A 144179-nucleotide genomic window follows, 5' to 3' on the forward strand; every position below is an offset into this window, starting at 1 on the left:
TCCAAGCTTTTACTTTGTTTTTTCCATAAGCAAATTCTGTGTAATTATTAAGTCTCTGCAATAGCTACGCGAAATCAAGGTCCGTGAAATTCAAGTCTGTGAAAAAGCTTCGCGGTGCACGAAGGTCGCTGCACGAAATCAGTTTCGTGGTGCATGAGGCTAGCTGCGCGAAAGTATCTTCGCGAGAGTCATATACCTTTGTCCCTCTGCTAAAATTCTCTCCGCATAAATTTTGTAAATTTTTCTAACATGGTATCAGAGCGGGTTAAATATTGTTAGTGTAAAAAATAGTGTTTTTACTAGCAGTAAGAATTTTTTTGAGGGTAGATTGTTTTTAGCATATTTACAGCAGGTAGAAAGTTTTTTTAAGCTCAGAAATGGAAACATCAAGCACAAGATTGACTAATCCTCAAATACCTCAGTTTAATGGAAAAAATTATGATTATTGGGATATTACAATGAAGGCCCTGTTTTCTTCTCAAGACATTTGGGATTTGATGGAGAATGGTTTTCAAGAACTAGCAGATGCAGCAGCATACAATGCCTTATCTCAACAAGAAATAGATTTGTTAAGGTACAACAGGAAGAAGGATTCAAAAGCCCTGTTTTATATTTTCCAAGCAGTTCATGAAAGTATCTTCCCAAGGGTTGCAGTAGCAAAAAAGTCCAGGCAAGCATGGGACAACCTCTAGAAAGCCTACCAAGGCATGGTTACTTAAATAAGGTCTCATGGTGAGAGACTTGAGGAAAGAAGAATAGTTGAGAAAATTTTGAGAAGTTTGCCAGCAAGGTTTGAGGCCATTGTTGTGGCCATACAAGAGATAAAGGATCTCTCACAGTTCTCAGTGGATGAGCTTAATGAATAACTAATTTCTCATGAACATAGATTGAATAGAGCAGCGAGCTCCTCATTGGAGCATGCCTTCAAGACACAAGTATCATTTGGTCAAGGTCGAGGCAGAGGAAGATCATATGCTAGAGGAAGAGGAAAAAGCCCACACAGAGGTGGAAGAAGCAGCCCTTCAAGCTCAAATGGAAGAGGTAGAAATCAAAATCCAAGTCAAGGCCCAAGCCAAAATCAAGCACAAGGTCAGAGGTATGATAAATCTCAAGTTCAATGTCATTACTGTAAGAAGTATAGGCATTATGAAAATGAATGTAGAAAGATGAAATATGACATTAGTAACAAACCAAGTGTAAATTTCACAAGAGAAAATCAGAACCATGATAGCATGTTTTTAGCTTGTAAAGTAGCACAAAAAAAACAAAGTGATATATGGTATCTAGATTCAGTGTGTAGCAACCACATGTCAGGAAGCATAGAAATGTTTTCCAATCTAGATGAAGGTGTGAAATCTGAAGTGACATTAGGGACTGATAGCAAATTCTCTGTCATGGAAAGAGGAAGAGTTAATATCCTAACAAATAAGGGGGAGAAGAATTACATCTAAAATGTTTACTTTGTCCCCGATTTGAAGCATAACCTCATGAGCGTTGGATAGCTCATGCAAAAGGGCTACAATGTCTTATTTAAGAATGATGTATGCACAATTTTGGATAGGCCTCCAAGTAGACAGCTGATTGCAAAGGTTCAGATGACAAACAATATAATGTTTGCCTTAAAAATAATATCAGATTTACAGAAAGAAGGTGCACAAGCATAACTCTCAATGAACTCACAAGAAGTTGCGTGAAAAAAGGTAGTTGTCATACAAGTAAACTTTCAAGCAGAGATAAAAGATGAAAACTGGTTATGGCATTTGAAATTTGGACACCTCAACTTTTGGGGTTTGAATTTGCTGCATAGGAAAGGCATGGTGAAGGGTTTACCACTCATAGAAAAACCAGATAGCATATGTGAAGGATGTATCTTGGGCAAGCAACATAGAGAGACATTTCCAGCAGGAAAGTTAGTAAGGGCAAAGGCACCTTTACAGATTGTCCACTCAGATTTATGTGGACTAATGCAGACACCATCAATTGGTGGTAGCCACTATGTATTGACCTTCATAGATGACTACACAAGGAAGACATGGGTCTTTCTCCTAAAACGGAAAATTGAAGCGTTTGAGCACTTTCGCCAATACAAGGCTCTTGTAGAGAAGCAAAGTGAACACTACATCAAAGTCCTCATGACTGACAGAGTTGGCGAATACATCTCAAATGACTTCCTTCGATTTTGCAAGGAGCATGGAATTCACAAGAAATTTACAACAAGATATACACCGCAGAAAAATGGTGTGGTAGAAAGAAAGAATAGGACCATTATGGAAATGGCAAGGAGTATTTTGAAAGCAATGCATTTGCCAAATGATTATTGGGCTGAAATTGTCGCTTGTGCAGCATATATCTTGAATAGATGTCCAACCAAAAGCGTCCAGAACATAGTTCCTGAAGAGGCATAGAGTGGAAGAAAGCATAGTGTCACTCACATGAGAGTTTTTGGATGTGTGGCTTATGCACATGTCCCGAATGAGTTGAGGAAAAAGTTGGACAACAAGGGGGAGAAATGTATATTTGTTGGTACAGTGACGAATCCAAGGCATACAAACTCTACAATCCATTAACCAAGAAGGTCATAACCAGTAAATATGTGTAGTTCATAGAAGAGGAAGCATGGGATGGAAGTTTAGAGAAGACAGTCAATGTCAAAGCATGTATATCACATGAGGATAGAGAAGAATTAATAGCAGCAAGTAATTCCTCAACAGTGACTCCCTCTACTCCTATTGAAGCATAGCAAAGCAGACAGTAAGCAACACCATCAAAAAATAATATGACAGTTTCGCGCAGCCAAGAAAGTGCTTCTCCAAGCACATCGTGAAGCGCAACACTAAGTGACATGTCAAGCCCATCTTCAACAAGCACAAGAAGGTCAAAATTCAGAAATATAAATGAAATTTATGAGCAAGATGATGTTAATAGTAGCGCAGGTCTGAATTCCTTATTTGCATTATTTTGTCATGTAGATGACCCAATCCATTTTGAGGATGTAGTCAAAGAAGAAAAACGGGTTGTGGTAATGGTGGAAAAAATAGAAGCAATAGAAAGGAATGACACATGGGAGTTAGTGAACCCTCTGAAAGGAAAACATGTCATTGGAGTGAAGTGGGTCTATAAAACCAAAAGCAACATTGAGGAAAAGATTGAATGGCACAAAGTAAGGCTAGTTGTCAAAGGATAAAAGCACCACCATGGAAGAGATTACGCAGAGACGTTCGTGTCAGTCACGTGGATGGAGACATTCCGCGCAGTTGTGGCAATTGACGCGCATCATAAATGGACAATGTATCAAATGGACTTAAAATCAACATTCTTGAATGGAGTGCTGAAAGAGTAAGTGTATGTCGCGCAACTGCATGGTTATGAGATTGAAGGCCAAGAAGACAAAGTATATCAGTTGAGGAAAACTCTTTATGGGTTGAAACAATCACCGCACGCATGGTACAACAGGATAGATGCTTACTTGTTGGACAATGGTTTCCAAAAATTTGATGGTGAGCCTACTCTCTACATCAAAGAGAGGGAAGGTAAGATTCTCATTATCGTCTTATATGTAGATTATTAGATTTTTACAGGTAGTGATGATTTCCTCATTGCTGATTTCAAACAAGTCATGAAGAGTGAATTTGAAATGACTGACTTGGGATTGTTAAGATATTTTTTGGGCAAAGTGAAGGAAACAGAAAATGGCATTTTTATCTCTCAAGCAAAGTATGTGGCAGAAATTTTGGAGAGGTTCAAAATGTAGAACAACAAGTTCGCACCAACTCCAACTGTCATAGGGTTGAAGTTGAGCAAAGAAGATTGTAGTAGCAATGTCAATCCGACATTATACAAAAGCATGATAGGAAACTTGATGTATTTGACCGCCACTAGGTCGGATATAATGTATGCAGTAAGTTTGGTGTCAAGGTTCATGGAGACACCCAAGGAGACACATTGGAAAGTAGCGAAAAAGATTCTAAGGTATGTCAATGGCACAAAACAGTATGGAATTTTGTACACAGCAACAAGTGATTTCAGGCTAGTTGGTTACACTGACAGTGATTGGGCAGGAAATGTCGATGACAGAAAGAGACGTCAATATATGTTTTTCATTTGGGATCTGGAGTGATTTCATGGGCCTCCAAGAAGCAGTCAATAGTGTCACTGTCAATAGCAGAAGCTGAATATATTGTAGCAACAACAGTAGCATGTCAGGTAGCTTGGATGAGAAGGATGTTGAGGGATATTTGTCATAACCAATAGGGAGCGACAACTATTTTCTGTGAAAACACCTCAACAATTGCATTGTCAAAGAATTTTGTCTTCCTCAAGAGGACCAAACATATTGATGCTAAATATCATTTTATTAGAGAGTTGATTAACAATGATGAAATAGTGTTGCAACACTACAACTCACAGGAACAATTCGCTAATATTTTCACAAAGCCATTGGCAGGTGAAATTTTTGTTTATCTCAAAAATTGTTTGGGAATTGTAAACGGCGGCAATTGTGATTGATGCAGGAGCATCTAGGCCTAGCTAGCAATGTGATGGAGTGGTCACATGTTGTGGCTAATGCAAGTTTGGAGGAAGAATTGGTTGTTTAAATTGTATTAATTTAAATTATGGAAGTGGTTAATTTGTTGCCTAATTCTGAACAGAATTGGGAATAAATGGAAAATGATCCTCCTTGCATGGAGATCAAGCCAAGTAGTCTAGTTTGTTTAGATTAGGATAGGATTTGATTTCTAAATGTATAGTTTATTCCTTCAATTGTGGAGGAGATGGTTAGCTTAGACATATATGTGTTTTCCTATCTTTTCTAAAGAAGAGGGAGACAAGGAGAGAGGATTCGAGAGCATTGTAAGCCTATGGGCAGCGTAGGAGAAGAAGGTCGCTAACTAGAATAATCAGGTCAGAGAGGGCAGAGAGCCTCAAACTTGTAATTATGTGTTTCTATGCGTATATACAGAGAAGGGAATGAATCAGAGTAAAAGAGTGTGAGTAGAGCGACAGGGAAATGTATACAAATCAGGCCATTAAGGCGAGACTCTGTAACACTGTTTGTTTGAAGGATTATTTATTATGTCTGTGTAAATCCTTTTTCAGACCCGCGATAATCATACAGTGCATGCTTTCGCATCTGGTTGTTTGTATTTTGATGGAGGAGCTAAGAACACATGTTTCCATGAATCATTAGATGCATTCCCATTTGTTTTATCATTGAAAACCAGCATCAAAGGAAAAACTAGTGTTGTTTAATTCCGCAAGCGGAAAATCCAGTTACACTAAGTTTTCATGAAAAACACTAAGTGGAACCATATGGCGGACTTGAAAATTCATACGTAGGATTTTTCAGTGCTATCGGGTCTGTAGAACCCCAAAATGCATCAATCCAGTGTATTGACCTGTCGAATCGCCAAATGCCTTTTACACAAAGAAATCTCGCTAAACACTTAGCAGATTTGAGGAAGCATACTTGAAGGTTTATGCAGGGGATTTTTGGCCCTTGGCCCTTATCTGGTCTGGAACATATGTCGCATCGACACTTCAGAGAGGGAGTAGTAAAGTGTAAATGGTCCATTACAATCGCCGATAGCGATTAGCGATAATCACATTGGACCTCGCTAAGGGATAGCGCTGATATATGGCCCTTGCGACTATCGATCGTCGATATAGTGATCCAATCTGAGCTATCCGATCGACTAGATCTCGATTTGCAACATAATATATAGAATCACTTTAAAAAGGTGGAAAAGCTTTGTTTTGACATTTTGGAAAGCATTTTGGTCTCGAAAGGGAAAAGCACTGTTTTAAAGCTTTTTCAAAGGCTTTTGGGGTCCGAAAGGAAAAGGCATAGTTTCCAAAGGAAAAGGGGTGTTCAGCAAGGTGATTGTTGGGTCATTTTTTATCCATTTGTGGTTTTATATTGAACCACTATTTTTGACTGCGTCATTTTGGTATCAGAGCATAATTGTAATTGAATAATTGGAGTTAAATAGAATAGATAAATTATGTATGAAGGAATTAAAAACAGAGTTATGTGCTAAAGTATTTATGCAGACAAGAGGAAGGATTAGATCCTAATCTGGCAGAAGGAAGGCACACAGAGGTGATTTGTAGCAGAACTTGCATATGCAAGAGACAGAGGAAATCCATTCAAAACACAGGTGACAGCATAAGAAAGTGTGAAGATTGCAGCAATATAGAACAAGAGAAGCTGTGAGAGAAGAACCAGATGTGTTCTTAAAAGCAGAGCAAGGAAAGCACTCTGAAGTGGCAGTGAACCTGAAGAATCCAACAAGAGATTGGACAGAGAGGACAGTTGAAGTGTTCTCAAGAAAGAGTGAGAGATTGCAAAAGCCTAGAAGGAGCAAAGGTGTTGCTCAAGAGGAGGTTCCAAATAGAGGACCGTGCTTACCAAAAGATTGAGTGAGGAGAGCTTAGTGAGGTAAGATCGCAGTAAGGAGGACTTGCTGTTGCAGAGGCTTGTTGCAGAGGAGTGAGGAGCTCATGAAGAGAGAGGAGAAGAAGATGACTACTAATAGTCATAGCAGAGGTTTAGAAAGAATCCATAGCAGAAGGAAAGATGCCAAAGTAAATGGCATGAGGATGAGTCAAGAAGAGTTTGGCAGAGAGAGAGTTGAGATAGATTTCCATATTGGAATATTGACGAAGATGTTGTAGAGAAGTGATGAAGACCAGAAGCATAGTTGGACCATGAGAAGGAGAGTAAAGTGGCAGAGGCTACAAGAGAAGAGAAATCAGCAAGTGAATTTAGAGATAGCAGAAGAGTTGAGAAATATTGAGAAGATATTGAGTGCTCAAGAGAAACTAGAGGAACTCAGAGAAGCAGAAGTAGAAATGGAAGTTTCCATTTGTAGACCAGAACAAGGTGAAATGTTGGGTGAAGAGGATAATGAGAGATCAGTTGAAGATTTCATGGACTATTGGCATAGTTTAGAACAATTCGAAGATATGATGACAATGGAAGCAGATGTGGCATTGAAGCCTTGTGATTTTTATTCTCATAATTTGTGTATGGTTGCAGGATATGTAGAGGATGATGGACAGTCTGGTGAAACTGTCACAAGCAGGAATAAAGCTCTTGAGGTGAAGTATGATCGAGAATTCCTTTTAGAGGAAGAAGGTGTTGATGTATTGCAACAGAAAGAGTTCATAGATGAAATTTTGTTTGGTGTAAGATAGTTAGATGAAGTTGATATGGACCAGAAGTCTAATGAAAATTCCATAGTGGTATTCCAAGAAGGTAAAAAAACGAATTTGTTTAATGAAATTGACGAAAAAAACTTGCAATATGATAGTGCAAAACACAGGATAACTCAGGAGGATTGCCAAGAAAAGGATGAAGCTGAGGATGGGAGTTGTGATGAACTACTGGAGAGATTTCACATGGAATTAGAATTCTTGGAAAGATTGCTCAAGAAACCTGAAGGAGGAATGAAGCTTTCAGAGCCTGATGAAGAAAAGGATATGGTTACTATGCATGATAAGGATGAACCATCTCTAACATTTATAGAGCTAAGTAAATGTTTAGACTCTTGAGTTAATGATGTGACTGTAGGTGTGAAAGACAACATTAATAAGTATGATGCTAAAATTAGAGAAATTGAGTAGAGATTATTTGAAGATGAGATGAGAGATCGGGAACAATAAGGAAGTTATGTCCTTAGAGACATGAAGGAGACAGAAGTATTAATCCATCAAGATGAAGCTGGAAGGAACCGGAAATTTGAAAGATATGTTCAGCTACATGAGAATGAATTTGAGGAAGGCACTAGATTGCAAAAGTATAGCAACTGGCAGAAGAATGAAGAACAAGAGATTAATCTGACTGTACAAAGAAAGACAAGTGAAGACCAAAGATATAGATGGAGAACGAAGAAAAGGTTCAAGTGGAAGCTATTGCAATAGAGGTGGAATGCCAAGCTGATGAACGAGTTCTGGGAACTTGAACAAATTCATATTGATATGTTAGAGAAGGAGAGACTCAGAGAAATAGAGTCACAGTAAGAAGGATCTGCTGAAATCCAAAAGATCTATGATGGAGGATTGGTGCTTGAAATTTCAAAAGAGGATGGAAAGTATTGTGTTTTTAAAATTAATGATTGTTGTATGTTTGCAGGTCATGTAGACTTGAGGAAAGACAAGCAGTTATTGAAAACTGTTATATTAACAGATGAAGAGATGACTACCCACAGTGATATGAAGAATAAGGAGAAAAGTTACAGTCAAGTGAAGGAAGATATCCAGTCATATGACATCCAAAGGACAAGTCAAAAGGAGGATGGAAAAAGAATTATTGAGATTAAAGGAATGTTTGGAAAGAAAGAGATCCATTCACATGAGTATGGAACAAAGTTTTTTCTCAAGAAAACTGATGAAGCTAATACAAACCAAATCATGAACCTTATGATGTATTTAGGAAGTGGAAGCCAACTAGAAGAGTTGATGACGAAATTATTTGAAGAGATATTGGTGTCTCATAGTTTTGAAAATAATATTTTGTGTGGAAATGCAAGATACACTGAAGTAAGGCAACTGTTTAATGTTGTCATAAGGGAAAGGAAAAGCAAAGATATGATTTTTCAGAAGTTAGAGGAAGGAAATTCACATAATCTTGTGATGCAGAGGAAAGAGTAGTTGTTGAACATAGCTGTAGTGAATTATGCAGATATTAGACAACTACTGAAGACTGAAGCCAAAGGGGAACAACTATTGAAAGTTGATATAGAAAACCTTGTAGATGATAAACAGTTATTGAAGATCATTGACCTTGAAGAAAACCAAGGAATAAGGGATCAGACTGTACAACCAGAACTGAATAAGAATGAAGGAGTTGTCATGAATGAAAAATATGGAGAAGAAGTTGTCAGAAGTGTTGGCATAATGAGGAAGCAGGGTAAAGCATTTGTGTTTATTGAATTGATTAATTCTGATGAAGATTTATATGCAGGAACAAGGCAATGTGAAGTCAATCTGAACCAAGGAGTTAATTCTGAAGATCAGATCAAATTAATGAAGGGTGAGATCAGAATGTCTTAGAAAGATGGAATGATGTTGAATCTACAGTATGGGAGTGTTGAACTAAGAATGAATTCAAGAGATGATAGTAACAGAATTACTATTATACTACAGGGATTTATTGATAAAGGAGAGGCTTAAGATGACATTTCAGAGGCAGATAAATATAATGCCATAATCCTTAAGAGTGCAGAGATGAAGTTACTAAAAGAGGAAATATTCCAAGTACCTAACCAAGAGGAAAAATTCTAAGTTTTCAAGAAATTTGTAGAATTGCAGGTATACTGGAACTTGAAGTAAGAAGAAGTGAAGTCATGAATGAGAAACCAAAAGAAAGAACTGGAATTATTGCAGAGGATCAATGGAGAAAGCATTTATACATTTCAGAAATGTATATGAGAAAATATTGGCACAGGGATTATGATGTTCTTATTCAAGAACACAATTAGTTGTAGGAGAATGGTATTCAACATATGAGAAGTGAAGTGGATAGAGAATTGGATGAGTTGTGGAGACTCATACAGCAAAATTCCAACAAAACAAATAAAGGATAAAAGAAGAAAGGAAGATTGGCTAGAAAAAATGGTACAGGTGAAGGAAATGGAAATATGTAAATTGAGATATGGGACCCTGTCATAAACTATAATGATGAGCAAACAACAGTAAGATATATGAAAAGGACAGCAACAAACAATGAGAGCATAGCTAATGGGGCAATGCAGCATAAAGAATGGAAACCAGGGGAACAACAAACAACAACAATAACCAAGGATAGACTACCAAACAAAGTATGGGATCCAGGAGGACACAGATTAGAAGCGCATGAGCAGGAGATCATGATTAATTTAAACTTTGGGAGTCTGATGCAGGAGCATCTAGGCCTAGCCAATAATGTGATGGAGTAGTCACATGTTGTGGCTAATGCAATTTTGGAGGAATACTTGGTTGTTTAAATTGTATTAATTTAAATTATGGAAGTGGTTAATTTGTTGCCTAATTCTGAACAGAATTGGGAATAAATGGCAAATGATCCTCCTTGCATGGAGATCAAGCCAAGTAGTCTAGTTTGTTTAGATTAGGATAGGATTTGATTTCTAAATGTATAGTTTATTCTTTCAATTGTGGAGGAGATGGTTAGCTTAGACATATATGTCTTTTCCTGTGTTTTCTAAAGAAGAGGGAGACAGGGAGAGAGGATTCGAGAGCATTGTAAGCCTCCAAGCAGCATAAGAGAAGAAGGCTGCTAACTAGAATAATCAGGCCAGAGAGGGCAGAGAGCCTCAAACTTGTAATTATGTGTTTCTGTGTGTATATACAGAGAAGGGAATGAATCGAGAGTGAAAGAGTGTGAGTAGAGCGAGAGGGAAATGTATACAAATCAGGCCATTAAGGCGAGACTCTGTAACACTATTTGTTTGATGAATTATTTATGATGTCTGTGTAAATCCTTTATCAGACCCGCGGTAATCATACTGTGCATGCTTTCGCATCTGGTTGTTTGTATTTTGATGGAGGAGCTAAGAACACCTATTTCCGTGAATCATTAGATGCATTCCCATTTGTTTTATCATTGAAAACCAGTGTTGAAGGCAAAACTAGTGTTGTCTAATTCCGCAAGCGGAAAATCCAGTTACACTAAGTTTTTATGAAAAACACTAAGCGGAACCATATGGAAGACTTGAAAATTCATACGCAGGAGTTTTGAGTGCTATCGGGTTTGTAGAACCCCAAAACGCATCAATCTAGTGTATTAACCAGTCGAATCGCCGAATGCCTTTTACACAAAGAAATCACGCTAAACACTTAGCGGATTTGAGGAAGCGGACTTGAAGGTTTATGCAGGGGAGTTTTGGGCCTTAGCGGGTTCGGAACATATGTCGCATTGGCACTTCGGAGCAGGAGTAGTAAAGTGTAAGCAGTCCATTGCAATCGCCGATAGCGATTAGCGATAATCCCATCGGACCTCGCTAAGGGATAGCGCCGATATATTGCCCTTACAACTGTCGATCGCCGATATAGCAATCCAATCTGAGCCGTCCGATCAACCAGATCTGGGTTTGCAACATAATATATAGAATCGCTTTAAAAAGGCGGAAAAGCTTTGTCATGAAATTTTGGAAAGCATTTTGGTCCCAAAAGGGAAAAACACTGTTTTAAAGCTAATTCAAAGGCTTTTGGGGTCTGAATGGAAAAGGCATAGTTTCCAAAGGAAAAGGGGTGTTCAGCTGGGTGATTGTTGTATCAATTTTTATCCATTTGTGGTTTTATATTGAACCATTGTTTCCGACTGTGTCAGTGATTAAGGGGGAGTGTTGGAAATAATAATCCCAACCACCGCAATAAACAACCTCATAGCAGCCATACTTGTCAAACGTATTTTTGCAGGTCGTGTCTTTGTTTGAAAATGAAAGCACTAGAGCGAATGGCGAACCATTCCGAAACGCAGCAAAGAATTTAAAGCACTTAATGTACTTTGGTAAATACATATGGGCAAGCAGTCGTTCAGCGACTATTGCCCACACCCCAGAAACACCTGCGCGATTCTGATCACATTCAACAACAACGTCATATTAATTATTTTTGCTCTGTCATGAATTAAATGTAAAATTGTTTGTTGAGTTAAATATGAACGTAAAATTCATTTTGATGGGGTTAGAGAGTGAGAGGGTAAGAGAGAAAAAGAGTGCAAGTCGGAGAAAATGGTGGAGCAAATTTTTATGGGCCCCTGAAAACAACAGTCATGTGAATCAGTATAAACCTTAGTTTTTTACTTGGTTAATGAACCGCATGTGAATGTATTTGCAAGATTTAGAAATCAATCCTAAGTTTTAATTTGTGATACTCCAAACTTTTACTTTGTTTTTTTGCCATAATCGAATTCTATGTATTTATTAAGTCTAATCGAATTCCATGTACTTATTAAGTCTTTTCAATAGCTCAGCGAAATCAAAGTCTCCGAAATTCAAGTTTGTGAAAAAACTCCACTGCGCGAAATCAGCTCCGCCGTGGGCTATGCTAACTACGCGCGCGAAAGTAGCTTCGCCAGAGTCATAGAACTCTGCCCCTCAGCGAAAATATTAGCGAAGTGGACGACGAATTTCCAAGTTATTTGTATTAATATTTAATATGTTTCATCTAATTTTATTGATAAAAATATTTACACTTCAATTCATTTTTGAGATTTAACATTCTATAATTTATACTGAGATATTTTGTTAATATATTAAAATATATAAAAATATACACATACTTTAAATATATTTTAGGAGTTTGAATAAGTATGGTCAGATTGTATTTATACGCACATTTTAACATAGACAATAACGTGTTATTCTTGCAAATATTTTTATTTTATTTTTTTATAGCATAGTATTGTTTCTGTGTTATGAGAATGTTTCACGAATTTAACAATTTATTTTTTTAAGAATTCACAATTTAAATTACCTATTTATCTGGTTATCTAATTTTTTAAATTATCCTATTTACCTGGTTATCAATCTTTTTAATTAATTAAGCATTAAAAACTCAAATTGCTTAGATATTAAGTGATTCAAATTATTCATGAATTCTTTATGGCCTCTGTTGTTTGTTTTCGCATCAATTTGAATATGTCGAAATCAAAGATGGAAACAAGTCCTTAAAAATCTCCTTTAGAGAAAAATTCTGAAGAAACCATAAACAATCTCCATGATGGAATAAATCTAGAGAAATCCATGAAAATGGGTGTCGAATTTGTTTACACAAGTACGTGAAAATGTTCATTTGGTTGGAAACATTTTGCCCTTAAAAATATTCATTTGGTTGGAAACATGTTTCTGCCATTTGAAAATTAAATTTAATGACCACATGTTTTTAGTGAAAAGTTATTTTCCATATACATTGTTTTTTTTGGTAAAAAATGGGAAATAAATTTTCATTTAAAATATTTGTTATTATATTAATGTTTATAGAAATATAAATTTTAGATCAAGATATTGTTCATTTAGTATCTATGTATGATCAAAAAGTTTTTAGAAATTTTATGGCAGTCTAGACTATCATTGTATTCTAGTGCAAGGGTTTTGTGGTTTGATTCTCGCATAGGCCCATTCTATTTTGCACTTACAAATATGTTGTAAGGAGATCGTGTGCCAAATTGACTAACTTTTTATCAAATCTTTGCCAAGCTCCCCTCACTCGAGTTTTCTCTTTAGATTTGGTTTGAGATCTTAAGTTTTATTTAGAGCTTAGAGCGAGTATTCCCTCAAGCATGCAACACTTGTTTTTTCAATGTAGGTAGTTGGATGATATAAAAATCCGAAAGACTGTTTTATACATTATGGATCACAAAAGTCTTAGATCTAACATAGTTGGATGATGTTGATCCTCTCTTAGTTTACAACATTGGTAAAGATGACAATGTTTTCATGCTTCTCCATCTATGAGGGGGCACTGGAGGTAAGCCTTCTCCTTCTCAAACTTTTTATTATAAAGATATTGTCCATGCTCAACCCCCCCTTAAGGAAGATAGGGCCTAGAAGGCTTCTAAGCTGTTTTTGGTGGAAAAATATAAAGAACTTCCCTCCCTAGAAATCTCACTCAGATCCAGAGGACCTTCATTAGTTGTATTCAAAGCCAACCATAATTTGTCAATTTAATGGCTTTTGGCCCTGCATGACTGATCTATACTAATGGATCCATACTGTATGGACTAAGAATTGTAAGGTTTCTTCATTATGTTATTTGGGAACCGAAAGATTATCAAGAACCTTTATCTAATGGACCTTGGTTTTGGGGCAATTTTGCACTTTCTTTCACGCCTTGGTTCCCATATTTTGACCCATCTATATTTATCATTACAAATATGCGAATATGGGTTAGGCTTCTGTTGACGGTGTTGAACCCTCCAACATGTAAGGGGATCTCCCCAGTAAGAAGTCCCAACTAGACCTCAAACCATTTGGAGTAGGACTCCTAGTGATAGCGCACAAAGGTAAGAAAGATATCTTTGTCGGAATCAAGTGTTTTACCTTGCGGAGAGTCAAGTGAGATGCATGGGGAGGTTCTAACACACGAAGGGGAAATGAAGTGTGTCCCTTAGAAGCCTGTAATAATACGCAACCTAAAAGGAACACACGAGCATAATGAAATCACGGGTTGTAAGTGGAATAGTCCACAATCTAGAGTAACGGGTTAATTCAACAAAACGATTCCAACAAGATTCATAAAATCATATACAAAGTAGTTCATACATGAATGCGTAAGTTAAATAACATACATTGCTAAAGCAACCAAAATAGTTCAACTACAATAACAAAATATACATGAAAACATGTTGGTTATGTGATATTATATAAAGTGAAAGTTCCATCCATACATACATTGTTAACAACCACTAGCCCCAATAGTGGAACGTTATAGTCAACATCGTCTGGTCCTCCAAAGAGATGTACCGTTCTGCACTGTGGAGAAGACAAGGCTCGTCACAATACTCTCCAAGCCCTTCTCTAAGCAATTCCTAGCAAAATCTTGGCTCCCAAAAGCTTGTTCTATGAGCTATGAGGTTCTATTTATAACAAAGGGTGGGGTGACCCTTAACATTACCTTTTGTGACTCTTGAACTACCCTCATGACTCTTCAACTTCATTACATAAATCTTTACATTACATATGATTGTTTGCATTCCACTAATGACATTTGGAATTTCACTTTGCATCCTATTTACAATAATAATACATTTTCCACCTATATCCTTGTGGGACAAAAATGGGCTTGAGTCAACTAGACAAGACAACACTAAGACTCAAACGGCTGTAGAAATACCATATCATTAACATCCTCTCCATGATCCTCAGTGAAGAACTGATGCCATGCTTGATAATGCACAATGGTGCCTACGTATTCTTTGATGATGTCTTCCTAGAAATGAACTCTTGCCTCCATTGCTTCTGGGTATACTGATTTGGAACCTTTTTCCAACTCGTCCTGTAACATGTGCAACTTAGTCCTGAGCAAGGTCGAATCAACGATGTACATCTCCATGTTATTTGTGCTGACTTGAAAATATGCACTGGTGGCCATGAGCATCAACTGATCAAAGTACACGTCGAGCTCCAGTCTAACTTAGTTCTTCACTTTGGCCTCGATGAGTGTACCAATTAAATGGGTGTCATACCTTCTCACCACGATCTCCAAACTCCTAAACAACCATGCATATGAAGCCTCAACATTGGTGATGAGCGGTGAGAGTTCCTCATAGTTCCAGATCGGGCTCCAAATATGTGCTTTGTCCAACTCTACCTGTGGCTTCATCATCTTGTGCAAGTGAAGTGGGGCACCCTTGTATCTCATTGTCCATGTTTGTACATGGTCAACAACGACATGTATATCTGTGAGTGCTCGCGCTAACTTGGTGTAGCACTGATGATGACCATGTAGATGGACAAATGCCTTGCGCACAGTGACGAACCTGTCATACAGTCTCCATGTGATTGTCTCAATAGTAGATACTTCAAAAAATATCAATTTCTTCATCTCTGCTCTTGTGGATCCTGCTGATTGTTCCTCTCTCTTCCTGATTGCTTGCAACACCTTAGCCATGCACTCATTTTCTACTATCAAGAACTTCACACTCGATCTCGTGGCTTCGGCATAAGGCTTTGTAGCAATGTCCAAGGAAGTTGGATGCCTTCATACATCTGACACAATCACTCATTCTTCGAAGTGCGCAGATCATGCATGCTCATCTGGGGTATGCGCTCCACATGCTTGTACAACTCTGTGTTGTGACTCATCGAAGGCTATGTTGTACACATCTGTTCTTGAATTATCTTCAAGCATAACAATATCCCCTTACTCACTTGGGACTTGCTCTGTTGCTGGAACTGGTGAAGCCTGTGGAGTGACCTCGGTTGATTTTGGCATGAGGTTGGTGTCCTGATCTTATTTCAGTGTCCGCATAACTATCTCAAGAGCCAATACTTCAACAAGTATCATTTTCTTCATCTCTTCTCTCACGGATCCTGCTGATTATTCCTCTTCATGCCTGACTACTTGCGACTCCTTAGCCACATACTCATTTTCTGCTATAAAGAACTTCACACTCGATCTCGTGTCTTTGGCATAAGCCTTTGTAGCATCGACCAAGGAAGCTAGATGCCTTCATATATCTAACACAATCACCCGTTCTTCAAAGTGCACAGATCATGCATGCTCATCTGGGGTATGCGCTCTACATGCTTATACAACTCTATGTTGTGACTCATCGAAGGTTATGTTGTACACTTCTATTCCTGAATTATCTTCAAGGAGAATAATATCCCCTTGCACACTTGGGACTTCCTCTGCTCCTAGAACTAGTGAAGCCTGTGGAGTGACCTCGGTTGCTTTTGGCTTAAGGTCAGTGTCCTGATCTTGTTTCCGTTGTTCCATCTCCATGTCCATCTATTATACTATTTGTTCATCACATTCAGCAAGTTCTTGTTCATGTAGATGCTCACCCTGTTCTTCATCTGCTGCTAGTTCTGAGTCTTCAACCTGTATCAGTAAAATTTACAATGTCTATGTGCCTTGCACTTCCTCCTATTCTTGTTCCTATTCTTACTTCATTTCCTTCTCTCTTCTACGCAGCTCTTGTTCTTCTTTGATATTTTGCTCTATTAGGTGTGGAGCCTGATTATCTTCTTTATTCAGAGGTATCACCACATTAGACCCCAATTCGTAATGGGGTGGTAACACTGCCTATTTGTTCGTCACCATGGGGGTCCAGGGGGGTGGCGACAATTTTTTAGAGCCCCCCTGGCGGGGGTTCAGAGGCAGCACCCCCGAAGCTAAAAATACATGTAAAATTGCCTTGTAAAATATTATAATTTTGTACTCCATCTGTGTCGTTCATTAGGAAGATATCTGACGGTAGAAGTTATGTTTTATTTAGGGTTTTTTCCCTAGAAGGAAACCCCTAACTATATAAGAGGGAATTTTATTGCGTCTATATATATGTGTCTTCTGAGCGACAAAGAGAGAGGTGATTACGTGAGAGAGAAGAAGGAATTATAGCAGATCTCTTGTAGGTTGTATCTCTTCATTTTGTTGGATAATATAAAAGGAAGGATTAGATGTTTCTTCGTGGACGTAGCCCAAATTGGGTGAACCACGTATATCGGTGTCTCTCTTGTTTTATGCATTTTTTGTGTTTGTGTTTCTGCAATATTTTATGTGTTCCACTTCTCTATAATATATAATTTACTAACAACTGGTGGTGAGCTCCAGTATTGCAGCAATAATGCTGCAACTCCTAGGGCTCCCTTCTTTACTTTTATCAACCCAGTAGTTCGTAACAAACTTGGAAGCGATGGTGCTATATGCACAAGTACTAGCTCTTACTGCAGGCTGTCACTTGATCAGCTGGCACAAGTTCGCTAGGAGCTTAAGCCAACTTCTATGAGTTCTCAGAAGAAGCTTTTAGCTATGATGGAAGAAAGCTAACTCAAAGGAGGCTATTCTACTTGCAGAAAGAAGATGAAAACTAAAAGGAAATGCAAACCCTAGCAAACCCTAGTTTTACCCACTAACCCTACTTTTGCCAAAAAAAGAGTTGAAACTATTGAAATGGATGCCATGGACTACTGTCAAGGTAAAATACATGTACTCAAGCTACTTCTGAAGGAAAATGTGGAAGAACCATCTTTTTGTACTTTTGAGCAATTTTATGCAGAATTATTATGTTTGTGTTTTAACTATTTGTGACTGTGCAGAGGTTTGATGGCGAAGGGAGATGGAGTTGGTTGTTGCAGATGATGAGGAAGGTGTGGAGAGGACCTAAGGAGTCCCTAGCACCCTTCTGGAGAATTCCATTATGATTAGACTTCGAAAAATCGCTCGCATGAACTTCTACACGAAGTCTGCAGGGGATCTACAGGAAGTTCTACAGGAAGAGGCCGAAAGTGATTTTTGAAGATTTGGAGGTGGAAAAATGGTGGGAAGAAGGAAATGAAGGTTGGATGAGGGTGTTATAGGGTCTAGGACTCTGTCAATGAAGATCAAACATGAAGGAGATGGTTGGATATGTTCAAAGGATAAGAAAGTGATTTTGCACAAAAACGTAGAAATTAGGGCTGTTTGGGAAAGTGTGGCGAATGAGTGGAGAAAACCTTGAGAAATGGACTGGAGCAGGTTGGGTGATGAAAGGATGATAAGCTGGGATGGTATTCAAGTGAGCTGCACACCTGCTTCTAAAAACTGATTCAAGGAGAATTAAAAAAACAAAGTTTTACCTATTTTAACCTAATTCTGCCCTAAAAACCAGAAAAGTGTTGAACAAAACTTTATGGACAGGAAATGATGCAAGAAAGATATGAAAATTGATCAAGGAAAAATCTAAGCATGTAAATGCAACTGATATAAACTTCTCCAACTCGAAATCACACACTAGCAATTGCATTGGAAAGCAAAAACAATGTTTTGGTGGCAGCAACAGTGCCTTCGTCTCAATTCATGGTCCCATAGAGGGAGAAAGGATATCAAGGCCTACTTGGTGGCATTTTTGTGAATCTTCTTCTATTACTGCAGAAAACTATCTAATTAATCTTGAAACTAAAACAACTATTCTAATCATCAAAAACAACCTAAGTAACGAAGCAAGATTTAACCTAAACAACAAAAATTATTTCATGAATGCAAGAAAAGAACATATAAATACAAGAAGGAGGTATTGGGTACTTGGGTTGGGCCCAACCCAAGCTACAGCCCCCTTAGAATGATGAGTCTGGTTCAAGGTTGAATTCATCTTCATTGATCAAAAAATAATAGTCACATCACAAAATTGTCTACAGAAAGAGCTCGAAAATGAGCTGAATGCAGAGTTGCACTAAAGTGCGAAAATATACTGTTCAATAGATAACCTCCTGAGGCCTGAGACCTTCTTATTCATATAAGTTGAGGACTCCCAATAGTCCTCCTAAACTTTAGGAACTCGACTGCCAAAACTTGCAGATAACAGCAACTTCACTAGACCTACTCGGCTGCCCTTGTGATCATCGATTTGGTGGCCTTTGAACTCCGACCTGCTGGTGGAGAACTCGAGGAAGGGGTCATCAATGCAAGAGACACCCTTCCTATAAGTCCTCAGCTTGGTTTCTTCAAGTGTTTGCTATCAATCTGCTCATAAATGCTTGGTCTTGGTCCAAAAATGTCCAAAAATCTACAATAAACACTCATTATACTTTGTGGTAAAGTGACCATCCCCATTCACTCAATTAACATAAATATACTCAAAAACATGCACAAAAATATGGAAAATGGTGGATTAAATGGAAACAATAGGAAAAATGAGCCCATATAGTTACCCATTTCTGGTGCTCATCATCACTTCCCTGTTGAATGGGTTACCCATCCTCTGAGCAACTAATCCAGTTATTCATCCTTGATGGCTTTAACAACTTCCCTGAGATCCCATGTTTCTGAGGTGATGTCTTCTTCCCTATCATGAAAACCTGCCTTTTTTTCCACCTCCTCCCATTGCCTGTGTTCTTCTTCTTCCTTAACCCCTTCCAGTAGTCCTAAGAGTAGTGGAGGACTCAACTTGAGGCCAATCCAGTTGGCTTTCAGGTTTTGCATTGATTGTTTGTAAAGGGGCACTCTTGCCAAAGCCTCCCTTAATCCTGGATGGGGAGTGATACTCCTTGATCTTCAATCTATAGGATAGTGTATTCCATCTACTCATATAAGCATAAAGGCAATCATCACCGAATAATCTTTCCATAACTTCAAAATGGGCGATAGCTTGCACTTGTCTTTCGACATAATCTGGGAGAACTTGAGGGTTGTTGGCAAGGTGTTGATGAGCATATATGAGAGCTAAGGGGTCTTCTGGTTCTACCCTGATTAGCAGGGGCTCATTCAATTCTTTGGTCATGATCTGTTGAACTTCCACTGCCCTTTTTTCCTCATGGCTCATCCAAGAAGCCATAGCCATGAGCTGTACATCTCCTAATGCAGCATTGGGGTCCCAAAAGTTCATATCAGGGAGTGCCATATTATGTAAGTAAAACTCTACTAATTTGGCCTTGTCCTCAGCCGAACTAGTAGCACACAGATGCATAAACTAACCATAATTTTGGAAAGGGATTGTGCCCCTTTGGGCCAATGTTTTGATTTGGAACTGGAGCCATTGGTCTTTAAGATACAATGCATAAGATCTGGCTGGTTGTCTACATTGCAAGGCTTCCATTACCTAGCTGGCCATGCAAGCCATCTGGGCTTCTCTCTCCTGCAACTACTATTTCAGCATCAGTATTTTAGCTGCTGCCTGAGGCTCCCTCTCTTGCTACTGCTTTATCATCATTTCAACATCAGGTTGTGTCTCTTCCCTTGGCTGTTGTTCCTCTGTTGTTTCCTGTCCTGCTAGGGGACCTTCCTGTAGTTGCTACTCTTTAGAAATCTGTGTTATGTCTGCCCTTTGAGTTTCCTGTTGTTGTACCTACTTTTTCAGCGGTGCATTTTCCTCCTGAAGCTGGGCTCTTTTAATGCTTTCAGTGTGTCTCACCATTGCCAACTCCTTAATTGTTTCAGTTGTTCTTCCATGTGTCCTATATCTGCAACTCCCTTGGATTTAGCAATTTTTATCCAAGTGTGTGTTCTAATTCTTTCTTGTTCTAATTCAAAGAAAATGGCTATAGCAAATTTTTGTGGGATGATCTTCCCACCATCTAGCAAGTTGTAATATGAGCCCAAATTAGGCTGAGGGCTTGGTTCAGGTATCTCCTCGGTCTTGTCTTCTTCTTGTGACTGTTTCGCTGCCTCCTCTTCCAATTTTTCAGTCTCCTTTAGCTTGGACAGCATTTCCTGTAGAGAGGTCTTAGCTTCCTGTAGAACTGTGTTGGTGTCCATCAGTCTGATTCTTTCCTTCCAGGTGGAAGTTTTGGGACTTCCTCTCTCATAAGTGATATATATCATGGAGGGGGATTCCTCATATTTCTCAGTAGGGGCATCCTCAATTGTTATAGGTTCTTTTGATGGTGGCTGGGGCTTGCCCACTTTTATCCTAGTGCTCCTTCTAGCCTTGAAATACATGGCTGCTTCTTTTTTCCTTTTTCCTTTTTGTTTTACTGGAATGCTCAATGCAGCCAACACAGTTGCTGCTTCTTTTTCCCTGATTTTAGGGGATGTTTCTTCCTACCGCTGCTCCCCTTAATCTTCTGCTGTCTTTTCCGTGCCTGCTATTTCTGCTTGTGTTTCTGCTATTTCTGGAAATGTCTTCTCTTTTTCTTGCTGGTTTCCTACCTTGCTTGTGGCAGTCCTCTTTTGGACTTTCTTAGGTTTTTTCTTCTCACTTTCTGTTCTTTTCCTCTTCTCTATCTTTGGAGTGGTCTTCTTTTATGCTGTGGGTTTTTCAAGTTTCTCTTCTGCTTCCTGTTCCTCATCTATTTCCTACTCTTCCTCTTTCTGAATATATGGTGTCTCCTCATGCACTTCTTCCTCAATTTCCTCTTCCTCTTCCTCCTCCTAACTGCCAAATGGCCTGATATCCTCATTCCAAGTTTTGATGTCATCATCTTTGGACATATTTCTGAAAATGTCCCAAGCTATGGGAATGGTATATGTATGTAAGGCATCTTCTACCAACAGTTTGATGAGCCCATGGTGGGCCAGCTGGTCTGGGACTCCTGCATTTAGCTTGGTACTACATTCTATTAAAGACTGGAGGAGGAAATATGGGAGACTCAGCTTTTTAACTGGAGGTAAGTCCATCCCATACCTCAATTCATGTAGTAACCTGAAGTGATAACCATAAATTATGCTGAACTTTCCTTCACAAGTGATATATTTCATTCTTTGGTAGCTGACTTCATTCCATGGAGGAGGTAAGCTTGTCCTTCTAACCCCATTTTTATCCTCTACAGGATCCTCCCCAGGTTGGAAAAATGTCTTCTTGGCCACCTGTCCTAATGCTTTTTCCTCCTTGCTCCAAGGGAGCCCAGGCGGAAGGCCTATGATTCGACTGATAAAATCAGCAGTGAGTTCTAGGGACAGACCCCTAAAACTAATTGTGGCATGTGTTTTCGAATGGGGTCTTAAGGCCATCTGAAATTCTTCAATTACCTCATCATCATATCCATGTATTCTTTCGAAGAAAATCATCCAATTTTCCCTGGTGAAGAGGGCCACCACCTCAGGGTTCTCATGTAGTTGGTTGGAGTTCAAAGGCTCCTTCCTCATAAACCCTCCTGGCATGGTGCTGAGTGGTTTCTGGCGTGCTTAAGTGAGGATCAAAACAACAATTTCAAAAATCAGAGACAGAGGGACAGCTGGGTTTTGTTTTTTTTTTCTGAACTATAGGAGTAATTTCAGTGTGCTCCTTCCCACAACACCAAATTGCAATATTTCCCTTGTTTCAAACTGCTCTTACCCCAAATTTGATTTTCTGCTTGTGGAGAGAAAATATATTTTTTTGACAAAACAGAGGATAAATAACACAGGGTTTTTTTCCCAGAGAATAGACAGATATGCAATTTCAATTTTTTTTCCCACACAGTCTGGTTTCTACGATTGCAAGTGTTTTCTTTACAGCAGAATATGAAAAAAAAAAGATAGACTTCGAGGGCATAGAAGAAAACAAAGAACTGTGTAGAACTCAGGGAAAATATGCAGGCAGATTTTTAAACTTCATTCTCCTTTCTTTCAATCCAATTTTGTGTTTTTAATCCACCACCTTATACAAATAAGTCCTATGCAGGGAGGTTTCCCGAGCCTACCTTGTTTTAAGCTCGAATTCTAGTAAAAATCTCAGGTTTTCCTTCTGGTGGTTGTTCTCTACCTTTCTTGTAGAAGGTTTCCTGTAGAAATTCTCCGACTCTTGTAGAATGTAGCAGGGCTCCTATAGAGCCCAATAGGCAAGAGGGTTTCAAACAACTGACAGAAAACTGGCAAAGGATGACTAGTTTGCTACTCTAAAGGTGGTAGACGAACACTGTAGTCGAGAGCTTCGTAACATGCAAATGAACCAAAAGGGTGGTGGAGGCTTGGAGTGCATTGTACTTAACTATTGGCATAACCCGTGGTGAGGAGATGAGGTGGCCGGATGGGTACATTATCCCCATCTTGACCGTTAGTCCGACGCCAGTGCTATTATGGTTCCTCATGCCGCCTGACCGCCATCACCTCCCTTACTCCCGTTATTCGCCACCACCATTACCAGTTTCAAATGCCTTCTTCCCAAGTTGACATGCCGCATGTGCTGACTGCATATCTAATCAACAATTTGAATTTGGATGTGGCTCAACTGAATTCTTCAGAGGGGTGTGAACTAAACAAGGGTGGCCAGTTAGCTAGCCACCGATTCCACGTAATTGACCATTCCTATAGTTCATGCAGTTTTGAAATATTATTCATGCAATCGAGGAATAGGTTTAGGCACTTACCTACTCAGTCGTTGGTGTGTTATGCATATTTTGGATTTTGGCACTTCATTTCCTCATTGTTGTTGTTTCTTGTGCTCTGCATGCTCGACCTTGGGTTTTTTTGATGATCTCCCGTTCAAACATTGCTCTTCATATGTCCTGCTACACTGACCCTGTATCTAGAGTATTTTTTTCAAAGGGATCAGCTACTACAGGGATCCTGTAGGATTTCCTGTAGCTGCTTCTCCTCTTGAAATTCAAGCTAATATGTGAGCAGGGCTAAAACTGCTGAAGAAGGTCTCGACTGAGAAGAAATCACAGCTAGAGGGTATCAGGTAGGGATGAGCGAAATTGATGCTACCTTGATTTGTCATTTTTTCTTTTTGTTGTATGGTTGCAGGATGACAAAAACAGAATATTTGTATGTGGCTGTGCAGGGACAAAAATGAGTAGACATGTAGGTGTATAGGGATGGAATGGTGAAATGGGAAGATGGATGGTGGTAAAGAGGTTCACAGGGCTACCAGACGAATTTCCAACCCTCGTGTTCTGTTTTAAAACGGATTTTTGCCTTCTCGTAATTTCTATAGGATCCTCCTATAGAAAACACAGAGTTTCCTTTAGGATGCGAAATTCCAGAACAAACGATACCAAAACTTGGGAAAGGATAGCAGTGATGGGGTTATGGACTGTGAAGGGTGCATGTAGCCTGTCATGTATTTTCCTCTTGTGCAACCCTCCTACAATGACCTTCTTGCAACCTGCAATTTATTCAACAGAAGTTAGGTTTTTTCTTTTTTTTTCTTTTTTTTTCTTTTTTTTTGAGACAGCTCGGGCGCCTCCAAGAGGATTTCACCCTCACTGCTTGCCCTGGGCGCCTCCAAGAGGTTTTCACCCAGGGATATTTTATTCCATTTTCCTTTTTCTCTGTTTTTTTCTTCTTCTTCTTTTTTTTTGCTCAAGGTGTGGGTGGAGTGGAAACAAGGACCTGCTCCACTACCAGCACTAATTTACCCAGAGTTTCAATGAACTCCTGCTTAGTGTTAGCCTCCTATTGCAACAGGGTTTCATCTTTCATGATTAACATTTTTACATGCCAAATATGTCGTACGTTGCAGGCTACAGTGTTCCATATTTCCACAAGATGCCATGAAGTGTGCTAGTCCAAATGCCACTGCTGTATTCCAATTTTGATGAGTCATTCCATTTTGAAGAGTTCATTCAGTTAAGGGAAGGCTAAACAGTTTAATCTTGGCCTCCCTAGGTTTCAATTTCCTGTTTTAGAATATAGAGAATGTATCTGTCCAAACAGCTTAATTTTGGCAGATTTGTAGATAGGTAGAGAATCGAAGCGACCCAACTGCTTAATCTGGGCCCTTGGCAGAAATAAGTGTAGATCTAGATAGGAAACATTCAAAATAAAAAATTGTAAATCTGGGTCTGCAAATCTAAGTGCACCCAAATCAAAAGAAGAAAAAATGTTAGGTAAGTAGGCCGGGTAGGTAGCTGTGAGGTTGTAGAATGATGATTTATGATCAATTTTGTGCTACAAAGTGTTCTTGTCTTTTCAGATCACAGTTATCAGGCAGGTTTTTATCTGGAGGAGCTCGAGCTAGACATAACTAACTTCCCCTTCTTCTCATTTCCCAAGTCACTTACTAACTTCCCCAAAGAGGTCAAGATCTGCTTGATTCCTCTTAGTTCCATCATTCTCCATATCAGCTGCCTTGGTGAAGGTCTGCTTCGCTCAAGGATTTCATTTCTTTACAAGTTCTTTTCCCCAAAATTAGCCTAAGGACCCTTAACTTAGCGCTTTCTGGTCATCTCCATATTAACTATTGATTGTATTATCTAAATCCCTAATCTGTATCCCCTTCCCCTGCTAAAACTATGTATATAAATCCCAAAAATATTAAATATCCCCCCCTGGCACTATAGCCATATTTCTTCTAAGTCAGGGAAAAAATGGTCCATCAGGGGCTGTTTTTAGCCCATCCGTGTCATAGTAGGAGTTAGATGACACCTGGTCATGCTAACAACCTCTCCCCTAGCCCTAAAACCCTTAAAAACCCACTTTTGGCTCCCTTACCCTAAGTTTTGTTCATAAAAACATTTATCCGCGCTCATTAAACCCATACAACCCTCAAACTCCGTCGTTCCCTAAGTTTTAACCCACCGCCGCGCATTATTAAAATCAGAATATTCCGTGTATATTCCCACCCCTTATCCCTCCGCCGCCTCACCTTCGCCGCCAGCTGTCAGATCGCCCGCCCCACAGATCTACAGTGGGCGGGCCTTCCCATCTCCAAGCCGCCCGAAGGTTAGCGTCCGGGAGATGGGCAGTATTCCCGCCGTACTCCCACCACGCGTCGCCTTCTGGGCTGTGGTGGAGCCCCCTCCCCCAAAACCACCTCTGTCCAAAGGCGGTGCGCCCCAAAACCGGAAACTGCCTCCTGCCCAATGACGTCACCCGCTTGCGTCACCCTCCTGCCCAGTGACATCACCCGCTTGCGTCACCCTCCTACCCAGTGATGTCACCCGCTTGCGTCACCCTCCTGCCTAATGACATCACCCCCCTACCCAATCACCATGACACGTCATCCGCCTGCGTGGCCTCCTGCCACTGTACCGCCAAGTCACCCTGCCACGTGTCCTGCCACCGTGTCCCCTGCCGTACTGCCACGTCACCTCCGTACGTGATGACATCATCATGCTGACGTCATCCTGCCACGTCATCCGCCGTACAAGGTCCCGCCATGCTGACGTCATCAGCAATTTTGGCGCGAAGGGCGAAAATCACACTCTGGAGCCCCGGAATCAGTTTCTGAGGCAGTTTTTGATGCGCGATTTGCGCCTAGCTGGATAAATTAGGCCAGAATGGGGAATCTTTTCATCACGCAGCCCCCAGCAAGCCCGAAAGGCGCCGAATGACCCGTTTTTCTTCGCGAAGCACTCAGAAAGGAGCAGAAGACAGTTTTGAAGGAAACCGAGGGCCGAACAGCGGCCATTAAATGTTGATTTAACGCACAGCACATCAGAGCAGCAGCCTAGTTTATTGTCAAAGAGTATCAGAGGAAGAAGAAGAGCCAAAGAGTATCAGCCAAGATTTTTTTTAGGGGCTCAAAGCACCTGAGCATTAATGAGTTCCCAGAAAGTCACGTCAAGAGGCGTAAGCCCATCCTTGCCCTCAAATCACAATTAAAGCATTCAAAGCCACCGGACAGCAAAGAAGCAGAAACCCATGCTCATTTATTTCAGAAAACATTGCACCAAGCCACTGAGGACAACATAATTTACTCAGTTTTGATACAGCTGCCCTCAACGCAGCCTGAGATATTTTCACGCATTTATTTCTAATAGGATTAGGTTAAAGTAATCATCTTTCTTTCAGACCTGTTTAGGTCAAACTGTAAATAAGCAGTTTTGAAGAGTTTTTTTTCTTCTATATATACGACCCACTGTATTGCTTCAAGGGTTGGTCGATTGATAACTCTCACTAGAGACTCGCACTGTATACCTGAGATTTTTTCTATAATCAAAGACTGCTGAAGAGTTTGAGTATGACGGTGTGATGTGTTGTTAAAGATTTCTGGAGACTAAATGTGGAATTCTTGTGCTGCAACCTGGAACAATAAGTGCATCTTACCTCTGTTTTATTGTTAACCACTATTTGAATAGCAAAAAGAAAGATTAGCTTAGAATTTGTTTACAGCACTCTATACTCAATTTCTGTTGTTTCTATATGTTTTCATCTGAATGAATTGGTAATGAATATGAATTCCTTCTGGCTCATATTTACCCTAATTCCCCTATGTTGGTCAATTATCTAGGGATTCTTTATTGCCCCTAGGTAAAGCTCTATTACTTCCCTCTGTTAAGCTGAAAGAGAGATTCTTGATTGCCTCTCATTCCTTAGCATTCATTCCATCCTTTAAACCTGAAACATTGTTTCATGTGCAGCTACCTTGCTCCACATATCTCTCCTGTGACCGAGAAAACGCACCACCAATCTTCCTCCTCGACTCCATGCCCAATGGTTTGAAACTTATCAGACTATGCTTAGCCTCTCTACTTGAAGACATCAATCTTCCCACCAAAACCAAAACAAAAACCCCTCAAACCCAATACCTAGCCTAAAATCATTTTCAACAAATCTAAATCAGAAAGAGAGAGCCCTCTCTGATTGCAGGTTGGCTAGAACCTGTAGTCCAAAGTTGGTCTGTGGTTACCTCGGCCGTATCCCTTTTTACAACCTGAGTGATAACATAATGGCGACTCCACTGGGGAACTTTCCTCGGTTAATTTCACGAAGAAGGTTGTAAAAATCCACAGGAAAAATCGATTTTCTAATTGCTGTATATCCCTTAAAACTACAGATGAAGCCTGAATGTCAGCCAGGAAGCCTTTGAAACTGTTCTTGTTTTACATTTACAGGAGTAGATAAAAGCTGCTTCAGTCAATCTTCATGCTAGTTTTAAGCTATACACAGTTATTCCAAAAATCTGATCAGTTCCTTGCTAAGTACAAAAATATTCCCAGAAAAATACCAAAAAACAAATTCGGAAGCTGGCTCCTAAGAAAAATCCACGATACACAAGGTCAAATCCAGATCCAGACCCTCCAGCTGTTTTTGAGAACCCGAACTTAATCCCAAAAATCCTTAGGAAGCAAGAAAGACAGGAAAATTTTGCTGATTTGAGTCCTGAAACAGCTTACCCTAGCTCTGTTCCAACTCCTGTCAAGGTTTTATTCCGGTCTACCCCTGTTTCCCCGTGTTCATCATCCACATCTCAAAGCACTCCTTCCACACCTCCATTCGTTGCAAATACCACAGCTACTGCTGTTCCTGTTATCCCAGTTATCCCTGTCGTCCCAGTTGTTCCATTTATCCCCGTTGTTCCACTTATCCCTGCCAATATGGCCAATAGATATGCACCCCTGCAACTGCCTGCTAATCCTGGGGCTTTACCTCAAGAGTACCAATCTAAAATCACATATTTTGATAGTACTGGTCCTTTTACTGCCCTCCAGCACACTAAAAAGATGCAAGACTATTTTGAAAACTACGAGATAGACGATGATAGGGTGAGAATGAGAATTTTTGTTCAAAGTTTAACTGGTGATGTACGAACTTGGTTCAGATCACTTGCTGCAAATTCCATAACCACCCCAGATGAGCTTTACCAATCCTTTACCAACAGATGGGAGAAAAAGAAAGACCCCTTGCACATACTAGCCGAATATGATACAATTAAAAGAGGTCCTCAAGAGACTGTTTTGGAGTACTGTGCAAGATTCAATAATGTATATAACGCAATACCACAGAACCTAAGGCCTCCCCCTGATCTGGCCTTGTATAAATTTCCTGATGGATTCGACCCGGATATGGCATACCAGCTAAAAGAAAGAGCTCCTCAGACCCTTGCAGACATGCAAAACGTTGCTGTCAGCGTAGAAGCCAACTTAATTGCCAAGAGAAACAGAGCTAGAATGGAAAGAAGAACCACCTTTAAGGAAGAACCCTCAGCCTTTGATCAAAAGCTTGATGCTATTATTAGTGGCCTACAAAGGCTGGGAGAGAGAGTAGAAAATGTTGAGAGAAAAGCATCATGGGAAGGACAACAGTCTAATACCATAAGGAACCCAAATTTTAGGAAAACGCAGAACACAAATGCTGGTAGGTCTAACCAAGACCATGATATAAGACCCCCTTTTCAAGATAACTATGTTGAAGGATCTACTTCTAGTGAACCCATAGAGGACACTCACATGAACCTGATGGATCTAAAGGGTGAGCATAAAACATTTCTGAGCCAAGAAGACCAAAATGAACGTGACTGTAATCAGTTTCAGACTAAGTCTGGCGAGTCTTTTGATTTTAAACAAGGTTACGATACTGCTGTGTATGAAGTACACAAACAATATAAGCTGAGAACTAGGACCATTGATATTTCCGAACCTAGCAAAACAAAGGATGGCAAACAGCCCAACAAGATTAAAGGCAAGGCTGTCATGACAGAACCAGCTGATATACCTCTCCCAAACCCACATCAAGTGACTGTAGAAGACATAACAGACCTGCAGCCTTCCAAAGATCAGCCTTTGCCACCTTCTTCCTCGAAAGAAAGCTCGAACAGTGTTCCAAAAAACTTTCCTGAAATTGAAAAACCGCAAGCAATCAGTCCTCATAACGCTGATAAACAAGAGCAAATTGCACATAATTCAAATGAAACAGAAAAAACTGCCATTATCAACACCAAAACTCCATTGGAAAAGCCATTTAATTTAGAGGCAGAAATAGCTAAGTTGAAGATATCCATTCCCCTCTCAGAACTTGCCAAACACGATGTATATAGGCAACAAATTCAAAGATCACTTCAAATGCCAGAGGTTAAGGATGATGTAAATGTTTTAGATGACACCCCAGAACTGTTGTTTGGCCCAGAGGTTAATGGGAAATCAACACATGGACCTGTCCCTCCCTTTTATATCAGCTTGCACATACATGACAAAGTCTTACACAACGCTATGTTCGATTCTGGGGCATCGCACAATCTTATGCCCAAAGCAGTTATGGAAAAACTGAATCTTGATGTTACAAGACCTTACAAAGATTTATACTCATTTGACTCAAGTCAAGTGAAATGTCTAGGCCTCATCAAAGACTTGTGTGTCTCCTTAGTTCAATATCCAAATAAGACCATCCTCATGGATGTAGTGGTTGCTGACATTCCACCAAAATATGGTATGCTCCTGTCAAGGTCATGGGGAGCAAAGCTCCAAGGATCCCTTCAATTAGACCTTTCCTATGCCACCATTTCAGTCTTTGGGCAACCAAAGAGACTGTATAGAGAAACGATCATGAAATATGTGGTGAGTAGTGAGAGCAAGCCTGAAAATTTTCCCATTTACTCAATCCACTCTGATATGGATTCCTTTATTTTGTTTAATGATGATACAAATTCTCCAATTGATAATGAGCCCTTCGCTCTAGAGCAACAAGCACACATCAACGAAGAGTCGGTTGCACATACCCATGAAACTGTCACAACAGTTAACGCAACCAGCATGTTAGAAGAACATCCCCAAACAGAAATTGCAAATCTGCCCAACCCTAAAACAGCTGAAACTCTTAGCACTAACCACAAGCTAGAAATCACATGGTATTTAGAGTTTGATGGCTCTGTCAACAAGTTAGGAGCAGGGGCAGGTGTCTGGATTCACAATACGCATAATAATCATGCACAAGGCCATGCCTATAGACTGAATTTCAAATGCACAAATAACATGGCAGAGTATGAGGCTCTGTTGTTAGGCCTTAAACTCCTCAAAGCTCTAGGAGCTGCAAAGGTGTCTATTTTAGGTGACTCTGATTTAATCATACAACAAATGAAAGGTAACTTTGTTACCAATGACAATAGAATGAGAGCCTATAGGACGGCTGCCACTAATATACTCAATGCATTCACTGAATTCAAGCTGGCCAAGATTTCAAGAGAGCATAACATTCATGCACACAGCCTAGCCACCTTTGCTAGTACATGCAAGCTTCCTTTTGACCCAAACCATCACTTCACAGCTGAAATAAAACATAGGCCCGCTGTCCCAAATAACGTTAAAGATTGGCAAGTATTCGAAAATGATGCCCAGATTAATAATTTTCTTACCCTTGAGCATGAGTTTTCAAATATTAACATCGACATGGATGCTATGAACGACTCCCAACACCAAACAACTGAAAATCAGCAAGATGTAACAGCTGCAACAGCCAAACAGATCCTGAACCCAACTATTTTTGACAACGAAAACATTGAACAGCTGAAACAAATGCGCTTGGAAGAGACAGTCAAAACAGAGGCAGAGATCATTGACTTAAAGGATAACTTTCTGCCTGCTGGCTTAACCCCATTAGAAGACATGTTTGACGCCAATGATGTGCCCAGAAAGCCAAAATTGCAACCCATAAACACTGATATAGAGGAACACAACATAGGGACAAAAGAGAAACCCAAAATGATCAAATTGTCCAAAAATGTGCCACCTGATCAAAAGCCCAAGTATATTGATTTGTTCAAAGAATTCCAAGATGTATTTGCTTGGAGCTATGAGGATTTGAAATCCTACGACACCTCGGTGATCCAACACACAATTCCATTGAAACCCAACCAGAAACCCTTCAAGCAGAAACTTAGAAGAATCAACCCTATGCTTCTTCCCCCAATTGAGAAGGAAGTGAAAAGGATGTTTGAAGTAGGCATAATAGCACCCATCAAATTTTCTGAATGGGTGTCCAATCTTGTTCCTACAAGAAAAAAGACAGGAGAAATCAGACTTTGTGTAGATCTGAGAAATTTAAACCAAGTCTCCCTAAAGGACCACTATCCTTTGCCCAAAATGGACCACATCCTACAAAGAGTAGTGGGGTCATCTAGAATCTCTTTGCTAGATGGCTTTTCAGGTTTCAATCAAATACTTGTTCACCCGGACGACCAAGACAAAACTGCCTTTACCACACCGTGGGGAACATTTAAGTATGTCAAGATGCCATTTGGACTTAAAAACGCTGGTGCTACCTTTCAACGAGCAATGGATATTGCATTTGCCAAAGAAATACATGACTTCCTAGTTGTCTACCTTGATGACTTAACCCCATTCTCAAAATCTGATGAAGAACACCTCAAGCATCTTAGGCAAATTTTTATGACATGTAGGAAATATGGCATTTCCTTGAACCCCAAGAAGTCTCTGTTTGGCCTTGAAGAAGGCAAATTACTTGGCCACATCATATCAAAAGATGGCATTAGAATTGATCCTGAAAGAATCCAAGCCATCCTCCAAATCCCATATCCAAGAAACATAAAAGAGCTGCAAGCTTTCCTTGGGAAAATCAACTTCTTAAGAAGATTTATCCCAAATCTAGCTGAGTTAATAAAACTGTTAAGCAACATGTTAAAAAAGGATGCCAAGATAAAATGGTCTCTCGAAACCAAGCAAGCATTTGAAAGTATCAAAACGGCCTTAACCCAGACCCCTGTACTCACCAGCCCACAGTTTGACAAAGATTTTATCATATTTTCGTTTGCATTTGATCACACGATAGCAGTTGTCCTTTTACAAAAGGATGAACAAGGAGCTGAAAAACCGATTGCATTTTTCAGCCGAGCTCTAAGAGACGCCCCTTTGAAATACCCAATCATGGAAAAGCAGGCCTACGCACTGGTTAAGGCCATCAAGGATTTCAGAGTGTACATCTTATATTCACACGTGATTGCCTATGTCCCACACGCTGTTGTAAAAGACATATTGACCCAAGAGGGATTAGAAGGCAAAAGAGGCAAGTGGATTGCAAACATCCTTGAATATGACATTGAAATAAAACCAACCAAGCTGATAAAGGGACAAGGTTTAGCCAAACTGATGTCCGAAACAAACTTTCAAGCCCTAGACATTAACCAGCTGGACAATGAACCGGAGCTGGCGACTCCACAGATCAGTGAAATCTTTTTACAATCTCCATGGTACTCTGATATATGCTTTGTATTGTTAAACCTGTGTGCTCCCCCAGGATTGTCCAGGACCAAGAAAAGATTTTTGAAAATGAAGGCTTTAAAGTTTTGTGTTATAAATGGTGCATTATTTTGGAGAAATCATGAAGGTATATTGCTTAATTGTTTAACCATGAATGAAACTAACAATGTCATGAAAGAATTCCATGCAGGTGACTGTGGAGGACATCTATACTGGAAGTCCACCGCTGATAAAATTTTAAGGGCAGGTTTCTATTGGCCCTTTCTTTTTGCAGATGTAAAGAAGTTTGCCATGTCATGTCACAAATGCCAAATCTTTGAGGGCAAGAGAAAGTTGTTACCCCTGCCCCTGAAACCCATCTCAACCGAAAAACCTTTTCAACAATGGGGTCTTGACTTCATTGGAGAAATCCATCCCTCTTCCTCAGGCCAGCACAAATGGATCCTAACAGCCACCGACTATTTCACTAAGTGGGTTGAAGCCATTCCCTGCAGACAAGCCAATGACACCATCATTATCCAATTCCTTGAGTGCAATATCCTTTCCAGATTTGGCTTCCCTGAGAAAATCATCACTGACAATGCCGCTGCCTTTAAGTCCAAAAAAATAATCAACTTCTGCCACAGATTTCATATTACCTTGGGCCACTCTACAGCTTATTACCCTCAAGGTAATGGCTTGGCCAAATCATCTAACAAGAGCCTCATCAACATCATAAAGAAGGTGCTAGAAGAAAACAAGAAGAACTGGCACAAAAAGCTGGTGAATGCCCTATGGGCAGACAGACTCTCGAGCAAAAGATCCATTGGAATGAGCCCTTATGAGCTAGTATATGGCATGGAGGCTAGATTTCCTTCATCCCTGGGCATTCCTACTATCAAACTGTTACAGGAGATTCAGGCTGAACCAAATGACATTCAGAGAAGAGTTAATCAAACCATTCATCTTCAGCAAACCAGAGAACAAGTTTATGACAGAGCTCAAATTTTGCAAGAAAAGCTCAAAAAGATGTTTGATAAGAGAGCTAAGGCTGAGGATTTCAATGTTGGTGACAAAGTTCTAAGATGGGACTCAAGAAGAGAAGACAAGGGCAAACATGCCAAGTTTGATTTTTTGTGGAAAGGGTCGTTCGTTATTTCTGCTGTTCAGGGAAATAACACATATTTTCTCAAATCTGTAGAGGATAGTTCTGCTGAAGAAGGCCCTGTCAATGGCCGTATGCTGAAACATTACCATGATCCCTTTTAAAGGAAACAATGCAGCCCTGTATATATCTTTTGTACAATCTTATTTGTATATATCAGCACTTTATTTTTCATTTTCGTATAAGCAGGCCTATTGTTAAAGGAGCAACAGTAAATTTTGCGAAGACACAGCCAATGCAAGTATTCCAGTGCTAAAAGCTCTGTCTCTACACCAATTTCAGCAAAACAGCAAGAGGAAAACTGTCACATTACAAGCAATTCATGGTAGAAAAGAACTATTTGCAGTCAAAGACATGTGCCAGCAGCATTGCACGTAATTATCAAGCATGCAGAAGAAAGCAGGCGATGCTGTACAGTTCACAGTAACTCAATTGAGGAGAGAATGGTTCAGATTTCAAAGTTTCACATTTTTTAGCAGCCAGAACAAATGTTTCCAGTCTACAGCAACAAATAGAAAATCAAGGCAGTCTGACCTGCTGTTCTTGACTTTTCACAAGGAAAAGCCATCCCCAAGTGGAGCCACTGTTAGCCTCCTGTTGCAACAGGGTTTCATCTTTCATGATTGACATTTTTACATGCCAAATATGTCGTACTTTGCAGGCTGCAGTGTTCCATATTTCCACAAGATGCCATGAAGTGTGCTAGTCCAAATGCCACTGCTGTATTCCAATTTTGATGAGTCATTCCATTTTGAAGAGTTCATTCAGTTAAGGGAAGGCTAAACAGTTTAATCTTGGCCTCCCTAGGTTTCAATTTCCTGTTTTAGAATATAGAGAATGTATTTGTCCAAACAGCTTAATCTTGGCAGATTTGTAGATAGGTAGAGAATCAAAGGGACCCAACTGCTTAATCTGGGCCCTTGGCAGAAATAAGTGTAGATCTAGATAGGAAACATTCAAAAGAAAAATTGTAAATCTGGGTCTGCAAATCTAAGTGCACCCAAATCAAAAGAAGAAAAAATGTTAGGTAAGTAGGCCGGGTAGGTAGCTGTGAGGTTGCAAAATGATGATTTATGATCAATTTTGTGCTACAAAGTGTTCTTGTCTTTTCAGATCACAGTTATCAGGCAGCTTTTTATCTGGAGGAGCTCGAGCTAGACATAACTAACTTCCCCTTCTTCTCATTTCCCAAGTCACTTACTAACTTCCCCAAAGAGGTCAAGATCTGCTCGATTCCTCTTAGTTCCATAATTCTCCATATCAGCTGCCTTGGTGAAGGTCTGCTTCGCTCAAGGATTTCATTTCTTTACAAGTTCTTTTCCCCAAAATTAGCCTAAGGACCCTTAACTTGGCGCTTTCTGGTCATCTCCATATTAACTGCTGACTGTATTATCTAAATCCCTAATCTGTACCCCCTTCCCCTGCTAAAACTATGTATATAAATCCCAAAAATATTAAATATCCCCCCTGGCACTATAGCCATATTTCTTCTAAGTCAGGGAAAAAATGGTCCATCAGGGGCTGTTTTTAGCCCATTCGTGTCATAGCAGGAGTTAGATGACACTTGGTCATGCTAACAACCTCTCCCCTAGCCCTAAAACCTTTAAAAACCCACTTTTGGCTCCCTTACCCTAAGTTTTGTTCATAAAAACATTTATCCACGCTCATTAAACCCATACAACCCTTAAACTCCGTCGTTCCCTAAGTTTTAACCCACCGCCGCGCTTGATTAAAATTGGAATATTCCGTGTATATTCCCGCCCCTTGTCCCTCCGCCGCCTCACCTTCGCCGCCAGCCGTCAGATCGCCCGCCCCACAGATCTACGGTGGGCAGGCCTTCCCATCTCCAAGCCGCCCGAAGGTTAGCGTCCGAGAGATGGGCGGTATTCCCGCTGTACTCCCGCCATGCATCGCCTTCTGGGTTGTGGCGGATCCCCCTCCCCCAAAACCACCTCTGTCCAAAGGCGGTGCGCCCCAAAACCGGAAATCGCCTCCTGCCCAATGACGTCACCCACTTGCGTCACCCTCCTGCCCAGTGACGTCACCCTCCTGCCCAGTGATGTCACCCTCCTGCCCAGTCACCATGACACATCATCCGCCTGCGTGGCCTCCTGCCACTGTACCGCCGAGTCACCCTGCCACGTGTCCTACCACCATGTCCCCTGTCGTACTGCCACGTCACCTCCGTACGTGATGACGTCATCATGCTGACATCATCCACCGTACAAGGTCCCGCCATGCTGACATCATCAGCAATTTTGGCGCGAAGGGCGAAAATCGCACTCTGGAGCCCGGAATCAGTTTCTGAGGCAGTTTTTGATGCGCGTCGCTGGATAAATTAGGCCAGAATGGGGAATCTTTTCATCACGCAGCCCCCAGCAAGCCCGAAAGGCGCTGAATGACCCGTTTTTCTTCGCGAAGCACTCAGAAAGGAGCAGAAGACAGTTTTGAAGGAAACCGAGGGCCGAACAACGACCATTAAATGTTGATTTAACGCACAGCACATCAGAGCAGCAGCCCAGTTTATTGTCAAAGAGTATCAGAGGAAGAAGAAGAGCCAAAGAGTATCAGCCAAGATGTTTTTTTAGGGGCTCAAAGCACCTGAGCATTAATGAGTTCCCAGAAAGTCACGTCAAGAGGCGTAAGCCCATCCTTGCCCTCAAATCACAATTAAAGCATTCAAAGCCACCAGACAGCAAAGAAGCAGAAACCCATGCTCATGTATTTCAGAAAACACTGCACCAAGCCACCAAGGACAACATAATTTACTCAGTTTTGATACGGCTGCCCTCAGCGCAGCCTGAGATATTTTCGCGCATTTATTTCTGATAGGATTAGGTTAAAGTAATCATCTTTCTTTCAAACCTGTTTAGGTCAAACTGTAAATAAGCAGTTTTGAAAAGTTTTTTTTTCTTCTATATATACGACCCACTGTATTGTTTCAAGGGTTGGTCGATTGATAACTCTCACTAGAGACTCGCACTGTATACCTGAGATTTTTTCTATAATCAAAGACTGCTGAAGAGTTGGAGTATGACGGTGTGATGTGTTGTTAAAGATTTCTGGAGACTAAATGTGGAATTCTTGTGCTGCAACCTGGAACAATAAGTGCATCTTACCTCTGTTTTATTGTTAACCACTATCTGAATAGCAGAAAAAATGATTAGCTTAGAATTTGTTTACAGCACTCTATGCTCAATTTCTGCTGTTTCTATATGTTTTCATCTGAATGAATTGGTAATGAATATGAATTCCTTCTGGCTCATATTTACCCTAATTCCCCTATGTTGGCCAATTATCTAGGGATTCTTTATTTCCCTTAGGTAAAGCTCTGTTACTTCCCTCTGTTAAGCTGAAAGAGAGATTCTTGATTGCCTCTCATTCCTTAGCATTCATTCCATCCTTTAAACCTGAAACATTGTTTCATGTGCAGCTACCTTGCTCCACATATCTCTCCTGTGACCGAGAAAACGCACCACCTATCTTCCTCCTCGACTCCATGCCCAATGTTTTGAAACTTATTAGACTATGCCTAGCCTCTCTACTTGAAGACATCAATCTTCCCACCAGAACCAAAACAAAAACCCCTCAAACCCAATACCTAGGCTAAAATCATTTTCAACAAATCTAAATCAGAAAGAGAGAGCCCTCTCTGATTGTAGGTTGGCTAGAACCTGTAGTCCAAATTTGGTCTGTGGTTACCTCGGCTGTATCCCTTTTTACAACCTGAGGGACAACCTGAGTGATAACACTTAGAAAGGGGCTTCTTGTAGATTTTCAATCGATGCCTATTGATGAGCATGGGGATGGCTTCTTCATCAATTGTCCGGATGAGGACTGAACCATTTTCATTGCACTTTTCTACTGTATATGGTCCCAACCATCTGGTTCTTAGGTTGCCCTTGAAATCTTTGTACCTTGAATGATACAGCAATGCCAAATCTCTCGACTGAAATTGTTTCTCTCTGAGGTGTCGTTCATGCCATATTTTTCTTTGAAGCTGGACTACCTCTGAGTGGAGAAGGACCTGCATTCTCTGTTCATATAATCCATTTAGCTAAAGCAATCTTTGTTTTTGTGCATGACTGAGGTCTAGGTCTAGCTGAGCTGCCAGCCTTAATGTGCGATATTCAAATTTTATCGACAACAAAGCCTTCTTCCCCTAGACCATCTCATAGGGTGTGAATCCTGTGGTAGTTTTTCAAGTAGTGTTATAGGCCCAGGTGGCCTCAACCAATCAGTCTGCCCAATCTTTTCTGCTGCTGCTCACTACCTTAGTCAAAATCTCTTCCAAAGCTCTGTTAGTAACTTCCACTTGTCCATTTGTTTGGGGGTGATAAGGGATGGAAGTTCTGTGCTTAATCTTGTGGTGTGTGAGTAGGTCTTCAACTAAATTGGAGGTAAACTGACTCCCTTGATCTGTAACTAACTCTCTTGGGTAGCCAAACTTGTAGAAGATATTTTCCCTTAAAAACTCAGCTACTTTTTCCACTGTTGTTGCTTTGATTGCCTTTGTTTCTGGCCACTTTGTGAGGTAGTTCGTGCACATAATGATGTAAGACTTCTGTTTTGAGGGAGGGTTGATAGGACCCACAAATTTCATGCCCCACTTCTCAAATGGCTTGAAAGTCACTTGAGGTTGCAGGGGCATCTAATCCCTTGGAGTCGGTTTCCCCATCCTTTGACATCGGTCACATTGGCTAATGGATCTCCTGACATCTTGATGGAGAGTGGGCCAATAGTAACCTGCCTACAAAATCTTGAAAGCGGTCCTCTTTGCTGCAAAGTGGCCCCCACAAGGTCCATCATGACAGGTTAAGAGGATGTCAAAGACTTCCTCCTCCCTAACACATCGCCTCAAGATCTGATCTGGGCCAAGTTTGAACAGGTTGCCCCTAATCCAAGTGAATGGGGCGCTTTTCCTCACAATCTTGCTCTTCTCTTTTGAGGACAGGTGTGGCGGAAACTGTGTTGAAACCAAGTAATTTGCTATATCAGCAAACCATGGAGAGAGTACTGAAATATAAAATAAGTGTTCATCTAGCATTTGATCATCCACCATTTCTTCTTCACCTGTAGGAAAATCTAGTCTAGACAGAAAATCAACAACAACATTTTCCTTACCAGGCTTATCAACAATAGTCAAATCAAATTGCTGCAACAAAAGTAACCATCTAATGATACGAGCGTTTACATCTGCTTTATTCATCAAATACCTAATTGTAGCATGGTCAGTGTGTACAGATGTTTGATAACTAGTGATGTGGTGTATGAACTTGTTTAGGGAATGGACTACAGTTAGGAGCTCTTTTACGGTTACCGTGTAGTTTAATTCTACCTTGGACAGGTTTTCAATGACAAAGTATATGGCATATGGTAGCTTCTCTTCAACTTGTCCTAGGGTTGCTCCTATAGCTTTGTTCAAGGCATCTGTGTGAATGTGGAAAGGTAGGGCCCAGTTTGGACCTCTCAAGATTGGGGCGGTTACCAGCTTACCTTTCAAGCATCTAGAGCCTTTTGACATTTGTCAGTCCATATAAACTCAACATCTGTTGGGTCCCTATAATACTGGTGATTACCCCATTACTATTGCAGTTATACCCCTTATTAATATTGTTGTGCCCCTATTTCCCCCATATTGTTATTATTGTGCCCCATAGAATCCCTCTATTGTTATTTTTATGGCTTTACATTATTATTGTTAGGTCGGTTGGATTACATTGTGACTCCTTAGACTCCTATATATAGAAAGGAGGTTTTGTCATTTGAATCATCCAAGAATTGTTCATTTATGTAATGTAAAGGAGATTTCCCCCTTGAAGAGGCTGAATTCTAAGGCGTTGATCTATCTTTTCTTGAGCTGGTTTCATAACATTTGGTATCAGAGCTTTGGATTCTAGGGTTTCGCTGCTCCAAACAGGTCATCGTGTCATTTTCGCTATAACTTTTTTTGTATGACGTTTCAGAAGTTGCAAAAAAAACTCATTTGAGAAGAAATCTCTCTGAACCTCGGGTCCAAATTTCAGAGCTTGTCGCACTATATTTGCGGAGATATGATCTGAGGAATTTGGCCTTTTTGCAGACTCCTGAATTACATTCCAAATAGGTGACCTGGGGAAAATCGTCATAACTTTCTCTCTGGGGATCGGATTGAAATTTCGTAAGAAGGTATAGAAATAGGACGGACTATAGTTTCTTGAATGCATTTTTCAAATCCAAAGGTCGAAACAGTGACTCGTGGCATGTCGTACAAATTCGCTCTACTGAACTAGTCTATAATCAAGTCACTGTGGGAGATTTCGCATAACTCTTCCTTGGAGAATCCAATTTGGGTCAGACTTGTGGCAATGAAAAGAGGACACAGAGAGCTACTACAGATCACAAATTCAAAACTAGATGATTGGAAAGTACAGAGATACATCAGAGGCAATATCGAGTACACTAAAGGTCATAAGTGTGCTGAGAAGAAATTATTCTAGCACGACTCATGAAGAAGAGGAAGAAATGCTACATGATATATCAAAATTACAAGAACAAGTGCAACAAATGTCACGCTCACAAAAGTTAACAGAAGCAAAGATAAATGGCGTGGAAGCTAAGATGAATGGCATGGAAGCTAATATGGACAATTTGAAGATAGATTTGAACACAAATTTGAAGACAGGCATGGCAGATTGGATAAACGAAGTAAGGGAGGAATAGAAGAATGATGAAGAAGTGTGGGAACTTATTCGAAAGTTACAAAAAGATTCCAGTATGTCTGATACATTTAGCTGGAAAAATGATTCGTTATGGTACAAAGATCGCTTATACCTCTGTAAGAATTCCTAGCTAAAACAAAAGATTCTTATGGAATTGCACACTTCTCCCTTAGGAGGGCACTCAGGGTATTTAAAAACTTACCACAGGGTTAAGAAGGAATTTTTTTGGGATGGCCTTAAATCAGATATTCAAAAGTTTGTGGCGGAATGTTTGGTTTGCCAACAAAATAAAGTTGAAACAATTAAGACACCGGGTCAATTACAACCTTTATCCATTCCAAGCCAACGTTGGGAGGAGGTTTCAATGGATTTTATCACAGGTTTACCCAAGTCTGAGGGAAAGAGTGTCATCATGGTGGTAGTTGACAGACGTACCAAGTATGCACACTTTTGTGCATTATCACATCCATTTAAAGCCAGTATAGTTTCTACTGCATTTATGGAAACAATTCAAAAGCTACATGGAAACCCAAAGATTATTGTAAGTGACAGAGATCCCATTTTCACTAGAAATTTTTGGACAGAATTATTTTCTTGTCTTGGTACTCAATTAGCTCATAGCTCATCTTATCATCCTCAATCTGATGGGAAAACTGAGATAGTAAACAAATGTTTGGAAGGATATCTTCGTTGCTTTGTATTTGATAAACAGACACAATGGGTCAAATGGTTGCCTCTAGCTGAATGGTGGTATAAACACTTCCTTCCATACAGCAACAAAAATGACCCCATTTATGGCACTTTATGGGTATTAACCACCATCCATCACATAATATTTAAGAGAAAATTCTAAGGTTCAGGCAGTGGAACATCACATTGAACATCAACAACAAGTCCTCCAACTCTTAAAGGATAACCTCGTGTTGGCACATAATAGAATGAAACAACAGGCAGATCAACATCGCAGTGAAAGAAGTTTTGATGTAGGTGATTGGGTATTCCTACGGCTACAACCATATAAGCAAATGTCCCTCAAGCAAGCTAAGAAGGATAATAAATTATCACCAAAGTATTATGGTCCGTACAAGGTGTTGCAAAAGATTGGTACTATGGCATACAAATTGGAGCTTCCTGCAGCTTCTCGATTGCACCCAGTTTTCCATGTTTCATGTTTAAAGAAGGTTATAGGCGACAAGCTCCCAGTTCAAACAATATTGATAGAACTTGACGAGGAAGGAAAAATTATATTGGAACCAGAAGCAGTCACAGAAACAAGAACTCGACAGCTACGAAATCGATCAATTTCAGAGTATCTTATCAAGTGGAAGAACTTATCCGCTGAAGATTCCACATGGGAGGATGAGAATTTTATGCAGAAGTATCCAGAACTACTCAAGCATTGAGGACAACACTTTTTTGAAGGAGAGGGGCATGTTGGGTCCCTATAATACTGGTGATTACCCCATTACTATTGCAGTTATACCCCTTATTAATATTGTTGTGCCCCTATTGCCCCCATATTCTTATTATTGTGCCCCATAGAATCCCTATATTGTTATTTTTGTGGCTTTATATTATTATTATTAGGTCGGCTGGATTATATTGTGACTCCTTAGACTCCTATATATAGAAAGGAGGTTTTGTCATTTGAATCATCCAAGAATTGTTCGTTTATGTAATGTAAAGGAGGTTGCCCCCTCAAATAGGTTGAATTCTAAGGCGTTGATCTATCTTTTCTATCTTTTCTTGAGCTGGTTTCATATCAACATCTTTCCCCACAATGGAGAGGATAGCTTGCTAAAATCCTTAATGAATCTTCTATAATACCCTGCTAAGCCTAGAAAAGTCCAAACATCTCTTATCTTTTGAGGAGGTGGGACCCTTTGGATAATAGCAATCTTATTGGGATCCACCTGCAATCCTTGCTGAGAAATCGTATAACCTAGCACGGTCCCTTTAGTCATCAGGAATTCACATTTTCAGGACTGAGGGACGGGTTCATTTCAATACACTTGGCTAAAAATTTTCCCAGGTTAGTCAATGCTTCTTGGAATTTGGAACCATAAGGGGTAAAGTCATCCATATAGATTTCCACTGAATCATGAACTAGCTCAGCAAATATGCTTAGTACAGTTCTCTAGAAAGTGGCAGGAGTGTTGCAAAACCCAAAGGGAAGGACCCGGTAGGCAAAGGTACCCCATGGACAAGTGAAAGTGGTCTTATCTTGGTCTTCCAAGCTGATTTGGATCTGGTTGTACCCGCTAAACCCATATAAGAAAGAGAAAAACTTCTTCCCTGCCAGGCCATCTAACACTTGATCTATGAAAGGCAAATGGAAATGGTCCTTCTTGGTGGCTTTGTTCAATTCCCGATAATCTACACAAATTCTCCACTTCCTATTTTTCTTTGGCACTAGCACCAAAGGAGAAACCCATTCGCTGTCAAAGATGGGGTAGATGAATCCTGCATCCAGCAGCTTTTGCAATTCTTCTTTGACAATGTCCTTGAGGGCTGGATTCATCCTCCTTTGAGGCTACCTAATTGGCTTACAATCTTCCTTAATGTAAATGTGATGAGTACAGATAGAAGGGTGGACTCCCTTCATCTCCTTATAACTCCAAGCAAAAGCATCCAAGTGATTCTTCAATAAGCTACACAGCTCTTTCTCCTGAGAGGTGGATAGGGCTGAGTTGATCCTCAAGGTTCTTTCTGGGCCAAATTCCACATTCTTAACTCGGAGAGAGGTCGGATCAGCCACACAGAGATCAACTGAAGCATTGGCTTGGGTTTCTTCCACCAACTCTTCTAATGGCAATTCACTGGGGGGTGGATTCTGGATCAAGTTTTCAATAAGATCATCCTCGGTTTGTGGACCCCCCATGGTAGTTTCTACTGTACACAATGGTGTGGAGTAGACTTCATCCTCGTCTTCCTCCTCCAACCAGAGGGGTAAATCATGTTCCAGTAGAGGTTTGGCAGGAGGATAAAGGACTAGCTGCTTGGACATATGCCCATTCTTGATTGTCATGTTCCCAGTTCGGTAGCTGATGTAGGCATTTGCGGTAGCCAACCAAGGTCTTCCCAGGATGAGAGGATACCCAGTGAGCTTTGCCTTTGGTTGGAGAACCAAGAAATCAGTGGGGTACTCCCAGGAATCAATAGAGACCATGACATCTTCCACAATCTCCTCGGGGGTCACGATGGAGCAGTCTGCTAACTGCAGTACTGTCGAGGTCTTTCTTAGGGAACCCTGAAGGTTGAGCTTGAGCATAAATTCCCTGGTCATCACATTAATGGCAGCCCCTAGATCAATCAAGGTATGGGGGATTATGGTGCCATTGATGTGGACATCGACTATTGGACTCCCAAGGCCTAGATATTTTGGACAAATTACCTGCCCCAACATCATATCGGACAGTTGTCCTATGACATTGATAGTTGGGGCATCTCTCCTTCGTCTACCTAGGTGTTTAAAGCACTTCTCCTTGATCATCTTGTTGTATATGGGCACATCCTTTATGGCTTGGAGAAGGGGTATTTTTACACATAATTGTTTCAGTTCTCCCAGAAGTTCAGTTTCTTTTGGGGTCGGTTGTGTGGTTCTAGTTAGTCTCTCAAGAAAGGGTGGAATGGCTTTTGGTTCACTTTCTTGTTTCTCTTCTTCATCCTCCTTAGGAGGAGGTTGGCTATCTGGGAGGACCTTCCCAGATCGTAGGTTGATCTCCTGAATCTCCACAACATAGGCAGGGCATGTTATTTCTCTAGTATATACCTGTTGGGCATGTCTGTTATTGGGGTTCAGGTTCGTTTGAGCAGGTATTTTGGTTTGTCTTGGAGGAGTAAGAGGTAATGGTTGTGGTTGAGCAAGTGGTGGAGGCAAAAGAGTGGGAGGAGAGTTGTATTGGGGCCTCCACCCCTGATTAGGTGCATTCCATTGAGGTTGTGGTTGAATGTGAGAATGAAACGAATGAGCAACAGGTTGAGTATGGTATTGAGATGGATACGCCCAAGGAGGGGGTGTAGACCAGGAAGGATAAGCAGGGGGGCCCCAAGAAGGTATGTGAGTGGATTGATTGGGGCTGTAATAAGTCTGGGATGTCCCTTGCATTCTTTGCTGGTAAGGTTTGGGTCCATGTGGCCTCCTTTGGTTCATGAAGTAGAGTAGTTCAATGGCTCCTTCAGTCCCTTGGTACATAGCTTTAAATCTAGGTAAGGACGGACACTGATTGGTAGGATGTTCTTCTTCACAGACAAAACACACTTCTACGGAGTGCAATGGACACTCGTTCCTAGGATGCCTTCTAGTGCATTTGGGACAAAAGATGGCCAAAGCCCTCTCAGCTTCCTCTTGCTTCTTTTGGATTCACAAGGTATCCATTTGCATGGCAATGGTCTGTCTCATCTCGCTTTTGAAATCTTCCATCTGATTTGAAAACTCATTTTTGGATAAGGGGGCACTAGCTAAAAGTTGACTTCCCCTACCTCTTTTTCTAGCTACCCTAGAATGGTTTCTAAACACAGTCTTTATGTCATCATAAGGTAGCTGGTAGATGTCTACCCCAGCCAGCAAATGGACGGTATCTAGAAGGTCTTCAGTGACTCCTCGAAGCAGAACCAGCTTCAGAGATTCGGGGTCAAGTGTGAACCTGGCCCTTTTATAACTGAGTTGAAACCTCTCTTCATAGTCTTCTAAAGATTCATCACTTCCCATGGTCATCTGAAAGATTTCTTCCTTTGTTTCCTTTGACCTACAGTAATCCTGGTATTTGTTGTTAAAGGATTGCTGCATCTGAGCCCAAGTTGTGATATTGTTTCCAGGCAACCCCATGAACCAGCATAGTGCTACATCCTTGAGGGTAGAGGGAAAGAGTTTCAACTTTTGCTCGTCTTCTGCATAGTCATAGGTTCAACAAAGGACAAAAAACTCAAACAACAGGGTCTTCAGTAGTCAATCCATGGAAGTGAGGTAAGGCTGAGGGACTTATGTTTTTCATCTTTGTGTCCCCATTGGTCTCTCGGATGGAAAAGGTGCCTTCTATTCTCTCCCCATTTCCTCTACCGTTTCTGTTTTCAGCCATGGTCTTAGGAGGAATGTTTTCTTGCTATTCTTCTGTTATAGGATCTTCATATATCTCTGGAGGTTCACCTATAGGTTCTTCTGAATCACTGCCACCAAAGAAGAGAGAAGGGTGACTTAGTGATGTGTTGGGGGTGTTGGGTAGGAATTTTCTTGAATTGTCTCTGTTCCTACGAGGCATGAAAGAGAATCTCTTTTTTGGATTTTTGTGTTTCTTTTTCAGCTTGTACCTGCAAAAACTTGAAATGGATTGAACAGCAAATTGCAGCTAACTAAAATAAACCTTGTTGAAATTAAAATTGTAGAATTGAAAGGAAAGCAAGAGATATCTAATCTACTTTTGTTGAAATGAAATTGCAGAATTGAAATGAAAGTAGGAAATGTCTAATCTACGCTTGCTGAAATGAAATTGCAGAATTGAAATGAAAGCAAGAAATGTCTAATCTACGCTTGTTGAAATGAAATGAAAGCAGGAAATGTCTAATCTACTTTTGCAGAAATGAAATTACAAAATGGAAATAAAACAACTACTCTACTCTTGCTGAAATAAACTACTTAGCAGAATGTTGCAGCGGAAAATAGAAGAAAAGCAGTAATCACAAATACTCTGACGCTTCCCTAGCAACGGCGCCAAAAAGAAGTGGTGAGCTCCAGTATTGTAGCAATAATGCTGCAACTCCTAGGGCTCCCTTCTTTACTTTTATGAACCCGGTAGTTTGTAACAAACTTGGAAGCGACGGTGATGTATGCACAAGTACTAGCTCTTACTGCAGGCTATCACTTGATCAGCTGGCAAAAGTTTGTTAGAAGCTGAAGCCAACTTCTATGAGTTCTCAGAAGAAGCTTTTAGCTATGATGGAAGAAACCTAACTCAAAGGAGGCTATTCTACTTGCAGAAAGAAGATGAAAACTAAAAGCAAATGCAAACCCTAGCAAACCTTAGTTTTACCCACCAACCCTACTTTTGCCAGAAAAAGAGTTAAAACTACTGAAATGGATGCCATGGACTACTATCAAGGTAAAATACATGTACTCAAGCTACTTCTGAACGAAAATGTGGAAGAACCATCTTTTTGTACTTTTGAGCAATTTTATGCAGAATTATTATGTTTTTGTTTTAACTATTTGTGACTGTGCAGAGGTTTCACGGGGAAGGGAGATGGAGTTGGCTATTGCAGATGATGAGGAAGGTGTGGAGAGGACCTAAGGAGTCCCTAGCACCCTTCTAGAGAATTCCATTGCGATCAAACTTCAAAAAATTGCTCGCATGAACTTCTGCAGGAAGTCTGCAGGGGATCTATAGGAAGTTCTACAAGAAGAGGCCAAAAGTGATTTTTGAAGGTTTGGAGATGGAAAAACGGTGGGAAGAAGGAAATGAAGGTTGGATTAGGGTTTTAGAGGGTCTAGGACTCTGTCAATGAAGATCAAACATGAAGGAGATGGTTGGATTGGTTCAAAGGATAAGAAAGCGATTTTGCACAAAAACGTAGAAATTAAGGCTGTTTGGGAAAGTGTGGCGAATGAGTGGAGGAAACCTTGAGAAATGGACTGGAGCAGGTTGGGTGATGAAAGGATGATAAGCTGGGATGGTATTCAAGTGAGCTGCATACCTGCTTTTAACAACTAATTTAAGGAGAATTAAAAAAACAGAGTTTTACCTATTTTAACCTAATTTTGCCCTAAAAACTAGAAAAGTGTTGAACATAACTTTATGGACAGGAAATGATGCAAGAAAGATATGAAAATTGATCAAGGAAAATTCTAAAGTATGTAAATACAGCTGATATCAACTTCTCCAACTTGAAATCACACACTAGCAATTGCATTGGAAAGCAAAAAGAGTGTTTTGGTGGCAGCAAGAGTGCCTTGGTTTCAATTCATGGTCCCACAGAGGGAGAAATGAGATCAAGGCCTACTTGGTGGCCTTTTTGTGAATCTTCTTCTATTATTGCAGCAAACTATCTAATTAATCTTGAAACTAAAACAACTATTCTAATCATCAAAAACAACCTAAGTAACGAAGCAAGATTTAACATAAACAACAGAAATTATTTCATGAATGCAAGAAAAGAGCATATAAATACAAGAAGGAGGTATTGGGCACTTGGGTTGGGCCCAACCCCAAGAGCTACAGCCCCCTTAGAAATATCAGTGCTGGTTCAAGGCTGAATTCATCTTTATTGACCAAAAAATAATAGCCACATCACAAAACTGTCTATAGAAAGAGCTCGAAAATGAGCTGAATGCAGAGCTACACTAAAGTGCGAAAATAGACTATTCAATAGCTAACCTACTGAGACCTGAGGCCTTCTTATTTATACAAGTTGAGGACTCCCAACAGTCCTCCTAAACTTTAGGAACTCGACTGCCAAAACTTGCAGATAACAGCAACTTCACTAGACCGGCTCGACTTCCCTTGTGATCATTGATGTGGTGGCATTTGAACTCCAAGCTGTTGGTGGAGAACTCGAGGAAGGGGTCATCAATGCAGGAGACACCCTTCCTATAAGTCCTCAGCTTGGTTTCTTCGAGTTTTGGTTATCAATAAGCTCATAAATGCCTGGTCTTGGTCCAAAAATGTCCAAAAATATGCAATAAACGCTCATTAGACTTTGTGGTAAAGTGACCATCCCCATTCACTCAATTAACATAAATATACTCAAAAACATGCATAAAAATATGGAGAATGGTGGATTAAATGGAAACAATATGCAAAATGAGCACATATAGTTACCCATTTTGCTCATCAACTGGTATAAGAGACAAAGGTCTATTTGGTTAATAAACTCACAGCAGAGAAGGGTTCTTCGTTCGAGTGGGAGCAATGGCGGAAGATTGTAGGTATAGGGTCAAAAAATTAACGTTCAAAACTACCAGCTATGGAAGATGCATATGGAAGTTTATTTGTATCAGAAATATCTGTACCTACCATTGAGTGGAAAGACAAAGAAGCCGATGAGTATGGCAGACACATAATGGAAACCAATGGCTATTGAAGGAGGTAAGGCATGTTCCATATCTGAAGAAAAATCTAATTTCAACAAGGCAGCTGGGAGGTGAAGGCTGTGTAACTACTTTTATAGATAAAACCTAGAAGGTCACTAAAGGAGCCTTGCTAATAGAAAATGAGAAAAGGTGCGTACATTGTATTTATTCAATGGTATTTCTAATTATGTTAATGCTTTAACCTCTACAGGAGCATATACAACATTGTGGAATCATAGGCTCGAGCACATGAGTGAGAAGGGGGTGCAAATTTTCTTCACTCAATAAATTTGTTGCTAGGTTTGAAGCATGTTGATTTGGAATTCTGTGAGAATTGTGTTTGTGGAAAACATAAGAGTCAGATTCCCCAGAGTTTGGAAAAAAACGAAGAGCAAAAAATTAGAGCTTGTGCATACAGATGTATGGGGACCTGCTCAGGTATCATTTCTTGGTGGATATCATTATAATGTTACTTTTATTGATGATGCAACTACAAAAACCTAGATTTATTTTATTTGAAATAAATCTGATGTATTTGATCATTTCAAGAAATAGAAAGCTTTGGTTGAAAGTGAGACAAGAAAAAGGTTGAAGTGTCTCAAATCAGATAATGGAGGTGAATATTACAGCAAAGAGTTTGATAAGTATTGTTCAGAGCATGTAATTCACAGAGAGAAGACAGTTCCAGGAACACCACAAGAAAATGGTGAATCGAAAAGGATTAATAGGACAATCATGGAGCGTGCAAGGTGCATGAGATTGCATGCAGGATTGTCTTTACAATTTTGGGCAGATGTTGTAGATATTTTTGTTTATCTACTAAAAAGAGGGCCTTCAAGTTCCTTGGATGATGGTATTCCAGAGGAGGCATGGACAGTTAAAAAAGTAAACTACTCATTTTTAAAGACTTTTGGTTGTGAAGCCTTTGTCCACATTAATAAAGAAAATAGAGCAAAGCTTGAGGCAAAATCAAAGAAATGTACCTTTATTGGATATGGTGTTAATTATGTTGGTTATCGCTTTTATGATTATGAAAAACACAAAATAATTAGGAGCAGAGATGTCATATTCAATGAAAAGGTTTTGCATAAGGATCAGATGCAGGAAAAGAAACAAGAAAAAGAAAATAGAGAATACATAGTGCTTGATGAGATCACAGAGAAAGTAAAGGTGCCTAAAAATCATAATGATCAACAGCGAGAACAAAAACACCTACCACAACAGCAACAGGCACCTCAAACACTTGAAAGTGGTGTTAGAACATCTACCAAGATAAGTAGACCCCCTGAACAATATTCTCCTTCATTATATTATGTATTGTTGACTGATTCTGGTGAACCAGAATGTTATGAAGAAGTAGTGCAAGTAGAAACGATGAAGAAGTGGGAGCAAGCCATGAAAGAAGAGATAGACTCCTTGTTACATAACCAGAATTATGACTTAGTCAAGTTAACTGTAGGTAAAACAACATTGCAGAATAAATGGGTTTACAGGTTGAAGGAAGAGGATGGAGGTAGAAAAAGGTATAAATCTAGACTTGTGGTGAAGGGTATAGACTTTGATGATATATTTTGTTGTTAAAATGACTTTAATTAGAACTATTTTAAGTCTAGTAGCAGCTAGAGATTTGCATCTTGAGAGGTTAGATGTAAAGACAACCTTTCTCCATGGGGATTTGGAGGAAGAGATATATATGCAAAAACCATAAGGATATAAGGTCTAGGGGAAGGAGAAACTAGTGTGCAGGTTGAACAATATCTTGTATGGCTTAAAACAGGCTCCAAGGCAGTGGTATCTAAAATTTGATAGGTTTATGTCTAAACAAGGTTATACTAGATGTCACTGTGATCATTGTGTTTATCTCAAAAGGAAAAATGATGGAAGGTATATTATAATCTTATTGTATGTAGATGACATGCTTGTTGCAGGTTCTAACATGTAGGAAATAAATGTGCTCAAAAGAAAATTGGAAAACTCATTTGCAATGAAATATTTGGGTGCTGCAAAACAAATCCTTGGTATGAGAATTGTTAGAGCCTAGATTGACCTCAGGCTGAAGGGAGGCAATTCTAGGGTAACCACAAACCACGCTTAACCTGGTAGCTAGCCCTACCAAGTCGGGAGAGGGCTCTCTCCTTGTGAATCTCAGTCAAGATGACTAGATCAAATATGGATTTTAGGCTAGGTATATTAGCTCTAGGGTTTTTGGTTGATTTTGAAGGTTTTGTTGCTGGATCAAATGGAGCAAGTAGCTTTGGGTCCAGGAAATGAAGTCAGGATGCAGGATGTTATATGGGGCAAGGTGGGTAGGTGTTTATGCACTTTGAATTGAGTGAGATGGTAGATCTAAGACTGGTGAGTGGCTGACGAGGGCAAGAAAAGGTCATCAATCCTCTTCAAACAGGTAAAAACATCAAAAACTAAATGTATTCCCAAGGCAGAGCACTGTTACCAATGTATTCTACCTATCTATATTGATTTCATTTAGTTAAGAAGAATGAAATAGATTTTGGCACATATGACACATGAGAAAAACTAATGACAGGAGGAAAAACAATGCACAAACACATTACCACAAGAATCCCACAAAAATATCTGCAAATCTTGGTTTATTTCCTTGCCAAACTGATGTAGAGATGTATAATGTAGTTCAAAGCATCCACAAGAGTCCAACCTTTGCTAATGACTGAGAAAATATATAATATAGACATCAAACCACCTATGCTAGCCATCATGGGTCAAATCCAAGCAATAAGGGACTGTTTCAACCATATCTAAACTAGGAACATGAATATAGGCAATGGAACAGCTTGCCTCTAAAACCATGGAAACTGATTCATTCACCCCCAAACCACCTCAAAATGATGAATCTACCCTTTAAGGTCATTTTACAATTACATTTACATAGAATAGCATAATTTACAATCATAAATTCATCCAAGATGAGAGAAAAAGTCAACTTGTAGAAAAACTAGGCGAAATTTGGATTTTTGAGCAAACTGGTCCTATGCGTAGCGCCACCTGTCCTATGCGTAGCGCCAATTCTCAGCTGATTTTGGAGGCCTTCCCCTTAGCCAAATTGATCCCAAGATAGCTCGTTGGAAAGTTTTGTCTGTCTAGTTTCTAGACCATCTTGAATTTTTTCATTTGGAGGTAATTTTCCCCCTCAAAAGTGGAATCTCCCAAGAGTGCTTCCTATGTGTCCAAAAAGAGGCATAGAGGGCATTTTTTGATGGTTTTTTGACTTTTAGGTGACCAAGATTTGCTCCAAAAATGACGAAACTTGCAGGGATTGATGTTCTAATCATGTGGAATCTGAATATGCAAACCATTTCTCCAAAAAGTCTCCCATTCAAAAGCAGAGCACCGGTGGCACTACGCACCTCATGCAATTTCCTGTGTTGAAAAATTTCAAATTTTTAAAATGACAAAATTTCACCAAAACTTACCTAGATTTGGCACACGGCTCCCTCATTAGTTGCTTGGATGGGCTAGTGAGGCCTTAGCCAATATTTTTAGCTTGTCATGCTTCTTTTTGCTCCTCAAGGCCTTCCTCAACCTTGCCTTAAGTTTCCTCATCCTTATATTGCATATTTTGTTCTGGGTCATATAGTGATAGGCCATGTGACGAAGCATCTTCTTTTCTTTATTGGCCTTCTCAAGTATCTTTTCAAGGTGAATGTTGACCCTTTCAAGACAATTTTCCCGGTTATTCTCAATTTCTTGCTCAATGGAGGTCATCTTGACCTTTGTTTTTTTTGCCTTTTGCCGATTCTCCTTGATCATTTGCAACTCCATGAGGACTTGCTTTTCGGTCAATTGCTTGTTTTCTTGCTCAAGATAATTGATGATCCACTTTTCCCTCTCTAAATTGACTAAAAATGCTTGTATATCAGCCTCTTGCTCCTTGATGATCATGTCTTTAGTTATCTTTGTACCTTGAGTCTCCAAATCAATGACATCAACTCCTTGTGTCTCCTCATGATCAACAAGGTCAAAATCTCTCTCTTGCCCATCACTAGGATCCTTCTCATGCATTTTTCCCTTGCCTTTAGCTTTTCCCTTGTTGTGATGCCCAACCTATACTTGTTTAGCTGAAGATGAAGGCAAATCCCCTTCCACTCCTTGTGGAGATAGCATTTGCTTGTGGCCTGAAGATGAAGGCCAGACCCCTTCCACTCCTTGTGGAGATAATACTCGCCTAGTAGCTACAAAAAGTTTCCTAGTGCCTCTCTCATATGTCACAAACACTGGAACTCCAACAATTTCAGTCTCTTGGACCTTTTGCTGTCCTGAAGGTCCACCTTCTTCTTGAGGCACTAATGAAAATACTTGAGGACTTTTGAACACTTCATGAGAAATGAAGGTCTCCCATGGTATGTTAAGTAGGTTCAGCTGATGCAAGACAATGATTTTAATCATAGAGAAGTGGTAGATGCTGGTTAGCTGCTGGGGGTATGATTTCTTCTTTACAATGAATGCCATCTTCTCTATGTTTCTGAATATGAAGTAGGGGATATTCATCATTCTCACCCTAGTGAAATGCATCAGCAGTCTAATGTGGTAGGCATACAATCGGAAGAACCTACCTTCACAAGTAAAGTACTTGATGATGATCTTCATCAATGGAGCAAACCTGTCCTCCAAGAATTTAAAGGGGAATACTCTCTTGAGTTTGTTATGGTATCTAGCCTTGATGTAAGGCTCATAGTACTCTCTATCAATGTCCTGACCTTTGTTCCACTTTTCACCCACATTTGGAATACCTGTAGCCTCTAAAATGACAGCTGGTGACAAATTGAATGTGACTCCAGCAAGGTTTACCTCATTGTTATCCTCCAAATGTGTCACAAACAACCTTGCTAATTCAGGATGAGATTTTACCCTTTCCACCATTTCACAAAAAGTAAAACATGACTGATGTCTGAAACAAGAAAGGGAAAATGGGCAAGCTTGCAGCTCTCTCAAACTGGTGGGCTCCTCTCTGATATGTTTTCCTCACTTCTAAGGCCTTCTGCCCTGAGTGTCTCTCTCTGTGGAACTGTCACTATGTGTCTCTTCCTCCATTTCATATGCATTGTCCCTCTCCATTATTGTACTGTTGTTTGTCTTTATGATCAATGAGGAGTGATGGATTGGTGAGTAAGGGTATGATGAGTATGAAGAGATTTTAAATAGGAAAGTAGGTGAGGGTGAACAAGAATGGGAAAGGGATGTGGGGAATAAGTAGGATTAATGAATGGTATACAGTTTTAGAGTATGGTAGGGTTTAGGGTATATGAGTATATGGTTTGAGAGTAATGGTAGGTTTTTGGAGTATTGTAGGAAAAATTTTAGGGAGGGGATTATGTATGGGAGGATGAGTTGTAGGTAAACAATGAAATATGATATGGGATAGCAGCAGTAATGACTGTATTTGAGAGACATCAGCAATTAGGGTTTAGTGATATGAGACAGCAGCAATTAGGGTTTGATATTTTAGAGGGACAACACACTCAAAACCAATGCAACAATTCTTGACTACAAGGAGAATGATGTTACTTACTTGCAATGGAAGAATTTGGGTGTTTTGAAGCAATTTGATGAATTTTGGTAGCGATTTAAAGCTCAGATGACAGGTGCGTAGCACACTTCCCAGGTGCGTAGTGCAACTCCTGTGTGTAGCGCCCGTTCAAAAAAACAAAGGATAAAATGCCCAAGCGCGTAGCACCGTTCCCGTGTGTAGCACCAAGTTTTGGTGCGTAGCACTGGGCTGTTCCTTCCAAAAACACAACAGTTTCTTCCCTTTGCTCAATGATCCTTAAAATCACGATTTTTCTCATAAACTTCAACTTCAAACAATGAATTAACTTGAGAATGAAATGGCTTTATATGGTTTGGGAACTTTTGATTTTTCACTCTCCAAAACCCACTTTATAATGTCTTTGGCTTGTTCAAATGCTCTGTTTTTTGGATGCTTGACTTTTTGCTTAAAATCGATGAACTAATGCTTGATGATCTTTGCTTTTGCAGTGGCATGTCTTTGGGAATATCAGCAGGTGACCAGAAGCAGCATGAGACTTCTTAATTACATACGAGAAATGATGAAATTACATGAAAATTACAAATAAAAATCAATGCTCTCTTTTCACCTCAAACTGGTTTTGAGGTGAAAAACTTATTAAATTTACAAGTTATGATTTTAAAGCTTTCCTGATAATTATTGTCATCCTCATGAATCCGCTGACTCTTATTGGTCAATGGTTACTGAAAATTTGACATGGTGAAACCCTAATACCTAATGAAACTGAAACCATAAAACCTAAGACCTATGACCTATTTGATGAAGTAGACTGAAAATGAACCTAGACCTAAACCATTGACTGAATCACACATGAAAAGTGGTTGGCAGATATGTGTCATGAGGGAAAAAACTAAAATGTGCCTACCATCAGTTGATCCATGACCTAATGGAATGCAACTCATTGAGAATGGGACTCATAACATGAATGCAAAAGAGTGAATTTTGATCACTGATCGTAGTGTGAAGACACTGACACTAACAAGAATAAATAGAGACAGGAAGAATCGCAAATTAACATTGTCTCAGAGTGAGTACATACAAAAGGTGTTGAAAAGATTTAATATGCAGAACGCAAAATCAGTTAGTATACATTTGGCTAGCCATTTCAAACTAAGGAGATGTGTCCCAATACTCAAGAAGAGATGGCTTATATGTCTAAAGTTCCATATGCATCAACAGTTGGAAGCTTAATGCATGCAATGGTCTACACAAGGCCTGACATTGCACATGCAATGGGAGTTGTAAGAAGGTACATGAACAATCCAGGAAAAGAACATTTGATGGCAGTGAAGTGGATTCTTAGGTATTTGAGAGGTACCATAAATCAAGAATTATGCTTTGGTGGTTCAAACATTGCTCTACAGGGATATGTTGATGCAAATATGGAAGGTGATAGAGATAACAAGAGAAGGGCCACGGGGTATGTGTTTATTGTAGGTGGAACAACCATCAGTTGGGTTTCAAAATTGCAAAATGTTGTTGTAGTCTCAACAATGGAACTAGAGTATGTTGCTGCTACAAAGGCTAGTAAAGAAATGATTTCGTCACTGATGTTTTTGGATGAATTGGGTAAGAAGCAAGAGTTGGGTAGGTTATATAGTGACAACCAGAGTGCCATTCATCTTAGTAATAACTCTACATTTAATTCCAAGTCTAAAAATATACAAATCAAGTACCATTTCATACAGTCAGTGTTGGAGGATGGACAGTTGAAGCTGGAAAAGATACACACTAGCCAAAATCCTGCATATATGTTAACAAAATTTGTAACCAAGGAGAAACTGAGATTCTGCTCGATTTACATTGGTCTTCAAGTATGATGATGAAGATGAGAAATAACCAGGTCCAAAGTGGATTCATTTTCCAGCAAATGAAGTAGTAGTGGAGTTGTTATAATTAGTCTCCAAGTGGGAGATTGTTGGGTGTCGAGCATGATTATATTTTTTTCAGAGGTATTGCCGCATTGGACCCCAGTTAGTAATGGGGCGGAAACATCTCCAAGTTTTTTGCCGCCAGGGGGGTCTAGGGGGGGGGGACGGTGATTTTTTAAAGGCCCCCCCCCCTAGTGGGGGTTCAGGGGCAACGCCCCCGAAGCTAAAAATAGATGTAAAATTGCCTTGTAAAATATTATAATTATGTAGTCAATTTGGGTCGTTCAATAGGTGGAGATCTAACGGTAGAAGTTATTTCTAATTTAGGGTTTTTTCCCTAGAAGGAAACCCCTCACTATATATGAAGGAATTGTATTTTGGCTATATATATGTGTATTCTGAGCGAAAACGAGAGAGGAGATTGTGTGAGAGAGAAGATGGAATTACAACGGATCTGTTGTAGGTTGTATCTCTTCATTTTGCTGGATAATATAAAAGGAAGGGCTGGCTGTTTCTCTGTGGATATAGCGCAAATTAGGTGAACCATGTATATTTGTGTCTCTCTTGTTTTATGCATTTTATGTGTTTGTGTTTCTCCAATATTTTATGTTTTCCATTGATTTGTAATATATAATTTACTAGCATGCTCTACTTCCTGCAACTTCCTCTCCGTCTCTTCCAGCCTTTTCTTATCTCTCTTCTTCTGCGCTCCTCTACTATCGTGATGCCTCCTCTTTGCTTCTATCTCCAAAGCTATCATCTCAACAAGTGGATTTACCTTGAACTTGTAGCTTTGCTTCGTCTCTGTGCTTTCAACAACCTTCCTCTTACCTTTGACTTGCACAACTTTGTTGTCTACTGCTACTGTCATTGTTGCTCCCTATGGTGTTGCTGCCTTGAGTGATGCTAGCCACTCTACTAACATGCTAACTGGTTCATTGAGCCTGGAGGAGTTATAACAATATCTCCATGGGTTTTCCTCTGGCCAATGACAAGCCCTGTGGATCCAAGAATAGTACACTCTCACATAGTGGTCCCTGCATAAGCCATGTGAATCCTATGGATTGAAACTCTTGGTGCCGAACTTAAACTTCATGACGTCCTTGACCTCGGCATTCAATTCTTTCAAGCTCTGAATTGTGTACAACCCAATTCAAAAAGGAAGCATAGGCCATGGTGCCTTCTTCTTCCTATGAAATCCAGCTGATAACCCTGTTGAGATGTGGTATGAAACCTCTTGCATGACCAACTTATTTGTGGAAAACTTAGAAAGCACATGCAAAGCTTTCTTTGTACTTTACATCCTGATGAAGGTGTCATCAGGTGAGGCGTACTAATCTATAATGTTTAGCAACACCTCCATTACTTCCTGGGACATGAAAGGAAAATCTTGTTCAAAGATCATCATGTATAAAGGGGCAATGAAGAGGTCAAATAGTCTATCCATTACTCCTTAGTAGCTGCATTCTGATAGAAACATGCAATATACGTTCACAACATTCTCTGAAGGTGTCCATGCCCAATCCAAGCTAGGAAACAATTGACGGGCACGGATTGCATCGAGCCGGTAAGAAGACATGAAGAATCTTGCTTGTTGATCCTTGGACAGACTCTGGGCATTGGATACATGCACTTTCAGCTAGAGATCCAACTTGTCAGACCAACTGAAAGGTTTTCCTTCACTTGCCACGTGATCCAAAATAACAAACCAGCTATACGGGAAGATCTCTGTACTCCCTTGGCCATACAAGCAGCATGCAAGGATGACCAAGAATTGGTAAGCCTTCTGAGTGTCTTCATCTTGTATATTTGGTTGGGTGACGTCCTGAACTTTGATGGCTCCCTTACCCAATGATTCAAGATGTCTCTTGTATTCGTGCTACTGTTGGGAGTGTAGAATGGTCCATCCATCCTATTCACTGACTGTCGAAAATGGTACATATGCTGATAATATTTTGTCCTGAAGGAAGCAAGATCTACTTCTAACATTTCTTAGTATCATTGTCTTAGGATCAATGTGTGAGAAAATCTAGTGGATCATGTCTGCACATGGGAAGGTGGGATACTTGCATGCAACCTTGTATAATCCTAACTTATGAATATCGACATAGACTTGTCAGTCCTCTAAATTCTCCTCAAAGCTGCTTGCGAAAATAATGTTGATGTCTTTCTCAATGAACATGTGTGTGTCTGTACATGGGAAAGATCATAGACCCCTGCTCAACCACATCTCCAGTACTGCTTTCAACTGTGTCCTTTGATCCAGCTCTCTTGGAGGCCATGATACCTGTACTACAGAGAAGCTGCTCAGAAACCTGTGGTACCTTGAGATAGAGAAGAGACTCATGACAAGACAATGTCACCTACAAAAAACATAAAGCAACTCTAGAATCAATCGCACAACAAAATGGTGACTACTGGGAAAGATTGCACAGCATTGATTCTGGGAGGCTGGGAGATTGTCAACTAGAACTGCGCATTGTGCAATCTCAACTTCCATTGAGGCTTACCGCTGACTGGAACTGCACAATACACAGTCGAGTGAGGCTGACTGCTAACTAAAACTGTGTAATGCGTAGATCAGTCACGCTGGGTTGCTGGATGGAACTGCGCATTGCACAGTTCCAGTGGGCAGGACTGGGGCACTGCCTCCCAGGATTGTGCAAAGAATAGCTGGGAACCAGTGTGGGTAGTCTCCACGCAATTCCTCGAGGCAAGTCCTTGACTACCAAAAATGTGCAGTGCATGTTGGGAGACACAAGATCTAGCCCAAGACAGCCCAGATCTACCCAAGGGCAAGCTGAAAATGTGAAGGACTAAATGTGTGTGCAAAGATGGTGCAGATCTAAGTGAATAGACGTGCATGCAATTCAGGTAAGTGCAAAAATCAGTCAAATGACAAAAACATGAATTTCATGAAGAGAGTCGCCACAATGGTGACTGTTATTGCAGAAATAATGTTATGCATGTGACACTAAGGAAAGGCAATGCGAAACTCGAAACAACACTTATACAAGTTGAAATACATTGAAACACGAGCGGTCATTCAATGAAACAAGGAAAATATCACTCATATAAGTTAAGAAATAAAAAGCGACAGAAAAAGCAGCAAAAGACATGAAAAGAAAAACTTACCCGGAAAAGGTGTGCCAACTGTGCCGAAGGTTTCGAGATTCCTCACGAATGCCAGAGCTCTAAGATCAAATGTGAAGAATGAGCTCTAAGGCATCATCTAAATAGATTTGGAAAAAATAGGGTTTATCACGCACATGCCACAAATCTAGGAAAAAGTGACACTTGGCAAGGAGTTTCTAAAATCGACTTTGCATGTAACTCCCACTGCTAAAAATAGATACCTAATATCTAGGGATGATTTTTCACTTTTTCTTTTTTCTTTTTCAGGAAAAGATACCTGACATGCAAGGAAGGATTACACAGTTCTGGAGGGAACTAGGAAACCTACCAGCACATGCAATGGATAGTCACTGAGGGAAAATCTTCTGCGTTGTTTCTGGGTTGAGTGGCCCTAGCTGGCTGGACATCTCTGCATAATTGAGCAAGGATGGTTGGCCTGCTCTATGCAATTTTTGAGTGTAAGGTAACTACTCGTTCTTTTGCGCAATTTTTGAGGGGAAGATAGATTTCTCTCCAGGATTCTGTAGTTTTTCCCGACAACCTAATGACCGAATGTGAACCAAGTACTCAGTCATCTTGTGGTTAGTTGATGGAACACGTGAGTGAAAATTTTGTTAAGTGACATGTGATCACTCAGGTTGTCCCTTTTGACTCCCAAAGGGATACGGCCGAGGTAACCACAAAACAATCTTTGGACTGCAGGTCCTAGCCTACTTGTAGTCTGAGAGGGCTCTCTCTTTAGGATTTAGCTTTGTTTAAGGGATGATTTTAGGCTAGATATGATGCACATGGGTTTTGTTTGAGTTTGGTGGGATGGTTGATCTATTCAAGCAGAGTTGGCATACAAAGTGTAAGAAGTTCAAACCTTTGGGCATGGAGTCAATGAATGTGAACTGAAGGGTGCGTTTTCCTTGGCAGAAGAGGGGAATATGGAGCAGGATAGCTACGCATGGCACAATGATTAAATGTTGGAACAAGGATGAAATGGAGGTTAGGGGATGAGAGGCAATTAAGGATCTCTCATCCAGCCAAAGAGGGAAAGTGGATGAAGACTATATAGGAGCAATGAAGGATTCCTAAACAGCATTCAGAAATGAGAAATAGCTTAAACATGATCAATTAAGTATGCATATTTATCACTAATTCAGAGGAAAACATATAAAAGTTACAAGAATTGAGCACAGAGGGCATGAAAGCCAGCTCTGAACTATTCCTTCTTCCTGCAACTTAGATTATGATATACAGATGATACAGATACATATAAACTGATAAACAGAGGGAGGAAAGACTTATTGAACCATGAGCAAGCACATGAATTCCACATCAAAGCTCTTCAGCCATTGAAAGCACAACCAGCCAGTTCAGATGCAAATATTCCAGCAATCTTTGATTACAAAAGTTCTTAAGCTTATAGCGCAAGTCTGGAATGAGAAATACAACCAACCAACCCTTTACTCTATCCAGAGGGTGGTATAAATAGAGAAAATATCTACAACAGCAGATCTGATAGCAGATCTGGAGAAATGAATGCTTCTAACCTAACATTTATTGCAAATAAATGAAAGAATGCCTATCTACCAGCCGTGCAGGGACTGCAGCCATAAGAATGAATAAATTATTGGTCTTTTGAGCAATGCGCTGGCACTTCTGCAATAACTGTGCCTTGGGACTTCCTGTGCTGCTTTATTGACTTTGATGGGGGCCTCTTTAATGTTCTGCTACTTCGGGCTGCTGATATTTTGATCTGATACTGTTTGCCGCTTCCTCTGATACACTTTGACACTGAATCAGGCCACTTTCTCTCTCTGATACTCTTTAACTGTCTAATCGCCCCTTTATCTGCCAATTTAATGCAAGAATAACTACTGCAAATGCTTCCGTGGCCTTTAGGATGCTATCGGCGCTTGGCCGATCAAAAATGATGCCTTTAAACTGATAAAATTCCATAATTGATGGAGGAGCAGTGCTCTGGAGGCATCTGAGGAGGAATCATGCCTTTAGAAGTGTTTTTTGGGCCAGAGCGACTTAGAAAATTGTTGCAAAAACCATTGTTTCTTCTTTGCTGGGTGGGCTCAGTCACCGCATACAAAAACCTTTGAAAACGGCCCATTTCCAAATAACACAAAAAATGTGTCAAAAACATGAAATTTTAATGAAAAATTGGTTTTGGCGCCTTTTTGATGGATGATGTCATCATGACGTCATTGGTGGGGTCGGGTACGGCGGGATGACGTGTCAACCATTGATTGGGTTGACGTGGATGAGCGACGTGGCGGACAGATCGGGAAAATGGCTGAATGGAAGCTGACATAACGCTGATGCAGCAATGGCTTGGTGGTGATGCAAGGATGACATAAGGCGGAAAGGGACTGGCCGTAAGCGGTTTTATCGGACCGCTTTTGGTACGGGCCCGGTTTGTGTCGGAAGTCGCCCGATACAACGAGAAATTGACACGCGCCACAGGCCCTACGTCATCCTCTGACACTTTTCGGGCGCTAAAGGATGGCGATCGGGGGTGGTCCGAAATCGTCGATGACCGTCGGATGGGAGGGCCCGGATCCGACGGATGACGGGACGCGGACATGGCAAAGCGATACGGTGGGGCCCGTCTAATAAACAATGATTATTTGTGGAAAATGGCGCTGGGATAACTTTGGATAAACCGAATTCGTGGGTTTTATGAGGTTTTAGAGACAAGTGGGTAAACTATGTACAGGTTTGAAAGGTGCGCTAGGGCTATTAGATCAACCAGATGTTGATTTAATCCCCCAAAATAACCTATGCATGCACATTTGCATTAGCGCTCGACTTTATCACGCCTTCACCTTTTAGAGTATTAAGGCTATATTGCCTGAGGGGGGGGGGGGTATATATTTTATGGGATTTTTGCACAAAAATGGTATAATAATAGGGAAAAGGGGAAAATTGGGGAGCTAAATAGTAAAATTAGGGGTTAATATGAATTTGATGAGAAAAAGCGCTAAGAATGATGTCTTAGGCTATCAATGGGGGAAAATGACTGATAGAAGAAGTGTGTACATTCCTTGAGTGAAGCAGATCTTCACCAAGGCAAATGATATGGAGAATGATGAAACTAAGAGGTATCAAGCAGATCTTGACCTCTTTAGGGGAAGTTAGTGAGTGACTTGGGGAAAAAGGAAGAAGGGAGGAGTTATACATGCCTTGCTTAAAGTCCTCCAACTGAAAAACTGCCTCAAACCAAAAAATGGATTGCTTATCAAAATTAGAACACAGCAGTGGCAATGAGACTAGCACACTCTCATGGACACTTCTTTGGCCATCTGTAGCAAATATGGAGCATTGCAACATGCATAGTACGACATATTTGGCATGTAAAAATGTCTATCATGAAAGATGATTAACCTGCTGCAGCAGGAGGCTAACATGACAAATAAAATAAAATAAACACAAGTACTTGATTAATGCATGATAGCTACTATCATTTCGATGAGGGAGGCTCCAAAATGAAGTGAAGGAAAAATTTTGGAGGGTGGTTGTAGCCACTACAACATTGGCGACACAATCGTAGAACTATAGCTCTTTGTATGGACCTTGTTGGTGAAAAGCGAGTCTAACTCTTTCAGAATTATTGTTCGATTCTTTGATCATCATGGCTTCAACACTAAGATTGAGTTAAACATATAGTCCCTGCCATTCTCTCAATCTTTCAGCACATACCAAGCCAACTCAGCTCAGTTGTTTCGATTGGGGATGAGGGGTATATTGGTACACGAGTAATATAGATGTCAAATTCTTAGTTTCATCTCTGGTGTTGCTTCGGTGCCAGTAGGCCTAGACAGTACCCTGACAGAGTCACGCAGGGACACAAGAATCGCTCTATTGCCAACGAGCCTATTTAGTACCCCAGCGGAGTTAATTTCGTCACCTCTCTATGGAGGAATCCTTTCTCTTCTTTCGCCTTATTTATTTTTTCATTTTCATTTTTTTTTCTTTTTCAAAGAACTGTGCATATGCACTTATTTATTTCAGAGGTGGAAGAGGGATCATGACCTATTGAGAGCAGAAGAGGTTGTCCCTTCAGAGAAGTATTTTATATATACCTCTTACAATACTTGTTAAGGTTTCCCCCTCACCTTACTTTACTTGACTGAGACGACAAGAGTTAACCCAAAATAACTAATTAGAGTAGGTGGTACTATTTAAAAGTGCAAGCATTGTGTTTTCACCAAGATTCACTCTGAACAGAACATATTTTCCATCAAGGTATCATCGACTAAAGACAAAAATCTCTTCATAAAGAGAGAGGACAATAGATAACCAAGTGTTGATAGTTGTACAATTCCTCTTGTACTTTACCTTGCTTGTCTCGAGACCCACACACGGTTTCATACGAAACTAAATCTATGGGAGAAAAATAAGAAAGCAAAGAGCACAAGAAAAACGAAAGCAAAGCAAGAAAACAAGCAACACAAACAAAGTAAACAAAGCAAGCATACAAACTAAGAAAAACAAGAAAGAAAACACTACACCTACTCCTAAACTAAATAGTGCATGGGTTTCTTCACGTAAAGTGATATTTCCAATGCAGCCATCGGCGCATTGGTTGACCCATGTTCATGAAGGTTTGGTTTACAAGAAAGGTAACCGTGTAAACCATCAAACAAGAAAAATATAAAAGTGAATACCAACACGCTCCGAGTTTAAAAATGTCCACAGAAAAGAAAAGAATAAAAGCACAAGATAATAATTTTGCAGACATATCATGGTTATGTAACACACTGCATTCAGAGGATAAGCACGTACACTATTTTGACCGTGACAAACGAGAAAACATGAGAAAGAAATACAACTTATGTTTAGTAAGAGTGTTTGTTGTGTTTGATTCCTCTAATGCATGAGCAATGGGATCATGTGATTCAGGTGGAGGATGTGAATTCTGTGAACTAGATTGATCTTCAATGTAAATAGGAGAGTGATAAGGAGCCTTAGGTGTTTGATCAAATTTCTGATTTGAAGTGGAACCAACCTCAAGATAGCGAGGGCCTGACATAACCATCACCTCAGGCTGAACTTCCTTGACAACTTAAGGGGTTTCGACTTCATTAGTAGGTAGATGATTAAAGACGGGTGGCTTAGAAAGATCAACAACAAATGAATCATCATCATGATCGAATGAAGGAGTAAATATATCACAACACAAATGATCATAAAATTCTATATGTTCATTAGCATCCTCATGATCTGACGAATCATACAGTGGGGTTAATGAGAAACAAGAATGTTCACCCTCTGCGGTACTGGAAATGGAAGATGAAATATTGAGTGGATTTGCAAGGAAAAAAGTGTCCTCTCTACTATGCAATGATAGACTAACATCTGGCATGTTCTGTGAATGATCAGAAGCAGATATCCGGCGATGAATTCTCACACGAAAAATTAACAATGGTAGAATCACCAAATATGTCAGGAAAAAGCGGATGAGGTGCAGACGGAAGGAGGTCATCCTTCACAACGGGTTCTTCAACAGAATGCAAGGAGGGAGGTTGAGGAAACAATTCCACGTGACAACCAACAATCTCGCAAGCCAAATCTGCATAGAAATCAAGAGCGGGTGGGGTGGGAGGATGTGATGGTTCAAAATATGGGTGCGCACCTTCTCCCAACTCACACTTGGCTAAAGCTGTTTGATCAGATGAGGACGGACAATCACTTCTGACAACAACCTTTTCCATCTTAGATTTTTCATATCTAACACCAAGGTATGTTGGGATTGGTTTGAATGATTCTAACACTTGTGGATTTTTAGATATGTGAAGAAGGTATTGAAATATTTCACAAAGAAATTTCCAATCAATTTCATCCTCTTGGATTTGAAAGGTGAGATTATGACAGTGATCCCAAAATTGTACAAGGGATTCATCAGGTTCTTTCCATAATTGCAACATTTTCTTGTTTAGTGCATTATAGTCATAACCATGGAAATAACAATCTATCTCTTCAATGAACTAATGAGGAGAGTGAATAGATTTATCGAGCATTGTGACACACCATTGCAATGGGTTCCCTCGAAGCGTGAATACGAACAACGAGCAGACCACATAATCCCCAGGGTCTTCCAAGGTATCACAGAGAGCTTTGAAAGTAGCTCTATGCCTAGGCCAAGCTTTTCCACCTTCACCTTCATATGTGTATTGTGACAAGAGATCCTAGAACTCCCTCGAGACTTCAAGCACATTTCCATACGACATACATCTTGGATGGTGAACTGTAACATAAGTCATGATAGATGTGCAGGGATTCAAATAGATTTTGAGGACTGAACTTGTCATCTAGCCCTCCTTCCAGCACCAGAAATGTTGACAGTGATGGACTCGCCAACATGTCAAGGGATCTCCCTAGTAAGAATTCCCAGCTAGACCTCATACCGTTTGGATTAGGAGTACCAGCAGTGGGTAGTAAATTTATGCCTTCACTGCAATAGCACGGAGAGGTAAGCAAGATATCTTTGTCGAAAGCAAGTGTGTGACCTTGTGGTGACTCAAGTGAGATGCATGGGGAGGTTTTAACACACGAAGGGGAAAGGGAAGTGTGTCCCTTAGAAGCCTATAATAGTCCACGACAAGAAAGGAACACACGAGCAGAATGTCATCACAGGTTGGAAGCAAAATAGTCCACAATCCAGGGTGATGGGTTAAATCAATAACATGATTATAATAAGATTCATACAATCATATACAAAATAGTTCATGCATGAATGCATAAGTTAAATAAAATACATTGCTAAAGCAACCAGAATGGTCCAACTACAATAGCAACATATGCATGAAAATGTGTTGGCTCTGTTATATTATATAAAGTGAAAGCTCCATCCATACATACACCATTGACAGCTACTAGCCCCAATAGTGGAATGTTATAGTCAACACAACCTACTCCTCCAAACAGATGTACTCACTCTACATTGTGGAGAAGCCAAGGCTCATCACAATACTCTCCAAGCCCTTCTCTAAGCAATGCCTAGCAAAAGCTTGCTTCCCAAAAGTTTGTTCTATGATTTATGAGGTTATATTTATAAAAAAGTGTGGGGTGACCCTTGACATTCCCATTTGTGACTCTTGGACTATCATCATGGCTCTTCAACTTCACTACATAACTCTTTACATTACATATGACTATTTTCATTCCACTAATGACGCTTGGAATTTAAATTTACATCATATTTATAATAATAATACATTTTCCACCTATAACCATGTGGGGAAAAAATGGGATTGAGTTGGCTAGACAAGACAACACTAAGGCTCAAACGGCTATAGAAAGGCCATCTAATCAACATCCTCTCATTGATCCCCGAGGATGAATTGTTTCCATTGTTGGGTTGTGTTATATTCTTTCCACGACTAGCCCACGTAGTTAACCGAGGGGTTAGAAAGGGGGCGGAGCCCCCCCTTCGTTGCGCCGATTGCATAGCCGGGGGAGTCACAACGGGTTTGAGTGGTGTAGGTAACCCCACTCTATGGGCTCTAGGGCAGTGCCTTGAAAATTTTTACTTTTGGACCCTATATTAGGATGGGCGGACCTACCTATGGTTTTGTGCATGATTTTTCGCACATGGTTTTGGATGCAATGTTTTTCGATCCATGGTTTTAGACGCGATGGCTTTCAGCCCATTGTATTGGATGCTTCGGTATGTATAAATATGTATTTTAACATTGAAAGGAACATAATGAAAAATCAAGCTAGTAGTCTCGGTTTTTGGATCCAGGCGAAAATCTCTGTGTATATGTGTTTTATGTGTTATACTCTCACATTGTTTATTTTCTGTGTTTTAGAATTCGTATTCAGGTAATTTATGTACGAGGTTAAAACCTACATTTGGTATTAGAGAAATTTTGGCTTCAAGGGGACGCCTTTATTGCTGAGGGGTTTCACTTGGGCCTGTGGTAGAACCTGTTCAGTGGGAGATCTGCAAGATCGATTCTGGTGGTGAAATAAGATGGCGAGAAATGGAAAGATAGAGATCGAGAAATTTAATGGTTAGAGTTTTGAGTTGTGGAAACTCAAGATGGAGGATCTATTGGTGGATAAAGATCAGTGGATCGTGGTAGATCCAGGTACTAAACCAACGGGAGTGTCCGATTAAGAATGGAAGAAGTTGGATCGGAAGGCAAAGAGCACAATACGATTGTGTGTCTCAGATTCAGTATTGTTGAATGTATCAGGGGAAGCTACAATGAAGGATTGTGGGACAAGTTAGGGACTTTGTACCAATGTAAGTCTCTAGTGAATAAATTGTTCCTGGGAAAAATGTTGTATAACCTAAGGATGAAAGATGGAGACTCGGTGACAGAGCATCTGAACGCATTTAATACTGTGGTAAGTTAGTTATTATCTGTTGATATTAAAATTTTAGATGAAGATAAGTGCATCAGTTTGTTGTTTTCTCTACCAGATTCGTGGGATAGTTTGGTTGCAATAGGTAGCAATGCAATAGCCTTGCGGTTTGATGAAATAGTCTCATCCTTGCTGGCGGAGGAGATGAGATGGAAAAATATGGAGAGCCGGAATGGTGATGCCTTGTTTGTACGAGGATGGTCCCATAACAGAAACAAAAATAATTCATCGAATGGGAGATCTAAATCTAGAGGGAGATCTAAATCTCTAGGAAAACCTTTAAAGGTAGTTTGCTGGAAATGCGGAAAGGAAGGGCACTACAAAAGGGACTGTAAATCTAAAGCTCCTGACAAAGGAAAGGGATCTGATGGTGCTCCTTCTGCAGAGGCGAGAACCACCTCAGATGAAGGTGGGGATGTGTACTTGGCTTCTTCAACTACACATGTAGATCATGAGGCATGGTTGATTGACTCAGGTGCATCCTTTCACTTCACTCCCCATAGAGAGTGGTTCTGCAAGAATGAGAAATACGATGGTGGTGATGTCTTCTTAGGGGATGATAGGAAGGAAAGAATCTTTGGTCGTGGAAAAGTAAAGTTGAAGTTGCAAGGTGGAAGGGTTAGAACACTTCCAGGAGTTTTGCATATTCCTGCACTGGACAGAAATCTGATTTCGGTAAGCAAGCTATATGATGCAGGTGTAAAAACAGTGTTCGAGAAGGATACCTACAAGATGGTTTGGGGAGAATTGTTATTGATGCAGGGAGTTTGGATTGGACCTATGTACAAGTTGCAAGGTAGCACTATTGTTGATGGGTGCAATAGCTTTGTGGTTCCTGAAAGTGGAGCAGAAAATCTAGTGGTCTCTAGAGAGAAGACCATGTTGTGGCATCAAAGGCTTGGACATATTAGAGAGAAGGGCCTTCGAGTACTTCATGGTAAAAGTATGGTAAAAGGTATGAGTAATAGCTCTCTGGATTCTGATTTTTGTGAAAATTGTGTATATGGGAAGCAGAATCAGGTGAGTTTCCCCTCTGGTGGTAAGAGGGCGAAACAGATATTAGAACTTGTGCACAGTGATGTGTTTGGACCTGTGAAGGTTCCATCACTAGGTAATTATATGTACTATGTATCATTTATAGATGACTTCTTAAGGAATACATGGATATATTTCCTTAAGAAGAAATCTAAAGTCTTTAACAGGTTTAAAGAATTTAAGGCTCTGGTGGAAAACCAGACAGAGAAGAAGATAAAGGTGCTGAGGATAGATAACAATGGAGAGTTTTGCAACAAGGAATTTGAAGAATTTTGTAAGAAGTGTGGTATAGCACGGCAGAAGACTACTCCATATACACCTTAGAAAAATGGAGTTGCAGAAAAAATGAACAAGACGTTGATGGAAAGGGCAAGAAGCATGCACAGTGGTGTGGGGTTAGGACAAGAATTCTAGGCAAAGGTGGTGGAGACATCATGTTACCTTGTCAACAAATCACCTTCATCGGCATTGGAGGATAGGACTCCACAAGAGGTATGGACTGGTAAGAAACCCTCTCTTTCATATCTGAGGGTATTTGTATGTGATGCATATGTACATGTTTCAAAGGAGAAACGAACCAAGTTGGATAGTAAATTTGAAAAGTGCATCTTTATTGGGTATAAGGATGGTTTAAAGGGTTATAAGCTTTGGAACCTAGTAACAAGGAAGGTTGTGTACAGTCGAGATGTGGTGTTCAGAGAGGTAAAAGATGTTATTAAACATGAATTCCAACCAAAGGAACCTGAGAAGATATAGTTTGAGCTTAAGGAGGAAGAATCAAACTCTACATCAGAGGAGGAATCAGAATATGAAGAGCCACAAACTCCGGGTGTGAGAATATCAGTTTGAGAAAGAAGACAGATGGAAAGGTATAGTCCATCTGCTTCCTATTCAAATTTTTCTTTATCTATTACTGATGATGATCCCAGAAATGTGAAGGAAGCAGTAGATTCAGAGGATGGAAAACTATAGAAAGAGGCCATGGTTGATGAAATGGCATCTTTGCACAAAAATGAGGCTAGGGATCTGGTGGAGTTTCCACCTAGAAGGAAACCCATTGGTAGTAATGGGTGTTCAAGAAGAACACAAACGTAGAAGGAAAGGTGGAGAAATACAAAGCTCGGTTGGTAGCAAAAGGTTATTCCCAAGTGCCAGGAATTGATTTTAGTGATATTTTTGCTCCTGATGCCAAGGTAGCTTCTATTATATTATTTTTATTTGTTGTTTCTGCTTTTGATTTTGAGGTAGAATAGATGGATGTGAAGACATCAATTCTTCACCCAGATATGGAAAAGGAGATCTACATGAAGCAACCTGAAGGTTTTGCGGTGAAGGGTAAGAAAAAACTTGTATGCAAGTTAAACAAGTCTCTGTATGGGTTAAAATAGTCACCAAGGATGTGTTGTCAGAAATTTGATACATTTATATGGGGACTTGGCTTCACCAGAAGCAAAGCAGATCATTGTGTCTATTTTAAATTAATTGGTGACCGTGTTATTTATCTGATCTTGTATGTGGATGATATGTTTCTGGTTGGAAATGATAAAGAAATTATCTAGGATTTGAAGACCCAATTGTCCTCCAAATTCGACATGAAATATCTTGGTGCTACAAACTATATTTTGGGCATGGAAATTAAAAGAGACCGGGAAAAGAGGAAGCTCTGGTTAAACCAGAGGAAGTATGTCGAGACTATACTGTAGAGGTTAATATGCAGGATAGTAAACCGGTGAAGGTTCCTATTCCTGTAGGTGTGAGGTTATCTTCTGAACAGTGTCCCAAGACACAAGAAGAGGAAGAGGAAATGTCCCGTGTTCCATATGCAAGTGCAGTCAGTAGCCTAATGTATGCAATGGTATGTACTAGACCAGACATTGCAGATGCAGTGGGAGTATTGAAGAGGTATATGTCAAAACTAGGGAAGGAGCACTAGACAACAGTGAAGCAGGTTTTCGGATATTTGTGTGGCACTAGTGATTATGGTTTGTGCTACCAAGGAAGACCAGGATTGGACGGAGTGTTGGATATTCGTGGCTTTGTTGATGTAGACTAGGTTGGAGATCTAGATCAAAGAAGATCTACAAGTGGGTATGTGTTTAACCTATTTGGAGGTGCAGTCAGTTGGATGAGTAAGAAACAATCTGTAGTGGAATTATCAACTACAGAGGAAGAATACATGGCAACCACTCATGCAAGCAAGGAAGCAATTTGGTTGCAGAGATTTTGTTCTAGTATGGGGTTAGTACAGGGAGCTATAAGGATATATTGTGACAACCAAAGTGCAATTTTATTGGCAAAGAACCCTGCATATCATTCAAATACAAAGCACATTGATGTTTAGTATCACTTTGTGAGGGATATGATAGAAGAAAAAAAGGTGTTGCTAGTAAAGGTGGACACTTTAAAGATTATTGCAGATGCATTGAAAAAATCTGTGAGCTCTGAGAAGTTTTCTTGGTGTAGAAAAACAATGGGCATTGCAGGGCTAGATAAATGACTAAGCCCTCTTGTGGTCCCCTGTGGAAAGAAAACAACAAGTGGGAGAATGTTGGGTTGTGTTATATTCTTTCCACGACTAGACCACGTAGTTAACCGAGGGGTTAGAAGGGGGGTGGAGCCCCACCTTCGTTGCACCAATTGTGTCGTTGGGGGGTCATAGAGGGTTTGAGGGGTGCAGGTAACCCCACTCTATGTTTTTGGACCCTATATTAGGTTGGCCGGAACTACCTATGGTTTTGTGCATGATTTTTCACACATGTTTTTGGACGCAATGTTTTTCGATCCATGGTTTTGGACGTTATGGCTTTCGGTCCATGGTATTGGATGCTTAGGCATGTATAAATATGTATTGTAACATTGAAAGGAACATAATGAAAAATCAAGCTGGTTCCTGGTTTTTGGATCCAGCAGAAAATCTCTGTGTATATGTGTTTTATGCGTTATTCTCTTGCATTGTTTATTTTCTGTGTTTTAGAATTCGTATGTAGGTAATTTATGTATGGGGTTAAAACCTACAACGATGATTGATAGTGCACAATGGTGTCCGCGTATTCTTTGATGATATATTCCTCGAAAAAAACTCTTGCCTCCATTGCTTCCAGGTATATTGATTTGGAACCTATGTCCAACTCCTCTTGTAACATGCACAACTTAGTCTTGAGCAAGGTCGGACCGACGATGTACATCTGCATTGACTTGCAAATCTGCGTTGGTGGCCATGAGCATCAACTGATCAAAGTACGCATCAAGCTCCATTCTAACTTGGTTCTTCTCGATGAGCATACCAGTTGACGGGGTGCCATACTTTCTGACCACGACATCCAAACTCCTAAACAATTGTGCATACGAAGCCTCAACATTGGTGATGAGTGGTGGGAGTTCCTCATGGTTCCAAATCAGGCTTCAGATATGTGCTTTGTCCAACTATGCTTGCGGCTTCATAATCTTGTGCAAGTGAAGCGAAGATCCTTTGTACCTCATTTTCCATGTTTGTACATGATCAACAACGTCATGTATATCTGTGAGTGCTCGTGTTATCTTGGTGCAGTGCTTCTAATGACCATGTAGATGGAAAATATCCTTGTGGACAGTGATGAACCTGTCATACAGTCTCTTCGTAACTGTCTCAAGAGCCGATACTTCAGTAAGTATTGCTTTCTTCATCTCTGCTCTAGAATATCCTGTTGATTGTTCCTCTTTCTACCTAGCTGCTTGAAAATTTTTAGCCATGCGCTTGTTTTCTCCTATCAATAACTTCACACTCGAGCTTGTGGCTTTGGCATAAACCTTTGTAGCATCGGCTAAGGAAGTTGGATTCCTTCATACATATGACACAATCAACCATTATTTAAAGTGTACAGGTGATACACGCTCATCCAGGGTATGAACTCTACGTGCTTGTACACATTTGTTCCCAGATTATCATCAAGGAGAACAATATTCCCTTACTCACTTGGGACTTGCTTTGTTGTTGGAGCTATTGAAGCCTGTGGAGTGACCTCAGTTGTGTTTGGCATGAGGTCAGTGTCCTGATCTTGTTCTCAATGTTCCATCTTCGTTTCCATCTGTTTTAATATTTGTTCATTGTGCTAAGAAAGTTCATGTTCTTGCGGCTACTCACCCTGTTCCTCATCTGCTGTTGGTTCTGATTCTTCAACCTGTATCGGCGTAATTTGTTTTGTTTGTGTGTCTTGCACTTCCTCCTATTCCTATTCCTATTCCTATTGCGCTTCCTTCTTTCTTTTTACGTAGCTCCTTTTCTTCTTTGAGCTTGTGCTCTACTTCCTACAACTTCCTTTCCATCTCTTCCAACCTCTGCTTATCTCTCCTCTTCTGCACTCCTCTCCTATCGCGTTGTCACATATTTGCTTCTATCTCCAAAGCTACCCTCTCGAAAAGTGGACCTACCTTGAACTTGTAGCTTTGCTCCATCTCTGTGCTTTTGGAAATCTTCCTCTTGCCTTTGTCTTGCACAGGTTTTTTCCCTGCTACCATTATTGTTGCTTCTCCCTGTGGTGCTTCTACCTTGAGTGTTGCTAGCCACTCTACTACCATGATGACCGGTTCATTGAGCCTATAGGAGTTATAGCAATATCTCCATGGGTCTTCCTCTGGCAAATGAAACGCACCGTGGATCCAAGAATACTACACCCTCGCATAGTGGTCCCTACATACACCATGTGGATCCTACAGATTGAAACTCCTGGTGCTAAACTTAAACTTCTTGAAGTCCTCGACTTCAGAATTCACTTATTTCAAGATTCAAATCACATACAACCCATTTCGCAAAGGAAGCATATGCCATGGTGCCTTCTTCTTCCTGTTCAATCCAATTGATAACCCTGTCAAGATGCAGTATGCAACCTCCTACATGACCATATTGTCTGTGGAAAACATCAGCAACACATGCATATCTTTCTCGGCATTGTAAATCCTGATGGAGGTGCCATCGAGTGAGGAATACCAATCTACAATGTTTAGCAATGCCTCCATTGCTTCTTGGGACATGCAAGGAAGATCTTGTTCAAAGATCATCGTGTACAGAGTGGCGATGAAGTAGTCAGATAGTCTATCCATGACTCCTCGGTAGCTGCATTCTAAGAGAAACTTGCAATATACATTCACAAAATTCTCTGAAGGTGTCCATGCCCAATCCTTGTTAGGAAATTGTTGACGGGCACAGATTCCATCAAGCAAGTAGGCAGACATGAAGAATCTTGTTTGTTGATCCATGGGCGTAATCCGGGCAATGGATACATGTACTTCAACTGGAGAGAAAACATGTTGGACCAATTCAAAGGTTTTCATTCACTTTCCAGTTGATCCAATATAACAACCCAACTTTATGGGAATGTCTCCGTACTCCCTTTGCCATACAAGTGGCATGCAAATATGACCAAGAATTGGTAAGCGTTCTTGAGTTTCTTTTTCTTCTATATCTGGTTGGGTGCCATCCTGAACTTTGATGGTTGATCCAGGTCTGGGTGTGACGAAGGACCCTTCCAAGACCTTTTACTTTCGTGATATGTTAAATTGCATTTTTAAAAGAACATAAGAGAATACATCTGCATGTTGTAAAGAAGAGGAACATGACAATCATCAACACATGAAAACATAAGTCGTTGATAATGGAGTTCGTCTAGGAGGGACTACATCTCCGGGATCCGGTGTCAAGATGGTGTAGGCCACTGCATTAAGTGTTGTCAATAATGATGATGTACATAAGAGATGATGTCGCTATCATACAAGGAAAATTCCCTCACATAGGAGTGGCTCTAAGAGATGTTCTGCTACAGGAACTCTCAGTCAAAAAACTCCTATCAGTATGACACAAAACTCATGCATGATGATCATCCCACCAACATGGCATAAAAGGGATCTCAATACAAACATGCATGACGAAAACATGAGTATCCCATCAACATACAACAATGGATCTCAAAACACAACATGACGAATCATGACAACAAGTACATCACACATATGATTCTACATCACATCAAGCAGGAATCATGAAAACATGTAAGAAACAAGATCCCACATCAAGCATCAACAAGGATCTGTGCAACACAATGCATAGCAAAAGAAGTACATCAACACAGCATATAACTCACATCCAAGGGGCCATTTGAAGAAGCGGATGTCAAACTGCTGAAGTGGTTCATGCCATCTATCTCATAGCATAAATTGTAGCGAAATCATTGCTCACACATGAATGTTGACACTTGCATTCCACTTAGAAAAGTACCTGAAGAATAGAATGAGAAAATGAGAAATCTGAATGAACCATCAGATTTGTGGCCTCGAATAGTGCGAAATCGACTGTCTAATTTTTGAATTCTGAGAAATTGAGAATTTGGGGCTCAAGGAATCTTTTAGATTCCCCCTAGATTCCCCAAAGATTATGCTCCATGGGTGGACTGGAAATCTGCAACTCGAAAGGCGAATCTAACCTTGCCATTATGATCCCTATGAAAAACCATGAAAGATGACCGTAAAATTGACTATATTCCGATATGGAGAAAAATTACCTCCTCAAGAAAATTTCAACGATCATGGTTCCACTCCCTGTTTTTGCAGCAATCATGGTTCCACCTGCATACTGAAAAATGGCCAAAAAATGCAGAAGTATGATGGAGAATTCCATTGCATTTGTGGCGTCGAGAAGTGTTGAAACGATATAAAATTTGTCAAAATCTGACAAAGTGAAATTTCACCCATCCTGCAAAATGTTGCCTCGAACTACGTGCCAAGATTCTGCCTTCCCTGTCTCGAAATCCATGCCCGCTCCTGGTTCCTCCATTTCCCCTTGCACTGAAAAAACTTGGTTCTTTTAAAAGTTTTCGGGTGGATTACCCAATGCAAGAGGTTTCACATAATGGTAAAAATAGTCGTTGGTTGAGGAGGGGTCAGGTGGTCAAACCCTACCCCTCCTTGTTTTATACATTACGATTTGTTTCATTCACAACCACATACATACGTATATTTTTGTGAACTTATTATGGCCAAGAGAGTACAAAGACCTTCCCAGATCTTCCCAAGGGCAACCTGAAAACATGAAGAACTAAATGTGCGTGCAAAGTTGGTGCAGATATGAGTGAATGGACATGCATGTAATTCAGGTAAGTGCAAAAATCATTCCAACGACAAAACCATGAAGCTCATGAAAAGAGCCACCATGACAACGACTGTTAGTGCAAAAAAAATGTTATTCATGCAACACTAAGGAAAGGCAATACAAAACTCGAAACAACACTTTTACAAGTTGAATACATTGAAATTCCAACAGTCGTTCAATAAAACAAGGAAAATACCACTCATACAAGCCAAGAAATAAAAAGCGATGGAAAAAAGTGGCAAAATACATGAAAAAAAAACTTACCCGGAAAAGTTGTGTCGACTATTACGAAGGTTAATAGGTGTCTCAGTAATTCCAGAGCTCTAAGGTTGAATGTGACGAATGAGCTCTGAGGCGTCATTTAAATAGATTTGGAAAACTTAGGGTTTATGTCATGCATGCCACAAATCTAGGAAAAAGTGACACTTGACGGGGAGTTTCTAAAATTGACTTTTCATGTAACTCTAGCTACTAAAAAGAGATCCCTAAATCTATGGATGCTTTTCTGCTTTTTGATTTTTTGATTTTTTGGGTTAAGCTTCCTTGCATGCATGGAAGGATTGTGTATTTATTGAGGGAACGAGGCAACCTATTGGCACATGCAACGTACCATCACTTGGGAAAAATCTTATGCATTGTTTATGGGTTGAGTGGCCCTCGCTGGCTAACCAACTCTACTCAATTTTCCAAAGTAAGGCCAGTTGGCCTGAACTGCACAATTTTTTAGTGCAAGGCAGCTGATCGGCTACTCTGTGTAATTTCTGAGGGAAAGAAAGACTGACCTACACGATTGCACAGTTTTCCCTGACAGCTCAATGACTGGATGTGAACCAAGTGTTGGGTCAGCTTGTGGTTAGTCGATGGAACAAGTGGTTCAACACAAGCTGTTAAGCGACAGATAAAATCAAATAAACACAAGTACCTGATCATTGTAGGATAACTGCTATGATTTTGAGGAGGAAGGCTCCAAAACGAAGTGAAAGAAAAAATTTGGAGGGTGGTTGTAGCCGCTACAACAGCTTCCTAATCTACAAGTTCACTTGTGGCATCAAGGAATCAGAGACTCTATGGGTCGTTACCTTACTACTTATGCCTCTCATGGGTAACATGGTGTATACACCTATGGTAGAATTTGTGTTGAAATCAATATCAGTAAAGGGATATCATACCAAACTAATTAAAAAATTGATGATTTTCATTGGACCCAGGCTTTGTACTATGAGAACACTACTTTTTACTACCACTTTTATTGTCAAACATGCCACTTAAAAAATTCTTGCTTGGTGTTTAATTCTCAACATAAGCAGAACATTCACAATTCTAGATCTAAACGTTAAAAGACTTGCAACCCTCCTCATATGGAGGGACAGACCTCCTTTATGTCATACAAGGATGATGAAGAAGTTTATGATGAAATGCATTTTGGGGACAACGTCCAAGACTCAATGCCTCAAACATCTCCTATGGCTCCTAGCGTGGACCATCCTCCTTCTGAAAGAATAGAAATATTGAATAGTAATTCCTCTTCGGGTATATTGAAATGAGCTCATGAGTTTTATTCTTTAGAGTCTAATAAGGAATCTCCTTCAACACACAATAATAATTCGTAGATTGCTTTGATTGAACCACCTTTGAAAGGTTGGGTCAAGGTTTGGAAAAAGAAAAGAAAGAAAGGTCACCTTGAGGATTAGCCCCAATTTGGGTGATTATTCTCTCTAGTTGTTTCTTCTATCCCTTTAAGTCTACTTTGTTATTCCCAATACCATTCATCTCCTCTTTAATAATGTTAGTATGGGACAAACTATGCCAAAAAATGAGGCATGATTTCAAATGATGTAATTTTGTTTTTTTTTTATCAAATAGAATTTTCGGACTTAAAAAAGAAAATAGATATTGTTCATTTAGAATAAGTTTTTGTTGAAGATAATGCTTAATGTGTAAATGCTGATAAATTGTTACAACATTATCAACAAATTTTGAGTTTTTTTTTGCATAAATAAGGGTTCAACAAATTAGTAGGAAGTAAAAATTAATCTCAAATAATTAGTTGGAAATAGACTCATATTATTAGTAGTAGTTTCCATAGTTGTAGAAATGTGAAGGAAATTTCCATAGTTGTATAAATATAAAGGCTATATATGAATGTATTAATGTTCTATGCAAATAAATGAAAAGGAGAACTAAAAATATTAAGAATTGATATATTTGATATTTAGATTCAATGTCTCTATTGTTTTTTGTCCTTTTCTAATTGTGTTTGTGTCCTCAAAATTTATACATTTTGGTATTAGAGTTGCATTCCATTATTGTAAAACATTTAATTATCTGTGAAGCTTGTTTAACGAGAGCAATTGTAACAACCCTCATAAAACTTCCATGTAAAAATATATAAGACCACAGTTGATGGAACACGTATTCCAAGCTGAATGGTGGACAAGGCATCCTAGTCTGGGTGTTCATTTAGTTGTTTATGGCTAAGGAATTTGGCAAAGGAAATGGAAAAGGCTTTCGAAAGGTAAAATGATATTTTTGACACATTTATTTATGAAAATAATGGAAATTGGGAGAAAAAGAAGGTGAAAGGTCACAGGTTGCATGTGAAGAGGAAAATGAAGGAAAATAATGGAAAATTAAGAAAATAGAGGCCTCATTCATAAAAAGGCTTCTATGGATTAGTTGTTAACCTTTTGCCAGTGGAGTTTTGGAGCTTTCTCATACTCTTGGACAATTAGAGTTTTCTTGGAGCATTTTGGCATTGGAGCAACAAAGGCAAAGAAGGGAAGAGGAAGCAAAGATCAAGCAAGGGAAGGGAGGATCAAGTAGCTACATTAAGCTTCATTGTAGTTATCAACTTGCATGTGTATTTTCCTTGCTAGAGTTGGCATGCATGGCATTGCATGTGGTTATTTTTAATCAAGGCACGGGGTTTTCTAGGTGTAACAGTGTTTTCAGCCTAGCCTTTCCATTTGTAGATAACCATGGTGTGATGGTGTTCTCATTTTTTGGTTGAGCTATATTGCCGAATGGATTCGGAGATGAGTGAGGTGGATCTAAGAAATGATAGAACACATGACTTTGCATGGGGAAAGGGTTTCACACTAGGGAAAAAGGGTTTTTTGGTTAGGGGAATGAGTTTGGAGGGTAATTTGCTAGGGAATTGTGTGAAACCAAGGGGTAGGAGTCAAAATGAAGGGAAAAGGAGCTTTCGTAAGAAGTGAAGGGGTAAAAGGGGAAATTAGTAAGTATGTATTGTGGGGTGAAATAGAATACGGGGGGGGATGTTAACCAAATCAACTTATGAGCATCCTTTTACTTTCATAACTGCTTCTACACACTGAAACACATGATTAAGCATGATGAATGTGCTTATGCCTCAAATAGCTTGTATTTCTGCAACCTTTCTTCTACTTACCCTTTTAATTACCCTAACAGTTTTTCTTCCCTTTGTTGTGTGCATTTAAGCTAGCAAACCCTTTATTTCCTTTTTCTTTTATGAAACAAACTATGTACTTCTAACCTTACATCTTCTAATGGCTCAAATTAAGCTTATGAGCACATTTTATTTTCTATATCTAACTACTAATCTGCCAAGATTAAACTGTTTGGCTAGATCTTATTCTCTAACTATAAACATGAAATTCAAAGCATGAAGTAGTCAAGATTAAACAGTTTGACTATCATGGGTTGTGGCATTAATGACAAGATACACACAACCATTATTTGGATAGTAAAGTAAAAAAGTAGTGGCACTTGGACTTGCACACTTTCATGATCTATTTTTGTTTGGGGTTCATATTGTTTCACTTTTTTGATCTTTTCTTATTCTTTTTGTCCTTTGATATTTATTTTAGGACATACCCTCTTTACATTTTTTAATTTTAATATGGAAAACATTTGCAGAAAACAAAGGTATGTACAATATTACAAGACTTAACATCAACCAATTCAAAAATTATGAATCCAATAATTATAGGACTCTAACACATGGCAAGCAGCTACAATTATTGCTACTGTATGGACCTGCAAAAAGTACGCCCTTACTATTGTTGTTCCCACCGACTGAGTGCACCCTAGTAATGTGGAGAAGACTGTCATAGTTAAGCAAGGTAGAAAATATAACAAAGGATATGAACCAACTGATCAAAAAATATTACCATAGTGATAAATTGAATCATTAAAAGAGTGACTAGCATGGGAAGACACAAAGTTAAGTCAAACAAAGTATAGATCGAATAGTGATTCAATACACTGCATTTTTTAATGTTATTTTCAAAAATGTTTACCGTAGATAACAAAAAATTTACTACATGGTTCTAGGAAAAATCATCTCAATGGTAAAATAAATTGTTTCAAACCCAAAGATTGAGAGGAAATTGACTTAATGTACAACAAAATGTTAGTATTTTGTTAAGTTGCATCTGCAATTACTGAGATGTGTTGATTTGATGTGATACAATCTTAAAGCCATGTTCAACTTACAATGAGTCTCTAGCTTTTTTGTTGTTAAAGTTGTAGATATATTTTAGCAAAGCCATAGGCTTTGATCATGATGAAATATAGTTAAAGTGTTTTCTCTGGATTTATATAGCTTTCATAGTTTAGTTTCAATTATGCATTTTCCCATACCAAGTAAGAAATTAAAAAACCATTTAGCAGACAAAGAACATATCAATCAAAGCTAAAAATGTAAAATAGAACAGATAACAGATATACAAATGAAAAATGGAACATCTTAACTCAGAAAATCAATAGATAGTGTGGTGTTAATAGTACTTGTATAGCAAGATTTGATGTCAGTAGTAAAGACACACCAACTCTATCGAATGCCTTTTTCCAATAACCCTCAGTACAAGTTTGCCAAAGTCCCTTTGATTTCCCAAATGTGCTAGTTTGTATCCAAGTAGAAGCTGTGTCTAGTGCCTTTCCAAAAAAAAATAAACCACCACATAACAAAGTGTTGATGTATAGATTTTCACAAGAAATGTACAAGTCAAAATACCAAAATTTGGCTAGAAAATCCAAATCACCAGGGAAACACAAGAAGAAAAGGAGCTTTACCTGTATCATCACAACTATGTAAGTTCCAACTATCGCAACTATAGCCAAATTTTCCTTTGTTCACATATACTTGTTCCTACTTTGTTTCAAGTAAAATCTCTTAAAGTAACTATATCCTAAAAAGTAAATATATTGAGATATGAATGATTGTAAATTTTTTGTGCCAAGGTCCTGATACAAAGAATGAAATTGCCTAGTGGAAACCACCTCCCACAACACAATAGATAGATGTTTGCACATTCAAGCACAAAATATAATGAGAATCAGTAAAAAGTGCAGCTTCATTTACAATTCATTTCCATAAGTGAAATTACAAACTATAGTAATAATGACTCATATTTACAGTGGGGGTTCTAGAGTTATAGTACTTTTCATCGATGCATAACTGTTCTACAAGCCTATGGTAGGGAAGAAGACATAATTTATATAATACCCCTCATAATCCTCGAAGACTAGGATGAAAAATCCTATTTACTTAGAATTAGTTGGAATCATTAAAACATTTCAAACTAAGGTGAATTCCAAAACCTTGACAACATAGTGTATGCAAAAATTTCAATGGCAGCAGGCAACATTGAGCAATCATAATATCATATATGCAATGCAAACAATGAACATGCCAAAACAATAAACCTCCACAAGATCAATATTCAATTGTCAATAGAAAAACGACAACCCTCAGAACACTATAGCTAAACCAATCCTTATCATATTCATCTATTGATACATATTATAGGTGATAGAAAAGAGCGTTATCAGACTCTCTCAACAATTTTACTATAAAATATTTTGCAACTTTTTGATCAAATGGTGGAGCGCTATCTTAATATTTGTCCCGAAACATAGGAAATGAAGGCTTATGCCTCTCATGCTAAAAATTATTGCTAATCGATTCATATGAATAACACACTAAAAAAAACATGCAAATGGAAATAACTGCAAGTCAAGACAAACAAACTGTCAAACACATACATGGTGGAGGCAATATGAAAGATAAACATTAGATTGCTTTTCTTATTCACAATGATACATATTTATAATACATAGGAGTGACCCTTGGTTTCATATTCCAAGTGGTCCCTTGGACTCCTTTTGGCTATTCAACTTCCACACCAACCCTTAGAGGATTAGGTGTCCAAAATTCCCCCCCTTAATCCAAAGGGTTATGTATGAGTCCAAGAAGAGAGTTGTAATACAAAATGTGCAAAAAATGCATGGCAGCACTAGGCTGAATGTGCTCTATGAAATGTTGGTATAAGGGAGGTGGTTTAAGGATGACCACCAACACTGGAACGCTTAGTGCAGTTCCTAGAACTCTTCCAAGTCTGGCATGAAGCTCAGGTCTTGTGCTAGAGGAAGTGCCCCTGATGTTTTGAAGAGGGAAACCTTCAACCATGAAAGGGAGGTCTCACCCACATAAAAGGGAGAACCTCAACCTGAAAAAGGAGGTCTCAACCTATGATGGTTTAAGGATTACCACCAAGTCTGGAATGCTTAATGCAATTCCTGGAACTCTTCCAAAACTGGCAAGAAGATGAAGTCTTATGCCAGAGGAAGTGTCCCCAATTCTTTGAAGACGCATCACCAACTAAAGACATGCTCAGGGGCATCTTTGTCTCTGGCTACAACTCTGAATCTGGTATGGCAGGTTGTGGCTCAGGCTCGCTTGATGTGGCTTTGAAGCTTGTAGATGACCATCATTTCCCCCCCTGTCAGATACAAGGTGAGATGATGGGGAAAACTCAACTAACTCAATTGCAAGACTTTTCAATACTGTAGAACAAGTTCTGACATATGACTGGAAAATCTTCTTGGTTGTTGATGCCTATTGCCAAGAAGTGATCCATCCAAGATGAATCTTTTTTCTTGCAGGAGGTTTGTTTTTGGAGCATCTGTTTGAAGAATGACTAGTTTTATGACAGTGCTTACATGGATGAAGATTAAAACGGTGATCTTTCATATGGCCAACTCGGTCACAGTTTTGGCATTTCACAATCTATTGCTATGGAAGAGAAGCAGAAGCTAAAACAGTTGAAGGTGAACTGTCATGAGGAGAAGGTGAAGATGAATCGTCCTAAAGAAATCCAGCACTTTGAAATTGGATTGGTTTGGAGTAGTCTGGAATATGAAAGGACACTTCCTTATCATATCCAAGACCAATTTTGTGCTTGTTGCTGACAAGCTCTTCCCAAGGCCTGATGACCGACTTGAGAAGTGCAAACTGAATTTCTGCATCTGCATGTACAACTACCGCTTCATTGGGTACTAAATCTGAATGAACTATAACACTATTGACTTGCTGCTGATGGGTTGTTGTCTCAATGTTCTGAACAGAAACAAGTTCAGAACGACGACTCCATTGTTGTAATTCTGCTTGTTGTAGCTGAGATTCAAGCTGCAAAAAGTCAATTTTCTCTTGTGCATTTTGTAGATAGACCTGAATGTCTGTTAGAGAAACTTTGCTCACTTTTAATGTATCATGAGGAGTAGACAATATCAGAGTTTTGAGGAACTCTAATACTTCATTGATTCTGGCCATTTTCTCCAATGTCAAACTTACACTTTCAAATATGTTCACAACTATGAACCAATGTCACTGCAAGGTATTCTCAAAATTTGTTCTCCGAGAAAACTACAATAATCAAGTGATATTCTTCCTTGAGGAATGAACCAAAAGCAAGATTTTAACTCTACAATTATTCTCCAAATCCACACACAACGATGGTTGGTTGCATTCATATACAAGGAAAAGTATATTGTGCATTCCCAAACAATGAGACTCAAAACAGGAAATAGGTCAGTATCAAATCTGGTTACATAGACCTTGGTCCAGCATCATGGTGAGGATAAAAATCTTGTGCAAAATTGTTACAGCCCTAATTTCTCCTCAGGGCATTTTGTGGCATTCAAGTAGTTGAATATTATAAAATAAACATTTTTTTGTACCTTTTCAACTTCTCATGGAATTGACTTGCTCAATATGACTAATGGAATGGCAAGGGTGTAATGCATTTAGTAGTTGAACTCATTGCAAATGACGTCAGATGCTTTTCCATCAAACATATGAATAGAGCGACCTTGCTGGAATCTTTCAAGCTCTGTTTAGGAATAATCAGTTGTGGCAGCAATCATTGTTAAGCTACAGGTGGCCATTCTATGTTTGCATAACCCTTGTGCGTTGAATTCCCTCTTGAGGTTGTGTTTCTCTGCCTATTGCTGGCAATACCGCAATAGTTTATTCCTCAGTGTATATATTTCTCGTACTGAATCCATACACACAACATTGTTCACAGCTTCAACAGAAAAATCAAGCATAAATAGAGAGAGCATCATCCTTGGTCAATTTGGATTGAGGACGATCTGGGCATGTAGATGGAGGGCGCCTTTTGACACCCAACATATTGAAACCTCCAAACTCCATGAAAACACCACGCCCAGATACCTCAAAAATAACAAAAACACGTGTATTTACCTCTCGAGTCCATTGATAGAGATTAGGATGTTCAATGTATATTATAAACGTGGCATGACCCAAATGACTTTACAGGGACACCCAAATAATATTCGTTGTTTCTCTTCTTCGTGGAATGGGAAGCGTTGGCATTGATGTGCAGTGTCCTCTGTTACAAACAAAGGAACCAATGGCAGTGGGAGGATAGTTTTACACGTGACCAGATCCTTCAAATTACTTTACTGGTGACCAGACGAAGAATGGTTGGCTTTGTTGAGCGAAGAGGTTCCCATGTTCTCAACTGAACAACTTAGCCCTGTAGGAGCACTTCCTTTCGACGTCCGAGAGCAATTATGAGGTGATACCCAAATCAGTTAATAGATAAAGATGCCAAAGGATCTTGAGCAGTCCAATAACTTGGTTTCATGCAAGGCTAGGTGTTCCACCAACAATGGCTTTGATATCAATCTTTTGTCCTCTTCATCTTGTGCGAGTCTCTCTACTCTCCATGCCACTGCAAGGCTGTTCTGTGATGCTTCTGATTCTCCAGACTAAGGCAGCCATTTTTGTAAGAGCATTTAGTTCATCATGGGAAAGGAGAAAACCCATATTGCGTGTGATTGAACGCTAACGTGGTATCACAATTGATATTGCACTATGGAAGTTTGAGACAACTAAATACTACTGCACTGTGATTGATGCCCCTGGCCATTGTGATTTTATCAAGAACATGATTACTGGAACATCTCAGGCAGACGCACCATCCGACCAACTTTCTCCATCGCCCAAAGCAAACATTCATGCACATCAATCAGTCAATATAGTGGAGCATACATACCAGTTCACTTGTTCAATCGTTGTGTATATAATGCAAATTGCTCCATAATCACTGCACCATATGTATCGAAACACCCATCATAACTATCATACAAAAAATATAACGCTTCATGTGCTTATGCTATGGCCTCTTTAATCACATAGCTTCCACAATTCACAAGAGAACATGTACCATCCATCATATCATTTCCAAAGCCAGGTTTTGAGACAGTGTTTAATGTGGGGCAGTGTTCACTTTCAAGCAAAACCCTCGACCAATTTCACAAGAAAAAACCAAATCATTCTACACAGGTTCAGTGCAGGAAAATGTATTAAAAGAGCAATAGCAACAGATAAATTAAACCCAGGAACATATCTCAGAAATGCAGTGATAGACAATTAATTCCCTCGGACAAAAACGGGATACACAGAAGGAATAATTTGAGAAGAAAATTCAGACCATCGTTCAAAGGGAGAGTGCGCAAGGATTCATTAATTGAAATAAAACAGCCAACACCCCAGGAGATATATCAATGCCAATTCATATCAAAAACTACTGGGTTGTGCAGAAAATTAGTGCATAACGTAGCTAATGCACGGATGGATATAACGCATAGGGACAACATATAATGGCAAGAAAATAGCTGGAGTTATAGGAGCAAAGAGTGAAATTTGGATCTGTGCTCTGACCGGTGCAGATAGATTCTGGAATATTTTAGACAATGCTCAGGTCTGACAAACACACAGAGAAAGACCACAAAAATTAGTGGCTCAAATATGAGCAGGGCAAGATATCGTCTGCTCTGATACCATGTCAAACACATACATGGTGAAGGCAATATGAAATATAAACATTACATTGCTTTTCTTATTCACAATGATACATATTTATAATATAGAGGAGTGACCCTTGGTTTCATATTCCAAGTGGTACCTTGGACTCCTTTTGGTTGTTCAGCTTCCACACCAACCCTTAGAGGATTAGGTGTCCAACACAAACAATGCTAATAAATCATTTGTTTTTCTTTGCAAGAACCCATGGTACTACAACAAATATGTTTGCAGTGTCTGGTACGTAATCAAGATGGTTTCCCTCCCTTTCCTATGGCAAAATAGATATGACAAGAATTTTGAATATTTGCCCAAAGAAAGGAGAGCTAGAATTAATAAGTTCTTGCTTTTGGATTCTACAGTTATTCAATGTTCCACTCAATTAATTGCCTTGAGAAAAGACTACAACAAGCTAGACAAGTGAGCTAAATTTCATGGAGGCCACACTTGCATAGGGGTGATAGGGATGAAGCTATTTTGATGTAATGATAGCTTAGCATGTAATCTTTGAAGAGATGACAATTATATCCCTTTCAGTGATATATAAGTATTGGGGTTTTTCCAAAATAGATAAATAACTAAATTATTATTTTATAAACCACTAACTTTGAAGAAATATTTGTACTCCTGAAAATTAAAAAATGATAACATCTATTATTTATCCAAAATAGTAAAATACTATATACAGTTTATCCATTGCAACTACTCTGAGCAATGAATTCACCTAGAAGGCACACTTATGGATCTAAGAAACTCAATTCCATGGTGAGACTATCTGTTGGATCTCTTTGGGGAGGGTAATTCAGTGAATTCTTAGAATCATGATGACCATTTTGAGAAAAATCCTAGGCAAATAAACCATGATGATCAAAACTTCATAAGCAACCAGCACAAGCTTCTTAAGACAACCTAACAATTTGGGTGTCTGATAAGCATGGAGTTACCTTTAAGCCCTGACCTTTGCCAACTCAGACTAAAATATAGTAGTCAAGATGTTCAAGGACCTAATTCCTAAAATAGATGCATCCTATTCCATAGTGAAAGTGTTTATTGGATACTTTTGGAGAGGGTGATTTGGAAAGTACCATAGGTTACTGCGACCATTATGGATAAAATGCTAAGCAGATAGGCTATGATGGTAAAAAACACTTTAAGAAAACAGTGGATACCTCTAGAGGGGGTGATTTGGAAAGTACCATAGGTTACTGTGACTATTATGGATAAAATGCTAAGCAAATAGGCTATGATGGCCAAAAACCTTTAAGAAAACAATGCAACCCTCTTAAACCATGATGAGATGGTGAGAATATAGATGCCTAATTAACATGGAGTTACTTTTAATCCATGCAAATTAACAACTCAAAAAAATGGTGGTGAATCCATGGACCTATTAATTATGTACCAAAGCATAATGACTAGACAATTCTTTTTCAGACTCAAAATCAAACACAAATTCCAGATTGGGACAATAAATCCTAGATCAAGAAACATCCATAACAAAATATATAGGTTGCATGCATTTCAATCTCAGTCAAGCTTTAATATTCAAAGCATAATGAATGATTATTGGCACAAAACCATCTAAACCAAGGTCTTATTTGCACCTTGGGGTTGCAACTATCTCTAATATTTGACTGTCGGCCATTTGTCTGAATTTGACATATGCAAGGTTTATATGGGTCAGTTTTAGTGTCCATCTTCAATGCACCCAATCCGTTGTCTAGATACAACACATCCTTACAGAAGGATCAACTCCACCAATTTTAAGCACACCAACCCAAGGATCCAGTGACCCAAATTGCAACCAGATACAAAAACCCATTTCAAAATACTCAACCCAGATGATTTCTAAGGAAATACATGTGTGAGGTACTGAATTCTACAAAACCAATTCCAAAAAAAAAAGAAACAATCCATATTAATTATAAGGCAAATATGAGTCGGAGCTACAGACCTGTATTTCTGTCGACCCCCGACATGAATCACTTCCTAGTATCTGGTACTTCATCTTACATGTATCTAAAGAATAAAATATGGTAGTGTTGACGAGCCCTCCTATGGCTCCAGAAGTTTCCTCTATCACAGATTCAAAATCAACCCACATTGCATATAAATTCCACTAAATAAAATCTATGATCTGTTATATATATATCTATATATATATATATATATATATAGATATATATAACAGATCATATATTTTATTTAGTGGAATTTATATGCAATGTGGGTTGATATATATATATATATATATATATATATATATATATATATATATATATATATATATATAGATAGATAGATAGATAGATATATGTATGTATGTATACGGTGGGGATATAAAATCAGGTATTTATAACCCAATTTCAAATTCACATTCCTAGTGCGAATACAAATAATTGATTATTGAAACTGGAGGTCCAAAAATAATAAGTTGGGCTGCTCTCAACTGAGATTCCAAATCAAAACTAAAAATCTCCCTGAGGGATTAGAACAAAGAAAAATTAGCGTGTTTAATGAATCGAATGGGCTATCAGTTACGATGAAGGTCAGATTGCAACCACAGTTGACGATTTTGACCGTGTGGTACATAGTAGCATTGGATATTTGGTGTCTCAATTAACTAAGCTGCAAAAAGTTCATCTGGGATCTCAGTGCAGGTCTGGATCAAAATTAGAGCTCTTTGATGAAGCTAAGTTTAAAATTGGGTGGGACTACTCTATGTAACTACATGTTGTGTGGTTCACAACACTATTGAATGAGGTACTGTGTACTAGTCGAGTGGAATTGGAAATTGAACATTATTATTAAATTTATTTTAAATTTTGATTAATCAAGTATGGATAGAAGTTAAATAATATTTCAATAGATTAAATTTTTATTTTTTTCATAAGAAAAAATATATTTATTTTTTATTAATAAAAAGTAGATATATATTATAGTATTTCATTGCTCATGTCTTTGCATTAGTGAGTCACATATGAGATCTCAAAATGAAATGTCTAAATCTCTAAGTATATTACTACTCTAAATTGTAGTTCTTCTATCTGTGACAATTTTCTACTATATCAATCTTCACAACAAAAGATTTGTATGTGATCTTAAAATTCTTCATGATGAAAAATATAACATATATGATTCAAACATGACAAAAACATATCATGATCTATGGAAACTGTCATGGGCTGATGAAAAATAAATCAGATGAAGGAAAAATTGTCAAGGGCATCCCTTTATAAGTTAAAACTCCCTGAGAGGAAAATGATTACTTTGTCAAAATCTTAGTAGGAAATCCTCCCTAGAACATCGGTCCATCCCTTATTTGATAGGAGATTTTCTACTTGATTTTGTTCTCTATAGACATTATTAAAGGCCAGTCTCTAGAAATTCTTCATCAAAGATCTTAGGCATTACATCCAAAAAGTAAAGGAAGGTAATCCAAATTTTGTTCTCAACTATACCCAATCCAAGATCACCTTCGAATCTCCAAACACAGCTAAATATTCAATTGCAAGATAGGTAGCACATAGAAGAGCCCCCCAAAGTGTGATTAGCTCAACTCTATTATTTGACCTTGTGCCACTATACCAATTGAAATGGAAGGTGTTGTCCAGCTTCAAAACTAAATGTGCCCCACTTCTACAAACCCTATTAGTGGATGCTCCATGAAAAAAACAATAGGAAAGTGTGACCATAGCTCCATGAATCGAAATTGTCTCTTAGGTTGTTCCTCCTTCATTGTCCCTATCTCCATAAAATATGCATAGATCTTTAAGTAGGTGCCAATAGTATCGTGGGGGCTTCCCTAGGAGACCAATACCATACCACGTGGGTTCATATTGGGGGATATATATTGAGGAAAAAATGGCATAATATATTAGGAGATATATAGGGGATGAAGGGTTTTTATATTGGTAGGTATAAAAAGTGGAGCTCAAAGTTAATGAAAAAATATAAAGGGGTATAATGTTAATGAAAAAATGGATACCTAAAATATCTAGGGAAATTAGGGGTATTTTAAATTGGGAAGGTGTATTGGGTTTGTATTTGTAGGGGGTTAAATAATGTGATTTTTAAAGGTATTTTTAAATATGTAGTCAAATTAAGGGTATTGTTTAAAATGCCACAAATGCATGCGATATGTTGGAGGTTCATTGAGTGAAGCCCCCGTGTCTAGCATTTGGTTATGTTTGTTCAAAAATCTTCTGATTCCTGCTTCTCCATATTCCCCACAAAATAAAGAAACGCAAGGGAACAATATGTCTTGAAACCTTCAAAGAACTGAGCACGACATCTCTAAATGGAAACCATGTTCTAGATTGCATGTATTTTAAGTATTTTAAGGACCCCACTCCATACCAAGATTGCAAAGCACATGTCATAAATAGATGTTCCATGTCTTCTAAACCTTCTTTGCATAAAGAACATCTGTGAGGACCCTGAAAGCCCATTTTATGGAGATTATCCCAAGTTAAAATCTTATTGTGGACCACCAGCCATATAAAACATTTTAATTTGAGAGGTATATCCCATTTCCATGTCTTATGAAACCAAAAAGCATTATCGTCTGGGTCGCACCTTTGAGAAATATGTTTATAAATCTCTGTTGGGACAGGGTCAATTTTGGGGCTAAAAGTCCAAGTTTTTGTATGTAAAGTGTAAAGTCCCCACAAGTCATGGTCACAGAGCGCACAGATGTAAAGTGTCATAAAAGGGTTTTACACTTTGTTTATGTAAGTTGTGTTGGCTTTAGAAGATCTACCCATGGTTTGCGGACAATGGGATTGTATAAAAAGGAGAGTCTTAAAGAGTCTAAGACAGTCCAGGTAAGTTCATAGTTGATGTAATGGATCAATAGGAGCTAAGAGTGAAGAGTCTTAGAGTAGAATAGAGGCTCTGCAACTGTCTGCGCAGAGGCCTAGAGTAGATTCTGCAACTGTGTGCGCAGACCCCTGCAGCTGAGTGCGCAGGGAAGTCTTGAGTCTGTAAGAAGATCTGAAGCATTAATAAAGAAGATTATTCTGGAAATATTTGTGTTTGAGCTATTTACCTCCAATTATGAATGAATTTGATTATGTTATGATGAATAATGGGTTTATGATTTAATACTATATTGATACGTGAATGTTTAACATTGTTATTTGAACACAAGTAATAATATCTGTTTACACGAAGAACATCTTAATGCATGGTAAAGTTGTTGAATACTTAAGCTGATCTGGGTAAATACAAGAGTAAAAGTAATCACAAAGGTGCGTAGGTAGATGATTCACCTGTTTAGGGTCCGTGAAAGACAATTGTAAAACTTTGTGAAGGTTTAGAGGTCGATCAGGAGAAGTATATCAATAATCCCTAAAAGTCTTATCGATATGTGTGAAGGCAGAGCTAGGGTATAAAAATGACATTACACTAATCTATGGTTTGGAAAATTGGTTCCAACATCCCCCCATACTTCTTCAGGTGAGACTTCAGTCCGTGCTCCGCAAGTTTATGCCGAAAGGGCTAGTAGTGTAGGGATTTGTTTGGCTAAACTTAACTTTGAACATGGGTCAGGACCCCCTAAGCGAACAAATTGTTCTGTTGTTGGGACCAGGATCTGCATAAAGAGCTGTGTGATGTCGCATCACTGGAATCCAACCAAGAAGGAAATTGAGGATTGGTTGGATAGAAAGATCCACAAATTCGCGGCACAAGAAAATAGAAATCCATGATTGACGAAAGAACAGTGGTTGGATAAATATATGTACACAGAGATACACGAAATATTCTTTTGTTCCTTCCCGATCGAACTATATGAGTGGATCGCGAAGTTGGCAGACGGCCAGGGAAGGTGGAGGCTTGACAGTCCAATAGTTTGGAACCTGTAGTTAGTGCGAAAATTGGAAGCCTCTAAAGGTAATATCGCATTCGCCATTGATCACTAGCTTGATCATGTCCTTAGAGGATTTGTGATAAATTTCGCGGTCAATTCCTCGGTCAACTACAGTGAAGCAGAGCGACGCTTCTTCAAGGGACCATGAGGTAAGTACTTAAGATCTTGGAATACTTGGATTAAAATGTTCTTGTGCGAAAAGAAGGTTATGCGATTACCTTTATTTTTGGAGCTATGTGAAGTGGAAAGATCTTCAAGGATAGAGGAAGAACAGGCCCTGAATATAGCCCGCTGATTGAACCTCCTCTGAGCGACGACGACGGAGTAGCATAAGCTTCGCCACAAAGCGTTGTCCAGTTAATAAGGCAAGGGTTCCCGTGAATACCTTATCCACCCACACCACCTCCATCCTCACCTCCACATCATACACCTTCGCCCACACTGCCACCACCTCTGCCACTGTTCAATATGGCGAATTCAATAAAATTTCCCATTTTCAAGGGCTTGTGAAATGAGGACCTAGACAAGTTTTGGTTTGTCAGGAAGGCCGTATGGGAAGCTCAGGGTATTACAGATGATTAGATGAAGAAACCAACGTTGGTCATTGCCTTACTGGAATGTGCACTAACGTGGCACATTAAGTATTGCACTGATAACCCGACAACTGCATTGGCAGATATTCAGATTGCACTGAATAAGGAATTCATTAGACCCAAGTCTGAAGCACAATCAATTGTGGGATTCAAAGAAATCATGATGAAGCTTGGCGAGACACCCTGGGAGCTAGATTAGAGATTGAAATGCAAAATCCACGAATCTAAGATGAACCTTACGGATGGGCAACACCGCGAATGCTTTGCGGCTTCGCTCTTTCCTCAATTAAGGGTTGCTTTATTGCAGCAAAAGATTGGGACCCAGGCAGAAGCCCTGGAAATTGTGATGAGATTGCTGATTCAAGACGTTGTTTTGAGAGTTCAGAAGATTCACATGGAGTTTCAGAATCGTTTCCTAGAATTCCAAACTCTGAAGAAAGATAGAGCGGCTCGACCAAAGGTGCGCGAAGAAGTTTGGTGTTTGAAATGTAAGAGTTAGGGGCATGATAAAGATCATTGCCCTGTGTTCCCGAATTATGTTGTGGGGGGGGGGGGGGTGGATACCTCTAAGATCGGAAGCTAAAGTTGGGCCTAGTATAGGGCCCATGCTATGATGCGCTATCTATCAGGTAGCCGGAAAGCATGTGAGAGACAATTGCCACTTACTGCAGAAATTTCTATAGACACTGCAACAACTCTTCTACAACTTCTGCAAATAAGTAAGTCACTATGAGAGCAACAGTCGTAGTTATGACTTGATGATGGATAGAATGCCCATGTATTGAATGCAGACAGAAACTTGGCCTCCAAATCAAGGTGTTGGGGGAGCGCGTTGGGGATATTAGGGTCACGGATAAGGCCGAGGTGGAGGAGCAACTACAAGGGGTCGGGGGAAAGTTATTTGCTACAACTGTGGAGTACCAGGACATTACGCACGAGAGTGTACAAATCCGATGCACCTGTTGTGCCGATACTGTACTCAGTTCAACCACGCGACAAAAGGCTACCTTGTACTCATAGCTAAGATGCACAAAAAGAGGACGCAACCTTAGTAGCCTACCTAGAACTTGCAGTTGATGAGGGTTGAACCCTGAGAAGAGGATCCTACTATGAATATTTTGCTACGAAGCGGAGTGACGACTGGTGAAGACAAGGGAAAGCAGCCTGAAGAAAGTGAGTGGGTCTGCAAAGCTCCAGAAGGTATCTAGAGCACGTGATGAAAATGTTTACCGAAGCAAAGAAAGGCTTCGCTGAGGCCTCTACCTTAGGAAGTTAGGATAAGCTATCTAAAGAAATGGATCCCTCTATGCTTACTATATTCTTGGAGACCTATATGAAGCTGTTGCACGATAACAAGGTTGTGAAAGGATTACAGGACCTGATAAATAAGTGTTCTGGAAAAGAAAATTCTCCTGATGGATCCCACGTAATCAGGAAGATTGTTAAGCATAAGGCAAGGAGAGGGTGTGAGATGAGGCTCACTGCACAGATAGGAGAGTATGAAATGGACCAAGTTATTCTCGATCTTGAGTCAGATGAGAATGTTTTTCCTAAGAAGACATGGGAGAGGATGGGGAGACTTGTGCTACAATGGTCTCTGATTCAATTAAGAATGGTGAATCAAAAAAAGATCATCCCCATCGGAAGATTGCAGGGAGTGACAATAGATATTGAAGACATAAGCACGTTGGCTGATTTCGAAGTGATAGAGATTGTCGATGACAGCAATCCCTACCCCGCACTCCTTGGGATTGATTGGGCTATTGATATGAATGGGGTGATAAATCTACACAAGAAGACAATGTCATTTGAGAGGAAACTGCTCCTCGTAGTAGTACCTTTGGACCCCGCAAAAAGATTGCACTATACGGAACCGTTCCATGATTATGAAGGTGATGATAGTTTGGACCAGATTTATAAGATAACGATGTGAAATCAAGATTTGGTGAATCTGACAACTGATGGACATATTACATGGGACCGCGAAAGTTCCTGCACATCAGATTTAGATGAGGAATTGGAACATTGGCATAATCGATTTCATGAAATATCTACGATGCGCTATACTATGATGACTAAATCGTCATGATGTGTATCGTCAAAGGTAAGAAGCCTGCCTTATTATGTGTAGGTTTTAACCCCGTACAAAAATTACCTGCATACGAATTCTAAAACACGGGAAATAAACAATGCGAGAGAATAACACATAAAACACATATACACGAAGATTTTCCGCTGGATCCCAAAACCAGGACTACCAGCTTGATTTTTCATTATTTTCCTTTCAATGTTACAATACGAAAACCATCGCGTTCAAAACCATGGACTGAAAACCATTGCGTCCAAAAAACATGTGCGAAAATAATGCACAAAACCATAGGTGGGTCTGCCCAACCTAACATAGGGTCCAAAACCAAAATTTTCTAGGGCGCTGCCCGGGACCCCATAAAGTGGGGTTACGGGTACCCCTCAAACCCTCTATGACCCCCCCCCCCCTCCTGCCCGCTACACAATCGGCGCAATGATGGGGGGTTCCGCTCCCCCTCTAACCCCCCAGTTAACTACGTGGGCTAGTCGTGGAAAGAATATAACACAACCCAACATTCTTCCACTTGTTGTTTTCTTTCCACAAGGGGCCACAAGATAGCTTAGTCATTTTTTTCAGCCTTGAAACGCCCATTGTCTCTCTACACCAAGAGAACTTCTCAGAGCTCACAGATTTTGTCAATGCATCTACAGTATTCTTCAAAGTATCCACCTTTACCGGCAACACCTTTTTGTCTTCTATCATATCCCTCACAAAGTGATATTGAACATCAATGTGCTTTGTCTTTGAATGATATGCGGGGTTCTTTGCCAATAAAATTGCACTTTGGCTGTCATAGTCTATCCTTATAGCTCCATGTACTAACACCATACTTGAGCACAATCTTTGCAACCAAACTGCTTCCTTGCTTGCATGAGTGGCTACCATGCATTCTGCCTCTGTAATTGATAGTGCCACTACAGATTGTTTCTTACTCATCCAACTGACTGCACCTCCAAATAGGTTAAACACATACCCACTTGTAGATCTTCTCTGATCTAGATCTCCAGCCCAGTCTACATCAAAAAAGCCACGAATATCGAACATTATGTCCAATCCTGGTCTTCCTTAGTAGCACAAACCATAATGACTAGTGCCATGCAAATACCTGAAAACCCGCTTCACTGTTGTCCAGTTCTCCTTCCCCGGTTTTGACATAAACCTGCTCAATACTCCCACTGCATGTGCAATGTCTGGTCTAGTACAGACCATTGCATACATCAGGCTACCGACTGCACTTGCATATGGAACACGGGACATGTCCTCTTCCTCTTCTTGTGTCTTGGTACACTGTTCAGCAGATAACCTCACACCTACAGGAATAGGAACCTTCACTGATTTACTATCCTGCATATTAAACCTCGGTAGTATTGTCTTGACATACTTCCTCTGGTTTAACCAGAGCTTCCTCTTTGCCCGATCTCTATTGGGTGTGGAGCATGATTGTTCGGAGGTCTTTGTTTCAGTTGGATGTACACCCCAGGAAGTTTGTACACCCTGTTAGAGTCGGTCCTTACAACCCTCCGTCAGAGATCTTTTCGCTTTTGCATATCATTTTTAGGTCTCTCGCTTGTTCCACTTCATTGCATTTCGTTAGGGGCATGCCATTGACTGACAAGGAGGTCTGGTTGTCTTGTGTTTCCTCATGCTTGTCCCTGCAGGGTTAGTCAAAAATTTCTCAAAAATCACCACAGTATATGATCATTGCATTCATCGTCATAAAAGATTAGTTTCGTTAAAAAGTCTTTAGTCCTAGAGTCTAGGGTTTTCAATCCTTTGCATACACATAATAAAAGCCCGCAGGCCATGAGTTTGATTTCAAAAGATTCTCATTTAATATTTTTCTCAGAAAGCATTTAAAAACATTTTTAGTCCAAAACTCTATTTTGGAACTAAAAATTGTTATTGTAAATAATTGTATTTGTTTTATCTCAAAAAAGTTTAAGAGGTTTTGCAGCACCTGTTGAGATTCTTGTGGCTTTCAGTTCTTGATGGTGTTATCTCTCAATTTATTGTAAGTTTATTCATGTTTAAATGTATGCCATTCCTTTCTTATGCTTCTGAAACTAAATGAATGAGTAAATGAGGTTGAATTCATTGTTCACAGTGCTCTTCCTTTAAATTTGTTTAGTTTTACATGTTTTCGCCAGTTTGGAGAGGATCCATGTTCTCCTTTGCCCTCTTCAGCTCCTTGTCGTTCTGATCCATCCATACACCTGATTAAAAGCATCAAGACTACTGCCTACCTTGCCCCAACTCGAATTCTGCAAAGATCTGACCTTAATCCCCGGACCCAAAATTGGTTTTCCCGTTTCTCCAACAAAAAACTCAAAAATCTAAATCAAACTTTCCTATCTCTTTACTAGCCTAAAATCAGTATTAATTTTGAGTCATCTCAGCCCCTTTGAAGACCTTTTGCCGAGATAGACCCGGAGAGAGCCCTCTCCTGTCCTCGTAGGGCTAGCTACGAGGCTGAGCTTGGTTTGATGTGGCCTTGAGTTTTGCCTTCCTCAGCCTGAGGCAGATTTGAGCGCTAACATAGTGGCGACCATACTGGGGAAAGAAAATTGTTTGCTGGTTGATGTGTTCATTTCATGAGTCTTAGACGGAGTCTGAAGTCATGCCAGGTAGCCTTCGAAACGCTTTTTCTATGCATAAGCGGAAGTAGATAAATGCTGCTTCAGTCGATCTCCGGTGAGCTTGTGAATGTAGCACTTGATTTGTAATTTACCCCATTATACTTATTTGTTCTAGACCTTGGATGATTGAGTCTAGAAGTTGATAGGCTGAAAAAAATTGTTTGTGTCCTTTTGATTGTTCGAAACAATTCCACACTGGCTTCCAGAAGATACACGAGATTAAATCCTGATCCAGATCCACCTCCAGTATATGAGAACACAAATCTGATTGCGAGAATACACCAACGAGAAAGTCCCATAATTCCTTTGTTTAAGTCTCAATATTGTCCTGCAATTTTTAAGTATCTTGAAGAACTTGACTTTGACGAGAAGTTTGAATTGTCGTTGTTTAAAACCAAATCCGAAAGTGCACTTGATTCTCTAGTTCCAAATCCTGACTTTGCTACAGCTCTTGAAGTTGAAAGAAACAATAAATTAATTGAAAATTTTATTTTGAGGCACCTTCAGAGAAACATTCAGGCTGCAAATCTTGCTAATTTCCTAGAAGCTGCATCTGCAAATATTGGATCTTCTATCACTGATTTCACTTCCAAAATTCCCACCGAACTGCCTTTTATTCCCACTATTCCCCTGCAACCCATCATCACATATCAAAAGTCTGCAGTAAATTCTCCTTCTTCATCCCATATTGCTACTCCTCCACATACACCGTCTCAAACAACCCCCAGACCAAATCCGTCAAGAGCAATGGCTGCTCGTTTTGCACCTCTTGCTTTACCTCAACAATTGCATGATATGCCCGCGGATTATCAGAGTAAGATTCCTATATTTGATGGCACTCCTCAAAGTGTGCCCACTCAGCAACACATAGACAGAATGGCAGATTTTTGTGATTTACATGAGATTGATGAGGAGGATGTAACTATGCGATTGTTTGTGCAAACATTCGGAGGAGAGGTAAGAAAATGGTTCAGAGGCTTGGGAGCTAGAAGTGTAACTACATTGGCTGAGCTTCATAGACAGTTTCTAGATCATTGGGAAATCAGAAAAGATCCACTTCAGATCAATGCCGAGTATAACAATATCAAACGCAATCCTGGTGAGTCTGTCCAAGACTATGTTATCAGATTTAATACAGTTTATAATGCTATTCCAGATGATTTAAGACCATCTCGAAAATCAGCTCTTCTTAAATTCCCGGATGGTTTTGATCCGGAGATGGCTTATTCATTACGGGACAGAGATCCGCCTACCTTGGAGGATATGCAAAAGATTGCTGTTAGTGTTGAAGCAAATTTGAATGATAAAAGAGCCAGGATGAAAGCTGAAAAGAGAGTGACCATAAAGGAAGAAGCTTCTACATCAGATCAGATACTTCGCAAGGTAGAGAGGATGTTCGAAAAGCTCACTCTTGACAAGCCGGAACCGCAGATCTGCAATCCCAATTTCCGTGGTCAGCAGCAGCCACAATTCAGAATTAAGCAGCGTGAACAAAGAACACAAGAGCCGGTAGTTCAGCAGCAGGTAAAGACTCCTCTTCAGCAAAATTTTGTTAGTCAAGAATCTGATGATGATGGTGATACTGTAGGGGAGGAAAACCATTTCTTTACTCCTGATGATCTGCCTATCTACATCACAGAAGAGGAAGAATATGTTGAAAACTCCGCCACACACAAAGATGAGGATTTTATTCTATCAAACGATGCAGCACTTGAAGAAGAATCGGAGGAGTACCAAAGAGGATACATGAATGCTTTGTCCACCCAACAGAAGCAATACTCATTAAGAAATCGAGATGTGCCCATAAACCCCATTCAGAAGAAGAAGGAGATTTCAGCAAAAAATGATTCACCTGTACCACAGAAGAAAGGAAAAGAGATAATTGATCCCGCAGCTAGTAAATCATCATCAGCAGACAAGGTAAATCAGCCACCAAACACAATGAGGGATAAAGCTGAAAAAAGAGAAGTTTCAGTCAAAGAGGTTGAAAGAGTTTCGGCATTTAGTTTGGAAAATGAAATTTCAAAACTGAAAGTATCTATTCCTTTGACTGAAATCATGAAAAACAGCAGCTACCGAGGTCAAGTCTCCAAAATTCTGAATTTTGATCCAATGTTTGACATGGTAAATGTTGAAGATGATCAGCCAGAATTGATTTTTGGGCCTGCTTTAGATGGTGAGTCTCCTGACAGTGATGTTCCTCCCTTTTATATCAGTTTGAGGTTGCATGAATATGTATTACACAATGCTATGTTTGACTCGGGTGCTTCGCACAATTTGATGCCAAAAGCAATCATGGAAAAGTTGGGATTAGATATTACAAGAAAATACCATGATTTGTATTCATTTGATTCCAGCCGTGTAAAGTGTATCGAACTGATCAAGGATTTGGTGGTAAGCTTAGATCAAATTCCAGCTAAGAATGTCTTGATGGATGTGGTTGTGGCGGACATTCCTCCACGTTTTGGTATGCTCCTTTCAAGATCTTGGGGGGCAAAGTTGAAAGGTACACTACAGTTAGATTTTTCTTATGCTACAATTCCAGTCTTCGGTCAAATGAGAAAGCTATATCGAGAGCAGAAGATGAAATACATGATAACAAGCAAGGAAAAACCAATCAATCATCCTGTAAACTATGTACATACAGCCTTGGAGTCGTTTGTTTTGTTTGCTGATAGTTTTAATGATATAGATAGTCAATTAGTTCAGGCAGAAGATATACCAGAAATCACTGAGAATTTTAGAGAAGTTTTGCAGAAAGAAAGAAGTGAAAAGCAAGCTACTATGGAGCAATCAGCTGAAAATAATGGGCAGCAAACAGGAAAAACAGAGCTGACACAATTTCAGCACTTGGAGGAGGATGAAGATGGTCTTTGGACCATGGATTTTGATGGCGCAGTAGGTAGTGACGGTGCTGGAATTGGTGTGTGGATTCGAAGTCCATTTTCTACTCCAGATAAGGTTCCAAGCAAGGTGAGAGTATGTTCCTACAAACTAGCATTTGACTGTTCTAATAACGAAGCGGAATATGAGGCTCTCATTGTTGGCCTTAAGATTCTTAGAAAGCTGAAAGCAAAAAGAATTGCAGTATATGGTGATTCAGAGTTGGTGATAAAACAGGTGAAGGGTGAATTTCAAGCCAAGCATCCTCGCATGAGGGCATATCGAAATGCAGTTTTAGATATTTTGAAACTCTTTTCTGATCATACTTTGACGTGTGTGCCTCGCATACAAAATGGTGTTGCTGATGGATTGGCTAAGGCAACAAGTAATTTAAAAATTCCAATGAATTCCAACAACAAATTCGAGATTCATGTGAAACACCGCCCCATCGTTCCAGATAATCAGCGATGCTGGCAAGTCTTTCAGGATGATGAAGAGATTAATGACTTTCTGCAAAATAAGGGTAAGTTTAAAGATACCTCCATGATACAGAACATGATGATGGGGATGTTGATATACAAGTAAATCAAATGGAAGTGTTGCAACTGAAAGATAACGTTATTCCTAAGGGATTGATTCCTTTGGAGGAGCTGTTTGACCAAGACGATGTAGCTCGCAAACCGACATTGAGACCGACTGAAAAAGGTGTTGAAGAGGTAAACATTGGGATAGTTGAGAATCCCAAGAGGGTAAAGCTATCAAAGTCATTATCACCAAAGGTAAAGGAAGAGTATGTCAGATTGTTGTCTTCATTTTCTAATGCTTTTGCTTGGGATTACTCAGATCTGAAAACATATGACACTAATATCATTCAGCATACTATCCCTATAAAACCAAATCAGAAGCCTTTCCGTCAAAAGTTGAGGAGAATCAATCCTAAGCTGCTGCCATCGATAGAAAAAGAGGTGAACAGGTTGTATAAGTCAGGAATCATTGTGCCTATCAGATTTTCCGATTGGATATCAAATTTGGTACCCGTAAGAAAGAAAACCAGTGAGATCCGTTTATGTATTGACTTCAGAAATTTGAATAAGGTGTCCTTAAAAGACAATTATCCACTGCCCAAAATGGACCATATATTGCAGCGAGTAGTTGGAGCATCAAGGATGTCACTACTCGACGGCTATTCAGGATACAATCAAATTTTAGTGCATGAAGATGATCGTGACAAGACTGCGTTCACCACTCCATGGGGAACGTTTCATTATGCAAAGATGTCGTTTGGTTTGAAGAATGCAGGTGCCACTTTTCAGCGTGCAATGGACATGGCTTTCACCAACGAGAAAGATGTATTTTTGGTTGTTTACCTTGATGATTTAACCGTGTTTTCAAATTCTGATGAGGATCATTTATATCATTTGAAAATTGTTTTCCAAAAGTGCAGCAAATATGGCATTTCGCTGAATCCAAAAAAGAGCCTTTTCGCCATGGATGAAGGCAAGCTCCTTGGCCACATCATATCAAAAGACGGCATTCATGTGGACCCTGCACGTGTTGAGGCCATCCAGTAGATTGAACAACCCCAGAACAAGAAAGAAATACAGCCATTTAATGGCAAACTGAATTTTCTGCGTCGTTTCATTCCAAATCTTGTCGAGCATCTTAGAGAAATCACGAACATGCTGAAAAAGGACAGTCATTTAAAGTGGAAAGAAGAGGGGGTGAAATCATTCAATTTGGTAAAGTTAGCTCTTTCTTCAACCCCTACTTTAATTAGCCCGGACTACACACAGGACTTCATTTTGTTTTCATTTTCTTCTGAGCACACTTTGGCAGCTGTACTAATGCAAAAAAGGGATGGAGTTGAGAAGCCCATTGCCTTTTTTAGTCGTATTATAAAGGACGGAGCATTGAAATACAACATTATTGAAAAACAAGCACTTGCGCTTGTAAAGGCCTTGAAAGATTTCCGTGTGTATATATTGCATTCCCATATTATAGCATATGTTCCTAACGCAGCAGTAAAAGATGTTTTGGTACAGGCAGATCCGAAAGGAAGGCGAGGTAAGTGGATTGCTGCTTTGTTAGAGTATGATGTGGAGATTAAACCAACCAAGCTGATCAAAGGACAAGGACTCGTCAAATTAATGGCTGAAACAAATCTGCATGTTCTAGCTATAAATTTGATTGCTGCTATGTCCGATGAAGATGAGGAGAGTCTGGTAAATCAGGTATCTGATATTTTTGTTTCTTCCCCTTGGTATGCTGACATTATATATGTACTTCAAAATTTGTCTTCACCTCCCGGGATGCCTAGAAATAAGAGTAGAACATTGAAATTGAAAGCTGCAAAATTTTGCATACTCAATTCTGCATTGTATTGGAAAGACCCTGGTGGAATGTTGTTGAATTGTTTGGTAGAGGAGGAAGCCAAACGAGTTGTGGAAGATTTTCATAGAGGTGACTGTGGGGGCCATCTGTTTTGGAAAACCACAGTGAATAAGATTCTAAGGGCAGGTTTTTATTGGCCTTCGTTATTTTCATATGTATATAAGGTTGTTAAGAATTGTCACGAATGCCAAATTTTTGAAGGGAAGCAGAAACTACAGCCTTTGCCTCTCAAACCAATTGAAGTTAGTGCACCATTTCAGCAGTGGGGCTTGGATTTCATCGGGGAAATCCATCCGGCATCGTCAGGACAGCATAGATGGATATTGACAGCTACGGACTACTTCACAAAATGGATCGAAGCAATTCCCACCCGATAGGCCACGGATGCGGTAATTATCTCTTTTCTTGAAAATAATATTTTGTCACGTTTTGGGTGTCCTAGTAAGCTCATCACAGATAATGCAGCGGCATTCAATTCGAAGAGAATGGTTGAATTTTGCTATAAGTACAATATCAGCTTGGGGCATTTGACTGCCTACCATCTGCAAGGAAATGGGTTGGTGGAATCTTCAAATAAGTCCTTGGTAAATATCATTAAAAAGTTGTTGGAAATCAATAAAAAGGGCTGGCACAAGAAATTAGTGAATGCACTGTGGGCTGATAGGGTAAGTCAGAAAAAGTCTATTGGCATGTCTCCTTTCGAGTTGGTGTACGAGACAGACACGATTTTTCCTACTTCGCTTGCTATTCCGGTAGTCAAATTGCTTCAGGAAGCTGGTAGTGAAGAAGTTCCCATGCAGAGGAGGATTAATCAGATGATTCATTTACAGCAGACACGGGAGGAAGTATTTCAAAATACTTTCAAGTTGCAGGAACGCATAAAGAAGATTTATGATAGGAAGGCAAAAACAGATCAGTTTCAGCTGGATGAGGTGGTTTTGAAGTGGGATGCTCGGAATGAAGATAAAGGAAAGCACGGCAAATTTGAAAATTTATGGAAGGGTCCTTATAAGATTGCAGCATATCGTGGTCAAAACGCTTTTCTTCTCGAGGAAATGTATGGAGATGATTGTCCTAGAGGGCCGATCAATGGTCGGCTGCTAAAGCGATACCACTTCTGAGTATTTTCTGCTCATTTCATCATCATTGTATATATCGTTTTACTTTTGTTCTATTGCATGTGTGTACTAATCTCTCATCTTCAGTCTAGGGCCCACAGCGAAGGCTATAATTCTGGAGATGAAGGTTAGTTGGTTTGAAATTTGTCGAGTCAGTTTTAGCAGTCTTTTCAGTTTTAAAATCGAGTCAGTTTAGTCAGAGTTGTATTCAGTTTTCAGTCAAATCTGCAGTCAATAAATGTGTCAAAGTTTTGTGTTAACTGTTGAAATAATGACTCCATCGCCCAATGGATGAAAGCACTGGTCTGCTCTCCCAGAGATCTGCCATTCTTGGCATCTCCAAGGAGCCACCATCCCCATTGGAGCCAATGTTAGAGTCGATCCTTACAGCCCTCCGTCAGAGATCTTTTCGCTTTTGCATATCATTTTTAGGTGTCTCGCTCGTTCCACTTCGTTGCATTTCGTTAGGGGCATGACATTGACTGACGAGGGCATCTAGTTGTCTTGTGTTTCCTCATGCTTGTCCCTGCAGGGTTAGTCAAAAATTTCTCAAAAATCACCAAAGTATATGATCACTGCATTCATCGTCATAAAAGATTAGTTTTGTTAAAAAGTCTTTAGCCCTATAGTCTAGGGTTTTCAGTCCTTTGCATACACATAATAAAATCTCGCAGGCCATGAGTTTGATTTCAAAAGATTCTCATTTAATATTTTTCTCAGAAAGCATTTAAAAACATTTTTAGTCCAAAACTCTGTTTTGGAACTAAAAATTGTTATTGTAAATAATTGTATTTGTTTTATCTCAAAAAAGTTTCAAAGTTTTTGCAGCACCTGTTGGGATTCTTGTGGCTTTCAGTTCTTGATGGTGTTATCTCTCAGTTTATTGTAAATTTATTCATGTTTAAATGTATGCCATTCCTTTCTTATGCTTCTAAAACTAAATGAATGAGTAAATGAGGTTGAATTCATTGTTCACTGCTCTTCCTTTAAATTTGTTTAGTTTTACATGTTTTCGCTAGTTTGTAGAGGATCCATGTTCTCCTTTGCCCTCTTCAGCTCCTTGTCGTTCTGATCCATCCATACACCTGATTAAAAGCATCAAGACTACTGCCTACCTTGCCCCAACTCGAATTTTGCAAAGATCTGACCTTAATCCCCGGACCCAAAATTGGTTTTCCCGTTTCTCCAACAAAAAATCAAAAATCTAAATCAAACTTTCCTATCTCTTTACTAGCCTAAAATCAGTATTAATTTAGAGTCATCTCAGCCCCTCTGAAGACCTTTTTCCAAGATATACCTGGAGAGAGCCCTCTCCTATCCTCGTAGGGCTAGCTACGAGGCTGAGCTTGGTTTGATGTGGCCTTGAGTTTTGTCTTCTTCGAACTGATCTTCTCACACTCGAAGTTTGTGGCTCTTCATATTCTAGTTCCTCCTCTGCTGTAGAGTTTGATTCTTCCTCCTTTAACTCAAACTCTATCTTCTCAGGTTCCTTTGGTTGGACTTCATGTTTAATAATATATTTCACCTCTCTGAACACCGCATCTCAGCTATACACAACCTTACTTGTTACTGGGTTCCAAAGCTTATAACCCTTTAAACCATCCTTATACCCAATAAAGATGCACTTTTCAGATTTACTATCCAACTTAGTTCATTTCTCCTTTGGAACATGTACATATGCATCACATCCAAATACCCTCAGATGTGAAAGAGAGGGTTTCTTACCAGTCCATACCTCTTGTGGAGTCTTATCCTCCAACACTGATGAAGCTGACCTATTGACCAGGTAACATGCAGTATCCACCGCCTCTGCCCAGAATTCATGTCCTAACCCAACACCACTGAGCATGCTTCTTGCCTTTTCCATCAACGTTTTGTTCATTCTTTCCACAACTCCATTTTACTGAGATGTATATGGAGTAGTCTTCTGCCATGCTATACCACACTTATTACAGAATTCTTCAAATTCCTTATTGCAAAACTCTCCAACATTATCTGTCCTCAGCACCTTTATCTTTTTCGCTGCCTGGTTTTCCACCATAGCCTTAAATTCTCTAAACCTGTCAAAGACTTCAGATTTATTCTTAAGGAAATATATCCATGTATTCCTTGAGAAGTCATCTATAAATGATACATAGTACACAGACTTACCCAGTGATGGAACCTTCACAAGTCCAAACACATCATTGTGCACAAGATCTAAAATCTGTTTCGCCCTATTACCACCAGAGGGGAAACTCACCCGATTCTACTTCCCATATACACAATTTTCACAGAAATCAAAATCCAGAGAGCTATTACTCATACCTTCTACCATACCTTTACCATGAAGTATTCAAAGGCCCTTCTCTCCAATATGTCCAAGCCTTTGATGCCACAGCATGGTCTTCTCTCCAGAGACCACTAGATTTTCTACTCCACTTTCAAAAACCACAGAACTGTTACACCCATCAACAACCATGCTACCTTGCAGCTTGTAGAGAGTTCCAATCTGAACTCCCCACATCAATACCAGTTCTCCCCGAACCATCTTGCAGGTATCCTTCTCGAACACTGTTTTTACACCTACATCATCCAGCTTGCTTACAGAAATCAGATTTCTGGCCAATGCAAGAATATGCAAAACACCCGGAAGTGTTCTAACCCTTCCACCTTGCAATTTCAACTTTACCTTTCCGCGACCAACGATTATAGCCTTCCTATCATCCCCCAAGAAGACATAACCGCCATCATATTTCTTCATCATATTTTTCATACTCGCAGAACCACTCTCTATGTGGAGTGAAGTGAAAGGATGAACCTGATTCAATCAACCATGCCTCATGATCTGCATGTGTACTTGAAGAAGCCAAGTACACATCCCCACCTTCATCTGAGGTGGTTTTTTCCTCTGCAAAAGGAGCATCATCAGATCCCTTTCCTTTATTAGGAGCTTTAGATTTATAGTCCCTTTTGTAGTGCCCTTCCTTTCCACATTTCCAGCACACCACCTTTACAGGTTTTCCTGGAGATTTAGATATCCCTCTAGATTTAGATCTCCCACTCGATGACTTAAATTTGTTTCTATTTTGCGACCATCCTCGTATAGACAAGGCATCACCATTCTGGCTCTCCATATTTTTCCGTCTCATCTCCTCCGTCAGTAAGGATGAGATTATTTCATCAAAATGCAAGGCAGTTGCATTGCTACCTATTGCAATAACCAGACTATCCCACAAATCTGGTAGAGAACACAACAAACTGATGCACTTATCTTCATCTAAAATTTTAATATCAATAGATGCTAAATGACTTACCATAGTATTAAATGCATTCAGATTCTCTATCACCGAGTCTCCATCTTTTATCAGGTTATACATCTTTTTCCACAGGAACAGTTTATTCACAAAAAACTTAGATTGGTACAAAGTCCCTAACTTGTCCCAAAAATCCTTCATCGTAGATTCCCCTGAATTCTAAGACACACAATCGTATTGTGCTCTTTGCCTTCCGATCCAACTTCTTCCATTCTTCATCGGACACTCCCCTTAGTTTAGTACCCGAATCTACCACGATCCGCTGATCTTTATCTACCAACATATCCTCCATCTTGAGTTTCCACAACTCAAAACTCTGACCATTAGATTTATTGATCTCTATCTTTCCACTGCTTTCCATCTTCTTTCACCACCAGAATCGATCTCACAGATCTCCCACTGAACAGGGTCTACCACACGCCCAAGCGAAACCCCTCAGCAACAAAGGCGTCCCCTTGAAGCCAAAACAGCTCCAATACCAAATGTAGGTTTTAACCCCATACAGAAATCACCTGCACACGAATTCTAAAACACAGAAAATAAACAATGTGAGAGAATAACACATAAAACACATATACACAGATATTTTCCCCTGGATCCCAAAACCGGGACTACCAGCTTGATTTTTAATTATTTTCCTTCCAATGTTACAAGACATACTTATACATGCCAAAGCATCCAATACCATGGACCAAAAACCATTGCATCCAAAAACATGTGCGAGAATCATTCACAAAACCATAGGTGGGTCCGCCCAACCTAACATAGGGTCCAAAACCAAAATTTTCCAGGCCGCTGCCCTAGACCAAATAAAGTGGGGTTATGAGTACCCCTCAAACCCCTTGTGACCCCCCCGCTACACAATCAGCGCAACGATGGGGGGTTTCCGCCCCCCCCTCTAACCCCCCAGTTAACTATGTGGGCTAGTCGTGGAAAGAATATAACACAACCCAACATTATGATAGTTTAATTCACATACATAAATTTTTGGATGCGTTTGAAAGGGAAGTGCCAGAGAAGCATTGCTTCCTAGCCTTGCACTTGGCGTTGCATGCTATGCCTACAAGATGGTGGGGTGCGCATAAAGACAACTTTGATGGTTGGCGCGAATATAGAAAATTGATGCGATTATGGTTTGGTCACCCGAAAGTGTGACTGACAGAGAAATATGATGGGAGAAGTGATCCAAGTGATCACTTAGCAAAATGGACTGATGCATATGGAGCAGAACCGCCACCCGAGTGGGTGCATTTGTCTTGTCATACGTTGGACATAATATCGATTAACTGGTACTTGGAGACAGACCTCCACCACAAAAAGACGAATGGGATATTTTGCGACAGGGGCTTTTTATGACCTTCAATTTTGAGGATGGGTTTGAATGCATTGATGAAGCATTGCAGGAGTTCAAGGCAACAATATTCAGAATACCATAGGATCCTTTGGATTTGATTCAACCAGACTGGACCACCTAGCTGAGCCATGCACTGGAGTGCTATAATGTGACTTCTGAAGAAGAAGAAGAGGATCCTAGGAACATTAATATCCCAGAGGCGAAAGGTCACTGCAGAGCTTAGGGGCTCCAGATAGAAAGCCAAAATATCACTGCGTCGCTAAAAACTAGACAAGTGAACATTGGAATAGAGGCGGAGCTGATGTTTGCGAAGATAGGGGACTACTGGGATGATGCTACGATGGATAAGGTCACCGAGTTTCTCCGCAAGTACCAGGATTTGTTACCTACAAGGTTTTCAGACTTGAAGGGGATAATAGGTGATCTAGGAGTGATGAGGATAATGTTGAAACCAGACGCGAAGCCTGTGAAGCAAAGGCCATATCGCCTTAATCCAAAGTAGAACGAAAAGGTCATTTGGAGTTGGATAAGATGTTGGCATCGTGCATTATTGAACCGATGGAGGATTCTAACTAGGTAAGTCCTATGGTTGTTCAGGAAAAGAACCAGAAGGATGAAATAAGGATATGCGTAGATCTAAGGAAGTTGAGTGACGTCTGCGTGCATGATCCCTTTCCAACTCCGTTCACTGATGAAGTGCTGGATAATGTTGGCAGATAGGAATCGTATTCATTCACTGATGTGTTCTCTGGGTATCATCAGATGAAGATCGCGCTTGAAGATAGAAGTAAGACAACCTTCGTGACCGAGTCGAGTTGCTTTCAGTATATTGTAATGCCTTTTGGACTTAAGAGTGCGCCAACAATATTTTTGCATGTAGTCATTGCAGCGTTCAAAGAGTTCATCCACAAGTTTTTGGAAAAACACTTTGATGATTGGACGGTTTTTGGCCTTGTAAAGTGCCATGTAGCTAGTCTGTTCTTGATGCTGGATACATGTCAAAGGTATCAGATCACGGTCAACTTGAAGAAGTGTCTATTTTGCGTCTCTTTCGAAATATGGTTGGGTCATGTAGTGTGTAGGCAAGGATTAATGGTGGACCCAGCTAAGATCATGGTTATAATCAATATTGAGGCACCAAGAAGTGTGAATTAGTTGCGCGCAACACTAGGGCATACTGGATATTACTGAAAGTTCGTCAAGAGTTATGCCTAGATTACCGCGCCAATGGAAAAACTGTTAAATAAGGATGCTACATTCTATTCGAATGAAGAATGTCAGCGGAGCCTAGATGTGTTAAAGGAGAAGATGGTCACCATGCCGATCCTAGTCTTCCCAGATTGGAAGAAGCAATTTCATGTGCATGTGGATGCATCATGTATTGCGTTGGGAGCAGTGCTGACACGGGTCGGTGAGGGTGAATTGGATCACCCTATAGCGTTTGAAAGCAGTAATTTGTCTAAGGCTGAGAAAAAATATTCAACAATAGAGCGCGAAGGTTTGGCTATGGTGTACGTGCTCTAGAAGTTCAGACACTACTTGCTAGGTGGACACTTTAAGATGTTTATAGACCATTCTACATTAAAGTGCCTGGTTAACAAGCCTGTGTTGGGGGGGAGATATGCAAATGGCTGTTGTTGTTTCATGAATATGATTTCGACGTCATTATGAAGCCAGGATGATTGAATGCATGGCCAGATCATCTGTCGCGCATTGAAACAGGAGAGGAGCCTACCAATTTAGAGGAGGGTCTACCTGACGCCCAACTCTTTGCGGTACGTGTCACAGACAATAACTTTGCAAACATTATACACTTCCTGACTACATGAATGGCTCTAGAAGGATATATTAGTCAATAGAAGAAGGAATTGGTGGTGCGCACAGCAGACTTTTCTGTCATTACACGACATTTGTATAAAATGGGATCGGATGAGGTACTGCGATGATATGTGCCTGAGTTTGAACAAAATCATATCCTCATGGAAGCTCATGGAGGAGCTACGGGAGGAAATTATATAGGAAAAGAAACAGCGCATAAGATTTTACGCACTGGGTTGTGGTGGCCAATAGTACATAAGGATTCAAAAGCATATTGTAGGGCATGTGATGCATGTCAGCAGATGGGCAGTCCATCATGGAGGGATGAGCTACCTATGAATCCACAAGTGTCATTGCATCCATTTCAAAAGTGGGTGATTGATTTTGTAGGACCAATTCAACCTCCAGGGAAGAAGACGGGTGCACGATATATTATCACCACGACAGAGCATTTGACTAGATGGGAAGAGGCGTAACCCGTGAAAGACTATACAGGGGAAACAATAGTGAAGTTCCTATTTGAATATGTGATGACCAGGTTTGGTTGCTCGAAGATTTTGATGAGCGATCACGTACACATTTCCTTAATGAAATGATTAGTGCATTGATGGAGGAATTCCAAGTTTATCACCAGAAGAGCACACCATATCATCCTCAGGCCAATGGGACGGTTGAAGAATTTAATAAGATATTGGAGAATGCACTGACGAAGGTTTGAAATGCGCAGAGGAATGATTGGGACGTGCACGTACCAGCGGTGCTATGGGCTTATAGAACTACTTGTAAGAAACTGACTGGACAAACACCTTTCAAGTTGGTCTATGACATAGAAGGTTTGATGCCGATGGAGTACATTATGCCTAGTCTATGCATAGTAGCATTCACAGGAATGGTGGGTCGCAGAGCCCTGGAAGAGAGGCTCATGTAGCTGACAGATCTCAAAGAAGATAGATTTTTGGCAGCATTCCATCAGCAAGTTCAGAAGGAGCGCAAAAATTCATGGCACGATCGACACATCAAACTATGCACCTTCAAGGTAAATGATTTAATTTTATTGTATGACAGCAAGTTTGATAAGTTTTCAGGGAAATTTTAGATGCATTGGCTGGGGCCATATTCATCAAGGAGATTATCGATGGTCGATCAATTCAGCTTATGAAATTGAATGGAGATCCATTTCTGGGGAAGGTAAATGGAAGCCGATTGAATCCATACACCAGGGATCCGGTGAGATGACTATATGATGGAAGGACATTCTTAGTGCTCCAGGAAGCTGCAAGGAGGTGCGGGACTATAAACTACACTGCCTGGATTGTAGAGCTACGTGATGAGGGGCCTGCACGGAATAGAAGAGTGTCACAACATTGGCAGAAGTGCGAAGGGAGTTGCGCTATAGTAGGAGAGACCATGCAGCGCGGCCAGAAAGTGACTATTACCATCATTGTTCATGATTTGATAGTGAGACAACAACTAAGAAGAGTGGGGGGTGGCATTTAAGGCTGAATTTAAGAACGAAATCTTTGAAAATCTTCCACCAATCTAGCATTTATGAGCAGATTTTAGGGGGAACGGTCAATTTTGAATTTGAACTTGCTTATAAATTACAGATGGCTGCCCAGCGAGAGACAATTTGCATTCTGAGAGATTATGTGTCATGATGTATGGTGTTCATGAACCGTGTGTTCTTTGAGGGCTTGGTCACTAGTTTTGTGTTTGACAGGCTACTGAGGAAACCCAACAGCTTTTTAACAGCTTCATGTCTGAACCCATGGAAACTGCAAGTGCTCGTGGCTTTATTGTGTCTGAGGGAGCTACCCCTGAGGTCACATTCATACTAAAAACATTTGCAAATATCTACCACAAATAAATATGATGAACATGAAGAATTAAGCTAGCATATGCAAAATTATGAACATTATTCTACAACAAAGTGTACTTAGCTTGGTATGGAGGCCTTCCACCCTTGTTGGTACACTATTAAAACACTCATCTACAACAACTCATTCACTCCAGCAAGCATAAAGAAATCATGAAACAAAGTTATGTCTTCAATTATATCAAAATAATAGTCTTCAATTTTTCTCCATTGTTTCTAACTATGAATGCCTTCTTTTAAATAGGAAAAATGACAACAATATACGCTAAAACTTCTAAAACAAATATCATTAATTTTATCCCACTTCATCATATCGAAATTATCCATTTGTTACAAAAAATCAGGATGAATCCCCAAAAATCCTAAAACTGCCCCGTTTTTCAAGGGATCTTCTAAATGACTGGTCAAGTTTGACCAACGTTGACCATCTACTTTGTAGATGTTTTAATGTGCTCGAATAGATGTTCATTCATTCTTGGTTCCCATATTTTCCAGATATATGCTTGCTTTGAGCCCAAGTGTCTTGCAACCATGACTTCAATGGAGCCATTACAGTTATTTCGAGTTCTGTCTGAATTTTAATTAAATGCTCAATCTTCAGAAAAATACTAAAATAATTAAACGACTCAGTTAAATTACCTTTTTATGCATGGATGGATGAAAATTAGGTGAGTATGGCAGCAATATAGTGGGAAAAAGTAATAAATATCGAAATAAACATAATCAAAATAAGTCAAAATCAGAGGCCAACAGATATAAATGTCGAGCGATAAAAAGGTGTCTTCTAACTCCTAATTATCTTCACATTAATTGTCAACCCAGGGATGACTTTTTATTTCAAGAGTGTACTCAGTCTGAAGCGGCTATTTATTCAAGAGTAATGTTTTGCAGTATAGTGCTTAAAACCCAAAAGTAAATGAAAGCTGGAAACAAAATCTAATTGGAACAGCAAGAAACTGAAATGTTCTAAACTAAATCATTCACTCAAACAACCATCAATCGAGGATACAGTAGCAATAACTCATTCCTCTAGAGATTGATGCAATTGAAAAGGCACTCAAAAGAAAGATCATCAAACTGGGAACTAGACAGCATATGTCAATGTTCACTACAGTCTCAGACCTTCTGCACACCAAAGCAAAGATAATGCGAATAACAAGAAATGGAACATCGTCTACTTCTATAAATAGGATTGAACAACAAAACTCTATCCTTGTTTAACTGATATAAATTAAATCAAGCATAAATAAGATCCACAATCTGAGAACTTAGGCAGCGATAGCCAATGTCCTTTACAGTTGTTGATCTCTCACACCATACTAAAGCAATAAATTGAAAATGATAAATCAATAATGCTGCTAAAGGACACGATTGCAGATATAATTGAATAGTAACATAATTGAACAACAATTTCAATTACAAATGAACAGCAATTAAATGAATCACAGTCTTAATCAGACAGCGCAGTATTAGATTAGAATTAAGAGTAGGACAATTCAAGTTATAATTAATAATTTTGTCACTACGCAATCCAATTATGATTTCACAATTCTACAAAATGTTCATAAACAAAAGATTGCTGAATAACACAATTTGAAGAAATGAGAAGGAAACCAAACCATCACACGGTAGAAATCGGAAAGATAAAATACAGTAGTAGCATACTCCACCAGAGGCTGGGCCCTTAGCCGCCAGCGGATGCTGCTGGGCTACTTCAGATGAAAAGAATGAACAACAACTCCCAAATCAGGTATTAATCATTAAATGGTAAAATCATTACAACAGTAGCAGCTTTGAGACTTACAGACTGAAACAATCCTTTCTTCCTCCTATCCTATCATAAATTCTTAATTCTAAATCTCTAATTCTAAATCCTCAATTCTCCATTCTCTTAGCCATCCTTTTTTTCCCCTCTCTGATCTCTGTTTTTATTTGAATAGAGAGAGAGCAGAGAGCATTTACAATAGAGATAATTACAACATGATTCTATTACAAAATTGGATTGTTTCCAACCAATTTATCAACAAGAAGATATATTTCCATCCATCTCTCAACAAGAGCGAGACGAATTTGGCTTTGCAGCTGAGATTTGGAGGATGGCCGCAACAACAAATCTGAGAAAATCGTGCTCAAAGAACCCTGCATTTCTCTCAGTACAAGCCAAATTTGGGCAAGCCGTTCTTTGATAATATTAATTGGGTCCGTTCTCGACAAAACCCATGTTCCAGATTTTCCATATTCTGCTTCATTTGCTCAGAATCTCAACTGCAAAATTGTCACTTCTTATTCCAACGCATTTCTGAGTTGGCACTTTTAATGATCAAATCTTCAATCTGGAAATTATCTTGAAGGCTAAAAATGGTGAATAATGTTATAACCAATTTATTAAACTTTCATTGATAAAATCATGCATAATCATCGATTTATTAGAAATAAAGGAGAATAAATAATAGTTTTACATAAGAGCATAAATCATTATAAAATAGAATTATATGATAAACCGTGATTAATAACATGATAAATAAAAGTGAAAATGGATGAAATAAGTTTTAAAAGGTGGTCGTATTCACGGCCCAACACACCCCCACACCGAATATATTGCATGTCCTCATGCAACAAAAACTGAATATGTTGCATGTCCTCATGCAACCCAAAGACAAAAACCCATGTGTTAACCAAGCAATAAAAAATTTGTTCATCCCAGCTCATGAAATGGATAGGACAAATGAATTCTCCCTTAATTAATGAATATTCAATTTTAGCAATCTTGATGAAGGCATAACAATTTTTACATTGACATTCAACTATATGTATGAAGTTGCAGCAAAATATGATATAGATAACAGCAAACTTCATTAACCATTTTCTCAAAACTACAAACCAGATTTTGTTGAAATGTTGCAAGTAAATTTACAATATATGAATGCCTCTATGATCCAAAAATCAGATCGTTTTGATGCATGGATTATGAGATATAAACAAAATGGTTGTAGGTGAGAGTGCATGATTTCCAAAATTGTATGAACCAATTTAATTTGAAATTATCTGGGTTTGTGTATTTTAATGATGTGTCCAGAAATCACAAGAATTTGGTTCATATTTTTAAAAATATAATGGAAATCATTTTTTGCACTGTGTAAAAATGAAATTGTTTGCCGTAAATGAGGAAGAAAGTAGAAAACATCCATCATGCGTAGCAATTCCTCCCCCTCTTTGAAGAATTAGCATGTCCTCATGCAATGCTAGAAGACAAATAGAGGTGGTTGCTACCAGCTGTTGAATTCGATGCTTGGTGTAAAACAACATGGAATAACGGAGGTGTTGAGAAGGAATAAGAATAGCAATGGATGATAAAGAATATGAATGACATGGTCATAAGAAAGAAATGAATGAAAGAAACACTCCCCCAAACTGAAAGATGATATGTCGTTGAAAAATGGGAAGTGGTACAGATGTGGACTGAAGGATGATAAATAATGCTCAAAATGGATTTTTATGAAATTCTCCTAAATTCGTAATAAATCAGAAAATTATGCGATTTTACCTCAAGTTTTACCTCCAAAAGTGTGGAATGACATATATGGACTGGCATTTGTTGAAGCTGATGTAGGCAGAGTTGGTGCTGAAAGTGATGCAAAAGGTGGAATCCAGGTAAGCACATCATGTCTGAAGAATTGTTCATGTTCGCGAGCCTCTTTTGTTAAGTGCAATAGTGTGGTCATGCTAGGAATAGAATTCTGCCCATACTTGTTGTTTTCCTGTAAACAAAGCACTATTTGGCATACAATGTTCTTGAATCCATAGTGTTAGTTTTGAATAGCAACAGATAAGATGCATGCAAAAATTTCAATCAGAAAAACTTTTGTATACATGCAATATTGATATTTTGTCAAATCAACAAGTTATCGTAGAGTGCAGTAATCATATCGCATGCAATCTCATAATGCATACATTCCGCCCTCCAATTGAAAAAGGGATCTCATGACCATAAAGCATATGAAAGGTGTTGTGTTGATGACAAGCATGGAAAATTTTAGGGGCTAATATTCGCCCAGTGGGCTAATTTTCCATGATTTTCCAAAAAAAAGATTCGCCAATTTCCAATTTTTATAAAAGATGATTCGCCCAAATTTTAGAATATAAAATTATTTTACCTTAAAAATCGCCAACATTATATAAAGACTAAATATAAAATCATTATAAATTTGAATAATTTTACAAATATATCAATAAACATTTTATAGTTTGCATATTAGGGATTAGTGAGATTCGCCAATCTTTTTAAACGTCAAGAAAATTTTCCATCCTTAAAATTTTCCTTGATGACAAGGCAAGGAAATGAACAATACAACAGTAAATGAAGCAGAGTACACATATCAATGATAGGACAGCGGGAGTTATGGTTATAGTGAGAGCAGAGTGTGTAAAGATAGTTATGAATAAGAGATAGGACGCTTTGGATTGATGATAAGTTATGAAAAAGAGAAAAAGGACAGCAATATGCCAAAAAGATGCTTGACTGACAGCATTCTAGCTGAAAATGATGTGATTGATCTAAAAACAATTTCTCATGCATAAAGGTTCAAAACAGGGAAAATTAAGGAAATAACTTCTCTGATAAAAAGAAAAAATAAGAAAAGGGTATTATAGTAATAATTGACGATAAGATATAACTTCAATACCATAAGCAGAGCCTTTGCTGCCAGCAGGCATCCATAGCCTCGACAGGGTTGCTTTTTAACCCATATGAGCCAGGATCCTCAATTTATAAATGGAGAGTTACAGTGTTGTTCTACAGAAGAGATCAATGTGATGGTGTGGTAACCAGATAACCACACTGCCATTCATTGGGATGTAGCAAAAGTGATCAGGCCGGCTCGTGATGAACCCTCTTGTTCCAAGGATATTTGGCTATCCAATGGATCATAACCCTGGTGTGGTGACCATAATGGGAATGTCACTTTGTTACAACCTTATGAACATGGTAGGCTGGCTCGTAATGAGACCCCCTATCCTCCATCTGCGAACAAAATTTTGTTATTATTACACATTTTTATGATAAAAAAAGGGAGGCTCAGTACTCCTTAAGAGCAGGGATGGTAGAAGAAGTTGAACATGTCAATAGAAAAATATACCCATAATCTCATTTATTACAAGCAGAGAAGATTATAATCCAGAATGGTGGAACCAGCATGGTATTAAGATGATCAATCAATATCATGTTCAACAGAAAACAATGCAGTAAAGTAGTATATAAATAATTGTGTCCCTTTTGAAAATAATCTATCATCAAGGAGCTGTCCTGTTAAAGATCATAACGTGAATGATATTAACTCGCTTCAATAGAATCCATAATTCTTGTCCTCATAAAAATAGTGTACTTCATGCCATGAAGGGGAATCAGTAAAATGTGGTTGAGATGAACTAGGAATAATCCCACAAGAGGAAGAAAATGTTGCTCTCAAAAATACTCCCAAAGGGTTGCTCTTTTGAAGGAACAGCAAAAACACTCAAAAAGTGGTGTTCCATGTAGGGAACAGCAAAGGAAATGCACACCAAAAAGCAAAAATACACATTAAAAAGTGTGAAAATGCAAATGTCGTTCCTTTGGAAAAAGGAACAGCAAAAACTAAAAGTGTCGTTCCTTTAGAAAAGGAACAGCAAAAACGCAAGTGTCGTTCCTTTGGAAAAGGAACAGCAAAAATGAAAAGTGTCGTTCCTTTGGAAAAGGAACAGCAAAAAACACAAGTGTCGTTCCTTTGGAAAAGGAACAGCAAAAATGAAAAGTGTCGTTCCTTTGGAAAAGGAACAGCATAAATGAAAAATGGTGTTCCTTTGGAAAAGGAACAGCAAAAAATGCAAGTGTCGTTCCTTTGGAAAAGGAACAGCAAAAATGAAAAGTGCCATTCCTTTGGAAAAGGAACAGCGAAAATGCAAGTGTCGTTCCTTTGGAAAAGGAACAGCAAAAATGAAAAGTGTCGTTCCTTTGGAAAAGGAACACCAAAAACGCAAGTGTCGTTCCTTTGGAAAAGGAACAGCGAAAAATGAAAAGTGTTGTTCCTTTGGAAAAGGAATAGCAAAAATGAAAAGTGTCGTTCCTTTGGAAAAGGAACAGCAAAAATGCAAGTGTCGTTCCTTTGGAAAAGGAACAACAAAAATGAAAAAGTGTCATTCCTTTGGAAAAGGAACAGCAAAAATGAAAAGTGCAGAAGTGTTGTTCCATTCGAAAAGGAACAACAAAACGTGAAAGTGCAGAAGTGTTGTTCCATTTCGAAAAGGAACAGCAAAACGTGCTGCTCTATTTCGAAAATGAACAGCAAAACGTGAAAAAGGAACAGCAAAATGGACAATCATAAAATGCAAACATGCAAAAAAACAAATTAGTTGTTCACGGCATTGATGCTGAAGATATGTTACAATTTGAATGAAGCAACACCTGAAACACAAAATATAAGAGAAATCAGAAAGGAAACAACATTTTATTTAAAAAAACAGTATGTAAATAAGTAAATTAAGTTACAACAGCTATGATGTTATGTAAAAAAAATGATCTCTTTGAAAAATGTTTTGGCAACAGTGACAAGACATGAATCTTCAAATGGAAATCAATTCTTCATTTCTTCTATTATGAATCCGTTGGGTAATGAGTTGGATGAAATTCCTTTGTTTCATTTAAAATTTCTTTCAAAAATCACTCGTCCATAAATTGACCTTCTTTATTTTCCCAAGACCTGCAAAAAACGAGTATCTACCTGCAATAAAACATTAAATCATGGAGAAAGAGAGGTGCGCAGGCTCCCCTAATCCAAGAATTATGCAAAAAAACTAACAAGTAGTTACTCTGTAGAACAAATCCACGGAGAAAATAACAAAGTAAAATTTATTTGTTACCTGCGGGAGAGCAGTGGCCAATCATGCTAACCTGCAGTGTTTTAATCACAACTTCTTTGTTTTTCGTCGAAATTGAGTGATTCCAAAGCCAAATGAGATCTAATTCAAAGTTTTATCTCCAGTAAAAACAGGTTGTAAAGATTCAATGATATGATATGTCAATTTTAGTTAGAACAACCTGCATAATAGTCATTTTCGATTACCCGGCTTAGACCAACAGTTGATATTTCAAGCGTAACTTTTTCGTTTGATGTCATATTCGAATGATTCAAATTTGAAATGAAAATATATTCATTTATTTATCTCCAATAGAAATAGGTTTTGAAGAAAAGAAGAATTGATAGGTCAAATATTGTAAGGAACAGCCGAAAAGACAGAGTTTTAAGAGTGTTGATTTACGATAGACAGTCAGTATTTTGATCATAACTTTCCCATACGATATCAAAAATGAGTGATTCCAATTTCATTGTAAACTATATTCATAGGGGAATCTACCATAGAAATAGGTTTTAAAAATTCATTCATTTAGGCCTCCAAAAACTGACTGTCCCAACTCTGCTCCTGAGCTGTCCGCTAGACATCCGGTCAATGTTTTGGTTCGAACTTTTTTGTTTCAAATCCAAATTGAGTTATTCAAATTGGGTTGGAAATTAGACATCAAGGGCTACTTAGGATAGAAACAGGTTTTAAAAATATTGCATTTTGGTCCCTCAAAACATGACTGTCCCGACTGTTTTTTAGAAATTTCATCAAGCCCGCAAGCCAAAAAAAATGTGATATTCAAGCATTTTTTCAAATTGGTGATAAAAGTGAATAGGAGAGTTTGTAGAACTATTATTTCCATTATAAGTCATCTACATACACAAATGAATTAAAAAATTATCACCGATGTTGATTTCCATAGCATGTTGTAACAAAAAACAACTAGCTTTACAAAAATAAAAATAAAAAAGATGTGTTTGTTTTATTTGTTTATTTATTCTATTTTCTCCACTATCCTACTCTTCTTTAAGAATCGAATATTTTTATTTATAAGAGTATTTCCAGTGGAACCATTTTAGAAATAAGGCTTTACGTATGCACATACCCAAATTTGAAAAATGCATGTTGATAAAAATTAGGGTATGAGAAGCCAACTTCCCTTGAAAAGATGGTATCAAAAAATTTTGAAGTATGGAGTGATGATGCAAACACGTGATGGAGTGAAACCAATCTTCAATATATCCGTTACTTTCTTGATTTCCCATCATGCCATGAAGTTCTGGAGCTTTTAAAATGTTTTGCTGGTGCAACCTAAAAGAAACCTCATTTTCTTCCATAGCTTCTACAATTTTTGAATTTGAAACATTCTGAATCTCATTGTAAGTTTTCTCTAATGGCTCATGTGAGATAGAATAGGTGGGAAGGTTGGGTAAATTTGGCAGTTCAACACTGTAAGAATGTTGTACTAGTTTATTATGGTGAGGGTGTGGAATTAGTTGAGCAGGAAAATGTGTAAGGAATGGAGCATTGTGATGATGTGGTTGTTTGGGTTGAGTGGATGAATTTGATATGCAAGCAGGATGTTGTGAAAGAGCTGGTGGAGAATATGGAGAATGTGCTTGTGATACAAGATGAGGGAGAGTAGTCATGCAATCATAAGGTGAACCATGCCAAACTTGTAGATAAGATTGGTGGTTATATTGAAATTGACATGGCTACCCTAGAACATGAGTATTCCATAACGGATTATGCAAGTAAGAGAATGGAGAAGAAGTGTTTCAAACCATACCTGTAGGCCATGATTTCCATGGTTTTGACCTTGTTGCGGCTTCCTCACCTCTTTGATATGATACTTCCATCCTAGATAAGGAAGAGTAACCATCTATGGTATGCTCTTTTCGGTCATGAGTGAAAAATACTTCATCAAATTCTTGATTTTTATGAACCTGCAAAGCATCCAATTTTCAACTTAGAGAGGTAATAAAATCAACTTTAAAATGTTCAAGTAAATCATTGATTTCAGCTCTTATGTCTCCTATTCTTGTAGCAGATTTGGAAAAGAAAGAACAAACATCTCTAGAATTCTTACTAGCCTTGGAGATTCCTCTTGAATACCTTATGCACAATTCACAAACATCATCATATGACAACTGAAAAACATCACCTTTTCCTATCAGATTTAAGAGTTCTAAAAATTTATCTTTGATTCCTTTAAGAAGGAGTGTTTTTAAGATCTCTTTTTCCAAATGCTTATATTTTGATTTTTGAAGGTTGTATTGAAATCGATCTACATAGTCCTCCAAGCTTTCATCTTCCCCTTGTATCATACCGAAAATATCTTCATTGGATTTGCAATAGTCTTGGTACTTTTTCAAGAATATGTTCTTCATGTCCTCCCATGCTTGGATGCAATTCCCACCTAGGCTCATGAACCATCGGAGAGCTGCTCCTTTTAGAGTAAGAGGAAACACTTTCAATCTTTGATCGTTAGTGTAATAATCATATCCTCTACAAAGTATTTCGAACTCAAATAAGAATGTATCTGGATCTTCATTTGTCAAGCCATGAAAATTTGGTAGAGACAATGGGGGAATTATGTGCATTTGTGTCACTCCTCCTAGATCTTTGATAGGAAATTCAAAAGTAAAAATGTGATCCATTTCTTACCATAATAGAAGATGTTCTTCATGTGTTTCTTCGAGGCTCCTTCTTCAAATGTTCCTGTCAATCGGTTAGTGAAATGGGTGGTGCTTACATCACCACTTGAGAGAAATCATGAGATTTGTTTTTCAAAATTTCTATTTTTTTTCTTTTAAGTCATTCACACAAAAATTCAAACATCTATTTCTACCCTAGGTTCTTTAACAGTCCTGCTGGAAAGCGGGCGGGGGAGCAGGGCTTTTACATGCTCCGTACGCAGGTTCTTACCTTCCGTTTTTAATACCCAATTCTCTCCTAACAGGCACTCATCAGATGCACACTACTCTTTAAAAATGGCTACACTCTCCCCGGCAACGGCGCCAAAATGTGGAGCGATAAAAAGGTGTCTTCTAACTCCTAATTATCTTCACATTAATTGTCAACCCAGGGACGACTTTTTATTTCAAGAGTGTACTCAGTCTGAAGCGGCTATTTATTCAAGAGTAATGTTTTGCAGTATAGTGCTTAAAACCCAAAAGTAAATGAAAGCTGCAAACAAAATCTAATTGGAACAGCAAGAAACTGAAATGTTCTAAACTAAATCATTCACTCAAACAACCATCAATCGAGGATACAGTAGCAATAACTCATTCCTCTAGAGATTGATGCAATTGAAAAGGCACTCAAAAGAAAGATCATCAAACTGGGAACTAGACAACATATGTCAATGTTCACTACAGTCTCAGACCTTCTGCACGCCAAAGCAAAGATAATGCGAATAACAAGAAATGGAACATTGTCTACTTCTATAAATAGGATTGAACAACAAAACTCTATCCTTGTTTAACTTATATAAATTAAATCAAGCATAAATAAGATCCACATATTGAGAACTTAGGCAGCGATAGCCAATGTCCTTTACAGTTGTTGATCTCTCACACCATACTAAAGCAATAAATTGAAAATGATAAATCAATAATGCTGCTAACAGAAATGGAATAAACACACTTGTTGTAATAACATTTAAAAGGCAAAAACAAATCCTTGCGGAAAAGGAACAACAACTAAATCTATTGGAAAACTGAACAGCAAAGCTAATGAAATAAAAATACGCAGCAACTACAGATGTAATTGAATCAGAAACCTTAACCCAGTAGCATGAACATTAATCGCAGTTATTGAAGCAACAACAATTGCAGTTATAATTGAATAGTAACATAATTGAACAACAATTTCAATTACAAATGAACAGCAACTAAATGAATCACAGTCTTAATCAGACAGCGCAGTATTAGATTAGAATTAAGAGCAGGACAATTCAAGTTATAATTAATAATTTTGTCACTACGCAATCCAATTATGATTTCACAATTCTACAAAATGTTCATAAACAAAAGATTGCTGAATAACACAATTTGAGGAAATGAGAAGGAAACCAAACCATCACACGGCAGAAATCGGAAAGATAAAATACAGCAGTAGCATACTCCACCAGAGGCTGGGCCCTTAGCCGCCATCAGATGCTGCTGGGCTACTTTAGATGAAAAGAATGAACAACAACTCCCAAATCAGGTATTAATCATTAAATGGTAAAATCATTACAACAACAGCAGCTTTGCGACTTACAGACTGAAACAATCCTTTCTTCCTCCTATCCTATCATAAATTCTTAATTCTAAATCTCTAATTCTAAATCCTCAATTCTCCATTCTCTTAGCCATCCTTTTTTTTCCCCTCTCTGATCTCTGTTTTTATTTAAATAGAGAGAGAGCAGAGAGCAGTTACAATAGAGATAATTACAACATGATTCTATTACAAAATTGGATTGTTTCCAACCAATTGATCAACAAGAAGATATATTTCCATCCATCTCTCAACAAGAGCAAGACGAATTTGGCTTTGCAGCTGAGATTTGGAGGATGGCCGCAACAACAAATCTGAGAAAATCGTGCTCAAAGAACCCTGCATTTCTCTCAGTACAAGCCAAATTTGGGCAAGCTGTTCTTCACTAAAGTTAATTGGGTCCGTTCTGGACAAAACCCATGTTCCGGATTTTCCATATTCTGCTTCATTTGCTCAGAATCTCAACTGCAAAACTGTCACTTCTTATTCCAGCGCATTTCTGAGTTGGCACTTTTAATGATCAAATCTTCAATCTGGAAATTATCTTGAAGGATAAAAATGGTGAATAATGTTATAACCAATTTATTAAACTTTCATTGATAAAATCATGCATAATCATCAATTTATTAGAAATAAAGGAGAATAAATAATATTTTTACATAAGAGCATAAATCATTATAAAATAGAATTATATGATAAACCGTGATTAATAACATGATAAAGAAAAGTGAAAATGGATGAAATAAGTGTTAAAAAGGTGGTCGTATTCATGGCCCAACAATAAACATCAACATAAAACAATCATGATCCCTGATGACCTTGTCAGATAAAAACCTACATATGTGCATAGAAAAATGAGCATAAAGCAATCATGATCACAACATAATTACTAGATATCGTAAGGCCAAGGTTAAGAGAACTTCCTTTATCTATGCACACAATGCGCAACATTGAGAACAACGACTCCCAACATAGCCACGGAATCTGACACCTCAAATCCATTTACTTTAACTTTCATGATTACTTTTCTCATGAATCGCCTGTCACCGTCCATTTACCTCAATGGACCCAATCAATCTAATCGACTATCATACTCATGCCTTCAACCGCCCTTACACATGCACCAACTTCATCTAATTCTTTCACCAACTGATGGGTTCCACACAACTCTCCCAGAGTTCCATCAACTTTCTTCTTTCCCAAACAATTCCCAAGACTCAAAACATAAAAGGCAAGACCAAGAAACAAACAAGAAGAAAACCAAGAAAATCAATAACAATGTGATACCACAAACAAAGTGGCATGATCATGCACTGGATATAAACAAAGCTGCAATCAAGCACAAAAATTCACAAGAGACCAAAAGAACAAGACTAACAACAAACACCATGGCTAAATCCCCATGGTCCCATTGCTTCCAAGGGAAAGGTCAACCTGAGCCTTCTTCGAGATTTCATGGCAACCTATTTTCCATGCAATCCCTTGCATCACACTACCATCAACACATAAATGTCAATGCATACATAAACATAACAATACATTGGTTACCTTACTTTGTTGTGCCAAGCATGCTATCTTGCAATTGAACATAACCACACCATCTATCAAGGGACTCCAATTCCTTGACAAATCGAGTTATAACTAGACACCATATGTTATACCTATCAAATATATGTCCATGAATATAGCACATACCCACATTGTTATCTCAAAATCAAACCCTGAAAGGCTGCTGATCAGGTAGACCTTGAGTAACTATTTCAAACCTACTTTTGGCTGAGGCTTAGCCTCCTCAACCTGAGAGGGCTCTCTCACAAGACTAAATATTTTGATAATGAATAATATGGCTAACTCTATGAAACAAATGAAGAAGTGTAAATGGTTGAAACATAATTAGAAAATATTCATTGGGCTTATGGAGTCAAACATGTTTCAGTATGACAATAATGTTAGCCTTACATAGAAGTCAGGGCATTTAGAATTCAACACATGGAGAACACATCAGAAAAATATAGGACAACACAGTCTATAAATGTGTGAAGGAAGTTAGAGCACAATCATTGATTTCTAAGTAAACATACATTCATACCACTGTAGATAATGAGAAGAGAACAACACAAGACATTCTGAACATTGAATTCCTTATGATTCCTGAGAAGTAAAGCCAAATATTGTATTACTAAAAACAGAGTCTTACACAAAGCACAATAACAAATTTCTCTGAAAATTTCCAACAGCCAACCTGTTTGAATGCTTGTTCAACTTCATTGTTCTTTAAGATGATATCTAAGCCTTTAGTTTCATTCCTCAGACACCTACCTGACCTATGATCTCTTCTTTCTGTAGACCCCTCCATGAAATTCCAGCAAAGTGAAGATTTGAAAAAACTCGCACTGTCTCAATCTTGATCACTACCTTGCTTGATCTTCAAGGAATTCTAATTGAACGCCTGCCAATTTGCTCCTCATGCATGAACCCAAACATAATCATGACTGTGAATACTTGGCTTCTTTTTGAAACTTGCAACCTGAGTGTACCAAGACACTTAACGACCCTAATGATGAGAATAAGTGGTTGAATGTGATAGGCAAAGTGTATGGGCTGACAACTGATGATGTAAAAATAACGGATTTTGATAGATTTGACAACTGGATGAGATTTGCTATGGATCTGCACGAATCCCTGATTTCGTAGCGCAGCCAGTGCAAATTCTGGGTTTTGCGCTACGAAAACACCTAGACTGGGTTTTGCGCTACAAAAACTCCTAGATAGTTTCGTAGTGCATAAAAACCTTGAAACAAGTTTGACATATGGAATCCCTGTGTGAGATGAGACCAATGATAGGCAAGAATAGAATATTGACCCTATTTGACCATACCAACAAGACTCTATTCAAAATCTTAGACTCTAAAACAACCATGGAAAGACCAGACCAAGACTAACACCAATCTTTTGAAATCAAACTGATGCTCAAAAATTTGAAATTTTTCCTAAGTGATAATAGTGGCTCCACTTGGGATAGTGTGCCCTTGTGGTACACTAAGAACTCGCAGGTCTAGTGCTTTATCCTCTTATGGTAAACAGAAATTTATTTGACAAGCATCCCCTTTAGGCTTCTCGGGCCTTCACCTCGGCTTAAACCTTCTGTTTCAGCTTGTCATTATTATCAGAAAAGAAAAACTGATAAAATGGATATATACAATGTTATGAGAAACTGATAGTATTTCAACAATAATAATGCTTTAGGAACCTGCCATTAACAGGTCCTCCAGCATATGATTCTCCATCAATTTCCTGCAAAATGTAAGTGTTGTTTCCATGGAAAGTAGCAATCTGATAAGGACCTTTCCACAAATTCTCAAACTTACCATGCTTACCCTTTTCTTCAATTCTGGCCTCCCATTTCAGCACTTTGTCATTGATCTGGAAACTAACTTCTTTGATATTTTTATCAAATGTATTCTTGATTCTGTTCTGACTGTGTTGATGACTGTCATACACTTCATTTCTCTTCTCCTGCAGGGCTATCAGCTGATTGATTCTCCTTTGTACAGCATTTGGTTCCTCTTCTAATCCTTGAATTAGTTTCATTACAGGTACTTCAAGTGATGTTGGAAATATGGCTTCAGCACCGTACACTAATTCATATGGCGAAGTGCCAATAGATCTCTTTGTACAAATCCTATCAGCCCACAAATCATACTTCAATTTCAAATGCTAAGCTCTCTTGTTTTCCTACAGCACCTTCTTAATGATCCTTACAATGCTTTTTTTTTATGATTCAGTGAGGCCATTTCCTTGCGGATAATAAGGAGTAGAATGTCCAAGAGTGATGTGATATGGGTGACAAAAATTAATCATTTTCTTGGACTTAAAATCTTGAGCATTGTCAATTATAATCTTCATTGGGCAACTAAATCTAGACAATATATTATTTTCTAGGAAAGAGATAATCACTGAATCATTAGCTTGCCTTGTTGGAATCACCTCTATCCATTTGGTGAAATAATCAGTGGTTGTGAGAATCCAACGATGTTGTCCTGATGAAGGGGGATGAATTTCTCCAATAAAGTCCAATCCCTATTGCTGGAAAGGCACTTCAACATATATAGGAACCAAAGGCAAAGGCACAAGTTTCCTCTTTCCTTCAAATATTTGGCATTCATGACATGTAGCTACCTTTTTGTAAATGTCTCTGAACATAGTTGGCCAAAAATATCCAGCTCTTAGGATCTTGTTTGCAGTATCTTTCCAATAATGGTGTCCTCCACAATCTCCTTTATGAAATTCTTCAATCACTTTATCAACTTCTTCTTCAAGGAGACAGTCTAACAAAATCCCTCCTGCATCTTTCCAAAACAAATTTTGGTCATATACAAAATATCTTAAAGATTTTAGCTTGACAAAGCGTGCTTTGGACTTTGTTAAATTGGCAGGGGCCTTATTATGCTGAAGAACAAAAGCCACATCTTTGTACCATTCTGAAACCAAGAACTTCTCATTGATTTGGACCAATTCCTCCTCATTTTCAAAAAATTATGAAATTTGGACATCCAAATTTATGTCAAGATAGTCCAGATTTGACTGAGTCATTAGCTTTTCCAAGCCTTGACCCTTCACCAATTTGGTAGGTCTTATGTCAATATCATACTCTAGCAACTTTTCTATCCATTTGCCCCTTTTTCCATCAGGATCTGCTTGTGTTAAGATATCCTTTATTACAGCACTTGGAACATAAGCGACAATATGAGAATGTAAAACATATATTCTGAAATCTTTTATGGCTTTCACCAAGGCATAAGCTTTTTTTTCTAAAATATTGTACTTCATTTCAGCATGTGCTAATGTCTTACTAAAGAAAGTAATAGGTTGTTCAATACCTTGCTTTCCTTTTTGTAGCAAAACTCCAGCAATCATTTCTTGAGAAGAAAATGTAAAAATAAGAAATTCCTTGGTAAAATCTGGGCTGATAAGTATCGATGCTTGTGTAAGTGCTTTCTTGATTTCCTCAAAAGATTTCTTTGCTTCTGATGTCCATTTAAAGTTCACTCCTTTCTTCAACATCCTTGTTATATTCTTGACTATTTCAACAAAATTTGGAATGAAGCGCCTAACAAAATTCACCTTACCAAGAAAATATTGAATCTCTTTCCTGCTTCTTGGCAGATCTAGCTTTAGAATTGCATTGACTCTATTAGGATCAATCTTAATTTATTCTTCAGAAATAATATGACCAAGTAGCTTGCCTGATGTTAAAGCAAAGACACTTTTAGTGGGATTAAGAGAAATACCAAACCTTCCACATTTGAGCAGACGTTTTTCAAGGTGCTTCAAATGATCTTCTTCTCTCTTTGAAAAAACTGTGATGTCATCAAGATAAACAACCATTGATTTGTCCTTCTCTTCAGCAAAGGCAATATCCATTGCTCTTTGGAAAGTGGCCCCTGCATTCATAATACCGAAAGGCATCTTGGCGTACATGAACATTCCCCATGGTGTTGTGAAGGTTGTCTTCTCTTGATCATCTAGATGCACAAGAATCTGATTGTACCCTGAGAAACCATCAAGCATAGACATCCTTTGTGAACCAACAATATTTTGCAGAATTAAATCCATCTTGGGAAGAGGATAGTTATCTTTCAATGAAGCCTTATTCAAATTTCTGAAGTCTATACAAATTCTGATCTCTCCATTCTTCTTTCTAACTGGAACCAAATTTGCAAGCCAATTTGAGAATCTGATTGGAACAATGATTTTAGCATCAAAGAGTTTCTTAATTTCCCTTTCAATCAATGGCATGAGAAGAGGGTTAATTCTTCTTAACTTCTGCTTGAAAGGTTTCTCATTCTCTTTAATAGGAATAGTATGCTGAATAATAGAAGAATCATATTGTTTTAAATCAGCATAGCTCCATGCAAAAACATCAACAAACCTTTTCATCATCTCAACATATTTAGTTTTCATCTTAGCTGAAAGAAACTTTGAGATTTTAACCATCTTAGGCATAACTGAATTCCCTAAATTGCAGCTCTCTACTTCCTCCTCATCAGCCTGTAATTTTGGAGCTTTGAACACATCATTTTGATCAAACAACTTCTCAAGAGGAATGAGACCCTTAGGTATTAAATTGTTTTTTAATTGTAAGACTTCAGACTTTCCTTTTGACTCCACAAACATATTTTGTTGATCCACTTGAGTGCTTTCAAATTATTCTTTTAATTTGATGAAATTCTTTACCTGTTGATCATCTTCAAAGACCTACCAATGAGTGATGTTATCTGGTATAGTTGGTCGATGACGAACCTCCACCTCATACTTTTCAGAAGAATGAATAGGAATAACAAATAAACTGGTGGAAACAACAAGGGAATCTGCAACGGAGTTTTGATCTCTAGTTTTGATAGTGAAATAATACGTTTGAAACTTTTCCAACATGTCTAACACTAAATTTCTGTATGCACTCATCCTTACATCCTTTGTTTGATAAGCACCTTCCACTTGTTTGATCACCAATTCAGAATCTCCAAAAATAGAAATGTTTCTAGCTTTCAATTTTAGCAAAACTTCTAAGCCCAAAATTAGAGATTCATATTCAGCCATATTATTTGTGCAATCAAAGTTTAGTTTGTAGGAGTAAAACTTACTGTCATCATTTGGACTTGTGATCCAAATTCTAGCTCCTGCCTCTTCTCTTCCTGTTGATCCATCAAAGTACACTGACCACCAGCTCATTGTCTCTTTTTCATCTTCTTGCTGATTTCCTAGGTGCTAATTTTCTGAAAGCATCTCCTCCAATTCACCATCAACTGACTCATTGAAAAGGATGGTTGATCCAAGTCCAATATCAAATGAATAAATGGGAAAATTTTGAGGTTTGTCCTTGCTGCTTACCATATAAGCCATTCTGGTCTCCCGATACAATCTCCTTTGCTCACCAAAAACAGGGATAGTAGCATAGGTAAGGTCCATCTGCATTGTGCCTTTGATTTTCGCTGCCCACGATCTTGACAGCAGCATCCCAAACTTGGGTGGAATGTCAGCCACAACAATGACCATGACAATTGTCTTTTCTGGAATTTGTGTTAGACCCACAACAACATCTTTAATTAAACCAATGCATTGAACTCTTTTTGAATCAAAAGAGAACAGATCTTTATATGGCCTTGTTATCTGTAATCCTAACCTTTCCATGATTACCTTGGGAATGAGGTTATGGGAGGCCCCTGAATCCAACATAGAATTATGTAAGGTCATATCAATAATACTAATGCTTATATAGAAAGGAGGAAATTCTTCATTCTGATCATCTTCAAGTATTGGACCCAAGTATATCATAGGATTATCTTCTTGTACATTTAAGATATCAGCCACTCCTTGTTGTGAAATAAGCATCTCTACAATCTTACTTCTATATTTATCTACCTTGAGAATTTCACTAAAAGGGACTGATATTTTGATTTTCGCAATTTCATTTTGAAGGTTGAAAACAGAAACAGTTTTCTCAATTTCTTTAGTAGGAGATGGAGTTTGAATGTCTTTTTGCCAAGTGGAGAATCATTTTTACCCTCAGCAGCCTTTGGGTTGTCCTTCTTGTCTTCAACAGCCTTTGGAGCATCCTTCTTGGGCTGCGTTTTGTTTGCTATAATTGGCACATTTCTATTCCTGAGAATGTACTGTTTTTGCATTTCAAAGATAGCATGTTGATAACCCTTTAAATAGTCTGAAGGCTCCTCCCCTTGTTTGGTCACACTAGACTCATCATGTTCTTCCTTAGTCAAGAAAATCCTTGACACTTCTTCATCAAGAAAATGGATGGATTCTTCAGGAATTTCAGGCTCATCTTCTTCATCAACTAAGTTCTGCTGAAAAGGAGGTCTTACTGGAGGATCAGGCTGTTGATTCCTATTTTCTCTTGGCCTTTGTTGGTTTTGAGGTCTTCTAAACTGAGGATTTCTAAATTGAGGCTCCTACTACACAGGAGGAGTAGAGGTATTTCCAAGAGCCAACCGATCCATCAGCTTCTCCATGGTCTTCATCATTGAGTCAATCTTATCTTCTGGGGCTAAAGAGGAAGGTTTCTCTTCTTCTTTCAATTTAGCTTTTCCCATGTTTGATTTTTTGGTAGTGACCATGTTTTCTTCTACTTTAATTGCATCATTTTGCATATCAGAAAGTGTAGCAGAGTCTCTCTCTCTAAGAAACAAAGAGAAATCAGAATCAAAGGCTTCTGTATATCTCATTTGTGCCAAAGCTTCCGGATGTTTTAAACGAACTGGGATGGAATTAAACACTTTGTTAAACCTCTTTGAGAAGTTTTGAACGGTCTCATCAGGTGCCCTTCTAAGATTATTGTATTTAGAGAGAGCTTGAACCGGATTAGTTCTATTTCCCCACTTCCTTAGAAAGCCATCTTCAAACTCTACCCAATTATGAATGCTTCCAGCTGGAAGGGCTTTAAACCATTTTCTAACTTCTCCAATAAAGGTTTGTGCAAATAATCTTAGTTTCACATCCTCATCATCAACTTCCTCTCTATCAACAAAATCATTGAATTTGTCTACATGTTCTTCTGCTATGATTTCTTCATCACCACCCCATGTTGGAATTCTTGCAACATATTTGCTAGGAAGGTTATGTAAAATAGCAGGGAGTGCTAGTGGAGCATACCTAGCAGGTACGGCCATGATTAATGGAGGAATAGTGATGACAGGTACTGAAGGGACAGAGGAAACAGAACTGATATGAGGCGGATTTCTTGGTGTTTGAAAACCACTAGGACTAGTAGAAGCAAAGGATGAGGTGCTGATATGAAAAGGACTACTTGGGCTTTGCAAACCAGTGACAAATGTACTCCAATTTGGAAGGGGTAGACCAGCTTTAGATTTGAGTAAGACTTCAAAAGGATCAAGTTCTTTAAGTTTATCTAAATCTTCCCTTTCTAACAATAATTCAGAAGTAACAACTTCCCAAAATTCCTCCTTATCTTTTTGTGATACTAAAGATGAAGTATCAATCCCTCTTTTTTGCAAATCTAAAATAATTCCAATGAGTTCTTCTTTGTTTTCTGATCTCAATAACACCTCATGAATCTTGTCATCAACTATTTTATCCTCGGGACTTCTTGAAAATTCAGAGAACAAAGATTTTGAATAAGATAGAGGACCTGGTGTTTCAGTAAATCATTGTCTACTCCTTGAAAGTGTGTTTGGATTGTCCACAGGAGTAGGTGGATTTGGGTCAGGATTGCTCCGTGTATATCTCCCTCTCGAAGCCACCTTTTAAACTTTTTGAAAATGTATGGAGTCACCAAGGTAGATTGCAGCCTTGAAAAGTTTTCTGAGCTCCTGCTACCTTCAGAAGTTCAGCCTCTTGATTTTGGGAATGAATAATCTTCAGGCTCCTGGCAGACGCACGAAAATGTTATCTCAAAATAAAACCCTGAAAGGTTGTTGATTAGGTAGACCATGAGTAACTATTTCAAACCTACTTTTGGCTGAGGCTTAGCCTCCTCAACCTAAGAGGGCTCTCTCACAAGACTAAAGATTTTGATAATGAATAAGATGGCTAACTCTATGAAACAAATGAAGAAGTGTAAATGGTTGAAACACAATTAGAAAATATTCATTGGGCTTATGGAGTCAAACATGTTTCAGTATGACAATAATGTTAGCCTTACATGGAAGTCAGGGCATTTAGAATTCAACACATGGAGAACACATCAGAAAAATATAGGACAACACAGTCTGTAAATGTATGAAGGAAGTTAGAGCACAATCAGTGATTTCTAAGTAAACATACATTCATACCACTGTAGATAATGAGAAGAGAACAATACAAGACATTCTGAACATTGAATTCCTTCTGATTCCTGAGAAGTAAAGCCAAATACTGTATTACTAAAAACGGAGTCTTACACAAAGCACAATAACAAGTTTCTCTGAAAATTTCCAACAACCAACCTGTTTGAAGGCTTGTTCAACTTCAATGTTCTTTAAGATGATATCTAAGCCTTCAGGTTCATTCCTCAGACACCTTCCTGACCTATGATCTCTTCTTTCTGTAGACCCCTACATGAAATTCCAGCAAAGTGAAGATTTGAAAAAACTCGCACTGTCTCAATATTGATCACTGCCTCACTTGAAAACCTGCCTCGCTTGATGTTCAAGGAATTCTAATTGAACGCCTGCCAATTTTCTCCTCATGCATGAACCCAAACATAATCATGACTATGAATACTTGGCTTCTGTTTGAAACTTGCAACCTGAGCGTACCAAGACACTTAACGACCCTAATGATGAGAATAAGCGGTTGAATGTGATAGGCAAAGTGTATGGGATGACAACTGATGATGTAAAAATAACGGATTTTGATAGATTTGACAACTGGATGAGATTTGCTACATATTTGCACAAATCCCCGATTTCGTAGCGCAGCCAGTGCAAATTTTGGGTTTTGCGCTACAAAAACACCTAGACTGGGTTTTGCGCTACGAAAACTCCTAGATAGTTTCATAGCGCATAAAAACCTTGAAACAAGTTTGACATATGGAATCCCTGTGTGAGATGAGACCAATGATAGGCAAGAACAGAATATTGACCCTATTTGACCATACCAGCAAGACTCTATTCAAAATATTAGACTCTAAAACAACCATGGAAAGACCAGACCAAGACTAACACCAATCTTTTGAAATCAAACTGATGCTCAGAAATTTGAAATTTTTCTTAAGTGATAACACACATAATGTCAGACGAAATCAAGGTTAAGAAGACTTCCGATATGAAAAGTACTAATTCATTTAGAATTAGGGTTTCCAAACATAGCCAAAGGAATTCTTTCCCAATTCCTTCCTTTTACCTTTTTACCTTGTTTCAATCGAGGCTTACTATGTACTGTCACATCACCCAACTATTAGTTATATAAACACATCAATTGTTACCTTGTCATGCTAATACCTAGCATGTTTCCATGCAATTTCTCACACATGTCAATCTCTCGTTCCAAAGATCAAGACATCATGTATATTAATTTGAAATCAACCTTTACCAAGCCTAACAACCATGTCATACTTAATAATCAACTCAGCTTCATCAATCACAATACATAATGCTACAACTATCACCTACTTACACTCAAGTACATATCAGTTATCTCAACACATATGTATTAGTAAAACCATCTTAAAACAAGATCATTTCAACAAGAAATATTATAGACACATACTCATATCATTCAAGTATTCAAACAATCATAAAATAGATAGACAACATAATAGACACCAAACACTCAAACACCAGATAAACAACATAGTCAAACATTCAAACACTAAATAGACGACAGAAGAGAACTCATACCTTAATGTATCTCAGGGGAGGCTATCTTGTCTGCACAATCAATCTAGATTAGCATGATATAACTTCACAACATATCAACTCAAATAAAAATAATATCATGATATCCCTAACAATAACTAGCTAACATGTTCACATCATACATAATTATCATTCATGCATAACAATCACATATGCACAGTCAGTCTATAGTAGTAAAACACAATGTCACAAATAATTTGACCCATACATGAATGTCATAACCCTAACCATCTGCATAGGCCAATCCAATTTAGCATGATACATATAACATCAAGATATTAATGCTATAACCCCAATAATCAAGTTAACTAACATATAAAAACAATAAGTTAACATATAACATGTTCATCAACAATATATAACCTAATCATCAATATAACTATCATATAACAACAAAATGTTAACTTATAAGATACTCATCAACAAAATATAACGTAACCATCAAGTTATCTAACCTAAAACAATAATAGAATGCATACAGCTACAAGTTATTGTCATTCATGACTATCCAACACATGTGCATATAACTACACTAATCAACTAGCATCTATCATGTATGTAACCATAACATCAACATAATGAAATCCATACACATAGCCATAATGCATATAACAATCCTTAACCTACATATCTGTATGCCCAACATACAAACCTATATGATGACATGCTCTTGCCTCGAGGTCCAATGCTACAACTTCACCTTGATGATCTACATCTCATGCTCTATCTCAGTCAACACATTAGAATGATAACATACCAATATCATCATGATGACCTAATTTCATACAATGACCTTGCAATGCATGTTTGACCTACTATACATGCATAACTATAACCATGAAAGTGCATGCATAATAACATATGGACATTGACATGCATAACAAATGAATATACAACTGGCATGCATTCATGAGTAACATATCCCAACAACAACATCATCAACTCCTACATGAAACACAATTATAACAATAACCACTACCATGCATACATAACAAGCACATATACAACCTACATGCATGCATGACAAATACATTCTTCTCATCTAGTCCGAGGGGTGAACCATACTCTGATACCACTCTGTAATACCCTTCTCCCACATCTACCCAAGTAACCGGGCAACCGGGGTAAATATGTGACGTGAAGCTTCTATGATATGATTCAACCTCATAAGTCACATTAAGGAACTAAATCGATGGAAACACACCATATAGATCTTCCACAACAACAACAAGACTCTCAGGAACCATCCCCACCTGTTAGGTAACCAACCCCTGAGTCCCACTGAGTTTTTTGACCAATTAACCCCCGGACTCTCCCATGATATGGGCATGCCAGCATCCAGAGGTCTCTGGATGCTCCCACAACATGGTATACCAGCGTCCAAGGACCTTTTTTCTTCCATTGTACTTAGGATTTGAGCCACTTTTTCAAGCCCAGCTCACATCCCATAATTAAATGACACCTTCAAAACAAAAAGATAACAATGAAATGATGATAAAAATGAAATTATTTGACCAAGCCCTTGATTGGACCCTTACTAGCCATGATAGGAATTTCATCAAACATGTCACAAATATGTAATCTACAGTTGAAAACAACATATTTGAGCATAGGGGTCTCATACTCATCTGAGATTCACTATGATGCATTGTTTCCTTATCACTTTAGTTGCATTGTCATCTATTAGGCCATAGATACATTTTTCATTCAATTAAAATTAAACATGATGAGAGCCATATATAGCCACTGCCATAATACATATTCATAACCAACATAATAACAACAGAAATACCAAGGAAACAACAACCATATAATCCACATATAAACCAGGATAGTACTCATGAGATAACAAGGAGGAATAATATCATATTAATGATGCAAAAGTGAAATCGGTATGGGACTACCACGTTCCACCCAACCGTAGACATGGTTGAGCCAAAACTCTCTTCATCTAGTCACCCTCATGCCATATTCCAAGCATGAATGTGGGATCTCATAAAAGACATCAATACAAAACCATCGAGGGCTTCCAGAGGCCAACCACCTCAACCCATAAAACAATGATTCCACCTCACGGCCAAACATAACAAAAGCGTCATCAGATTGGTCTCTACCCAAGCCTTCCAGGGCTCCAAAGTGTTTGTTCCAACCAAGTCTTGCAGGACTAGTAACTCAACCCACGATTGGCTTCCAGAGAATTTTTCCAACCATAATTATAGGACTAGTAACTCAACCCATGAAGGGATACTAGAGTATTTTTCTAGCCAAGGCTTCCAGGACTAGTAACTCAACCCAAGTTCTTACAAGGCTTCCAGAGTGTTTTTCCAACCAGGGCTTCCAAGAACCAGTAACTCCACCCAAGCTAAAGCAAACATGAGAACCAACCAGAAAAACAAATAAATGAACCCACAACACCATGACTATCGAAGAAATGGAAAGGCTAGGAAAATCCACTATCAATCTAGGCAATCCTCCATGCTATTAGTAGATCATGACCAATAAACCACATGAATATGCCATGCATACAAAAACTAGTGAGGAAAACATACATGCAACTCGGTACCTGCAAGAAAAACCCATTGTAGCTGCTCATCCTGATTTCCTCTTGTGCTTTAATGCTCTTCCTTTGCCTTCTTGCTCCAAATCTCTAAGTATGCCACACTTGTCCAAGAGTGCTCCAAGAAAAATATAAGTTCCCACGAGTATGAGAGACAAAAAAGAAGAGAGCTCCACCAAAACTAAACAGGCCAAGCTTGCCCACTGATCCTTAGAAGCCTTTTTATTAATGAGGCCTTCATTTTCTTCATTTTCCATTATTTTCCTCCTCACATGCAACCTGTGAACTTTCACCTTCCTTTTCTCCTAATTTCCTTTATTTTGATAAATACAATTCCAATAAATGCCTCATACCTTTCTAAAGCCTTTGCTAATTTCCTTAGCCATAATAATCTAAATGAACACCCACTAGGATGTTTTTCCCACCATTCATCTTGGAATATGTGTCCCATGATCATGGTATTATATATTTTTACATGAATTTTTAACCAGGGTTGTTACACCACATGAGGTATGGACTGGTAAGAAAGCCTCTCTTTCACACTTGAGGGTATTTGGCTGTGATGCATATGTACATGTTCCAAAGGAGAAAAGAACCAAGTTGGATAGTAAATCTGAAAGGTGCATCTTTATTGGTTATAAGGATGGTTTAAAAGGTTATAAGATTTCGAAACAAAAAACAAGGAAGGTTGTGTATAGCCGAGATGTGGTGTTTAGAGAGGTGAAAGATGTTATTAAACATGAAGTCCTACCAAAGGAACCTGAGAAGATATAGTTTGACCTAAAGGAGGAAGAATCAGACTCTGCAGCAGAACAAGAATCAGAAGATGAAGAGCCACAAACTCCAGCTGTGTGAAGATCAGTTCAAGAAAGAAGGCAGACAAAAAGGTATAGTCCATCTGCTTTCTATTCAAATTTTGCTTTATATATTACTAATGATGATCCCATAACTGTCAGGGAGGCAGTAGATTCATAGGATGGAAAACTTTGGAAAGAGACCATGGTTTATGAAATGTCATCTTTGGATAAACATGAGGCTTGGGATCTAGTTGAGTTGTCAGCTGGAAGGAACCCCATTGAAAGCAAATGGGGGTTTAAGAAGAATATGAATGTAGAAGCAAAGGTGGAGAAATACAAAGCTCGGTTAGCAGCAAAAGGTTATTCCCAGGTGTCGGGAAATGATTTTGGTTATATTTTTTCTCCTTTTTCCAAGGTAGATTCTATTAGATTAATTTTATTTATTTTTGTTGCTTTTAATTTTGAGGTAGAACAGATGGATGTAGAGATCAAATTTCTTCACAGGGATATGGAAGAAGAGATCTACATGAAGAACCTTGAAGGCTTTGTGGTGAAGGGAAAGAAATAATTTGTATGCAAGTTAAAAAAGTCTATGTATGGGTTAAAGGAGTCACCAAGGATGTGGTATCAGAAATTTGATACATATATACGGGGACTTGGCTTCACAAGAAGAAAAACAGATCATTGTGTATATTTTAAATTAATTGGTGACCTTGTTATTTATCTAGTCTTGTATGTAGATGATATGTTTCTCATTGGAAATAACAAAGAAATTTTCAAGGATTTGAAAACCAAATTGTCCTCCAAATTCGACATAAAGGATCTTGGTGTTGCAAACTATATTTTGGGCATGGAAATTAAACGAGAACAGGAAAAGATGAAGCTTTCATTAAACCAGAGGAAGTATGTCGAGACAATACTGTAGAGGTTTAATATGCAAGATAGTAAACCGGTGAAGGTTCCTACTCCTGTAGGTGTAAAGTTATCTGTTGAACAATGTCCCAAGACACAAGAAGAGGAAGAGGACATGTCCCGTGTTCCATACACAAGTGTAGCCGATAACTTAATGTATGAAATGGTTTGTACTATACCATAAATTGCACATGAAGTGAGAGTATTGAGCAGGTTTATGTCAAAACCAAAGAAGGAGCATTGGGAAACAATGAAACGGATTTTAAGGTATTTACATGGCAACGGTGATTATGGTTTGTGCTACCAAGGAAGACCAGGTTCGGATAGAGTTTTGTTCATCCGTGGCTTTATTGACACATACTAGGATGGAGATCTAGATCTGAGAAGATCTACAAGTGGGTATGTGTTTAACCATTTTATACATGTAGTCAATTTTATGAGCAAGAGACAGTCTATAGTGGTGTTAGTGTCAGTGTCTTCACACTGCCATCAGTGATCAAAATTTACTCTTTTGCATTTCATACTAGGAGTCCCATTCTGATGAGTTGCATTCCATTAGGTCATGGATCTACTGATGGTAGGGTTCATTTCAGTTTTTTCCCTCATGACATATATCTGTTGACCTCCTTTCATACCTTTTAGTCATTGATTCATGCTTATTTTCAGTTCATTTCATCAATTAGGTCTTAGGTCTTAGGGTTTCAGACTCATTAAGTATTAGGGTTTTACCATGGTCAAATTTCAGTGACTATTTATTAATAATGGTCAGCAGACACATGAAGATGATGATAATGATCAAAAAAGTACTAATTTCTTAATTTGTAAGCCTAATCAAGTTCTCACCTCAAAACTAGTTTTGAGGTGAAAACAAAGCATTTGTATTTTATTGTTAAATTTCATGTAATTTTATTGATTTCATATGTAATAAATGGTTCCATGCTACTCCTGGTCACCTGGTGATATCGCCAAGTACTTGCCGCTGCAAAAGTCAAAGGAATTTGAGCATCAGTTCACCTATCCAAGCAAAAAGATTAAGCATCCAAAAAACAAAGTATTTGAAAAAGCAAATAGACATTACAAAGTGGGTTTTGTACATCAAAAATCAAAAAGTTGAAAGGCTATATAAAGATCATCCCTCTATTGATCATTTCATTGTTTGAGTTGAAGTTCAAGAGCTAAAAGGCGATTTTAAAGTGTCATTGAGCGAAAGAAGTGCAATCGCTGTGTTTTTGGAGAAAATCAGACCAGCGCTGTGTACCAGAGGCTGGCGCTACGCCCCTGACCAGCACTGCGCACCGGACGCTGGCGCTATGCACCTGACCGGCGCTACGCCCCTGGCAGATTTCCTCAGTGTAAAACTGAATGGGCACTGTGCACTTAGGAGGCGCTACACACTTGGGTGAGGCACTGCGCACCTGGAAGCCAAGCCCCAAATCGTTTCAAATCGCTCCAAATTGCTAAATTCATCCAAGTTTACCTCTTTGCAAGTAAGTACTTCGGTGTTTCTTGTTGAAAAGGGGTTTTATAGCAAGTCTTGGTGATTCTATCACTCATAAAGTCAAACCCTAGTGTTTTCACCAAACAGCCTCATAAAATTTAAAAGATCACTCATTTATTGCTTTCCTATCTCATCCATTTGTTACTGTTCCCTAACCCCCATCCCCTCATCTAAATTTCCTAAACACCATTCCCTCGTATATTTCCCCAAATCCTATACATTCTCCCCAAAACCCTACATACATCCCTAAACCCTACACCATCACTAAACCCTACTCACTCTCTAAATCCCATTCACACTCTCATTCACTATCACTTACTCATTCATAAAATCTCTTCATACTCATCTTTCATTCATCCACTCTATCTCTTCATCTACCACAAGTGATCACAACAATAAAAACAATGGAAAGAGACAGTGAATATGAGCTTGAAGAAGATACCCTTAGTGACAGTTCCAGGGAGAGAAACATACAGCACAGGAAGCCTCATAAATAAGGAAGGGTTATCAGAGAGGAGCCCACTAGTTTGAGGGAGTTGCAAGCCTGTACACTTGCCATTTCTTGCTTTAAACACCAGTCATGTTTTGGTTTTTTTGAAATGGTAGAAAGGGTTAAATTTCATCATGAGTTGGAAAGGTTGTTTGTGACACATTTGGACAACAATGAAGTATCCCTTGCTGGAGTTACATTCACCTTATCACCAGCTATCATTTCAGAGGCTACAGGTATTCCAGATGTGGGTGAAAAATGGAACAAAGGTCAGGATATTGATAGGAAGTACTATGAGCCTTACATCAAGGCTAAATACAAAGACAAACTAAGCGAGTATTCCCCTTCAAGTTCTTGTAAGACAGGTTTTTCCATTGATGAAGATCATTATCAAGTGCTTTACTTGTGAAGGTAGGTTCTCCTGATTGTATGCATACCACATTAGACTACTAATGCATTTCACTAGAGTAAGAATGATGAATATCCCTTACTTCATGTTCAGAAACATTGAGAAGATGGCACTTATTGTAAAGAAGAAACCATACCCCCAGAAGTTAAATAGCATTTTCCACTACTCTTTGATTAAAATCATTGTTCTACATCAACTAAACCTTCTTAACATGCCATGGGAGACTTTCATTTCTCATGAGATGTTCATAGGCCCACAAATCTTTTCATCAGTACAACATAAAGAAGGAGAACCTTCAGGACATGAAAAGGTCAAAGAGACTGAAACTATTGGAGTGCCAGTGTTTGTGACATATAAGAGGGGTACTAGGAAACGTTTTGTAGCTGCTAGGTGAGTATTATCTCCACCACGTGTGGAAGGGGTCTCGCTTTCATCATCAGGCTACAGGCAAATGCTATCTCCACAAGGAGTGGAAGGGGCTTTGCCTTCTTCTTTAGTAAGACAGGTAGAGGTTGAGCAGCAAAGCAAGGCCAAAGGTAAGGGAAAGAAAAAGAAGTAAAGGAAGAATCTTAGTGATGAGCAAGAAAGAGATTTTAAACTTGTTGATCATGAGGAGACACAACAACACTCCACTCATTAAGGGGTTGATGTCATTAACTTAGAAACTCAAGATCCAAAGACTGCCAAAGACATGATCATAAAAGAACAAAAGGCTAAGATACAATTCTTATCAGATAACTTAGAGAGGGCTAAGTGAGTCATCAAATATTTAGAGCAAGAAAACAAACAATTGAGTGACAAGCAAGTCCTCATGGAGCTGCAAATGATTAAAGCAAGCAAGCGAAGGGCTACAAGGGCTCGTGTCAAGTTTACTCCTCTTGAGCAAGAGATTAAAAATTATAGGGAAACATTTCTTGAGAGAGTCAACATACACCTTAAGGGGCTGATTGAGAAGTCCAACAGAGACAAGAAGATGCTTCACCACATGGCCTACAACTACATGACTCGCAACAAGATCTGTAACATAATAATGAGGAAGCTTAAGGCTAGGTTTAGGAAGGCCTTAAGGAGAAAAAAGGAGCATGATATGTTGAAAATCTTGGCTAAAGCCTCACTAGCCCATCAAAGCAACTAATGGTGGTGCCTTGTGCCAAATCTGGGAAGTTTTGATAAATTTTGGTCATTTTCAAATTTTGAAATTCTGAACACAGAAAATTGCCCTCAGTGGCGCTGCGCTTTTCATTGGAGGACTTTTTGAATAAATGGCTTATATATCTGGATTCAGCATGATGATAGCATCAAACCCAAAAAATCTCAACAATTTTGGAGCAAAACTAGGTCACCAAAAGGTCAAAAAACTACCAAAAAATGACCTCTCTGCCTCTTTTTGGACACACAAAAGAAGCCTTGGGAGATTTCACTTTTGAAGGGACCAGTAACCTCCAAATTCAAAAATTCAAGATGTTCCAGAAACTAGACAGGAAGACCTTTCCAATGAACTATCTTGGGCTCAAGTTGGCCAAGGGGATGGCCTCCAAAACCGGGTCTGAAGCGGCGCTACACACCTGGCCAGTGGTGCTGCGCATAGAGCCAGTTTGCCCAAAAAATCCAGTTTTCACCTAGTTTCTCTGCAAGTTGACTTTTTCTCTCTTCATGGATGAATTTATAGTTGTAATTAATGCTATGGTATGTAAATGTAATTCTGAAATGATCTTAGAGGGTATATTCATCAGTTTGAGTTGGTTTGGGGGTCAATGAATCAGTTTCCATGGTTTTAGAGGCAAGCTGTTCCACTGCCTATATTCATGTTCCTTGTTTGAAAATGGTTGTAACAGTTTCTTATCTCTTGGATTCGAAACCTAATTGCTAGCATAGGTGGTTTGATGTTTATATTATGTATTTTTTCAGTCATTAGCAAAGGTTGGACTCTCTTGGATGCTCTGAGCTATATTGTACACCTTTATTAGCAATTTGGCAAGGAAATAAACCAGGATTTGCAGCTACTTTTATGGGATACTTGTGGTAAAGTGTTTTTGCATAGTTTCTTCTTCTACATTCCTAACTTGATTTCTCGGACCCAAAGTTGCTTACTCCATTTGATCCAGCAAAAAACCCAACAAAATCAATCAAAAACCCTAGAGCTACTATACCTAGCCTAAAATCCAAATTTGACCTAGTCATCTCGACTAAGATTGACAAGGAGAGAGCCCTCTCCCGACCTGGTAGGGCTAGCTACCAGGTTAAGCTTGGTTTATGGTTATCCTAAGATTGTCTTCTTTCAGCATGAGGTTAATCTAGGCTCTAACATAATGGCGACCATACTGGGGAAGAAAGACGAATCACCCCAGTATTATTGAGAATTTCTGAACTTTTGGATGATAAGTTTAGAATTCATTAGGCTGAAAAGTGGAAAGTTGTAAAGCAATATAAAACCTTGAGAATTTTGAACACACTGGCTTCAAGAAGATACACCAGGTCTAATCCCGATCCTTATCCTCCTCCCGTATTTGAAAATCCTAATCTCATTCTGAGGATACTCAGATAAGAAAGTTCACCAAGTCCTAGACCTGTTTTTAGATCTTGTTCATGCCCGATGGAGTGGTTGTTCCTTGAAGATCTTCCTTTTGACGAATATTTTGGTCTCTCCCTGTTTAGAACCACATCTGATAGTGAATTGTTGGACATAGTCCCAGACCTAGAATTCACCAAAGAACTTGAAATCAAAAGGGCCAAATTTCTAAGTAACCGAAATCTTCAAAAATCTCCTCAGTCATCCCTCACTACTGATCGAATTCCTGAACTCTCTAACTCAGCTTCAACATCTTTTGCCTCATCATCATTTCACCATATTTCAAAGAATCATCCCCTATCATTACCCCTCAAACACCCATCACTTATGTTACATTAATTGCTCTTGTTGTCATAAATCTCACTCTTTCCCTAAGACTAGTTTCAAATCTGCCTCCAGTCATGGTTGCTAGATATG

The 144179-nt window shown here is 39.0% G+C and overlaps 1 pseudogene; it reads right to left on the reverse strand.

Annotated features, from left to right (window-relative positions):
* Window positions 1-16458: 16458 nt before the first annotated feature.
* On the reverse strand, window positions 16459-88200 carry LOC149244016 (peroxisomal adenine nucleotide carrier 1-like; annotated as a pseudogene).
* Between the last annotated feature and the right edge of the window lie 55979 nt (window positions 88201-144179).

Source organism: Pinus tabuliformis, chromosome 8 (genome assembly GCF_031772625.1).
Source record: "Pinus tabuliformis cultivar Carrire ecotype Pingquan chromosome 8, CPIR1, whole genome shotgun sequence".
NCBI classification, from domain to species: domain Eukaryota; kingdom Viridiplantae; phylum Streptophyta; class Pinopsida; order Pinales; family Pinaceae; genus Pinus; species Pinus tabuliformis.